This window comes from Mus caroli, unplaced genomic scaffold (assembly GCF_978045245.1).
Source record: "Mus caroli unplaced genomic scaffold, Mus_caroli_1 scaffold_2, whole genome shotgun sequence".
NCBI classification, from domain to species: domain Eukaryota; kingdom Metazoa; phylum Chordata; class Mammalia; order Rodentia; family Muridae; genus Mus; species Mus caroli.
The window spans coordinates 153,197,100-153,324,381 of NW_028227257.1; the positions used below are offsets into that span (position 1 = coordinate 153,197,100).

Below are 127,282 nucleotides of genomic sequence, written 5' to 3' on the forward strand. Positions count from 1 at the left end.
TTTGGGATTCCTAAGCTGGTTTCACTTCCTGTTTGCTCTCTGACCTCATGTTCTCACCACCATGTCTTCCTACCATGATGGGCTATAGCATCTCAAGTCAGGAGCCAAAACAGATCATCTATTGGTCATCTATTTTGTTACAGTGACAAGGAAAGTAACTAAGACGTAGGGCCAATGGCAGTCCATGGAGTCAGTAACTGCAAAGGTGTCCTCTGGAGTCCCAAGAACAGGGAGGACCTCCAGTGGCATCTCAAAGCAGCAGGTCTTGCTTGGCCTCTGATTGTCCTCCCACAGGATCAATTGTCATCCTAGCCTGCTTGTTCATTGCTCCAAATAAATACAGAGAGAATGTCTGCATTCAAGGGAGTGGCTTAGGCACCCAGCATCCTCTGAGTGTGAACTCACACCTCCAGTATCCTGCCTGCCCCTCCCATCCATGTGCAAGCATGACTGACCCTCACACCTCCATTATGCCCTGTACTAAGAGTGAGCCTCATGGGTCCCTGTAGCTCTGAGAGGAAGACCACAGTGGACCTATCCTGGTGCTCCACTCCACAGCCACCAGCTCCATATCCCCCAGCTCCCACAGGACAGAATGTACAAGCAGAGTCCAGGTCACCAGTGCGGCCACTGTCCCGGTAGGCTTGTTGGAACAGGTGCACGAGCATCTCAGACTGAGAATGGAGAAAGGGTACAATAAGGAGGGACATCAAATGCCCTGTGTCTGTGCATGATGCCCAACCTACTTGGCCTCCCAACTGCCCTGCCAGCTTACATCCACCCAGTGTCTTCTCTGGCGAGGACAATGGAGAGGGCAGTCTAGAGACCCACAAACCCCACCAAGCAGCACCAAGATGAGACGATTGTGAAACCAGAGCCCTTGGGACTTGGGGCACATAACAGCAGGTAAACATATCATTCAATTCTAGATCAAACTGACATGAAGCCAGACCTCCTAGCCAGGGAGACTGAACAGCAGCAGCAGCCATGAGACCGCTTCAGCCAATAGGAGCTCACGTGACTGGGAAGACCAGGGCATGGGGGAGCCACAACCCCAAGGTCATGAGGGCCCCATCTATGTCCATTTAGAACCTCCATGACCTGTTTTCCGCCTGGCTGGGATGGTTTGCTTGCCCCCCACCCCCACCCACGATCTCTCAAGAGGAACATGAAAGCCAAAGTCTATACCCAAGTATATGACTCTAGGGGTAGGCCCTGACTTGAGAGAGGTGAGCAGATCTTAGTTAAGGGAAATAAAGAGCACAGGGTAAACATGAGATTCGGGGCCTATGTGTAGACGGTGGTCATAAGTCACTGTTGAAAAATCCCAGCCATGCTCCCAACACAGTACACACACTTAACTAGGGAAGTCCAGTCCTCAGGACACTCGTGTTATGGGAAAGGCCAAAAAAGAGAGAAGGACCAGGTTCCCACAACTAAGACTCGGGCTGCAGATGTGGGTGTGTTGAGTCCCTGAGCTATGGGTACATGACATCTGTAGGCTGTAGATGACTGTTTGGTAGCAGTGGTTAGTGAGTGGAGGGTCCATGGGAACACTGGAAGCCATGTAGAATAAGCTTGCCCCAGATACCTCACTCCAAACAAGTTCCATGCTGAACCCCACAGCACTTGAGGGACTCACCATGTCTCAGATGTAGTCTCGCCCACTCCCCAGGAACAGCCAGGCAGTAGAGAACTCAGGATAACACACACACGCACGCACGCACGCACACTGAGAGCTGGGCATGAGTACAGGCTTGGGGCTCACTGTCAGCCCCACGCATCTGAGGCCACGCACAGGAGAGTGGGCACAGAGCAGCACATAAGTACAGGGGGCAGATGAAATGTCACCCTGTGAGCTTCACTGCCCCCAGGTGCTGCTTAGAAGGTCTGTGGCAAGAGACCCAAGCATAGGAGGCCCTGTCCGGTCCCCATGCCCAGAACTGCCTTCTTGGTGTTCTTGGTGATGTTGCCTTGGATTCGGGTTCTGCATCTTAACATATTGCTGGGTTTCCCAAACTCCTCAGTGGGTCCAGACCCAGCCACTCCCTGCCTCTATCCTTAGCTGCCTATCAGGGAAGTAGAGTAGGGCCCTGTTCCCAGGATGCTGGTGGGGGAGGATCAGGAAGAGACAAAACTAGGGTTCCCAAGTCCTGGGAAGGTGGTAGGACCCCAGTAAAAAGGTTCACAATGGACCTGGGGTCTCTTCACTTTCCTCCCACTCCCCATTCTCCTAAACCCTCACCTCCCCCTCCTCCCCAACAAACCAGTACTGGGCCTGAATCCCATGGAAAATAGTCCCACACATATTTTTCTGAGATGTTTTAAACCTTGTTTTGGCAACGCTGCCTCTGTTCCATGGCCCAAGCTGTCCTGACATAAGACAAGCTTGACCCAGAGTCTTGGTCCCAGTCTGCGGGCTGGCCAGTAGCCAGGGCCACACCCCACCTACTAGCCAGCCAGTTCCCTCAACTGTCGCCTACCCATTACCTCCCAGATTCACTCTCGCCCAGATGCAGGACACGGGAGCAGACAGGACAGACCAGTTGATCCTGGCAGGGGCTTTAGGAGTTTCCAAGGCTGCTTGGCATAGCAGATCATCCTGAATGTGACAAGATGCCCAGGTTGATGACGTCATTCTCCGCTGCTGTCGTGAGTCAGGAGAGGGCCCAGTCCAGTTAGTAGAGAGTATTCATGGTGCTGGTGAGAATCAAGTCCAGAGGGAACACTCCAGAGTCAAGAATGGCCAGCTGGAGGTGGTCTGACTATGCTTCAGCAGGGAAGTCGGAATTGGTTGGGGCAGCACCAGCCTGACACCCAGTACTCACATCACCTTTGCTCCCATGTCTTTGCGTTAACCCCATGCTGAGAAGGCAATGTCGCCCCATTTCACAGATTAGAAGCTGAGGCTTGGGGAGTGGTCCTAGGTAGAGCTGAGATTCCATGGCCCTGTTGTCAGGGCCAATCAGGCTGGACCTTGCAGACAATCTAATAGATGAGCAGGCAGATTGCAGGTGGCCACAGCCTCAGCCTTCAGGGTTTGGAGTCCATGATAAGGATGGGCAGCCTGGCCTCAAATCCTGATGGAAACTTGTTTTATTCCCTGGAGCCTTACCTACCCCATCTGAGCAGAAAATGACAGCCTGATGGCAGGCTATGGCCACTCTTGTCTTCAAGAGCTCTAAGCAGTGGCCTATCCCTGCAGGCTGGCCTGGGGAGGGGAGTATCATGGTCAGAAGGGAAACAGGGGCACTCCCACCACCAGTACTATTCACAGCTTCCTAGGGACTTCCGGGGAGATGATCAGACAGACAGGAATAAGAGGTATCAGGCAGTCCTGCGCATGCCACCTCCTCGCTGATAGAGGAAGCTCCTGTCAGAGACCACAGAGTTTCTGTCTTGAAATGCAAACTGGGCCTTCTTGTCTGTCTTTAGGGGTTTTTTTTGTTTTGTTTTGTTTTGCTCTTTACCTTAATGAAGAGAAGCCTTGAGTGGCAGGGCATGTGAGTCCCCGCTATGGAGAGGTCAGGAGCAGGGGCTTGTAGCCTGCACCGACACAGACCCTTCTGGAGGGTGTGGTCTGCTACCAGGTGTCCCTGGGTGACCAGAGCCTGCCTTATCTCACTGTGCCATCTCTATGGCCTCCTGCCAGTGCTCATCCTGTTGGCTTGCATACTCGTGGTTAAGTTACTATAGAGGTTTATTTTTATCTTGCTCCAACAAAACTGATGCCCGAGCTCTATCAAGCCATCATCTCCCTTCAGGCCTAGAGTCGTCGCGACTGTATGAGGGGACAGGAGTAATGAGACAGAAGGATCAGTGCGGCCCACCAGCTCCTCACAGCCCATAGGCTCTGTTGGTGGACCACCAGGGAGGAGCCCTGCTCTGCTCCCACCCCCATGGCGCTCTCCAGTACAAAGATACAGTTCCCCTAAGGCGAAGGCCAGAGCACAGGTGTGCCACAGCCTAGCTACCGGAATTGTAAGGCTCACACGGTGTGTGTACTTGGCCAGGTGTCCATCTTTCTGGCATCCATGGCAACTTCTGTCACTGCTCAACTTACACATGAGGAGTCTGAGGACACTCGAGCCACACATCCCTCTTGGTGAGTATCCCCCCCAAACTTGTCATGCAAAGGCCCTTCAGGCCCCGCCTAGCTACTGCCCTGGATGGAGGGCACGTGAGGAAGCCTGGGCTTCAAGCCAATTCAAATACACCTGGCTCTTCCTACCAAAGAGGAGATCTAGGCACTCACAGCATGGGCCGTGGGCACAAAGGCCACCTTGAAGAATGTCACTACTGGGGCCTGGCTAAGCTTAAGACAATCCAAGGGGTCAGGTGACCAGAAGAACCCTTTGGGGTGACAGTGTATGACATGTGAGGCTGAGTCATCAATGTCAGGCAGATCTGCTTATGCCAGATGGGGGTCTTGAGCCAGGAAGGATAGTACCATATTGTGGGCACACACAAACTGATCTATGCAGCTGTGTGGGGAGGCCCAGTCACATGGCGATCACTTGGAAGTATCCTGATCTACCTTCAGCTGATGCAGGCCTGGTGGCATCCGGCTGCAGCCAACCACACTGCTCCTGGGCGTGGAGGAGGCTACTGTATAAAGGACACAGTGAAGCAGCAGGAAGCTTTGGGACACTGAATGAGTAGCTATCATGTATCCAATGAATGCTGGAAGATTCTGGAAGGATTGGACACAAAGTTACAGAAAGGCTGCCTTTTAAGGACTCAGCTCCAGAAGGCCTCTATACACACACACACACACACACATACACATTTACACACACACAAACACAAATGTGCACACAGTCAACATGCACACTTAAACACACATACACTCACACATGCACACTCACATATGTACACTCATACACTCACACACACACACTCAAATACACACTCACACATATGCACACTCACACACTAACATTCAAACACACACACACACTCCAACATGGTTTGTGCTAATTCCACCAGGCTAAGAAGCCAGATGAAAGTTTGTCTGAGTTTGTGTCAAGACACTGCCACTGCCATTAGCCAGCTATGGGACCCTCCGTGGGTACCTTTCCTCCGTGGGCCTCTCAGCATTTCATCTGTCATTCAGCAGATCTCTCAGATGGGGACCTGGGAAGTTCAGAACTTATGACCTTCATGAAGGGTCAATAGGATCACCGAAGTCTATGAGCAAATTTCTGACGTCCTTGCTCCTAAGGGCCAAAGTTAGGACTTAGCTCTGGGTTCAGACTTGATTCTGATCCATGCCCTACTTTCTGAAGGATATTCTCAAAAGTGGGGTGAGCGGTGAGCCCCAAACCACTGCCAGAGACCCAAAGTCACTGTCACAACTGTACACAGAGTGTAGAGCTAACTACACCCAGTGTGTGGTGCCTGTGTTAGCAGGACACCCGTCAGTCCCTGTGGTCCACGGGGACTGCTGAATTGGGCAGAATCCTGCAAAGGAGGAAGTTGGGCCTGACAGGGTCAGCCTTGGTGGATTTCTTGGAGAATGGTTCGCCTTGGTGGTGGCTGCAGAGACCAACTCCCCTTTAAGTTTTCCTCTCCTGTGGTCACGGCTTCCATGGGTACCTGAAGCCTGGAATAGCCTCTTAGCCCACAAGTGGGATGGGAGTGAGTCTCAGCCCTCCTGCAGATTTCTGACCTTCGCAAGCCCCTATTACAACCTCAGCATCACCCTAAGTATATCTGCAGTTAACCCTGGGAGACACAAAGGTCTTCCAGCACACCATAGAAATCTTACTGACCACTCAGGAACCCCAGCAGAGACCTAATGGGGACACAAAGCAGATAGGTGCCTCCCACAAAAAAGGGCAACCAGGGTAAGGACTCCACTGGGAAATATTTCAGAGCAGTTGCTCCCCGTGTCCAGCAGTCGCATCAGGCAGCAGACATCACTTCCCAGCCTCAGGAGAACAAACACAACTGCCTAAGGCCTACCAGCCCTTCCCTTTCCTTGAGCAGGTCACAAGAGACAACTTCAGTCAGGTTAATCTTCTTGTATGCCTGTCTAAGATGGCCACCATGTTGCCTGCCCAGGAGGCTCTATCAGACAGGGACCAGAACAGAGGCTCCAAGGAGAAGCCCTCGCTGAGACACGACTAGGCCCAAGTCCAGCTGTCTGCCACCGAGTGGTGCTCTGGCTTCAACTCAGGCTGACTGAAAGTCCCACAAAGGTGGTCAGCCCCACTAGTGGTGAACAACAGTATTGCTCAACCCCAGGGCCCCCAAAGACAGCGGGAGGGGTCAGTTCAGGAGCCCACAGCTATTTCCACAGGGAAAAAAAAATGTCTTCAGGCCTCCCAGGGGCTCACATCCCAGCTGTGACTCAGGGATCCCTGCTGCCAGATGGCTTCTTGTCAGATTGCTTGGGCCCTGGCTCCTGTCACAGCTAGGGCTTCTCTAAGCAGGGCCCTAAGGTCAGCTACATAGCCTTTAGGACCTAGGCCTCTCTTCCTGGCAGAGGCCCAGCCAACCTAAGTCCAGTGACAAATGATATGACCTGAGCTCCCCACCTAAAAAGTGTACCTTCAAGCTGTGGGATGGCTCACAGGGCCCTAAAAAGGTTTGTTCAACCCAGTGGAGCTGTAGGGCCTGAGCCCTGCAGGGCTGGGTCCCCAAGCACAGCCTTCCACAGACACTCACACTGTTTCCCTGTGCAGCAGGCTGCGGGCAGCTCCATCAGTTTTAATTTTATGCCACATTTTCAAAACCAATATGAGGCTGTTTGTCAGACCTATGTCTGTACCATGTACAAAGATGACAACGCCTATGTCCTGCACGTCCTCACGAGCGGCAAGCCTTTCCAACCCAGAGGAGCCTGACTGCAATGGCAGAAAGTGGACAGACCTAGCAGGGAGGCTGTGAACCCCTCCTGGAGGGCTGGACCTATTGCATGTACCAGTGTCCCTGGAGAGCCTGAAATCTTTGCAACACCTCCTCGTACAACAAAGACCACACGGGCAAGGCACCTGCCTAGCTCAGGATTGTTCTGGGTCAGGAGGGAAGAAGGATGGTCTGAGCTGCATTCCTCTCCCATAGTACACAGCGAGCGGCCAAGATCGAGGACACCATGAGAGGCACTGACAGCCAGCCCTATAAAACCACAGGAAGCACCGAAAAGTTGCTGGAACCGGAGGACACCGAAAGAAGGACACCCTGATGGCCATGTCCCTTGTCGGGCCCTGGGGGTGATGGAGGGATGACAGAGCTTGCTGGAGAAAAGGCCAGGGTGCCTCTCTCCATGGAGCTAGCAATGTAAGCATGGGATGAAGCTCTGTGCTCAGCCTCCTGTCACATGGAAGGCCTGGATGGGAGAGCCCGGTTATTCCCTAGAGAGACCCTGGACTATGCACTTCCGGGGAAACCCATCAGCCATCCCACTCCAAGCAGGGCTAGGAGGGAGCTTGGGATGTATCTCATGTTCTGTGTCACCAAACCATGGCGAGCTTCATAGTTTCCCACTGACGTCAGCGGCGTGGTCTGAAGCGGCTGCAAAAGCCTCGGCAGCATAATTGCAGCTGTCTCCGCAAAGCGAAGTCAGATGGTTTTTCCGACCTCCAGCCCCCGCTCCTCCCCAGGCCTCTCTCCTTTTTATTATGTTCCTTGGGCCCCATCCAGATGTTCCCTGCAACAACAACCCTCCAAAAATTTACAAAGAGGGAGCGAGAGTGAGCAGCTTCCTGCCGGCTGGGGTGGAAGTAGCGACGTGGCAGTGTGGGGGCAGCCACGTCTGCAGGCCTGGCGGGCGGGGGAGTGGCCACACTCAAAGAATCAGGCACATCAGACACCCTTCAAAGTCCATGTCTTCAGGATCCCATGCCTAGGATCCTGAGGACGTGGCTGAGGGGCTGAGGGGTTCACACAGCCTCTGGCTCAGATGGGGAGGCCTCAGCCAGACTGTGGCTCAGCAGAGACCAAGGCACTGTGGTCGAGATCAGGCCCACGTTCAGACTGACCTGGCATCGGGCCAACTACACGTGTAGCTAGGGTCTCCATGCTATGAAGGCGGTGGCTAGAGCTTTCATTAAGATCAGTCTTCGTCTGAGCTGGCAGCCGGGGTCACCTCACCTGGATGAGACCTCCTGGAGACAGACACAGTCCCTGTCAGGTAGACACTGGAGCAGAGGAGAGAGGGGGTGAACTCTACAGCTTTGCGGGACAATCATCAGAGGCTCCAAAGCAAGCAAGGGCCACACAGGGCCACACAGGAGCACACAGGGGCAGGCATCCCTTACAGAAGAGCTATGCCCAAGGCTCAGGGCTGGATCTGGAACTACTAGGCCACAGGCACTTTGGGAGAGCTGTCCACAGGGTCACATGCTATGTTCCACCATTCCTGGATGTCAGGGAAGTCTTTCTGGGAGCAGTGGCCGGCTTCTACTGCCCCACAAAACACTACGCCTCAGTGCTATCTTAAGAGATGCTGGCCCTACCCAGTATATTCCTGCCCTGGAGTGCTGACCCAAGTAGTCAGAGAGAGGGAGTTGAGGCCATCAAGGGGTCAGCAAGCTAGGAAAGGAATCAATAAACTGTAAGGCAAGACCTATGAACCCCAGGCTATTACAGAATGACCCATGACACCTCCCTGTCTCCTGCCCTCCCAACCAGTCACTGAAATGCTAGTCCTGAAGCAGATCCAGGGATGTGCTGAGAGCCTTGGAGCACCCGGCAGCTCTCCTAACGCTTGGGGCATGCTTAGGGACAGGATGCATGCAGACACCAGCAGAGAAGACAGAGCCCAGGAGAGGCCAGGCCTACACTGTCGCAGGTTCCCATCCAGAGAAGGCGTGTTGTCTGCACAGTCTCCTGAATGTGTGAGAGTGAGCCAGGTGAGCCTATGGGACCTCCATACTGGGGAGGGGGTTGTTACTGGAAGTGGGCTGCCTGAGCACCATGTAAGAAAATTGCGGTCTCAGCTCTGCTGAGATCAAGTGACCTAGCATGGCTCAAGGCCCCACCATAAATCACACTGTCAGCAAGGACCACTGAGGTGACCCGAGACGGTCAGGCAAACACAGACACTGTCAGGCCAGACTCTCCAAGTGGGCTGAGGTCAGAGGTCACCTACCAGGAGTTGGGTCAGAGCCACGCCTTTGGGAACTGTGCAGGGTGTGGCCAAACCAAGCCTGCCAGGTTAACCCTTGACTAGATAGTGTCCCCAGGGCAAGGTGGGCAGGGAGGCCATCACCTCATCTCCTGTGAGCCCTGTGGGGGCAGCAGGAGAGACAAATGGTAAAACCTGGAGAAAATTCAACGTTCTGTAGGAGGAAGGTAGGGTTGTCATGACAGAGACCATAACATGCCCAGGGTCCAAGACCACCTAGGACAAAACCTAGATCCAACCGGTCTCCCACTGCACACTCCTCCCACCCCCAGGAAGCTTCCAGGATCCAAAGCTGGCATGGCTGCAATAGGTGTGGCCCCTCCTGAGAAGGACCACAGTTTCTTTCCTTCACTTAAGAAGGACTTAGACTTGTGTTACCATATCTGTGGGGTCTCACTTGTTCCCTCCTGGGACCCCCAGGCAGGAGGGGATGGGCAACCTCAGCCCCGGAAGGAGGCAAGCAGTGCTCCTCCCAACTGAGGGAGCGCTATTATGGAGGAGGGCTCCATTAGGTACCAACACTTGCCTGGTTCCTGCTGGGGAGCCAGCCCCACAAGAAGAGGGCATTGAACCAACAGCAAGAGGGATTTCAGTTAGACTTGAGGAAGATTGTCAGAGCAGAAACCTCCTTACAGATGGGTTCCAGGAATTCCCTCTGTGTCTGAACCACATGGGAAAAGTTTCTGGAAGCTTCCCAAGCATAACACAGTGGTTGAGAACAGCCTTGGTGATCTCAGAAACTCTTAGGAAACAGTAGTTGGACCCAGTTAGAAGAGCCACAGCCCCCTCCAAAGTGCAGAAAGGAAGGACTGGACCTGCTCCAACCACAGTGGACAACTGGCTCTGCAGGGTCTCTAGGGCGCCACCTGCAGGAGGAAGAGTGAGTTTCTGCTCTGCCCAGATGGCCGGGGCAGGGCAGAGGCAGCCAAAGGCAGGCCATCGGGTCTCCCAGATGCAGCCAGGAGAGGTGCAGAACAGGGTCTCCTGGCTCCATGTGCACAGTAGGGGCGCGGAGCTTGGCTGTGACAGAAGACTTCACTTCGTGGTTTCTTCGCAACGCCTGGTGTGAGGGCCACTGAACACACCTGATTCCTTCTGGCTGTTGGTGATCTTCTGGAGATATAGCCAGAGATGACATTGAAGGTGTTCTTTGCCCTGTTTTGTCTTTGAAGAACTCCTATTCACCCTTCAGTGCCAAGCTCAATTGCCACGTCAGCTGGGAAGACTTACCAGTCCCCTTGCCCACTGGTATGGTCACTTCACTATAGTGGGCCACTCAGCCTGTACCTGCTGCCAGGATGCGGCCTGGGAGAACACTCCAGACCCTAATCGGACGATAGAGTGGGTCTAAGCACATGACCTGTGGCAGGGCCCAAGGGAGATGAGCTGGCATGGGAAGGTATACACCAGGTCTTGAGGACCAGGACCAACATTCAAGTAAAAATCCTTTATTTATGGCTCATATTAAATTCATGTGGAAATGGAAACTTTCACATACTGGGTTAAATAAAATATGAAATTCATTTCACCTGGTTTTAATGTGGCTAGCAGGAAGTTTTCAATTTTCAAATGCATATTTGGTTCATGTGAGTTTTCTGTTGAACAAAAACTCTGCGTTTGCCTGGAATCACGCACATGACCTGACCACACATCTCCAAAGGTATGTTCTGAGTGATAAATGGATGGGTGGGTGAGCAGATGGAGGATGGACCATTGGATGGCGGACAGATGGGTGGACGGGTGGAGCATAGGTGGATAGATGGACAGATGGGGAACTGGGATAAATGGAGGGACAGATATATGGGTGGTAGATGGGTAGATGCAGCTAGATGATGGATGGATGGATGGATAGATGGATGGATGGATGGATGGACAGATGGGTGGACAGATGGGTGGTTGAGCAGATGAGTGGATGGGCAGATGGATGGATGGATGGATGGATGGATGGATGGATGGACAGACGGGTGGTTGAGTAGATGAGTGGATGGGCAGATGGATGGATGGATGGATGGATGGATGGATGGATGGATGGACAGATGGATGGTTGAGTAGATGAGTGGATGGGCAGATGGATGGATGGATGGATGGATGGATGGATGGATGGATGGACAGACGGATAGACAGATGGATGGTTGAGTAGATGAGATGGGCAGATGAGTAGTGGATGCATGAGTGGGTGGGTGGGGTAGGTAGATGGAGGTAAGCATGGCTACATGGCTGGGTAAACAGATGAATATATGGAGAAGCAGTGCCTGGAGACAAATGTCTCCCATTGCCCGAGGCCCTGGCTAACTAACTGCCACACAGTTCTGCCCTGGCCCAGCACAGACAGCTAGTTAAGCCCACAAAACCATAAGCTCCTTTCTCTGGATGTGCACTTAACCTAGTCATCTGATTGTCCCCACTGAGGCCCTGGGAGCCAGAGACAGCAAGGGGCTGTCAATGTTTTCAAGCACACTTCCAACCATGCTGAAGGACTGGTACTCTAGGACACAGAGATAGAAGATCTGCTGAAGTTATTCTGCTCAGCGCCCGCCTCTCCCACTCTTCAGCCCTGCACACCATCAAGGAGCAAGCAGGGGCTCTGCTGTCCTCTAAGGTCATTCCCAGGCAGGACCTTGGCCTCCTGAGTCTGGAGCAGCATAGGTGAACTCAGCTGGGCCTTGAGGGTCTAGGAAATGGTTGCTAGGAGACCTGGTAGGGGTGTGTGTGTGTGTGTGTGTGTGTGTGTGTGTGTGTGTGTGTGTGTGTGTGTGATTGATCTGCACTTAGTGAGGTGATGCTGCCCTCTCGTGGTGGATATGGGTACATGGGAGCCTCGTGTACCCTGCCTGGTTCACAGGTGTATGACAAATACCCAATTCACAAGAGACTCTCTGGGACAGAAACGGAATAAAAAAATCAGGGTTGTGGCGAGTCTACGGAGCATTCTGCCCCTACTGACATCAAAGGGGAAAATCTGGTTGCAGGATATAGTTTGTGAATTCCCTCTTCCACTTAAAACTATTTTGATGTAATAATCCACGGAAGTCTCCCCTTTAAAGCAGTCTTCAGTCGAGCTTGAAGTGAAAGACAGCATAGCCTGCTGACAGCTCCAAGATTTGCACCCCAGCTATTAAACTTCTGCAGACAGAAGAGCCTGTCTCTGTCAGGGAAAGGGCAGACAGGGAGTAGGGGAGTTTCCAAAGCTCTCCAGCAGGGCTGATACCTGATCCCACCAACAGGAAGTGGCCACCAGAGCCAGGGTGGTGGCAGAGTCAGACCTGAAGCCTGGAATGCCTAGGCACTACTGAAGGCTGCACTCAGCCCTTCCCAGGCAGCTGGTGGTTGTTCTATTGGCTTCTACAGTTGCCCTTCACAGTCCTGATGCTGCCACAGAACGAGTCATCAGGTGTTCATCTCTTGTGCCCAGGCAGGGTCTCTGATCTTCCTTCTCAACATGGTAGCCATGGCTGAAGCAGCCCCTGCCTCACAGTGCATTTTCCCTTTGCTTGCTTATTGTGCGACATCTTCCTTTGCTGTTTAGAATGTCATATGAGAGGAATTCAAAGCTCACCTGATTTGCATTTACTGTCAGATTCCTGGACTTTCCCACTGACTTGTCCCCATCCAGGGCCCTGGCAAGTCACAGTCCTCCGTGACAGCTTGACCCTCAAGCCTCCACCAGCTCACCCCAGGACCCTTTAGCTCCAGAGAGCCAGCTTACCCTCTACCCCCATCCTGTGCTGTTCTGCTCTGAAGCCCAGTGTGTCTCACACTGTAGACACCTCTAGCCCCTTGCCACAGTGCTTTGATTCTCAACACCCTTAGGTTTGTAATAGCTTCTGTGTGTGCTAATCACGCACACAGAAAGCGCTGAGTTGTCTGGTGATGGGATAGTCCCCATGGTCACCTGCAAGCCAGCACTCACTTTATAAAGCAGCGTTTGTCCCAGCACAACTGAGCAAAGGAGTCGTTTAGAAGTGGGGAGCAGGAGTAGGGGGGAGGGTATGGGGGACTTTTGGGATAGCATTGGAAATGTAATTGAGGAAAATACGTAATAAAAAATATATTAAAAAAAAGAAGTGGGGAGCAGAGAAGTGCATGGGGAGGAGGTATGAGCTAGCCCATGAAATGCTTTCTGCCCTCATCTCACCACGGGTTGCTTGCTCTATTCTCTTCCTCCCTGTCGTCTTCTTCTTCTTCTTCTTCTTCTTCTTCTTCTTCTTCTTCTTCTTCTTCTTCTTCTTCTTCTTCTTCTTCTTCTTCTCCTTCTCCTCCTCCTCCTCCTCCTCCTCGTTCTTCTCCTCCTCCTTCTCCTTCTCCTTCTTCTCCTCCTCCTTCTCCTCCTCCTCCTCCTCCTCCTCCTTCTTCTTCTTCTTGGATAGGGACAAAGCCACGGGTGTTTTTAGAAATGCCATGTCCTTATTTATTATCGCTAGGGTATCTCACTGGTCTTCTGTTGACAGACTGTTCCTAAGGAAACACATTGGCAGTAATTTCTCTAAAATTACCATGTAGACAGGCTGGCTTCAGACCCACAGAGATCTGCCTGCTTCTGCCTCCCGACTACTAGGATTAAAAGTGTGTGCCACCACACTTGGCTGTAACCTAGTATTTATTATATAAAATTAATATATGCTAATAAACACTAAACAAAAACCGCCTGACCTAGTTCCTGGTGGCTCCAACAGGACCTGCAGTAGGTATAATGACCACACCCCATAATACATTTTTAAACCTAAGAATGGTTTTCGGTTTGCTGAAGACTTGCTGTCAACAGAGATTCTGCACATTCCTAGTGTCTCCCTCCCTCCAGGCCCCTTCCTTCCTCCCTCTCTCCTCCCTTCATCCTTCCATCCCTCCTCCTCCTGCCTCAGGCTCTCCCCTCTGTCTCATCTTTAAATTTAACACATCCCTTAACTGAGGTAGTCCTGACAGTTTGTGATCATGTCACATTTACTCACCTTATCTCCTTGGGTTTCTCAGGACATCTCTTTTAAAGACCTTAAGCTGCCTGGAGGGCCCCATGTGGGGTTCATCTGGTTCACTCCTCCTGGTCAGTTTCTGCTCTGCCTCTGTCTGCCGGAAGTATATTGCTGCCTATCTGGTTCTATTGGGGCCTAGGCAAAGAGAGCCTTGGGCTGATTTTTTTTGTTGTTGTTGTTGTTGTCGTTATTGTTGTTTTTTTAAAGAAAGGCTCTTGGTATGTATAGCTCAGCCAGGCCTCAAAACTGGGATGCGGTGTTCCTGCCTTGGCCTCCTGAGTGAAGGAATTACAGGAGTATTCCACCATGCCCAGCTTGTACTGGGACTGCTTCAGACTTCCGGGACTCTTAGTGATAGCCTCACATGAGCCTTTGAATGGACTGTTTGACTTTTCTATATCAAGCATACCCCACAAAGGCTCACGTGTTAAAGGTGTGGTCCTCAGCTAGTGACACTACCAAGGGGTGAGTGGAGACTGAAGCCACTAACTCTGTGATTGGATTAATCCACTAGAGGGGCAATCGGGAGCTGGGAGCTGACTGTAGTTCACAGGGGACCTGAACTAAAGGTCATGGCTTGTCCTGGACCCTTCCTCTCTCCTTCTCCGCTTCCTGGCTACCATGAGATACACAGCTCTGCTACACAGCATGCTCCCCACTCATCCTCCCCCTGTGATGATCCCAGAAACGGCATAACACATGGACCATGATCGAAAACTTCGAAGAGTGATTGATAGTTAATCTTTCCTACTTGTTTCTCCTGGTACTGGTCAAGTGGGAAGGGCTAATGTCCATCCAAGTGATGGTAGATGTGCTATGGGTGACAGTGTCACTTTTCTCTCCCTTGCACACCAGGCTCCTCTGGGGAAGTCACCTTGCAGGCCCCACACTCAGGCACAAACGAAAGCTTCCACTCAGTATTGGCTGAGGGCGGCAAAGTTTGTTTGGAATTTCCCTTCCTCTTTCCCGCTCTTTGTTTATTTATTCAATCATTAATTTACATGAGCACAGCCTTGTGGATTTAAAACTTCTAGCTAAAATCCAATTACTGCATTATTCTGGCATGGCCCCCTTGACCTCCGCTGGTTCACCCTCCCCTCTGCCAAGCCACCAGGCAGCTGTCTTGCCCTCCAGAGAGGCTCTACTCCTATGACACAGGCTAACCATGTCCTCCCTCCATCTCCACCCTGGGAGCCCCTCACCTCCTGTGTGCAGTGGGTTGCCTCATGATGCCAAAAGCCTCTGAGGTGCTGACAGGAGCCCACTGACCCTGGATAGCCCAGAATAACTTTACTGCTCTACAAAAGAACCCTGGCTTTCACCAACTCCACCTTCCTCTCAGTGGAGCCCCAAGAACACTCAAAGAAGGGCTCTCCTTGATCTTCCCATCATGTGAAGCATTTAGGATGTTTCCATGTATGTTCAGGGTGCCCCCTAACCCCGCCCATTTATTGCTGAGCAGCATGGCATGGTACAGGGGCGGGGGGACATCAAAGGACATCTTTGTCACTTCTAGCTTAGAGTTATTAGGGAAAGGTGTTATCAGTGTTCCCTGGCAAGGTTTGGGGTAGATATAAGTTTTCAAGCCTGCAGGATGCATGGCATGGATGGTGACTGCTGGACCATCTTCAGCCCTCAAAACCTGTTTGCCTCAGGCCTACATCATCCAGTGGGACTACTGGAAGCCTTTGGTGGCAACAGCCTCTCTTCTTTCTGAATCCTCGAGTGCATCTAGGGAATTTAGAGTGTGTAAAACACACACACACACCAGGCCTGCAGCATCAGGACAGTGGCTACTGCAGCTGTGTGTTTTGTCTATCCTGAAGCCTGCTGCCCTCCTTCTGTCCATCTCCATGTTTGACTCTGAGCAGACCCAGCCTTGGGCTGTGGGCCCTGAGTGTGTAGCTCCATCCCCAGAGCTGTGAGGTCCTCCAAGGCTGGCCTAGGCCTGCTTTCATCCAGAGCACTGGCCTGGGAGCAGAGGCCTACCAGCTGACCCATAGTGACCCTTTCTCTTGGACAATTTCTAGTCTGAGCTCTTGGATAACTATCCTTGTGACTGTGTCCTACAGGACACAGTAACTGTGCCAGGTCTGACAGCACCCACAGGTGAGTCTAAAGACAGGGAAACAATATTGTCTGCTTTCATGAGCTGGACTTGAGCCCTAGACCTGGCTTCCTGACTCTCACACCAGGGCATGGGGTACTACTACCCCCTACACAAGCTGGACCACACACTGACAGCTGCTGACAACAGGAAGACAGATAGGAGGTGATGCTCCAGCCATCTGCTCCAGAGGACAGGGTTCCCTCATCTTTCAGCACCTAGGACATTGGAGCTGGTTTCTTGTTGTGGATCTGACAGCATCAGTCACACCACTTGATGGTGACAGGGCCAGGAAGAAAGCAACCTAGAGTCTTAGGGATTCTGGTCAATGATGCCTTCCTGTCCAGGAGGGACAGATAAAGCCCCCTCAGGATGGGACCCGAGCCTAGGAAATGTCCAGACAGAGAGCCAATAGATGGAAAGATGAATGGACAGATGTATGGATGGTTGAGTGAACATATGGAAGAGTAGAAGAACAGCTGGGTAGACGGTGGGCGAGCGTTTGGATAAACAGAAAGATAGATGAGCAGAAGGTGGCAAGAACATTGCATAAATGGATGAAAGAAGAAAGAGAGGAAAGGAGAGGGGGAAGGACAGGGGTGAAAGATAAAAGGAGGGCCAGAAGGGAGGGAGAAAGAAGAAGAGGAGGGAGGGGGAAGAAAGGGAGAGAAAAGAGACAGAAGGGACAGAGGGAGGGAGATAGAGGGAAGGAAGGAAAGAGGGAGGAAGGCAAAGGGGAGTGATAGATAAAGGGAAAAATAGAAGGGAGGGACAGGGGAAGAGAGGGAAATGGAGGAAAAGAGATGGAGGAAAAGAGATGGAAGAAGGGATGGAGGGAGGGAGAGAGGGAAAGGAGGGGGAAAGGGGAGGGAAGGGAAGAGAGGGAGGAAAAGAGGGAAGAAGGGAGGGAGGGAGAGAGAGGGAGAAAAAGGGAGGGAGATAACAAGAAGGATATAGAGAGGGAGAGGGGAGGGGGAAAGGGGATGGAGGGGAAGAGAAAAGAGAGGGAAGAAGGGATGGATTGGGGGAGGGGGAGAGAAGGAGAGGAGCTATAGTTTCCTCACAGCCCCAAGCTTTCCCCTTACTTGACCTGCTCAGGCAGCTCTGAGACTCATTGTTCACCCTTGAAGGTGCCATGGTGCCAGTAGAGTTGCCTTCTTTCAGTAGGCAAGGGGTGGTGCCTTTTCCTGGGACCTGGGCCCTCAGCCCCAGTCTTCAAGGTGGGTCTCAAGGCTGGTATCTGAATATAAACTGCCCTGCCTCAGTGCCAGCATTAGAGCCTCTTTACAGCAGTGGTACCTGAAGACCTTCTTCCCACATGACCAGGACTCTTGATATCAGGGCCCTGGGCATGGGGATCCTGTCCTTATCAGAGATGGGGAAATAGACCCAAGGTTTGCCTCTGCTGCCAATCAAGCACTGGTGATAGGAGCCTAACCTTGCACATTCCCCAGGTCCTGGTGAATGTTCCAGATGCTACAACCCTGCCGAGCCCTGCTCTTTTCAGCATGGTGAATTGTCTACCTTGGGACTAGGAGTATTCTAATCATAGGGGGGATAGAGTACATTGCAGAGCACAAGGCCTTAGGAGGAACCAGACGGTCCTGGAAGGAATCAGCCTTGTGCAAATATCTCCAGCAGGGGGCAGTGCTACCTTACATTTGAGAACTGCTGCTGCTGCTGCGGTCAATCTTGGGCCACCCAGGACAGCCTCCACAGCCTTAGACTTTTCATCCATATTAGCACAGCACTCCAGGCAGCTTCTTTGCCCCCAGGGTTCTTCAAGTACTGGCAAGCTGGGCCTTCATCTTCAAGCCCTCAGAGCTTCTCCTGGCATTTCTACGGGCCTCTGCATCAGCTGACCGTCTGTTTCACTCTCTGACAGCCAGGATACACTCCCCTCTGTGAACTGCCACCTCCCTTGACTCCCTCAATGCTCTGACCCCCTACCTGCCTGACTTTCCTGACACACATTAGCACTTGCATGGCACTGCTGTCTTCAGGCCCAGAGACAAGGCTAGCCCCATTTGCTCCAAGATGTGCCCACTATACTACCACCACTACACACACTCACGTTACCACTATTGCTTGCTGACGGGTAGGTCTGTTCTTTCCTTCCCCTTGGCTCCTGGTACTGGGCATAAGACCAGAGAAAGAAAATGGGGGCTTGGTGATATTCCATGCAAACATCATGTGTCCCCAGACCTGAGGCCCTACCCCCACCCTGGCCTCTCAGGTTACACAGGCCTAGAGGCTGGCTCAGCCTGCCACTGCCTGATTCTACTGCTGATAAACTTATCAAGCCCAGCATCTCTGGTCCAGAGGGACTGCCCTGAGCAGGCATTGCCATGGCAACCAGAGGCAGCAAGGAGGCCTTAGACCAGGTTGCCAAGTGATGCCGGCAAGCAGCCTGGGTCTGCTCAGTTGGTGGAGCACTCTGCAGTCCTATGTCCCTGGAGGTGATCAGACCCATGTGCCACCCCAGGTAGACCCCACCCGGACTGGCCTCCCTCAGTCCCTTCTCATCCCATTAACTGTGGGTCACTAAAACCCAGCACCAAGGGCCCTGAGACCTGTCCTTTCTGCAGTTGTTGTCCAGCTGGTTACCTTGCTCTCTGCCCCAACCTGAAGCCTCTCACAGGGTCCCTTGTCCTTTCCGACTTCTGTAGAAGGGTTAGGACCAACAGAGGACCGATCTTGCTTCTAATGCACGGTGAGGTCATCAGATTACAGAAGCCAAGTCGCCACTCCTCAGAGATGACCCTCTTTCCAGACCAAGGAGCAGGCCAGCATGAGCCTTGGGCACAAAAATTAAATCACAAGAGGGCTAAAGTGGGCTGGCAGAAAGGCTGGACTCACCCAGAGGCATCAGGTAGGCAGCTCAGCAATTCAGAGACCCTCCAGGTCTCCTACCTTTAGACTGCCAAAAGTCCACATTGAACCTGGGGATGACACTGGCTCTAGCCAGGGGAAGGCCTGGCTCAGGACAAAGACCCTCTGAGTAATGAAGAGAAACTGCACCTTGCAAAGTCTCACTAACTGGGGACCTGTGGAAGGAAGGCTATTTCAGGGAACCGAAGTTTTTTGGGTTTTTTGTTTGTTTGTTTTTGGGTTTTTTTGTTTTCTTTTTCTTTTTCTGTGCCTGAGGAAGTGGGAACAGCAGTATGAAGTCTGGGCTCAGCTTCCCGTTGCCCTCTGCAGCCGAGGGGGAAATACACAGGGTATTTCAGTGAAGTGTATGAAGTGCACTGTGACAGAACCCTCCTAGGCTGGGAAGTCAGCAGCCTGGCTCTGCAGGCTGCTGGCCACAGCTAGAAACAGTTGTCCAACATCACAAGGCCCCTCAGGTCCCATTGCTCCCAGCCTCAGACTAGTACCCAGTTTCTCCCAGGAGTGAACCCATCAGCAGAGAGGGGCGTGAGATGACAGGGCAGTGTCACCAAACTTGGGGTCAGATGCAGCCTAACCTGCAGACAGCACGGAGACAAAGGGCATTTATCACGAGATGGCACAGATGGGGCATTGTTAACCTGTAATTAATCGGGCAGTTAGATGACATCACGTATCTGAGTCCCTCCGTGTGAACCTCCTGCCCACTCTAGCTAGCACAGAAGTAGAAGCTGGGTGCAGGAAAGCCAGGGCTGGGCAGGTAGCAACCCAGATTGGGGATGGCCCAATTTGTGCAGGCCTCAAAGGGGCCCCAGAGGAGAGCTTCATAGCAGAGCAGACATGGAAGAGAAGACCCTCCCGGAGGAAGCTGGGGACTGGAGCTGACCACAGGACCTCCCACTCCCACTGCCCCAGAAGTCTGCAACCCCCCCAGATCGGACTCCCCAACACAGGACAGATGAGAACCGAATGGAGATATATTTTGAAACGCTCATATTTGTCTCTCCTCTCACGTTGTTGTTTCTTTTCTACAATCCTGAGACTGCTGTTCATCAACCCCCGGCGTCTGCACCACAATGTCCCAGTGAGCAGTTCCGCAGGGAGTCAGTTCACAGTCAGAGGCCAGCAGGCAGGCAGGCACCGAGGACAGAGCAGGGCTGTTCAAATCACCAAGAAGGGGAAGGAAACCCTGCCCGTGTGGCCCCCCTCCCACCGAAGGAAATGTCTGTCTGTGCTGTTCTCACGGGCCTTCAGCCTCCTGGTAAGGGCCTCCTCTGCTGTCTCAGCGTCAGGGTGTCCCAACAGTTTTTGACACTCAAAGCAGAAACAAAACAGGTCCCCCGCCATGCCATCCAGTTTACATGAGGGATAAAATTACATTTGTACAAAAATAGATTCATTTACCCTTCCCGGTGCGTTAAACATTCCTCTATCTTTACTCCCTGCGGACGCGGCCTCCTCCCCACGGTGGCCGCACATCCCAGCTAAGGCATGGCTAGAGTTCAGGGCACTCCAGCCCTGAAGCATCTGAAAATAGATGCATCCCCTGCCTCCAGAGAGTCCCCAGAGCCCGACTTCCCCACAGAAGGGGACCTCAGGTCCTTGCTCACGAGAAGCAAATGTACAGGAAAATGGGAAAGTCTTGATTAAAAAGAACACAAAACATCAGTAACTGTGCCGCATCTCCCGTCGTCAGTGGGCAGTCTCTGTATAGCACATATGTTCACACCATACACATATGTGCATGGAGACCAGGTCACACGCCCCAGTTCTACAACGGGGACAGCAGATGACTAGCCATTGGTTGCCTGCTTTCGCCAGTTATCCTGGGATGCCAGGGGAGGGGGCCTGGGTGTCTCTTGGCACTGTCACCAAGTTGCCCAGGATCCTGGGGATGCTGTAATTTGGAAAACTGAGGGTGTGGGGCCAAATCCCCCCAGTGACTGTTTCAGGGTGACACAGGCCAGCAGCTGCCACAGGCCCTGTGGTCATCTTCACTTCTCAGCCACAGGAGCCCCAGATGAATCTCCAAGCAGGGTGGTGACACACATGAGGAATATGGCCCAGAAGCTGCAATGCGGAAGTCACGTGACCATTGGTGGCAACAATCCAATCAGGTTGAGGTGGGGATGGGCGCAGGGTGGCTAATGAGCTGATGTTAGTGCTATCTTTAGAAAATTAAAGATTGTTTCACCAAAATAATAACAATAATAGTTACAATCATAATTAAGCCAAATTGGTAACACGACTGAAGGTCTGGTTAAATGAAGCTCCAATTTTCTCCTTAGTGACACCACGCCACACCACCGCTGCAAACAAGCAACACTGCCCCCGATGACAATGAGGCTAAAGGAGCAGGAAGCTCACCAGGGAATCTATAGTGACAAGCAGTGGCAGGTAAGGCTATGTGGGCCAGTGGGGTTTGCGGCCAAGGCCCCAGTGCCTGATAGCCAGCCAAGCCCAGACATGGCTCAGCCCCAGGACTTCCTCTGCTGGAGCCACTGTGCATGCTCTGTGGCTCAGAGGGACAGAGCACAGTGTGGAATGGGGCTGGCATGAACAATGGAAGAGGGGGGTCTGCAGAAGGCACGGTGCTGGTTATGGACTAGGGAATCTGCTCCTCCACCTGATGCTACTAGCCCCAAAGGCTGTACAGATTTTCTAGCAAAGCCTAGGAAAGGGGCAGCCAGCGGGTCCTGGGAACTGTGCTGTCTCCACAGTCAGCTCCCATGCCACTACATGGAGAGAAGGGATACAGAGAAGATGTTTCTGGAATCTTTTATGGCTGCCTCTGCCGGTTATGGTTTAGGATTTTGAAAAGATGGAAAAGCAATGTGTCCTTCCCCACAGAGCCTAGGAAACTGGATTCTCCCACCCACCACTTCTAGGTCCAATCCCCTAGATGGTCTGTTTTGTGAGGGCCTTCCCCCTCCTACCTCATGAGAGACCAGTTATTGGGGAGGCAATATGGCCATACCCACTAAGGCACCTGCTCCTGACAAACCTGGGCCCTGGAGTCTGAGACTAGATCATGAAGACTGACACCCAAAGAGGCTCCACAGTGCAAACAAGGCTGGTCAACTGGAGAGGCACACTCAAGAGCCACATGGGACAGGGCTGAAGCCTGAGTCTGCAGCCAGCCACCTGAGCAGGCATGACAGAACCATTGGGTCAGATTCTGAGCAAACACTGTCCACAGATACCACCATACCAGAGGGAGTCCCAGAAAGTCCCTGTCTGTCAGGATTCTAACAGAAGTGGCCAGTCCAAGAAAGGGCCCATGCTAGAGTCCCACAGAGAGCCTGCTGACTCAGTCACACCAGGACAGTCACCTGCCATGCCTTCATGGTTCATCTCCAAGTCCCTCAGGCCACCTTCCCCAAAACCAGAAAACAGCCCTCCTCTCCTCCCTGAGCCTCAGGATGCCCAGTGTCCCACAGGACCACTGAAGTGGAAACCCCATTTTACGTGAGCCAGGGCAGTCCTCCAGGATGATCGGTAGTGCCATCTTGAAGACCAGAAAGGAAGATCTGTGATAGGGAAAAGCCAGGCTACTATAGTTGGCTAACCCTGGGTTGGTGAGACATGATGAGGGACGATGACATAAAAAGGAACTGGGGGACATGACAGAGGACCTCCAGCCCACGCAGCCTCAAGGTGGTCCCAGAATCCTGCTTGGAGTGATATCTCAGGGCATCTTTGGAAAGAGGCTTTATAGGTTAGCTATGACCCAGGAGGATACGACCTGCCCCACCTGCTCCTTCTTGATCCCAGGTGGATTCCCACCCTAGCTGGGTACCAGGACTCTGAACAGGCAAAGATGGGGCACTCCAAACAGAGGTGCCATGTGGGATGTCGAGAACCAGCGACAGCAACCAGCAACCATAACAAGCCCTTCTCCCAGCTCTTGCAGCTCCAGGTGCTGAAGGCCCCATGTCACCCCACGACCCTCGGGGTGACAGCAGCATAGCCTTAGAGCCTGATGTAGAGCAGGAGCTGGCCAGGTGTCACACCAGCTCTGCTATGGCCCTGGGCCAAAGGCAAGCATGAGTAAAGATGGCGAGGATGGTGATGCATCTTTTGGGCCCATAAGGACACTGCACCCCAAAGATCCACACAGGCCATCAGAAAGGGCAGGGGCAGGGCTGGAGCTGAGCAGCTGTGTCCAGGCAGGGCACGGGACCGGCACATGGCGGCGGGGGCCTAGGTGGCTTGATGTGGTGCCTCCAGCATCTCCATAAGGAAGGTGTCGATGGGCGTGTCCCCGATGAGCTTGAAGAAGAACAGGTGCTCCAGGCACTTGAGCCCGATGGAACGCAGTGCAGGCAGGCGGAGCAGCAGCTTGGCAAACCTGCAGGACAGGAGAGAGTAAGGACAGGCCAGGAGGTAAGGAATGCTCCCCTCGGAGTGCTCCCTGCTCTACTTGGTGACTTGTAACTTCCCCGGAGACCAGCCAAGCCCAGTGCCTGGGACCTGAACCTGGTCTGCAGAGGAAACTGCCTAAGCTGATGCTCTGGGAAGAAGTGGGGACTAGAGAAAGGAGGTTCCTTGGAGACAAAAGAGCACAAGGGGCAGAGGAGTGGCAGGGGTGGAGTGGGGGTGCGGCAGGGGTGCAGCAGGCTGAGTTGCATCAAGATCCACGAGGCCCTAAAATGAAAGGAAGAGCCAATGCTTGACTACTGTCGGCCAGGACAGGCTGGCAGGGTTTGGGAGAGCAGTTACAAGTGTGGGCTTGCTCCACGGGCAACGGGGAGCCTTGACAGAAATTTCGGCAGGTAAGAGCATGAACAAGTTTTGTGCATCGGAGAGGCCTCTGCAAGAGCGGCTGTCTCGCTAGAGGCAGTGGGGCATGTCCTAGGAAGAGGCACCAGGAAGCTCTGTGGGCAGCCTCACCGGTAGTCACACGCATGGTACTCGGGGTGACTGACAGTAGAGCCAGCAGTGAGCTGGGAGATCCCCTGCTTCAGCAGGAGCACCTCCCCGGGGAGGACCACAGAGGCCTTTGGGTTCCTTTACCCCTGGAATGTTTCCTGGGCAAAAAACTGATAGGCATGGGAAAGGAATCTAAGAGCTCACGGAAGGTGGACAGTGTGGTGTGGGGACAGGACCTGGAGTCTCACATGTGACCTCTGTGTCTGCTCAGGGCCTCCTTATATACTGGAGGGGGCTCTGGGCCTCATTAATTATTAACAATGTCTTTCATTTCCAGGGAGGAAGCCTTGTGGCTGGCTGCCCCGCAGTCCTCAGTTTAAAGGCACAAGCATAGCTTGGAGGCTGGAGAGGCGCCAGAGAACAGGCTGTTTTCTGCTGAGCTGGCGAGATGGGCTAAGGCAGGAAGCCAGGAAAAACAAGCCGCTGCCACCCTCCTGTCCTCCTCCGGGAAGTTTCACTTTAAACCAAACCAGATGAGGGCTAAACAGCAGTGTGGACAGTTAACCATGTGTGTGCCAGGCAACAAGATTGGTTAGTGTGCCCATCTGCCCAGTCTTCCACTATTCCACTCACACCTAGCTTGAACACTGGGAGACTGCAAGAAGAAGCAGAACTGAATCCTTGGAAAACACCATTTCTCATGGACACCTACTGTGTGCCTAACACTAGACTGTGCACCCAGCACTGAACATGACTAGATGCCAGTCTTCCTTAGGCCAGCAGAAAGAATGTGTTCTCCAGACTCAGCCACCTATTATGCACAACTGTACAGCTACAGCACCTACGCTATGCTGGCATTTCCAGGTCACTTAACAGGTGAAGAACATAAGGCTTCATACTCGTAAATAGCAAGGACCTACTGTGCACTAAGAAATGGATCAATTATCTCAACTGGGTATAGGGGAAAGTGGGTAGTTCTCAGAGCTCATGAGTCCAAGGCTGCCTAGCTCCTGCTCAAAGCCTAAAAGTACCCCAGACTGGTTTAAGGAAGACTCCATTGTTTTGTGGCATACAGAGGGCTTTGAAGATGTGTGGCTGAACCCAAGGGTAGAGGCAGGGGGCTGTCCAAGATGGAGACGGAGCTCACCTGCCCGGCTGCTCGGGGTACTTGTGTTTGCAGTACGCTTCTAGTGACGCATACACCTTCTCCCTCAGCGCCTCTACCTCAGCAGGGTTTGAGAGCCCCTTAGAGTCTGTAGAGAAAAATAGCCTCAAGTCAGAGCCCCCAGACTATCTCCTATCCACATGCAAGAATAGTAGAGAGTGTGCATGCTACACAACTAGATATGGCTGCCCTGCAGACCCATAGCTCCCAGACCAGGAGGATGGGTGTTCTAGAGTCATATTATGTCTCCATTCGGCCACTTGAAAGTCAAGTGACCTTAAACCAGTACCTTGTCATTCAAGGACTTAGTTTCCCCATCTTTCCCCAGGTGGTCATGAGAGATAACCAGTCCTCTCACTGCCCTTGGGCCTGGCCCCACTTACAGGAAAAAAGCTGTAAGCCCTTCCCTGAGGATCTCCCCATACCATGAGCCAGGAGACCCCTCCTCAGCGCCTAAACACTGGCCACAATACAGGCTACAGAAAAACCACAGCCATAGTCATCAACACCATCAGGGCACAGTGTACCAGTAAGAATGCTGAGGGTACTTTGGGGTCTGGGAGCTCTTTAGAACACACAAGACACCTTCAACTGATCTAGTCCCTGACAGTTCCTCCCTATCCCTAGGAGCCCCAGGCCCAGGCCTCCCTGGTTCACCATGCCTCCAGCCAGACTACTCAGACCTAACCTGAGAAACTATCAAGTTGGCTCAGGAATTACAGCCTGGTGAGCTATCTGGGGTGGAAGCCTATGTCCCTGTCCCCCCATATTTTCTACTCACCATGTGCAGGGCTGGTGAGCCCCATCAGCCAAGCTTCCAACCCACATTCAACCCCTCCCCTGGCAGACAAGGATTGACTTCCAAATACAGAAGCCCATGCATACCCTGCTGCAGCGAGGGCTCCAGCCTCTGCGGCTTCCTAGGGCCTAGTCAGAGCCACCCACAAGCCCACAGCCATCTCTTGAATCCCTGAATTTCTCCCCAGCAAGAATTCCACGCTCTCAGTTGTGTGTTCCCATCACCATGTGGACTGGCCACCAGTGGCATCTGCCACCAACCCAGTGCTGTGAGCACAGGCCTGGGCCACTCTTCACACCACAGCCTCCCACACAGAAGACAGTCTCAGCCTCTGTGACAGCAACAGCTTAGAGGCCCTGAACACTGCAGCTCCAGAGCTACCAAAAGGACTTACTGTCCTCAAGAGGCTGCTCTGCCCTGACCCCAAATATCCTTGAAGCCAAGGTCTGAGACATGTTAGTTACCCTCAGGACACCTAACAAGATGGACTGACCATCTGACCACCAACCCCATCCTGGGAGCTCACTCTAACATTAGACCACGGTGGACAGCAGAGCCCACGAGGCTCAGCTGGAGAGCACTAATGTCAAGTGCCTACTCTGGCCGCATAGAGTGCCACTTGAGCCTCTCCATTACATCTCCAGACAAGTGGAGGCAGGAGATTGATATCTGTTGTAATGTGGACACTGGGCCCTGAAGGTCAAAGCATGGGGCAGAGCAGCTGGGAAGACTCGCACGCTCTTGGCCAGGTGGGAGGCGGGAGGACCGTACCAGGATTGAACAGGACAATGGCTCGCAGGCAGCCCAGCTCTGTCTTGTCCATCTGCATGTCACGCATCTTAGACACCAGCTCTGTTAGCACCCTGCAGGAAAAAGCAGGTGTCAAAGTCCACGTCAGACACGTCCTCACCAGAGCCCCACCGAGAAGGATCCACTGGACGCGTGAAGCTCAGGACGGACCGAGAATGACTGCACTGAGCCTGGCCAGGTCCACAGACGGGAGCATCACTGTGACCTCACAGTCCTGTGGAAGATGGGGTCCTCCACTCCCCCAGTGCAGTCTGGGAATCTGAGACCAGAGGAGGAACCCCAAGATTGATGAGCCAAGGCGAGCTGAGATGAGACCTCCCACTGCATGGCTAGTCGAGCTCACCCTGCACTCAGAGCTGTTTCTTTTAGCTCCAGGTTAGACTTTTCCCTGGGACAAAGCCTCTTGGTGGGAGTCATTTTTCATCAGCAGGTATCACATAGCTTCCTCAGCAAGACAGGGACCCCTCCAAAGGACCTTCAAGTGTCCTTAGCCCACTCAACATGTATGGAGTCTGGAAGAATCCTAGGCTCCACTCCGCTGTCAGGCACCTGAACCAGAGTCTCTCTGACCTCAGAGGCAAGGAGGAGCCCTGCCACCAAGGGTCAGACTTCACAGTCCACTCGCTTTGACAGCAAGGATAAGCGAAGGCCTCTCCAACTAGCGCTTCACGTCCCCAGAAGATAAAAGCATCAAGCCCCCAGAGCTGTCACTTTACATTTCCCAAAATCAGACCCTATAGGCTAAGCTCCAATACCTTCCCCTGCGGAGTGGCCCTGTAAGTTAGCTTGTCAAGGGCTTGCCGCTCAGAGCCTGGTACTGAGCTGAGGTTAGCATTTACCTGCCTGTGTGCTCCAGCTGGCCTTTCCCTGGGAAGAACTCAGCCTGTGTACTGTCCTTGCTATCCCAGAGCACTGGTGGGTGGCTCTGCTCACCTCCAATTTCAGGAGCTCAGGGACTCGCCTGCTTCGCCCCTACCCCACTTCTTATGGGCCTGCTCATTCCCACTCACTGCCTTATGCACCAGCCCCAGCCCCCAACTTCAGCTGGCAGAGACTGGCATCCAGGGCCCCAGAACACTGAGGTCTGGCACAGGCCCTTAGCCTATATACAAAGGCTGGGCATCCAGACATAAGAGCAGGCAGTCACAGTCCCTCACCTGGTAGGCATAAGTAAGACAGGCATTGCAGGAGTGTAACTGGCTGGGGCCAGGTGGCCTCTGCATGTGGCTGCACTCCAGGCAGCCTGCTCCTTTGAGCATGTTTCTAAAAAGCAGCCAAGGCACATGCAGAGGTGCCTTAGACTCAGGTCTACTGGGGCTGTAAGGAGCAGCAGATCAGAAACACCAGTTATTCAGTGATAGGTCAGGGCACAGATCACTCCAGGATGACAACAGTGCTCATGGCTGAGACATGCCAGATGTTGACACGTATAAAACCGTACCAGTGGCATAATCTGTTTTTGTTATACTTGGGGATACTCAGCTCACAAAGGAAGAGGGCTGCCTGTGGCCTCAACTCCCCTGACACTCCACTCCACAGACAGTAGTCTCTGTATGTCTGGCCTGCATTTTTTTTACGTTAATGTCTTTCCTACGCAGAGGCTATGTCCAACAGAGCAGAAAGAGACTAAGGGGCCTGTCCCTACCTGTCAAAGGTAGTCCCCCCCCTCCACATACCTATTCAAGTTGGCCCACCTATGGAAAAGGACACCCACCCCACCTACCTGTTGAATACAATCCATACTTAGCCTAACAATCAAAGATAGTCCCCAACCCATATACCATCAAAGATGATGCTACACCACTCATGTGTTGAAGATGGCATCCATCCCACCTATCTGAGATGGTACCTACCCTGCCTACCTATCAAAGACAGTGCCACCCAGCCCACCTGTCAAAGATGGCGCCCACCCCAGCACTGTGAGCGCTGTTCCGGTGTACGTGCAGGCCGGTGGCCAGGAGAATCCCATCTTTCACAGCTATGGAGCGGTGGGAGAAGGAGGCGATCAGCAGCTCGTTCCAGCCTGGGGAAGGGGTGAGGCATATGGTCACTCTGCTGTTTCTATGACCCCATCACTGTCCCTTCCCTCACCCACAGCCAGATCACAGAAGCAGCATGCTCTAGATTCATCTGCCACACTCAAGTTAGGGTCCTCAAAATGGGACCCCAGTAAGTGTACCTGGAGGAAGGTTCCTGAGCACCTGAGCGTGAGCAGTGCCTCTTCCTTCTAGCAAGCACACATTCTACCAATGTACCAGCCTGGGAAGTTCTGCCCGAGGACTCCCTCTAACAAACACAGGGCATGGAACCTTCTTTCTTACATGAAGAGGGCATGCATGTGCCTCAGAGGAGCTGGGAGACCTCCCGAGGACTTTCCCCATGACGGCTATGAGGTGACTGATGCCAGTCTGGAGCATGCAGAATGCCAGGAGAGTTGAGTACCGAGAGGAAAACCACCTTAGAGCCACAGGCCTAGTGCCATGCATCCCAGGCCCCAGCACTGACCAACCAGAGCTACTATGAAAGCACTAAAAATGGGCCTTCAAGAAGGAGAGAAGACAGGACTCTGCACAAACAGCCAGGGGCTCCTTGACAAGGTGGCATGAGCCTTTCAGCAGGTCCAGAAACTCCCTGTATTTTGAAATTCCAAGCCTTGCAGTTCCCATATCCCTGCTCCAAGCCTACCGGCCCCTTTTACAATGGGAAATGGAAGCAGTCAGCATGTGAGAGGTGGGGCCTGATAAGCTTCTTGCCACAGGGGAGATCACTCCCAGAAATGTGACCTCAGGGTCCCCATAAGGATATGTGGGGCCAATTCTGCCTCATCTCATTTCTAGGCACCTGAGCCCCACACTGAGCAGGTCACCCGAGGCTCCACCCTAGGGCTGTCCCTTCTACATGGGTTGACATGCCTCAGTGGCAAGTGCTCACTGGGACACCTGTGTTAAGCAAGAAGGCCAGATGGCTCTGCAGTTCCTACAGTCGTGGCAGTAAAGACCAGACAGTGGTGTTCCTCCTGAACAGTGCTTCCCAGCCTCAGAGAAGTCCTGTGTTCACATGGCTCATCCCACAAGCCCACCTAGGCAGAGGCAAACATGGCAGGATCCATCTTGTTCATCTCAGCAACCCATACCTACCAAGAGGTCTTTTCAAAGGGAAGGTAGGAAGATCAGTGCCCATGCGAGCCTCACCCCAACTAAATAGGTTCCAAACCAACAGGGAACCATCTCTGCTCATGGTATCTACTGGGGTGGGCTGAGGCTGAGAGCCCTTGGTGCAAGCAGAAAACCAAAGCAAGTCAGGGCACTCAGGCCCCTCGAGACAGCATGGTCTCCAGGGCTCTTCACCGGAGTGGGGCAGTGTCAACTGTCACCAGAGTTCTGTGGCGAGCAAGAGTTGCAGATGCCATTCTCAATATATTCCCATCTCTCCACAGGTTGGCGATCTAAGTCTCTCGATCCTAACACCCCTACTGGTGACCTAGTGGACTCTGAGCAACAGTCAGCATGCCCCAGTGCCCAGTTAATCAATAAGGACCAGGGCAGCCTACAGACCTAGCCTCAGCCCAAGTTTCAAGGCTACACTCCTTCCCAACAGTCCCTTGGCTATGAGAGAAACACACTCTTACACTCCAGACACTTGCATCAAGGCCTCTGCTCAGAAAAAAGTCTGAAGCTTCCAAGGTGACACGGCTGCAGAGGTCACACAGACCTGGCGGGCAGCCGAGAAGACCCTTTACCGACTTTCTCAGCTGGAAGGGGAAGGTAGCTCTATACCTCACGCAGGAGTGGGCAGGAGCCCACTGATCCACTAGCAGCCACCTGCCCAGGCTACTCACCTGCCCGTAGCAGGATGACCTGGTCGTCCAGGGGCAGCTCAGAAAAGTGTGGGATCCTCTTGGCCCACTCCACAAGAGTGAAGAGCTGCTTGTCTGCCGCTTGACAGATGTTGGTAACAGGGTCATTTGGCTAGAACGGAGGAAGGACATTGATCAAGCCTCACACCTGATACCCGACAGAACCACCTCTCCCCACACAAAACACCCATGGAGTGGGGTGCCAGGATCTGCATCCCAAACCATCTGAGGCCTGGCACAGTGAAAGGACTCTGAGAAGAGATCCGCCATAGTAACAGAGGCTGGAGGAAGCCCTGGCTTATTGGAGCGGGACTAGTACCAAGGCAGCGGTCATCAGAAGAAGCAGGAGGCTGTAAGTTAGAAGGGATGTTATCAGGAAAAGCAGATTAGAGGACATGGCTGACCTGAAGCTGGCCGGAGTCCCAAGTCAGGGGGCCTGGGGAACCTCCAAATCAGGAAAGGCAGGAAGATAAGAGTCAACGCTGCCCAAAACCTGACTGGGGCCCACCAAGACAGACTAGGGTCACACAGCTCAATGGCTGAAGGAAACGTAATCTGTACCATGGAAGCCTATCAGGTCTTCCCCACCCCTGAGAGCAGGTGCTGGGGGAAGAGAAAAAGGAGCCATTTAACAAGCAGGTGAAGGAGCTGAGATAGGGCCAGACCCCATCTTTAAAGGTAGCAGTAGCCACCCAGGTGAGAAGTCCTATCAAACATGCAAGTACAAGCTTGGGGCTGGACTGGTCTTTGCTTGGTCCGGATTCCAAGTCGCAGGTAGAGGTGATATCACCAGAAGCCTTCTAGAAAGTTCTGCCAGAAGAGGAACACCCAGACCTTGTTATAGGTGAGGAGCTCAGGTGGGCCTTACAGTAGGCTGGGAAGCCTACCCTGTCGGGTGGGCCAGGGTCACGGCCTCTGACCTCAGGGTGTGGTGGGCAAGAGTACCCAAGAACAGGATACAAGACTCCTGATTTTGAAAAAAAGAAGTAGCCAAGCATCGGATAAGGAGAGAACTGTCGGCTTTAAAGGGCTTCCTTCAGCTGACAGAAACCATCTGCTCAGCAGTGACGTTCAGTCTAAACACCCAGCCCCGTGTGAAGGGCCCGTGAAGCGCTCGGTGAAAGGCACTGACAAATCAGCTTCCCATCACTGGCCTGGCAGGACTGGCCGCAGGGAAGCCCAGGGCTGCAAGGACAGGGGATGGCAGCCCATGGTCCCCAGGACAGAGTCCAAAGGAATGGGTGACATCTCCCAGCCACACAACCCTCAGCAAACCTGAGAGGCCAGTGGAGCCCCGGCACCACAGGTACTAGGGACTGTCTGTCTGCAGCCTGGCTCTGCCTCTCAGCCACAAGGGGCTGCTCCGTGGATGTCCTCCTTCCCTGCCATCTCCTGGGGAGCAGCCCCAAGACAGGAGACAATGAGGGCCCTAAGCCAGCTGGGAGAACACATAGACCAGACCGTAAGACAAGCCTCACACCCAAGCTCTGTGATCTCAGCTTTCTCCCTGGCCACCCTCTTGAATCCAGTGTCACAATACTACTATGATTGGGAAAAAGAGCTCAAAATTATTCTGGGGCTGACTGTGGCCTCTGCGGCCATGTGTACACATGCCGTCTGCCAGGACTGGACACAAGGCTTGAGCAGAGGAGCTGAGAAGGAAGAGGCAGGGGCCACGTAGGTGTGAGGGCCCACGCCCAGCAGGCACCCACAGGAGGGCCGTCTGGAAGAGGGGGCTGAGAGTACTCTGGTCCTGCCCTGTTCCATTCCACTGTAGCTTCACTCCTCTCAGCAGACTCCACAGCAGACATTTAATGAGCTACCACTTGCCAGCTAGGCGTGGTCACAAGACCACCCAGGCAGGACCCGGAGGAGCCAGCAGCCCATCTGTGAGGCTAGGTGCAGCCTATCCTCCTCAGCTTGCCTGAGAGAAAAGACCACCAGGTTCATGTATGCAGATCAAGGCCAGTCACATGACACTGAAGCACACTGGCTTTCCACAGTGTCGCTCTAAAGACCTGAACCCTCATGGAAGAACAGCTAAGGCCACGTCTGAGGCCATTCCCAACAATGGCCTTACTTGATAAAGGAAAACCCTAGTCACCCTTCAGACCCCAGCCAACCACCCTCAGGCCCTATTTCACAAAGCAGAGTCCTGCTGCTGCTCTCCTCTCCCTTCCAGGACTGGTCAGAGGGCTTAGGGAACAGACTCCAACCAGAGCACTGGGCAGGTTCCAGTGGGCAAGGGTTTTTGTGCTCTCCCTCCATTGGGAGCTATCTTCACACAGCCAGGATTGGGTCCCCCAAGGAAGATTACCTGCAAGGCCCTATGCATTGTCTCCAGTAAGGCAGCTCTGGGATTAGACAGATGAATGCTGGGTAACAGGGGTGGGGGTGGGGGAATAGGAACTGTGTCACGGGTCCTCACAAATATGCAAGGGGGGATCTCCGCTCACAGACTAGAGAGGAAGAGACATGCCCAAGCCCCTGGGACAGGGCAAGGCTCCTGACAACACAGAGCTCAGTCACCCCACTGACTCCTGGGATAGCTCACTATACCGCTGCCCTGTGCCTGGAGTTGAAGGAAAAGAATTGGTACTCTGTGTCCACCACAGTCACAGGCTGAGACGAGGGTACTAAGATGCAAGAGAAGACCAGCTAAGTCTGCTTCAGGGGGGGAAGCTGGAAGGGATTTCCTTAAGGTCTACCTGGACTGGGTGTCCAGTGGTTAATGGCAGGACTCTGGTCCCAGATCTGAAGCCTACATGAGGGTCCAGATGAGGTCAGGATATCAATAAAAAGCTCATATGAGGCCTCTGGGTTTGTGCAAGGCCCTGCTCCAATCTGGGACATGGCTGCAGCCTCGTCACTGGGGCCTTGGGCAAATGGAGTACCCCACCCAAACACATCCACACTGGCCAATGGCCCCTAAGTGACAGCAGGAGCAGAGCAGGGGACACTTAGGGAAGAGCTCAGGTGAAAGTCCAGGAACAGGCATGGAAGCCAGGAAGATCTGAAACTAAGATCCTGTGAGCAGCCAGGAGGCGAACCAGCAGTGGGAACTATGGCCCTCCAGTCTTGTCTGGAGGCTACGACAGCTATAGGTGGCAGGTGGCACCGGAAACTAGGGAAGATGATTGTCTAGGCCATTCCTACAGGTGGCCAGCTCGAGGGTGACCAGCTGAAGGCCAAGAGACACTTCTGCTTCAACAGTCGTCACAACAGCTGCCACCCACGAGCGATGAGCACCTCCCTGTTGGCCTCTGCACCTTTTTGTAGCAGTGGGTGGGAAAGGGAGCTTAGAGGGCTCTGCCCAGGCTCAGCTCCACATAGCTTCTCTAAAGGACTCCCCTGCACTGAGCTCAAGCCTCACCGTGATGTAAGCCGAGATCCCACAGTGACCCTGCTGCGTATTTGGATGGGGCAAACAAGGAAGGCCAGCAGGAAGGCTGGCGTATCCCCACACTCACAGGGCCACCCAGCTGGACAGAGGTCTCATTGCTGGGGACAAAGGCCAGGCAGCCAAAGGGCTGGGGTTTGTTGGTGGTTGAAGCAGGAGGGTAAGAGAGTGAGTACAGGGGAAACTGAGGCAGGTGAGCATCTGACACTCACTGAGCTGGGGTTCAGCCCCATGTTTGCCTCCACGTATGTCTCAGTCTTGGGCTCGACAGCGAGCTCAGCTTCCAGAATCTTCTCTACAGGCATGTCCTCGTTGGCACTGCTGGTGGACTCCACCTCGTTCTCATTCCGGTCCTTGCCCCGCTGCCGCTCCTCCTGCACAGCTGTGAACAGGAGACAGTCACTGGGCTGGCCGGTCCCACAGTTCCTAGGACATCCCCCACATGCTTAGGGCCAGCCTAATACCTGCTTGCCCTTGCCACTGGATGGCTGTATACCCTTAACACACTCAGCTAATTATATAAATACACCAGACCCCATCTGAGCTAAGGGCAGATGGCCTTTCCTGGAGCTGATGGGTCACAGGAATACTAACAGGGGTTTTCAAGACATTGGTGGTCTAAGGATGTGGGGAAACCCAAGAAGGCTTCCTGGAAGAAGAAGTAGGAATGGGACTGAAGGAGGAGTAAAATGAAGAAACCAATTCACTGGAACAACGTATAAAAGTACCCAGGAGAGTACAAGACGTTCTCTTGATCAGGGGCAGGATGGGTGACTGTGACAAACAGGTGACCACTGAGGTGATGACAGTGGTCATCCACAGCAATAGACAGTCACACTCAGAGACACACTGGGCAAAGATGAAGGCACCCAATGTCCCATGCTCTCCATCCTTGCTTCTGCCAAGAAGCACTCCGACCTCACATAGCCCATAGCTTGGTCCCCTTCCTCCATGATGCCACAGGCCTTGGGACTGCCCACCCTGCTTCACACCCCAGACAACAGCCCCCACATAGCTGTGAGCAGCCTGGCTCTCGTGGAAGGAAAAGAACTAGTGGGGTGGGCAGGCTGACCTCTGGGAAGCAGGTCCAGTGCAGAGCCTCGGGTGGGAGCAACATAGCGAGTGTGCCTTCTCCTCCCACCCACCTCTAAGAACTCCTGTGAGCCTGTTCTACTCTGCTCCTGCCCGGACAGCCAACACGCCCCTCCCTCCATTCTGGGTTCCTGCAGCAGGCTAGGTGGAGACCTGGATGACCTCCTCTCCAGACCAGTGCCCCAGGAGGGTGCCTTTCGGAGAGCCCAAGGGTGTGGCCCAAGGGATCTTCCTGGTGCTGCTATCTCAGGACCTTGGTCAGAGCTCTCCTAACCCTTGGGTTCCCAGATGGTAGAGCACACAGCTCAGCAGGGCAGCACCAGCCTCCTGCTCTACAGTCAGACCTACCTCCTGGCCCACAGCCTCCTTGAATGGCTTACAGAGTAAATCACAGGGCCAACAGGAGGGCTGAAGGGGGAGGGCTTCGCACACTGCAGTGGCCTTACCTAGCCCAGCTAGAGCTCCAGGCAGCCACCTCCCAGGGAGCAGCCTTCTCTCCCCGTCCATCTCCCCTCAGCCCTCCCAGGATCCCACTGCAAGGCTCAGACCAGTGGTTCCCTTTCTTGCCACAGCTCTGCGTAGATTCTGAGTGACATTTTTAATCCCCTGGCTACTGCTCCTTGCTGGGCCCACCAATACCATTCAGCTGGGGCCAAGCTCCCCAAACCCAATGACCTGGTTGTAGCAGAGACTTTCTACCTGTGAACAAGCCAAGGATGGGAGGCTGGTCTGACGCCTGCAGAACACCAGCTGGGCTGAGGAACTGGGCAGAGGCTGGTGTTTTGCAAGCTTGGCTCTTTTGGAAAAATCTGACAGCAGGTTGGGGCTGGTGTAGAGTTGAATGCCATGGGCAGATGGTGCCCAGTCTACGGGGGCTACAAAAGGCTACCAGACTCCATCCCTTCCCAGCTGGGCTTCTACGGGCCCTCCATGTGGCTGCCAGTGCATCTGTGTTAGGGTCACTCCACAAGTCACTGAGGGCTCTGGCCACTCAGCTCACCAATACTAAGCAGCCCCACTGAGAGACACCTGAACAGACCAATTGTAGCCAGGGTCAGGCAGCCCTCCACCCCCACCCCATCCCAAAGCCAGATGACAAAACTCTTCTTCCACCTCAGGCTAGGACAGTGTCAACCCCACAGCCTCACCTTCCCAGATGGGGAAAACAGACTCTGAGGGCCAAGTGCCACAGCAGACTGCAGGCTCTGGGATGAGCCGTATACCTTGAGCAGCCCTGGTACTTTGGGCAATTCCTCTAGCATCTCTGTGCCCCACTTCCTGTAAAATGTCAATGCAGAGCCTGCCCTCCAGGGGACCCTGAGAGAAGCACCTGAGCAGGCTGGGCCCCACCCTGCTGGCCCAGTTTCATTCCCCAGTAAGGGACTTCCTTGCTCACAGAGACAGCCTTGGGATATAGGAAGCCCAGAAGGAGGCAACCCAGAAGGCAGGCCCTCACAGCAGCCACTTATCCCTGAGAGCTTGGCCATGGGCGGGTGAGGGGCTCCTCACACCTGCCTCCCATGCGGGGGCAGCTGAGAATTAATTAGCAAATGTTTTGTGAAGCACTTTGAAGCCTCCAAAGGCCCCAGCAGCTCAGGGCGGCATCGTTATAAATATTATCGTTTTATTTATAGACAGCGGAGGGGGCAGAGGGAGTAGGGGATTTATGTTTTGCCAGCTCAATCACCTTTTAGACACACTCATGTTTGACTTATGCTCCACTGGCGCCCGGAAGCCTCGGGCGGGAGGCGTCTGTAAATACAGAGCCTCGTTATCCTTCCAAGCCCGCGCAGGCCTTGCGGGGGAGGTGGCTGCCGCAGACTGAGATTCCCTCAGCCTGCTGGTGGTGCCTGAAGCCTGTGGTTCAGCCCTCCCAAGATCCAGATGCAGGCTGAGCAGGAGATGACCCTCCTCCAGCACACCTGGCTCCCACTTAGGACACACAGTCAAAAGTGGAGTGTTTGGGGTACTGCTCAGCCACTGGGCACAAGCAGAACTGAGGGACCTGAACAGGATATAGAGGCAAATGGCTATCCCAGACCCTAATGCTTCCCACGTTTGGGGCTCTGCCAGAAACTGTGGCCTTCCTCTGCCCCTTAAAAGCCCAGGGCTGGGCCTTGAAATAGGCAGGACCGGGTTCTATCAACACTGGCCTTACTGCCCCTTCTGAATACCCAGGCAGTGTTGGACGGCTTCTCCCCAAGGTCCCAAGCTCAGGGTATGGTATTCCCTCCCTCAAGGACAAGTCTGGGACAAGTCCCAAGAAGAGTGAAGACACAGACAGGCATGCATCATGCACAAACAACACAAAAATACACAGTGGTCGCCATGCTCCAACCTCACTACCAGCTGAGCTTGAGCTGTCTTCTGCTCTGTTCCACAAACTGTTTACTGAAGCCCCATGTTCAGATGGAGACACCAGGCCCAGAGAGGTAAAGACCTAAGCCTAGAGAAACAACTAAGATAGGGCCATTTCCCTATAGCAGAAATGGTGGGTTCACCTCTGTCTGTCTGTCTGTCTGTCTGTCTGTCTGTCTCTCTCTCTCTCTCTCTCTCTCACACACACACACACACACACACACACACACACACACACACACACACACACACGAAACTGCCATTTCCGCACCCAAGTGCTCCAGAGCCAGAGAACAGGGTGCAGGAAGCTAAGAGAGTCAGGAAGGAAATGCAAAGAGGCCTCAGGGGAAGGGAGCTGAGGATGGGGTGTGTAGTGTGCAGCCTCTCCAGCCTGCATATCATCACACTTGCAGGGCCCCCAGCCCTACCACCACCTGCCCCAGCCAACAGGCCCAGGCCCAGCCTGAGAAGGGCACTGCCTACCCCCAGCTGGGGAATGCTGCCAAACAAGTCCCTGTGGCTGCTTGCACACGCAGGCCCCTGCTATTGCCCAACATAGATGCTATCAGCCTGCAGTATCCTTCATCAGCCTGAAGACAGGGTGCCTTTCCCAGGGCAGGGCCACCCCACAGGGAGACACAGCCTTCTTGTGGTCAGCTCCCTCCTCACAGCACCTCTACACCCGTCTCGGTTTCCTGGGTTATGTGTGACCAAGCCTGGAAGACAGAGATCATTAGATTCCAGTTCCAAGGCTTAATGACTGCTGCTTGCCGGGACTGGGTACCTTGGGGGCTGAGCTAGCACGGGAGCCGACGGTGCACGTCCTGCGTTCTCTGGGCCAAAGGCCCTGGGTTGGCAACCGGCCTCACAACTTCTCCAAAGGCTGTCAGACTATCCAACTCTTACAGCCAACAGCCCCACCCACTACTCATAGAACTCTCCTAGTGGTTAGCCCAGGAGAACAGAAGGAATCAAATATTAATTCAGTCTGGGACTGGTCCAGATCCCAGGGTGGGGTGAGGGGCAGTGTCCAATACCTAAAAGCAAGCAGAAGTAGGGACCAGCCCTTGGGAATCCTCTCAAAGACCCCTGCACAATGGGCTCCCAGGATACTCTAGGGCCAACCATCTCAAGAGCAGAGCTGTGGACTACAGCCACAGGCATTGGGAAATAGGATAGGTCTCAGGTAGGCAAGAAAAAGTCCCTTCCCCCAGCCAAGGACCAGACATGGAATGGCAGTGCCCACCATGCCTAAGGACCTCCAGACATCTTAGAGCTGCCACACAGACACGTGCATGGCTTCTTTGTCTAGGGCAAGACAGTGCTTCACAGGGCTTACACTAAATACTCATAAATCCAGCTGGAACAAAGAGGCACGGGGGTGCATCTCTCTAGTGGAATGGGCAAAGCATTTCTCAGGTGTCACAAACACAGTGTGGCCCAAGGAACAGAGCAGGCTGCAGTGGAGTCCTCTTCTCTGCACCCCACTTCCATTTCTGTGCAGGGCAGGTAGCATTAGGCACAGGCATGGGGGGACAAGGACTGGACAGGGAGTGCTCAGTGCCCCACCCAAAGGAAGTACATAGTAAGACCTAGACGACTCCAGACTCCCTACCTCAAGATTTACTGTTCCACTGAGGTTAGGGGACATCATGTACAATGCCCACACCTCTGGAAGCCCAGGCAGCTGTAATCTGAATGCCAGCACCCAAGGTTAATCACGGGAGCAATGGTAGAAGGGTCATGTGAGCTAGAGAGTCCCTCTCTGGGGTCAGAACTCTAGTGCCCACCACAAGCCAGGTGTGCTGGTAGCCTTGGCTTTCACAGACACACTACTCCCTTCTGCTGGCACACAGTACCTAATCTGTCCATGCTCAGGCATCAGTCTGGACATATCTCTACATGAAGCCATGCTCACCACCCAACACTGGGTCAGGTACCAGCTCCCAAGCTCATGCTGACCAAAGCCAGGGACTACCTGTTTATCTGGTGGTCAATTTCAGAGGATGGGAGCTCATACCCAGAGATCATTAACAGTGCCCATCACCAGGAATAGCACCGAGAAAGAGTGAACTCAGGGCTGAGCTCAGCTCCTGAGAGGCTCATACAGCCTCAGGTCCACCTTCTGGCCACGGCCCACCCCAGATCTACCACTCAAGGACCTGTCCTCCAGAGGGTGTGCTGTATTGGCTACTCTCAGCAAGTGCTCCCTTGAGGGCATGTCCCCAAGGACAGACAGTGTACCCCCTCCATTGGCAGAGCACTCCCTCCCTTTGCTTTCTCACTATAGAAAAAAAGGGGAGAGCCAGAAGCTGGGATCTAGCTCAGCTAGACAACTGTGTTACGACTTGGCCCCTAAAGGCCATGGAAACCTCTCATAGAGGTTTTATACCAAAAGAAGGGGTCACTGTGAAGAGAAAAGCAAACTCTAGCAGTGACCCTACTCAGGAGCCCCTGAACAAAGGCGACTGAAGAGCTGATGGGAAGGTGGAAGGACACACAGTAGGCATTGGGAAGGTGGAAGGACACACAGTAGGCTGATGGGAAGGTGGAAGGACACACAGTAGGCATTGTGTCCCAGACAGAGGAAGCTGGAGGGGCAGTGCTGGGGACAGCGAGGTATAGAGCCTGCCTCAGAGAGTGCCCAGCCCTGTGAGGCCCAGGCCTAAACTGATGAAGGAATCTCACCCAGGCACCCATATAGACAGATATACAAACAGACAGACAGATACATACACCCAGACAGACAGACAGACACACACACACACACAAACACCAAACCAGAGAACTACTGTCCCACATGGAGGACCAGGAGGACACAGAGTAGCTCAGGAGGTCTAGCTATACAGCTTGACATCTGGGACCTCTGGGGAGTCACCTGGACTTGTCACCTAGCCTCCCGACCTCATACACATACATCTTGCTGATAAAACAGGCTCAGAATCCTGCTCCTCAGAGGACCTGTAGGCTAACAGGTAACCCTGCCAGGGATGAAACTGCAAGTGACCTTGAGAAGAAGGGAAGCCCAAGATGACCCTCACCTGAATTCAGCGGGCTCTGGGAGATACTTAGTGGTCTCTAGGGGCCCCTTCCCCCACTCCAACCCAAATGTACCTTATCTCATGAGCCTCCCTTCCCATCTCCTCCCTAGGCAGACAGAGATCATGTAGGTACCAACCAAGCCTCTCTTCCCACCTTCCTTGCCCCCACTTCTGCTTCCAGCCTCTTCTGCTGTGCTTCTGGCCCGGTGCTTGGTCTCCAAGCCTCATCTGTCTCCAACACTGCTGGCTCACCCCGGCCATACCTCAAGAGTCTTGTCCTAGGAGCCATGCTGCCAGTGGGACAGACCTGGTCTGTCTTGTCTGTTCTAAAATCCTAAAACCTAGCCACACGGTAGAACAGTGAAAATCTGGTTGGGGAAGGGCTGGCATGAAGGCAAGCTATCCAGACAGCTGTCTTAACAGCACAGGCCAGGGGCTCTGCTGAGCAGGAGGCACACAGAGAAACCTGCCAGGCTATACCAGAGTCTGGCAAACTGCAAACTGCAGGCCTGGACTCTGTATGCAAATGCCCCCCACATGAAGAATGCTGAGGAAGGGACAATGGAGGCCCCCTGATGAGAAGAGCATGCCAGGCAGCGGGGTGCTCAAAGCCTACCTTCCCGCTTCATGCCCATGGCCAGGCACTTCTGGTAGCGGCAGTATTGACACCGGTTCCGCTGTCTCTTGTCAATCAGGCAGTCCTTGTTGTCTCGGCAGGTGTAGGTCAGGTCTTTGCGTACTGTCCTCTTGAAGAAGCCCTTGCAGCCCTCACAACTGTATACCCCATAGTGTTTGCCTGCAGGGTGGAAGTAGAGGACGGGTGAACGTAATGACAAGGCCCTCTCTCGCCCACGTGTCATGCTGCAGACCGGGGCTCTGTATCCAGGTTCAGGCTGGACTCTGATCCTCCCTGTTCATCAGAGAACAGGTCCACCGCTACTACAGATTGGCGCTATGGGTCAGCAGCCCTGAGCATAGCATCCCCAGCAATGGTGGCCTTGTGCTCTCTGTGCCTGAGCTATTGTGCCCTGGAAGAGGATGGGCACTGTTCTCGGCTCAGGCTTGGCTCAAAATGGAGGCCAGCAGACACTACACCTCAGCCATCCATGCCTACATCTTCTCTTGGCATACCTCTAGACCACCCTTCCCATCCTAATGTCCACCTCACTTGAGGACAAAGTGAGACCCCTGGAGCTCCCAACCCACCCCTTATTCTATCAGGCACAAGGGGCTACCCTGGGCTCTTGCTTCTCTGTACCCAACCCAATGGAAAAAGCTAGGGACACTCAGTGAACTGTGCCCAGGTATTGTGTCCCTGCCCACCAGGCAGTCCTACCTGAGGAGCGGTCCCCACAGATAGCACAGATGTGCTTGGTGAAGGAGGCCATATTTCCTGAGGGATGGGCAGGAACCTTGAGGACGCCATTGAGGCCTAGTGGTGGCTTGATATCCTCACTGCTGCTCACGGGGTTCATGGGTGAATTGAGCTGCAAGAGGAGGGGGAGTAGGGTAAGTTAGCCCTGGCAGGCTGGGGATGGGCACTAATGAGAGCGGGGTCTCCTACAAGGAAAAACTCCCCTGTACAGAGCCTCACTCAGGCCAGAACAGCTACAAGCTAACAGGACCATCATCCTCAGAGTAGCCCCTCATGAGAGCCAGGCCACTGCAGGGTACCAAAGACCTCACATCTCAGTGATCCCAGCACTCTCGGCACCATACAAGAGGCTCACTTACTCCCCACCACCCACCAAGGAGCTACAGCTGCCACTTAACAATGTGCCATGGGCCCTGGACACATGAGAGCCCAGGTACTTAGCACTCCCCCACCACCCGGGTGAGGACAAGAGGCCCAGGTTCAGGGCTGCTATCAGGCTGGGCTCCTCCAGAGTCACACATATCCCCACCACCCTGCATGACAGTGGTATCTGGGGGCAGAACAGGAGAGGAAAGCAAATGGACACCCCAGACATCAAGCCATAGAGCCCATGTGGCTATCTTGGCTTCAGCACACCCCTTGCCTCTCCCTGCCCGCTGGCCGCCAGGAGCAAGCGTGGGAAACTCACCCTGTCACCCAGGCAACAGCTGCAGCGTCGCAATGACACAGCAGTTTTGGTTCCGCAGCCTCCAGCCTAGCTCTGCAGTAAGCACAGGGCCCAGAGGCGCTTCCCCCTGCCTGCCTATCTGCCAGGGCGTCAGAGCCCGGCTGGGTAGTCCCCCCACTTCTGAAAACCCCTGACAAAGGCAGAAAGCCAGCTGTGCAGTCGGCACTGGCCTTGTATAGCCCCTGCTGCTCCCCTGCAAGGGGAACCTCGCAGCCTTCCTCAGGGCCTCCTGCCCCATCCCCCACCCCTTTCTCACGGGGCAGGAAAAGAGCAGATTCTGCAGCCCTGGCTGGCTGGCACCGTGACCCAGACTGTGAGGTTCAGCAAGGATACCTCATCCTGGTTAGCTTTTGGGGGGCTGCTGGGGAGCCTGAAGACCCACACAGAGAACCAACCCTGAGTGTGTCAGAGGGGGTTGGAAGGTCTTGGCGGCAGGCAGGACATCTCACTGCAGAAGAGAGCAGTGTTCACTGGCTGAAGGCCCTATGTGGGAATCCTGGGGCAGCAGGGAGACAGCCGGCTTTTGCTGGCAAGACTGTACATCCCTCCACTCCACTCACTGTATGGGAAGCCTAACCCTGCAGGTTTCTGGAGGTCTTGGCTCTGGGCAGAATAAACAGCCTGGGGCCCGTGAAACCTGATGTCAGGGCAGAGCAAAGGTTGGTCTGTAGCACCCCCGGCCCAGAGAGCTCCACGGTAGGCAACCTGGGAACCTGTGACTTGGAAGATGATTTCTTTGCTCTTCCCAGATTTGCACTGACGGACCAGGACAGTTTCTATTCTTCCCTTCCTCAGCATCCCCCACAAACCACAGCCCCATCGTCCTGGGTGCTTCTGACCCATCTTCCAGGAGACCCAGGACTGGGCAGCCCTCACTGGAGCCTGAAGCCTCCCTGGGTGGGGGCCGTCCCATTTCCCCTTTCATATCCTTAGCATTTATTTCAGTTCCACCCCATCACTACTGCACCTGGGTCCCCACCTATCTCCCAGGCATCCCCTCTTCCACTCCTACCTCACCCTGTCCTCCCAAGCCCACTCAGATGAGCTATCCAGAGCAGACCTGCTCTCATGCACTGCAAGCTCCCCACAGCCCCGTTCCCCATCTGCCTGGCTACAGCCATCATGAAACACACGCTTGCAAAGTCACTGCAGTTCCCACAGTGCGAGATCCTCCCCGTAAATCAGGACAATCAGAGGCCTTGATGCCTTGCTCTCTACATCTGGGCAGTCAGAAATGCTTCCCAGTTGTAAATTACCCAGGGAAGCCAGCATGGCCAGACAGTTGGGTTTGGGAAGTAGTGGGGAGCATCCCACTGGGCCCTGTCCTAGTAGAGCCCCCAAAACAAATGAGCCACACCGATGGCTTGGGCACCGGGTGGCTGTGGCCTGACATAGCAAGGAACCTCACGGAGCTGAGAGCCAAGAGGGGTCAACACTGAAGCCAGGGAACTATGAAGATCAGCTCTTCATTTACCCTCACTACTCATGGCTTCCAGAGCTAGCAAGGGTATAGAGAAGTTATGATAAAAAAGAACATGGCCATGCCAGGGGAGGTGGCTGCGTGGTCAGGCCTGCTTCAGGCCTGCACACAGGCAGTCATGCCGGCAGCACCTCAGGCCTTCTGTCTGCTTCTGAAAAGCAAGGTGGGGAGCAGGGGACAGTGTAACAGATTGCTCATAAATAGCACCCTAGCTCTTCTATGTGTTCAGATGCTTGGGCTAGAATGCATACACACACACACACACACACACACACACACACACACACACACACTAGGGCAAAGGGGCTTAGATGGAATCAACCTAGAAAAAGCAGCCAGATTGTCTGGAGGAGAAGCTTAAGAGGCTCAGACCAGTCTCAAGAGGCTACCTGGTGAGGTGTGAGTGGTCTCTCTACACACCCCCGGCACCAGGAAGAGGGGCACAGATGTCATGGCTCAGGGCACAAGGCTTTGGAAATCTAAGGGACACATAGGTGCTGTTGGCCCTTTGGTTCTAGTGAGGATGGTTCCAGGTACGCCACTGGGAGTTGGCACAGCAAAGCTATTGGGGGTGGAAAACAGAACCCAACCTGAGAAGCTCAGAGCAGAAAGGGGATCCCTGACCTGTTTCAGAAAAGGTAAAAGGAACCCCAAGGAGCTGGCTTTCCAGATGCAGTTTCGTGTACACCAAGGACAAAATCCTGTTAGAAACTCACCAAGACCCTCAAGAAAATAGAAGCAGGGTGAGGCTCTATAAGATATCCAACAAGCATTCAGGGCCTTGGGTGGAAGAGGCTGAGAAAGACCCCCTAGAGTGCCCACAGCAGGACGAGGGCCCTCCTAAGCCCACAGAAAAGGAAGTCACGTCTTGCAGATAGCCACCATCCACAGAGCCACAGAGAGCCAGAGCCCATGCAGAGGCTGTCTCCAGGGGCCTCTGTAGAACCTAAGGATGGGTTCCCAGGACCAGGATGTGCTTTCCCTGAAGGCCTAGGTATACTGAGGCCAGTGTCCCAGGAAGAGGAACCTATGAGCCCTCAGGGATCACTAGAAGATGGCCCCAAGCCTGGGGAAGCATATACCCCAGAGTTCCACAGTCATGGGGACAGGCTTCAGGCCGAGCTGAAGACCAGCTGCAAGAAATTTCAACTGATAGAGCTTTAGAAGCCAGTGTGGGTCAGTCCTACCACTACCAGCATGACTCTCGGAGACCAGCTTTTGCTCTGTAGCCCACTCTCATGAAGAAACAGTAGAAATCTCAGTTCTGAACCATTGGTTTACAGCCTACAGGGGAAGCTCCCATTTTCTGTCCCATGTCACTAAACCTCATCCTAGCACTTACCTGGGGGCTACCAGTCCCGAAGCCCAATGTGGGTGTGGTGGGTACCGACATGGAGTGCGGGCCCATGGGGGAGCTGATGACAGAGAAGGGCGGACCCATGCCATTGATGGGGGAGTTCAGGGTGCTGATAGGAGAGTGCAGCTGCCCAGGGGAGCCCAGCGGAGAGCCGATTCCTGGACCCAAGGAGGGGTGCAGCGATGGGGCAGCCATGGAGCCTCGACCCGTTGGAGAGTTGAGGGATGAAGAGTTCACCTGGGTAGAGAAGTCTGCAAGACAAGAATTGGCAGGAAGGAGGGTTAGAGCATCCTCTAGGACCTGGGAATCTCCTACCCCCTACTCACTCAAGGTGCAGGCAAACCTAGGGTGCCAGGACCCCTTGCCATACTCTAAAACCCAGACTATCTTTGAGGGCCCCAGGAGGTGCCACTGGCATCCATCTTAGACTCTCTGGGTTCAGGGCGAGCACAGCAAGCTAAAGGCTCTAATGTCTGTGACCCTTCCCTCTGGACCACATGACCTAGACTTCTGGGTACCACAGCAGGGCAGTCCTGACTACAGGACCTTGGCCCCTCTCGCTCCACGCCACATGCCAACCTTTCAAGCAGGGTTTCAAACACATGAAAAATCTCAGTCAGGCCTCCAGGTGTCAAATCTAGTGCCCACAGCCTGACAGGCCATGGAGAAGACAGTGAGGAGCCTGCACAGGGCAGAGATACACACCATGTTGGGAGCTACAGGCCCCTCTGAGGCTGGTGCTCTTAGAGTCCCCCTTTCCCTTCCCTCCCCCCTTTCTTCCCTCCCTCTCATCTCTCAGTCTTGGCCTTTCCTGCTGCCTGGCATGATGCTTGCTCCTGGTAAGTTGAAAACAACTTACAGGCACATGGCATGAGTGACTAACCCACACCAGGTGTGGGCACCCTGCGACTGACCTCGCCACTCTGAGCCTAACTCATCCTGGAATGTGAGCAGAACAGGAAGAAGCCCAGAGCAGATGATGGAGGACACCACACAGGCCTTAAGACAACACAGGCATTGTGACTGTGGCTCAGAGCAGACTCGATGCTGGACAAAGCTCGCAAGCCCATTCTGAACCTGGTGACAAGCACAGTACAGGGTGGTCTCAGTAGCACCTGTGCCAGTTCCAAGCCACTGATGGCACAGAGGCCCTGCCACCAGGACCAGCCCTTCAAGAGAAACGTAACCAAATTCCTAAGACTCCTAGAACTTCTCCCCTCTTCCCCTCAAGAGGAGGATGCAGTAAGGAGGTCCCACTGTGACCAGGTCTGCTATGGTGAGGCCAACCTGGCTACTATGACTGCCCTGACTGACAGAAGGGATCAATTCCATCAGCAAACAAATCTTACTTCACCTGCCAGAAACCCTTGCCATTCACAAAAGTGGGAACAAATCAGCTTGTTGAACTTAAAAAAATTAAAAAAAAAAAAAAAAAAAAAAAAAGCCAATTTAAGAAGTCCAGAACTAACAGAAGTGGATGCTCACAGTCAACTATTGGATGGATCACTGGGCCCCCAATGGAGGAGCTAGAGAAAATACCCAAGGAGCTAAAGGGATCTGCAACCCTATAGGTGGAACAACAATATGAACTAACCAGTACCCTGGAGCTACTCTAGCTGCATATGTATCAAAAGTCAGCCATCACTGGAAAGAGAGGCACATTGGACTTGCAAACTTTATATGCCCCAGTACAGGGGAACGCCAGGGCCAAAGAGTGGGAGTGGGTGGGTAGGGGAGTGGGGGGAAGGGTATGGGGGACTTTTGGGATAGCATTGGAAATGTAAATGAGGAAAATACCTAATAAAAAATATAAAAAAATAATAAAAGGAGAGAGAAATGAGGGAAAAAAAAAAAAAGAAGTCCAGAACTAGCTGGGTGAAGTGGTACATGTTTTTAATCCAGGACTAGAGAGGCAGAGGCGGAGACAGAACTCAACTGTCTGTGAGTTCAAAACCAGCCTTTACAAAGAGCAACCCTGTCTCAAAAAAAAAAAGGGCAGGAAAGATGGCTCCGTGGTTAAGAGCACTGCCTGCCCTTCCACAGGATCAAGGTTGGGTTACCAACACCCACACGCTGGCTCACAATTACCTGTAACTCCTGTTCCAGGGGGATCTGATACCTTCTTCTGGCCTCCATAGGGACTCTGTGCACAGAGTATACTTACATACATGAAGGGAAAACACCCAATACATAAGAAAATTTTAATATTGGAACCAAGGCAGGGATGAGCACCTACTGGCCACGACATCAACGACAAACCAGCTCTATAGGCTATTTAAACTCCACATGGATTTGAGAAGATCCGCAGGGAACAGAGAGTGTGTCTAAAAGTAACAAATACAAAATCTGATTGCTTATACAAGCCAGGAATGTCTTTGTGCCTTTGACATCAAATGAATTACTGTGACCACGTCAGAAAAGTCTCCACCTCCTACCTCTGACAGAGGAAGGATCTGGGAAGGTTCATGGATAAGAACTGCACACAGGCAGACTTACTACATCTGCAGCTGCCCCTAGACCAGGCAACCACAACCACTGGGACACCTGGAAGCCACTGGGCTGACCCATTATAGCCACACCTCCCCTGTGCCTTGCCCTTCCCATCCCATGCTGTGTTGCATTTGAGGTGTACCACTGCGATGCCCTACATAGCACCAGTCTAAGCCCTCACTGTATCCCATCAGCCTGGCTGAAAGACACATTTTGCTGACCTTGAGCACCTTCTGCAGGCGTTCCAGAAGAAGGCAGGGGAGTGCTGTGGTACCAGGAAGGAGCTGGGCTGGGCCCAGGCTGGGTCCACTCTTCCTGGTCTTTGAGAACAAGATGAGGCATGACCAGAAGAGAAATCCCTCTGAGTCCTCAGGCTCTTTGCATCCCCTGTTCATGGGGAGTGGCACAGGGTCTAGGGCAGCTTGTCACACTAAGGGTGGCTCTCATTTGCTACTGTCCCCAAACACCAGGGAAAACTGGCCATGTTCACTATATGAGAGTGTTTCCGCCCAAGGAGCCAAGGAGGAATCCTTGCAGCCACAGGGGATACCTAGGGTAGGATGTTCAGGCCACAACTGGGTCTGTGTAAAAAGCCACAAGCCAAAGCTGCTCCTCTGGCTCTGGGCTTTGCTATGGGAGTAGCAGGAGAAAGCTTCAGCAGGAGAGAATGAAGGACTTAGGGAGGGAGGGAAGCAGACTGTAAGGCTGCCAGCTACCTACGGGCTGTACCCCAAAGCTCCTCTGGCCCTTCAAGGCACCGCCCATACATGGCTCAAGATGGAAACTGCTAAGGAGGGGAAAACCAGTGGAGGAGAAAAGAGGCCAAGGTGGCACAGGCAGAGACTTCAGGAAGAAAGTGAGACAGCAGGAGCAAGAGCCAAGCCTCCAGTCTGGGAATGTGGCTGTCCCTGTGTGAAGGTTCCCCTAGGCACCCCTCCCCCAGCCCTCCCTCATGCCTGCAGCCTGGTGGTAGACAGCCAAGCCTCAGACAGTTGTTTCAAGCTGACTGTAAGTCCCCGGGGACTCCTGAGTGGAAGGGGCTGCCACCAGAGCAATGCCTACCTTGGCAGATCCCCACAGCCCCAGGCCTCCACCCCAGGCTTTCCTGTTTACAAAGAATGTCCACTGTAGACACCTTCCCAGAGCCTGGGTGACAATAGACTGGGTGTGTTTTCTGGAACCTTCTGGAGGGAGAAACTTTCTAATCAGGAAGTGAATGAGCAAGAAATGCCTTTACATCCTTGCAAGGAAAGCCTCCTTGTTCGTCTTGTATATATGCAAGCCATGTGCATGTATGCCACGTATGTATGTATATATACATGTGTGCTGTGTGCATGCTCTGCTCTGTCTGGTACTTAGCTGTCACCACCCTAATAAGCCATGGCCTCCATAAGGCACACTTTTGACAGCCTCACTTTGGACTTGCAGGGGTGTTAGCACCAGCCATCTCCACTGCTTAAGGAAAACCTGCACAACACTCTGGGATCAGGGCTTGTAGAATGGGGCTTAGGGCTGCAAAGTGCCAGCTTCAGACCTAGGAATCACAGGACACACATACTCCCTGCCCAAGAAGTGGCAGGAAGGCCTCGGGAACATGAGTAGGGGGGCAACTGAATTGCATAACTCTAAACCCTCAGATTATGAGTCGGAAGGACCCCACACACAACTCTACAATCCGAGATACCTCTGCAAGACCACCACCAACATAGCCAGGGACCCTGGGGAAGGAATTCAGCCAGGGGGCTTGCATGTGCCTCAAGGACAGACAAAGGATAGAAAGTCCATCTTCACAAGGAAGTTGCCCATCATCCCACACACATCATGGGCAGCTGGCACTGCAGTCCAGGAAGGGTGAGTGGAAGAGGGACAGAGAGTACTCCCTTGGTACAAAACTGACCACACTGTGAATGCTTGGAGGTTTAAGTAACAAGCCAGCACAGAGCAGAGATAGACTGTCCCCAGCCCAGCACCCAGGGCCATTCCCTAGACCTCAAAGGGTGGGTGACACTAATAAAACTGAAATACTGGTGACACCTCTGGTGACTTCAAGATGCCAGGCACTAGTGAGGAGCACCACCCCCACCAGTTCCTATGCCATACAGTGTCTGCAGAATGCCTGCCAGCAGCAAGACCCACAGAAGGAGGCCCAGGGAACCCCCACGAACCTCCTTCCAGCCTCTGCTTGACAGGAAGGGTACAGAAAACCCCAGCCCACTGCAGCTGGTGGGGTGAGGAAAGCCTCATAACTCCTCCAAGGTAGCCAGGGAACCCCAGCTCCTGGAAAGGGGAGCTCAGTCATGCAGAGCACTTCGGAACAGCAGACTCTAAGCAGGCTGTGTGTCTGTGTGTCTGGGTGAACAGTAGTGGACCATGTGGCTGTTCTATTTAGAGCCTGGCAGGAAGGACAGATGGGTCCAATGGAGAGCACACGGGAGGTGGGGATAACCTGGGGCCACCCAGGAGGGGCCTGAGGAGGGTATCCAGCATGCAGCCAAAGCCCACATAATGAGCTGACACCAGGATGCCTGTCATGTTCTAAGCAGTGCCCTGATCCTCGCCTGGGGATACCCCCCGGAACTGAAACTTTGCAGTGGGTCCTCAGAGCTTCCTGGGCTGCCCACCTCCAGCCTCCACCTTCCTTCAGGAAGTACTGCTTCCCCTGAAGCCCTGGGAGGGAGAAGTGGTGGTCCTGGAGAGCAGCAATGGGAATGTGGCAGGGACCATGGCACCAGGGCTTGAGGGAGGCCAAGGGTGGTCAGAGCAGGAGGGAGAAGGAAGGCAGGCCACAGGCACCTCTCAATATTGCTGGGTCTCAGTTTCCTTCTCTGTAAAATGGTCTGGGGCATCTGTGCCAGCCCAGAGAATAGTCTCCAGTAGCCCTGCGTGCCCAACCCTACTACGAGCCTGACTTCCACTCCCTGAGGAGGGACTCCCCAGTGGCCACCTCCAGCTGTGAGCTGTCTCCTCTCCCAGGGTCAGCTTACCACTCTAGGGGCCTGTTCTGGTATCACCATGCCCTTTGCTCAAAAGCCCCAGCCAATATCTCAGCCTCCTATCAGGAAGCCTCAGGCCAACGAGACCCTCCTGGGTAGTCAGAGAAAGTGAGACTGATTCCAACCCAGTTAGAACAGGCAGCCCACCACAGGGGCCCCTCAAGCAGAGAGAACTGAACTGGTCAGAAGTGAGCCAGTAAATAATCTCATAGACTCAGACCCAGAAAGTCTGTCGGCACATAGGGGCCAGAATGCAGCAGGCCCTCTTTCTGAGCCTGTGATGGCCCCATCCCACAGAACCCTAAGAGTGGAAAATACAAAGGCACAGTGGACAGAAGTGTGTTCCCTTCACACACACCCCCCATCACCATGGCAACCACAGACAGCAGCAATCCCAGGCACCCATCTGGGCTCTATCCCTGCATGCCCCACAGGAAAGGGTTGACCAGTCCAAAGCTAACTTCCTGGCCCTGCCCCATCCAACCAACCTTTAGCACGGCAGAGATGCCCCAGAGGCCCAGTGGGAGGGTCAGCCATGATCATCCCAGATCAACATTTGTCCCTGTAGCTAAACACCAGGCTACTAGGAAAGAGGTAAGAATGAAGTTGGGGGTGGGAGGGAACACACAGTAGGCTGAGCTCAGAGGGAGATGGATGATTCCCTGATAACACTGAAGTATGAAGGCCGTAAGGTCCAGAGAGCTGGACCAGTCTGTAGTGTTGGCTATACTGCTCCTACGAGCTCCACTCCAACCCCGGAGTTCATCTGACCCAGGGAGCCTCAGAGACTCTGAATGTCAAACCCACCTTTATGGTCACTAGCCATAAAGGTACCCTGCCTTAGGAGCTGTCACACACTGTGCTATCTCCCTGGCCTCACCTCCACCACCACCTACCCTCCTAGGCCAGGAGGCCTTGATGGTGGAGACTGCATTCTCCCCAGTGAACCAGCTCAGAGTGGGAGACTGGGAAACATATGGTAATGAGGAGGTCTAAGGTGAAGGTGAGGGGCTCAGGGGTATATTATTCAAGGTCTCTGATCCCTGAGGAAGGATTATAACAAGTGTAGACGGCTGGCCGTGTAGCCTATCATCAGGAACAGACACAAAGGCAAAGGTCTGCGAGCCAGATCTGCAAGAGCCTCTATAAGGACTTCAAGGAAGGGTTGTACCATCCCTTGACCTCAGGGGATAGCAACCCAAAGTTCCACTGTCCTGGCCAAATTCGTAGCTCCTAGTGTACAGTGTACCTCTGCAATGGTGTCACAGAAATGAGAAGGGTGTCGACATGGGAAACAATATCCACTATAAATCTCAAGTCAGGAGGATGGCTGTGAGGGCCTCAAGAAGCACCGTTATCAAAATGATCATCCCACCATCCCTACCATTAATACAATCAACGGTATCACCATCAACGTCAATATTGCGATCATCATAATCCATGTTGGCATCATTACCATCATCTTCAACATCATCAATATGGTCACCACCATCAACATCACAATCACCACCACCATCAACAGCATCACCAACATCATAACGATCAATACCACCATCATCACCATCACCATCACCATCACCACCATCACCTGAAGAACCCCCTGTTCTACTCCATTGTGCAGATGGAGGCTGGAGAAGTTCTGCAGGTGGCAAAGAGACTGTGCTTTGGGTTCTCTTGACCATACTCAGTGAGTTTGGGGCTGTCCATGGAGGGGCACCAGGAGGCACAGGAAACAGTCTAGCAGCTACCTCCCATACAGCCATGAATGGTACTATGGTTGGGCTTGCTGGTGACAGGTGTGGCTAGAATCAAACCACAGTCAGAGAGGCAGGAAGCAGAGCCAGAACAAAGGAGGTGAGGAGGAGATGCCATGCCCAGGCTGCATCCGTGCCAGGCAGCATTCACGTAAGAGTTGAGAAGTAAAGATACCAGTATATTCAGGGGTGAAGGCCATGGTGCTGACAGGCAGGTACCCACCATGCCAACTCTTCCTGAAGCACCCCGCCCCTGACACTTGCCAGTCAGTGTCATTACCGTCTGCACCTACCATGGTGGTCACTGTCTGGAATGTCTAATTGCTGAGGTGCTCACGACCCCAGGCAGTCCTCCCCAAACCACCAGGCCATCTCCACTCCCAAACTCCTCATGCGTAGAGATGTGCCTTCATGCCAGCCATGGATATATCCGTATCTATATAGAGGGCACACTCTGTTCAGGAGCCAGGTGATTCCAGCTGGACCCCTCCAGCTCCTGGCTGCATGGCACTTTTCCTCTGCCTGAATACAACTAGGGGGCAGCAGAGGGAAGTCTCACAGCTGTTCACAGCCTCGGGCTTATCAGGTACCAGCATGCCCGCTGCAGACACCCCCTGCCTGGCTCTAACCTGAGCATACTATACAGACATGCCTAATTTCTGACTCCTTCGCTGTTACTGCCTCTTGTGTGTTCAAGGTGTCTCTGTAGAGAGCAACGCATTTTCTTTGGCAAAGATAAGGTGGACTCTAGTCCTTTAGGCGGGCTCCTCCTTGGAGGCCTGCAATGAGCTGCTCTGGGGGGAGAGTATCATTCCAGACTGCTTTGTCTGGCACCAGGCTCCTGACCTGGGTACTGTCCTCTCACCTACCCAGGGGAGAAGGCTTAATGGATGATTGTGTCCAGTCTACAGGCACATAGCCATCCCTGCGGTAGAGAAAGATGGGTGCTTTTCAGAATCGTTAGATGCTTCAGAGCTACCTGAGAGAACCCAAGTTCCAGTCTGGAACCCCAGACTGTACTGAAAAGCACTTTCTTTCTCTACTGCAGGGATGGCTACAGGGCAACAGTCAATGGCCTTACTGCCCCAGCTAAAGTCAGGAGAACAGAGGAACAGGTAACACGCAGCTCCAGGACCCTAGAAAGTCCTGTGAATTGGCTTCCAATCCCAAGCAAGAGACCCATTCATGGCCAGCCATTCTCTGAGCACAACAGGCAGCCTGCTCCAGCCTGCTGCCCGACATTCACGCCAAGCTTCTTGCCCTGAAGCCAGACAGGTACTGCCGGGGGCAGGGGCAGGCAAAGGTGGGAGTCACACCCACTCATCCTCAGGCTGCCTGAATGGGAGAATAGCCACAGAGGGACGTGACCAAAGGGGCAGGGCCACTGAGGAGCAGCTGTGTGATGTCCTCCCTGCTCTGTACCAGACAAGACACTGATAACAGCAATCACTTTACATTCACACAGGGCAGGTGACTGTCAACACCTCAAAAACAGACTGCAGAGTGATAGAGACACACTTGGCGACAGTTGCTGCAGCTCAGGTTCCCATCCTGCACCCTCTCTAGGCTGGCATGTACCATGTGGGCTAGCAGACACACCACAGGAAGAACCTGTTGCTGGCCTGCAGTGAGGACTTCCTGAGCCAGCTAGCCCGTGCTCAGTTTCTTGACAACCCTGTCTCTACCACAGCACAGCCAGACAGAAACTACCCTAAGCCTGGGCCCTGAAAATTCCCGTCATGATGTCCTGGGCTTAGGGATAGGGGCGACAGCATTCCCTCCCGGGACCCTGAAAGGATGCTTACCTCCCTAAGGTCAGCCAGGGCTTCTTTCTGGACATTTGAAGCCTCCCTTCCAGGCTGTCCCCTTGAACTGTCTGCCTGTCCCCAACACTCTATGGTGCCTGCCCAGACTCTGGAGGAGAGTAAGTAGGCGGGAGAGGAAGAGGGGGGACTTCAAGAAAAACCCCAATGTTGGTGAGGAGAGGGGGCCCTGAGGCTACAAACTCTCGAAGGCAGTTTCTATTTAACAGGAAGAGAAATGATTGTTTCAATTTGAGCATTGTTGCTCCTTGGTGGCTCAGAGGTCCCACCGCCCACCTGCCCACAGCTCTGTCGCGGAACCCACGGAACCCCGGCTGGGCTTCCTGTCCTCCCTCACAGTCCTCACCTTCATTTGCATTCCTGACTGGCTTCAAATCACACTTGGAGGGGATCTGGGCCATACCCACCCAGGTCTCACCCATCTACCATAAAATGAAGTGGCTTCATGGGACATGAACGCTGGGGACTCTGGACAGTCAGGACAAAGGGATACTCCCAGGCAGAGAGTGCCCCTGTGGGGACATCCCCAAATCCTCCCACACCCGCTGATATTTTCCATACATAAGCACGATGTGGTGTAGCAGGTAGCGCCCAGACACACATGATAGACAGAAACAGGGCTTAGCCTGATCTGTTAGGCACCAGGGTCAGAAATCAAGCTCTCCCCGACCCACACAGCCTCTGCAGAAACCCCAGACCCAGCATATGCAACCCTCCCTCAGCAGGGGCTCACCCATGCCTTGTGACTTTTCATCATACCACGATGGCACATTTCTCTTCCCCTCCACAGGGGCTTGCCCATGCCTTGTGACTGGCCAGAGCATACAATGCATGTACCCAACAAATATAGGGGCCTGGCTGCCAAGCCTCTTTCCAGTGGGACAGGATTTCATCTGTGAGAGTGGGAATGGGACTTTCCAATCACCATCCACAGCCAGGTACCTCACTGTCCCTAACTCCACATGGACAAAGTCTGTACTGCTGATCATGGAAACCAACAGAGACTCCACTCACCATGTCCATCCATAGGATAACAGGGCTGTCTCCATGGGAGGTATGTGAATGGGTATATGCCACTCACAGTCTGGGGCCACAGGCTAAGCCCCAGAAATCTCCCTAGCCTCTGAGACCCCCATGTCTGGCTTAGCTGGGCCTATAATTCCCATAAGGCTGAACCCCCATCAAGAATGTCACCCCAGTGGATCTCTGTGCACAGGCTGTTTGGTCAGGCTCTTTATACTTCCCCCTCATCTACCAGCAAGTGGGAGTGAGTTCTGCCTAGGTGACAATAGCAAGTATGGGGACAGGATCTCCCACCTGGTCACCATCACTCACAGCCTCCCACTCCAACGCAGGGCTGCAGCAGCACAGGATGGGCAGGAGATAGGCAGCAATGTGCACTGGGGCCCACACCCCAGAACCTGAGGAGTGCCACCAGCATAGAGGCCCTCAGGGACAGGGGACAGAATAAACGACAAGCTGCAGGACAGCCCCTAAGCAGACTCTGGGGACCAAAACCTCCACCCAGATGGAACTTAGATTAGCTTTCTATCCTTCTATACAGATGAGAGGCAGCAAACACCGATACAGATTCCCCGTTTCCTCAAACCTGCATGGTCCGGAGCTCCACTCTTTCTGAGAAGATCACAGCCCACCCACCCTAGGAAGCCCTCAGTATCCCTGGTGAATGTGACAAAGGACAATAAGGTATACTCTTACTATGTCAGAGATGAGAGGCTGGAGCCTCTCTCCTACCCAGAAGCCTGGGAACACTGCAGATGAGTCAGAAATGCCAGACTGAGTGACTGCACACACTCGGCCTAATAAGACCCCTGGGCTCAGAGCCTACTGACTTCCCTGCACGCATGATGTTCATGTGCCACATTGGTCTCCTTCCTAGAAAACAAGCAACTGGGAAGAGGTAAGAACAAGCCAGAAAGACACAAGGGCTGAGACAGCTCAGCAGCTAACATGCTCACTTCACTGCTCTACAGAGGACCAGGGTTTGGTTCCCAGCACTCATATCAGGTGGCTCACACATGCCTATAACTTTAGCTTCAGGGGATCCCATGCCTTCTCCTGGCCTCTGTGGGTACCTGCATATACATAGTAACTAACTCAGGTTTGGTTCCCAGCACCCACATGGCAACATAACCATCTCCAAATGCAGCTCCAGAGGAACTGGCCTCTCTGCCCCTGCAGGTGCCAGGCACGCACATGGTAGGTACAACTACATGCTTTCGGGCAAAAACACACAGACACATAAAATGCAAAGAAGTCTTTAAAAAAGAAAAGCAGCCAGGCATGGTGGCGCACACCTTTAATCCCAGCACTCGGGAGGCAGAGGCAAGTGAATTTCTGAGTTCGAGGTCAGCCTGGTCTCGAGTGAGTTCCAGGATGGCCAGGGCTACACAGAGAAACCCTGTCTCGAAAATCAAAAAAAAAAAAAAAAAAAAAAAGGAAAAGCAGCAGGAAGTGGGAAAAGGACTAAAACTCAAATGTCCAGCAGGTCTGGACAGTCGACAGCCCTGGGCTCTGGGCTCATCTCTGCATGTAGCCCACAGCACGTTGCTGAGCTTTCTCAACTACAAACTACAAACCACAATGGAGACTCTGCAAAGGCCCAGAAAGAACACACGGTCCAGTGTGAAAGCTGGGGCCCCCATCTGAGCCTCCCAGTGGCTTTGGAAAGGTGACTTTCCCCTCTCTGAGCCTCAGTTTTCCCTCAAATATGGGCAGAAGAGTGAGTTCTCAGGCTATCTATAAAGATATGTGAACACAAAGTATGTGCCAAGGCACACTATACAAAGGATGTCACTGCTACTAGATAGAGGAAAGGGCCAAAGCCAATCAACCCACCACCAAGACAGCAGCTGTAGAGACTTAGGGAAAGGCTCCCATTTCTGCCACCTCAAGTGGCCGCAGGCAGCCAGGCTCACCATGTCTCACAGCATCAGGCAGGCCAAGCTCTAGTGCCCCCTCAAGGGTATATCAAAGCCAGGCCCAGGAAGAGAGGCCCAGTCCTCCACATCCCATCAGCTAGGCTCACCTGTTCTGTTTCCGTACCTGTAAGAATGAGAATAAGCCAGACCCAGGAGAGACAGGTCCTGCCTAGAGCCCCAAGATAAAAGCAATCCCCCTGACTTAGTGACGGCCTAAAGCCTGGACCTTTTTCCTAAAACCTTCTGCCCCTGATACCGAGGTGAAGCCCAGATATGTGGGCTCTTGGGACAGGCCTCAGTGTATTCATTGCAGGCTGAGCTGTGCAGCCTAGATTGGCCCAGCCACGACAGGCTGCAGGTATAGGCCATAAAGAGGTCTATACCCAGACTCCTGAACCCAGACTCTCCTCCCCTGTGGTCCTCAGGCCCTCTCCTTCCCCAAACTCCTACACCCTGCAGGTAGATCCCCTATACCACACCAAACTCTACCCTCACCTGCCAGCCACCTGTGGTCCCCTGCCCGCCAGGCCAGGCCCCCTCCTGAGAATGAGGCAAGAAGGCGCAGCCTCATGGTGAGGGCAGGTGAGAGGTCCCACCATGGTGGGGGCCCCATCAGTCCCCGGCCTGCCGGCTCAGGGTCCCACAGCCTCAGGCGATGCAGCTTGGTCAGGGAGCTGGAGCCTAGGAGGGAAAGGCAGCAAGCCCGGTGAGCCTCTGGAGGCAGCTAGGCTCTCAGGAACAAGTGTCGTTGGCACTGGCCCTATAGCCCAGTTCCCCTTTTCCAGGACCCGCCCGGCCCTCCACCCTTGGCCAGACACCTGTGACCACAGGCAGCTCCCGATGGCCGAAACCAAGGGCTTCTTGGAAGAAGACTGGGAACCAGCCTCATTTCCTCAAACTAAAACAGACAGTGCTTGGTACAAACAGATCCCCACCTGACCAGGGCTCAGATGCACTGACGGGAGTTCAAATCTCCCGCCACCTCCAGCCAGATACCTGACTAGAAGCAGATCAGGTTACCTGGCTGGGCCTGCTCCCCATCTGCACACTGGTGGGACAACAGAACCCAGTGCCAGCTGGCACTCAAGAGTGCTTCATGATCTGACAATGAGCCTATCCTCATGCTGGCCTGGGCCCTGGGGAAACCTGCTCCTTGCCTATACCCTCACACGGCAAGCAGCACACTCAACAGCAAGCCAGGCAGTCAACTCCTAGGAAAGTCCTACAGAGCAGATGCAAGGCTAGGCCTGGAGGCCTGGCAATGCCAGTGCTGGAACTGGTGTGAGGAGCAGTGTGGCCAAAAGCTGGGAAGACCAGGCCCGAAGAGCAGTGTCTATGCAAGTGTTGTGAGGGTGCTTCAAGAACATGGCAGGAAAGAGGCTTTTGTACCCTCAACTACCTTCTAGCTACATGAGGGCTCATTCTTCAGGGTACAGGGCTCCTTCTGTGCCCTTCCAGTCAAGGTCCAAACCCAGGCCCAGCGATGGGGGCTGAACATGGGGACACAGCACGCAGTCTTCCACTGACCCCTCAAACAAGTCTAAGACTCAATAGGCTCTGTCACGCTGGGCTTGTCCTACTCAAGAGGTGGGGACCCGCAGTGCAGTCCACTAACAGGGCAGCTCTAAGTAGCAAGCACCTGCTGCTATCACATACACTGTCCCTACCACAGCAGCACTGGGAACAGGGAGACTACCAAGAGGTCATCAAGGCTGGAGGGACACACTGAGGTACACATACCCATCTGAAATACTTCTGATGGGATCTGGGGCTAGAGGAGGGGCTGACCAGGGACAGAATGTGAGAACTGGACAGGCCTGAGCATGTGAGAACCCCACGGGCCATAGCTCCCTGGGATAGTGGGATGCAGGAGGGCTCTCTTCTTCCTGGTCTGATGGCCAGCAGCAGTCCTGTCTTCCCCCATTCCCCAACACCCCCAACTAAGCACTAAGATATCCCTTTCCTCCGCTCCCAGACTCAGTTACCTATGCACACCAACTCAGGGTGAGGTAGGAGACCATAGAGACATCCCCAGGGTTTTCACTTTGCAGTAGAGGGTTCCTGGGATCCTGGCTCTACGTCAAAGAAAACACAGCATATTTTTGTGCTTTTATTTGGCTTGGGTTTTGTGTTATTTTCATAATGACCCAACACCCAGACAGACAGATCCCAGGCTCCTGCCCTTCTGTATGCTAGCCAGGGCCACTTCTTCTATCTGCTTTGGAGGCTCCGGACCCTGTTCCATTTGGTTCAGACAGGATTATACCCAGATCAGCCTATAGCCAGGCGCCAGGCAGTCCTGACTGGAGGGACTACCATAGCCAGTCTGTTTGATTCTTACCCTGCCCTGACCAAGACTTCATCACGAGAGGTGAGCATGTCACCATGGCAGTGCCTGGTGGACAGTTATGACCCCTGAGTCACCTGCCTTAGGTCTGGTCTGTAAACAAGGCCTGTACCCCAGGCGAGGGTAGGGATGAGGTGGTAGGCCTTCACAGGATCATCTGGTGGCCATCTGTGCCCACCAAACCTCAGAAAGCTGACTCTTGCCATCTTAGCAGCCATGGATGGCAATGCTTAATGTTACCCTTTCTACCTGTCTAGGGCTCAACCTTGGCCCCATAGGAGGTGGAATCCAGAACTGCAGGGCCACCTCTCAAAGCTAGCAGTCTTGCTTCCAACCTCAGTATGGTTTCTTGCTAAGCTCTGAACACATCTCAAGCACATTCCACAAACCCCATCCATTGTCTTCTGTGCTGACAGAACTCGTAGAGAATGCAGAGACCATACAGAGCAAGTCCAGATGGGTAGTCACAGGCCGCTGTTCACTCACTGAGGGTCCTCCTGTGAGGCACAGGCCTTACCACAGCCCACCTAAATGTGTCAAGTGCTGGAGAACTCTCTAACAGGAATAGCTGCTAAGATATATGAGGAACACAGCCATATCTATGTAGATCATACATGGCCTAAGGCCTAACCAGTGCCTACACCCATGACATAGCCAGGGAAGCCCATCCCTAGCAGGCCGCTCAGTCGGGCTCTTCTCTGTCAGGCACAACCTGGGCCAAGCCCAGCCATAGGTCCTCTGACAATGAGCAGCATAGTACTGGAGCAGACCTGTGAGCACTATGGCCACTCTGAGGAGGCAGAACAGCAGGACCAGTTCTTCTGCGGTCAGTTCTTTAACAGGGTGACATGACATCACATAGGTGGCTTTGGGTCAGCCATGGTGGTATTCACACCATGAGAACTAAAAAGGCTGAAGTGAGCAGCCATGGCCACCATACACTGACTAGCATAACATATCCCTCACGGGTGGGGGAGTGGTAAACATGTGACCTAAAGACCCCACCCCTTACCCCCCTCAAGCAGACCCACAGTTCCAGGGAAGCATGGGGTCGACTTGATCTCACCCTTGCCTCTCATCCTCCTCCTTTTGGTCCAACGACTCCAACCCCTCCCTCCCCAGGCTCAGGGCACACCCCCCACCCAGACCTCAACTTCCGTCCTACCACAGGCAGCCAGGCTAAGCACAGTGGACAGAGTGGTAAGAGGGACAGGAGACAGACCAAGCTCCTGTAGGCTAGACTTAGCCACGATGTTGCGGTGACTGTCCCTCTTCCTCCACCTGACATACTGATGGAGCCTCAGCACAGGGATCAAAGGCCTAGTCTGGGCCTCAGGGCTGAGGAGAGCGAAGGACCCTGAGAGCACCCACTAAGCACCACACCTGACATCAGACACTTTGCCTGGCTCCCCGGTAGACTTACCTCTCCCTGAACAGTGCCTACCTAAAGTCAATGTCCTTGTGGGCCCCACATACAGAAGGCCACATGACCATCAGCCATCAGGGCCCATCTGGTCCTGCCTGGTTCATCCCACATGGTCATTCTCTCTGGGTTTTCCCATCAAGGGTCCCTCCTCCAAGAAGTCCTCCCTGCTCCTCTTGGAAGACACAGCTAGCCTCGAGATTGAAGACCATTTGGCAAACTGGGCCCATTTATCAGTAGCCACTAAGGTCTGGTCTCATGAACACTGCCCCAAAGGAGACTCCTTACTTCCTGTGACCACACAGCCCTGTCCAACCACATCTCAAGCAGGCTCCTACCTGGCTCCATCAAGTAGCTACAGGCAAGCCTTGGCCTGTCAGCCTGAGCCTCTCAGCTGCAGCCAACCCTGCCACCCCCACTTCGGGATCCAAGTGACTCACAGGGCCAGCACACCGCCTCTGGCCCACACCACAGGTATCCATGGAACACTCACCTGCCCAGGCTTGCTGCCGGTAGACAGCAGCAGTGCCAAAGTCAAGCTTGGTCCACTGAGAGGCAAGATAGGAGATGGGAGCCAGGATGCCCTGAACTCCACCAGGCCATCCAGTCACACAGACAGACAGAGGCTTCAGAAAAGGACTCCTGAAGGTCATTTTCAGGTAGGCTGGGGGCAAGGGGGGAAACACAACAGACAACTACGCACAACACGACACTACATGCCCATGGACAGACCAAGAGCGCTGTAGTCCTGACTCTGAAACTGAACAGCCTATGAGAACCACAGACCTTCCTGTGCCCAGAGGACATGGCCCTGAGGTCAGATGGAGTCTGCTCTGCATGCCTGTGGGCCTAGGGAACCTCCAACCTAGATCAAGGGAGATGCTGGCCCTCTCCCTGTGAGAGTCCAGCAAGTTTTGAGACTGAGGAAGCTCATATTGCTTCCCACAGTAGGGCAAGGCTGGCGTGCAGTCTAGCATAGGCCACAGGGAGGGAAGGCCCAGCAAGAGTTCCACTTTTGACCAGCCAGGGCCTGGTGTCCTTCCACGGAGACTGAGAAACCAAGATGTCCTGTATGTCTCCCAGGAATAAGGGCGGCTAGGGACACAGTGAATCCTGGACGTGCAGGAGTTGTACAAGTAGCATCTGTAACCTAGAACCAGACACTGGCTCAGACCGGTGGGGGCTGCTCCCATCCCAGGGCCCAGTCATAGACCCCACAGATGGCAGAGTGAAGCATACCCTCTCACAGTACCTCAAAGTACCTCAGCCCTGGCCTGAGTACCCACTGAGCAGCCTGCTTCCTCTCACACTGGTCACTGCTCACAGTCCCATTTATCTTCCAACATCATGCTAAGATGACTAGACTTTTGCCCAGAGTTATAGGTACAATTAAGATGGGCTCAGGATTCTGCAACTCTGGGAATATCCAGGACATGGAACAGACTCCTGAGGTGTGGGAGCTACTCTCATCCAATCCTATGAAGGAGCATAGGGTGCAATCTGAAGGAGAAATCAAAGGGAAGAAGTGAGATGGGACACAACCAAGCAAAGACCAGCAGGCCCAACAGGGGACAACATGACATCAGTCCTGCTGTGCAGAGGTGTGGCCAAGGTGGAAGGGCCCTCAGGCTGGGCTGAGGGATCTGGGTGGAAGTCTCAGAACTAAGCCAGCAGGCAGGTGACCTGGCTGAGCTGCATCTGCTAGCCAGTGGACAGATGCAGAAAAGACACATGAGGACAAATGAGAGACTCTGTCCTCACCTGGACATAAGGCAGGGCCTCTCTCTGGCCAGGACGTGGGCAGAGCAGGACAATCTGACTTGAGGAAACAAAACAAAAATCACAGCCAGGATCCCTCTAGGCCAAAGGCCACAGCCAGGCTGGGAGGACTCTGGAGGCAGGGTGTAAGATGACATCTGGGAGCCTGTGGCTTATGGACTCCTACTTATCAAATGTTGCATAGAGCCAACGCCCCCTCTCTGTGGCCAGGTCCACTGAGCTTGGTGACCTACCATCTGAAGACCAGCTTAATGGTAAGGGCTGTTGCCGTGGTTCTTGTGACCCACAGGAACTTGGAAATGGGGGCCAAGGCCTGTTTTCTGGGCACATTGGAGTTTAGCTCTTAATAAGGTGGCAAACATTCATGTCCCTAAAACCCACGGGGCCACAGGCCTGGGCCACTTTTCCCTGTTCCATTTCTGAACACAGGAAGTGTAAGTGGAGAATCCAGGAGTAGGGCCCTGCACATAACACACCACAGCTGTCTGGGCTTCCAGATGCTGGGTACATTGGAAAGGATGCGGCACTCTCCCTGAGATGGCAAGTCCTCAGTGCTCTGTGGGATGGCCAGCCGCTCCTGAAAGGGCCTCACCAGCTCTCATCCCCAGCCTGGCCCTGAACCAGGCTTCCTGCTGGGTTTGCTTCTAATCCCATCAAAGTCATTGAAAGCCTGCTCCCCGCCCTCAGCCCCGCCCTGGCCCGTGCAGCCACCTCTCCCGAGGGTAGCAGCTTACATAGGCCTAGCCTGCACCAATGCCAAGCTGCACGCCAGGGCTTCAGCCAGCCTGGGTGGCCAGTGCCACCTCCAGCTCAACTCAAATCAGCACCAGACCCTTCTCCCGTACAGGAAGGCTCTTTACTAGAGAATCTGACAAAGTTCAGCACATCTGTGAAATACCCTGACACTTTACTGATAGCCTCTGCCTTGCTCCATCTGGGAGGGCAGGACAGGCTCCTGGGAGGGCAGGACAGTCCAACCAATGGCAACATAGAGGGCAAAGGTGGAGAGTCAGACATGGATGGAGTTCTGAATTCCCCTCACTCTCTAAAATCCAACAGTGCGTTGACCAGGTCACAAAGACTTGCTGTTCAGTTTCAGCAGCTGAGATCCTGATCCTAGTTCTAGATCTGGTGGCACCCACTGTAGAGGAAGGACTTCATCAGTGGACACAGGAACATCCTGCCCAAGGGTGTGACCTGTCACCTCCAGGGAACTCCAGCAAACACATTGCAGCAACCATAACCCAGAATCATGTATTCAGAGAGCAGTCATCATGGCATTGGTTCTGGCGGCCCACTGCCAACCGCGCTGCAAGGACCTGTAACTGGACCCATTCATACAAGAAAGAAAACAAGAACGAAGTTACATCTTGAACTTCGGCAGCTTCCCTCCCAGTCACAACGGGACTAAAAACCCACTGCAAGGAAGAATCCTAACGCCAGTGTGGGGAAGGGGCTGCTGTGAGGGCTGATGGAGGACTTGGAGGAGCCTCTGGCAGCCTCACTGTGAGAACGTCAAGCTGTGTGGGAGAGGTGTGTGCATCTCACAGGCACCAGACAGTTCCTCCCATCAGGCTCCTTCTGAGCACCAATCAGCCCCAGGCTTGCTCAACACCTCGAAGCCCATCCACACTCACTTCACCCAGGACACCCCTCCGGTTCCACCTCTAGCTACAACCATGCACCAGACACATGCTACCCTAGTACTGCCCACTCTGATAAGTACCACTTATCAGGAGGGATGACAGGACTAGCATCACCCTCCACCTGGGGGACTGTGTGGTGAGATGTGGAGACGGCATCCAAGCTTAGCCGGTTCAACACAGTCGCCCTCGGAACTGGCCAAAGTTCCCTGAAGCAGAAGGTAAGGTCCAATGAAGTCAAGGCTCACCCCGGTTACCTATCTCTGAAGCAAGGAAGCTGGAGTTCTGTCCCCCTGAAAGTCCTAACATCTGAGCCTCCTCCAGAGGCTGAGCAACTATCTGGAGTCTCTGCAGCCCTGTGGCAGCCTTGAGGCCAGCCTAGGTAAGAGTCAGTCATAGCAGCAGAGAGCATGCCTGCACAGAGGGCATGGGGCCAGGACAAAGGAAGGCTGGATGACACGCTGCCCAGACCTCCTCCTGGCCTGCCCACTTGGCCAGCTGCCCAGCCAAGTAAATGATGCTTCCTTCCCAGACCCTGCCTGTGCTCACCTGGGCCACACCACACTAGTTTTTCAGAGCCCAGGCTCCTCACTAGACTCAGCTACAAGGAGTCGGGAAGAACCCCAACTCCTGGTATCCACAGGTGGGCGTGCCCAACCCCCACCTTCTACCGGTAGATAGTAACCAGAAAAGACTATTGCCCACACTCCCTGATTATCCAGCAAGCTCCATGCACAACAGCTGACAACTGGGACCTCTCCGGCTCTCTCAAACCTCCAGCAAGCCTGACTTCTTTTTGCAGGAAGGATGAAGAGACTCAGAAGTAAATTGCAACCTGCCCAGGGCCATTCTGCTGGCTAGTCAGGAGTCCGAGGCCACCAGAGCACAAAAGGCAAGGGGATCAGAGGGGGTGAGAAGGAGGGAGGGAGGGGGGACAGAGCTGTAGGACGGAGGGGGAGAGGGAGTAGAGGTATACAGGAAAAGGGAGAGGTAGTATTGGGTGTGGAAGAAAGACAAAGAAGGACAGGCAGCTGTGGAAGGGGCCCAAGCAGAGGACGTATAACCACCTCTGGACAGCAGAGACACAACAGAGCTAAGCCAGGGGCATTGGCAGGCCCTGCTCCCACGGGATGAATAAAGGGGATACAAAACACATTAGCCTCCTAGAAGTCCACACAAGGCAGGGTCACTGGATGGGTAGCTATGTAGGTACAGGAATCTCCCCCCCAGATCAGAGGGTACCCATTTGGGGCCTGGGACCCCTTCTTACTCTGCACTCGATTCTGGTAGGGGCTGCCTCCCACTGAAGCTCCCACCACAGATAGAAGCCATACTGAGTTCCTCTAGTGTTTTACCCTGAACATACCAGGCAAGCCATTGTCCACAGGCAGAGCCAAAGCCACCAAGTAGCTCTGCCCTGGGGCTGGGGGATGAGAGCACATGGCAGGTCTGTTTTCCTCTGGCTTCTATGCCAGTCTCAGGGTAGCTGGAGCTTGTTTTACTTTGCTGAACACAGACATCTGACACACACTCTTATACCCGGGGACCCTGACTGCCCTTAACCACTCTGAAGCTTGCTGGCCTCACAGACCCAGGATGGTGACCCACCCCCAGGGCCCACCCTGGGCATCCAAGCATCACCTGCCCCCAGTCTGGCTCAACCCTAGTTCTAAGCTGGGCCCATCACTGAGATGACCCTGGGATGTACTAACAGTCCTCTGGGCCAAGATCTGCCCAGACCCAGCCTTTTTAGTCCACTGTGTGTGTGAGTGTGTATATGTGGTGTGCACGTGCACGTGTTGGGGGTTGCCAACCAAGCTCCAAGAAAGAGCTCAGCACATAGTGCCCTCTCCAAGGTTCATGATTTCCCACTGCGGGTCTGGAACAAGGTTTCCCCAGGAGCCACTCAACAGTGACCACCACACAAGAGGACAAATTCACCTCTTTCTACACACACACACACACACACACACACACACCCATAGCTCTGGTCATGTCATCAGGTCTGGCCCAGAGAAGCTGTCAAATAGACATTTGCTAAAGGATGGGATAATGGAGCCAGGCACTGCAGACCCATCAGAGGCTTCCATGTTCTGAAGCTCCAACTGAGGCCCAGACTGTAAGGCTGTGTGTGACTGGACAAAGGCTGACCAAACAAACCCTCTGGGACTTATTTCCTCTTCTGCAAAAAGCTGCAGGCTAAGGAAGTGGCCAGACTGTAATGTCTCTCTCCTATGCCCCCATTTGCAGAGCTTCAGAGGCAGCTGCTCCTCCGGCGCCATCCCCTCTGGGCCTGCTCTCAGGCTAAATGTGTGAGGCCAAAGGAAGCGAGGCATACTCCCTCACCGGACCACAAGACCTTCCTCAGGCTCAGGCCTGGGAGGACAGAACCCCAGGGCCTGCCCACCCACAAGAGGGTAGCCTGCCAGTCACTTGTTCTTTGGCCAGTTGGGGGCCAGAGTCACTCTCTTGCAGACAGCCTGGAGCCGCACGGGGGAAGTAGACTTATGGCCACCGCAAAACCAGATCACACAAGCGCTGAGAACCAACTGGTAGGCTCCTACCATCAGCAAGTCTGGGCTCATGTTCTGACTGCGACACGTACAGCTAGCTAGATCTGTGTACATCTGAGTCAACTCATCCTCATGGACACTATCACCAGGACTGTGTGCCCCACACACAGACGGACACCAGAGAGGACTTGGGAATAGGACATCTTCATCCCCAACTGCTAATGCCAGGAAGAACTGAATGGGAGATTGGCCCTGTCAGTGACTCCCATCCAGCTAGAGACAACCTTGCCTAGCGCCCCAACCCATCTAGCAAGGTGGCGGCCGGAAGCAGACATCAGAGAGGGTTTCCTGAGAGAAGCATGGCTCATGTCCCTCCAGCTACAGTACAACAGGCTCCCTCCCACATCCCCAAGCACAGCTGGCAGGGTGGGCAGGACAAACCTGCATGAATGTCACTATGAAAAGCCACCCCAGCACAGTCCTAGGGCCAGCAGACAGATGTTAGGGGTCCCAGCAACAGGACACAGAAGGTGTCAGTCCAAGGCCAGAAAGTGATGTCACCTCTCTGGACTGTCATATTCTCACTGGAAGGGTGGCCAGAAGGGCCTGGTATTCACAGCTACAGGACATGAGGGGGTGTGCAGAGCTGACATACCATAGCACAAGGCTCAGATCCCAATCGGTATGTAATACATACAATAGATTGTAACTCTGTAGCTGAGGAGGCCTCTGTGGTCATGGCTCTGCCCTGTCATGTCTGCCAACTGAACCACATGTACCCTCCTTCCCAGTCTGGAGCATTAAAAATTTCACTTTCCAGAAAGCAAGCTTCAGACTTCCCTCCCTATAGTCCTGGTGATACAGCTGCCACGCCCAGACCCTCTGCCCTCTCAGAGCGTCTGCTTCCTCGTGGGCAGGGCCCCTCCCTACTGATGAGCACAGGGCAGGCACTACACCACAGCTTGGGAAGGTTCAACCATGAGATTCCTAGAACCAAAGTTACACACATACACAACCTGATGGCGTCACTGGGTCACTCTGCCAGCTAGGAGGATGGTCTCAAGCCTTCCTGTACCCTACTCCTTAGCTCACAGAGCCAGAGGACAGTCCTCAACCCTGGCCAGATCAACAAAAGCCATAAGCCTGGGGCCATTGAGACCACCAGGGCAGAGCCAGCATCTGCCCCAAGAGTGTGCAAGCAATTCCCAAATTAATGACTAGATCTTCATGCCCCAGCCCCTGGCCATTTGGTCATCTGGTCACAGGGCTCTATTGTACACCAGGATGGCCATAGGGCCTCCTTGAGCTATTTTCTCTCTAAACATAGCACAGGAACCTCCTGCGAGGTGGGAAGACTTTCCAGGTCAAGGGCCTGCAATGACTGGTGATCAATGAGTTTTTCAGCCTGCCTGGCTTTGGCCACAGGGACAGAGGGACAACACTGGGTACTGTCACAGTTTCCTACATCCCACAACCTCCAGCATCCATTAACGCAGGTGATCCCATGGCCAGTCCAGGCTTCCTTCCTTTGGGAGCGCACACACTGTGCTGAGTCTCCTGTCCACTTGACCTCTCCTCTCTAGCCAACACATACGAGCACCATGCTACCATGGCACCCTGCCTCATTCTCCCATCCACTCACACAGGCTACTCTGTTCGGGCACAGGCTCAAAGGCCTGACATCAAATCCCGTCACTCTGCTATTCCTTAACCCTCCCCCCCCAAAAAAAACTGAGCTGTTATTAGGATTTCTTGAGTCTGGAGTATTGTCACCCTCCCCTGATATCATGACCTTAACTGGTGTTCTCAGCAGCAGTGGAGAGAGTGTGTTCCCCCTCTCATGAGGAAAATGAGGCCTGGGCACCCCATGGGGGAGACACAGGCCAGGCCTGGCACCAGGCACCTGACAACCAGTCCTGTGACGGGCTGGCAGGATATTGGGAAACTCACAAGAACTTATTTCAACATCTTGGCCACGTCAGAGATGGGTTTCAACATGCACAGCACCCAGGAAGGACAGTGGCCATCTCGGCCTGTTTGCCTGCCCAACACACAGGGAAGACTGTGCTCCCCATGACTGCCCAACAAAGGAACAGGCAGAGACATGAGAGGGCCATGCACTAGGAGCAGAGCTGCCCTCCCCCCGCCCCATCCCCCCGGTCCCCCGACCCCAGCCCCCAGCCCCTCACCCCACCCCTGCCAGCACTCAGCCCCAGGCCCCAGGCTCTGTCCTACCCTATGCCTCAGATGCCCTGTCCAGAACTGGGAAGGAGATCCTGCAATCTGCCAAGGGTGAGGCTTCAGAAGATCACAATCTAGAAAGAACAAGCCTTGTGGTCCCCAGCTTGAGCACCCAGTACCAAAGCCAGAGAGGCCTTGCTCTACACATGCAGTGACTCTGGGCAGCCTGGAGGCCTTAGCTGAATTTTAAACAAAGTCACAGAACCCTGAAGACAGCAGGAGACACTCAAGGTCACCACCTGAGTCCACACTACTACCCCATCAGACAACAAGGGAAACTGAGGCCCAGTGAGTTGGACGAACTCTTCCCAGGACACAAACCTTAGAGGAGCTGAACCTGACACCCAGAAGGAAGGAAAACTTTTAATGGGGTGGGAGTTACATGACTGGCATTGGACCCAAGTCTTTTGCTAGAGAATTCTACAGTCTTGAGGCCCCAACAAGAGGGGCAGGGCCCCACCAACAACTGACACCATGTGGTAGCCAACCACACCCATGTTCCATTTTCAACTCCAGAACAGATATCCCACCCTGAAAATCTGACAGGTTTCCAGCCTAGCCATGTTCTGATAGCCTAAGTTAGAGGTGATGTCTCTCCCACTGTCAAACCCCCAACCCAGATGGCAACAGTACTCTGTAATGGGGCACCCACAGCCACCGTGTCCACACTGCCACCCGCCCAGTCTCTGAGGCCCAAATGTGGCTATGCCTATGGCCCAGTGACAGCATGCTACAGTCTCTGTTTGGCCCAGGCCCTGCATCACAACAGGTTCTACATGCAAGCACTTCTGTCCAGGTGTCCCCATCCCAGTATCCAACAAACACAAGGATAATTCTCCGGAGATAATGAGGTAATCAACTCCTCTCGGCTCCCTGAGGGCCTCTGCACAGCCGGGCTATAAATACCAAGAGATACAGACTCTCACACAAGGGCATGACCAGCCCCCTATCACATGTGGATCTGGAGGCATGGCAGAGATCTGGGAAAGCTCATATCTCGCCCTATGGAAGTGGAGTGCCACCAGGAGAGAAAGAGGGAGTGAGGGGCTAGCATGTAAGAAGAGAGCTGGGGACATGAGGATCAGAAAAGGAGGTTTGACCTGGGCCCTGAGGCCAGAAAAGACCTGGCTGGGATGGAGAGAGTAGAGAACTGCCGGTTTTCTCCTAGCTGCATCAAGTTCTCTGTAGGTGCAGAGTCTGTCCCACCCTCATGATGCTCCCCTCACCCGACATGGCCCCAGTCACACAACCAGCTGGAGGCGGAGAAGGACTCATCTCAGGAAAACATCAAAGCATAAGCTCCCCAGAAGATTGTGGCTGCCACCCTACGTACCCCTCTGGGTTCCTCCAGAACTTCTTTCTGTGGAGACCACATCCTGCTGTGTCCCAGGAAATCATGCAATCAGATGCTCTCTCCATGCCCTGGGCCTTGCTCAGGCACCCTAGGGATCCCCACCATGGGGAAAACACAGCCTCATGTTTGCCTGGTATAGAGTTCTGAAAGCTCACTGCTCAGCACTGAGATCTGGACAAGGTCTCACAGATGAATACACATCACCACATCATGACAGGTAAAGGGCATCCCTAAAGTTTTAGGCTAAATCAGGCCTTGAACCAGCAGAGCCATGTCCCCACCCAGCTGTTCCTCTGACACCTCCAAAACATGGCACAGAAGGTAGGGGAACCAGAAAGCTTTGGGGTAGATGTCCTGTCACCTGGTCACTTGGCTAGAGAAGAACCAGCTGGCACAGCACTGGCCTGGAACCTAGGGAGACCATAAAATCCAGGTCCTTGATAATAGAGGAGACAAAAGGCTCACAGTTCTGGGGAACTGAACAGGACACTAGGCACAAGAGGTTCTTACAAGCAGAGGGACAAACATGCACACACAGTTACATGCTCACTTTCAACATATGCACATTGCATGTATACATGCACACACACACACACACCTATACACCCACTAACATGCTTACACACAAGCACACATAATCTTACACACACACACACACACACACACACACACACAACCACATGCCTGGGTTTTCACAAAGAGCAGGGCAGTAAGCTTTCCAGGCTCATCACCTTCACCATGGTCCTGGAAGGGGACAGCAGGTCCAGATAGCTGGCACTCCTCAAGTGGACCTGGTGGTAGCCACCAAGGAACCATTCATAGAGGAGCAGGCAGATCTAACTTTCCTCACTGCAAGACCACTTCACAGGGAGCAGGAGGGGGGCACAACAAGAGAATGCATGGCTAATGGGTCCCCTCATCACCCACTGGGGAAACCTTATCCCATCAGAATTCATCCTGGGGGTAGCTAAGCAGAGCCCAGGGCCCCTTTGCAGGCAACCCAAGCCATCAGGCTCAGCTGGGCAGGCAGACTCCTCCAGACAGGAGCCTGTGCTTCTCAGCTCTGTCTCCAGCAAGGCAGTCACCACAGGCACGCCCCTAGAGCTTTGGGAGCTGGCTTGGTGAGCAGGATCTACAAGGTCAGCAAACAGTTAGCCAAGCCAGGTTTGACTACCAAAGGACCCCCTGAAGTACTGCCAACAGCTCCTCCCTCCAAGGGAAAGAAAAACCTAAAGGTCTTGGACTCCTCTTGCTTGGCTGGTGGCCTCTCAATTACTATTCCCACAGCCTCCTATCTCCCGGTGTCTGCCATGAGGGACTCTGGAGGTTCCTTTCAACCACCTCAGCAGATGAAAAAGGAGAGAATTCTGTGGGCAGTCTGTGAACCCCTTTCTACCCCATACTGCCTTTACAGGACGAGTTCTGGAAGCAGGAGACCATCCAAGGGATGTCCCAGAGCTTCCTCTACCCCACTGCTCTGCACCCTGCTAGCTGTTCACATGGGGTACAGCCCAGAGGGTGGCTTCTAGAGGTGCTGAGCAAGGATCGGGGGTTGGGGGAGTCTGCTCATGCCATGACAGGACCACTCTACAGCTAACACCCTATGTAACTCATTCCAGATGGGTTGGGGCAGAAGCAACAACAACAAGCACCTTCTGAGGAAGCTAGGAAGAGCCAATCACGCGCCATTCCTGAACCCATGCCAAAGCCTGACAGACCTAAAAGTGGGGGTGGGGCAGCAAGCAGCAGCAACGGAAAAGGTAGCCCTCCCTTTCTTCCCCTCAGCAATACTACGTCCAGATGCTACCTTTCGGCCCACGGCAAACAAGTCTGGAGGGGCCCTGAAGCCTGTCTTCAGGAACTGTGACTCCCTACGTCCATGCTGAGGCACTGGGCTAGCCTCAGAGATGCTGATGAGATGCTGACCCTGACCCCCAAGAAAAGAGGGATGAGAGTGGTTGGCAGATTCAGACCTACCCTCCCTGCACAGTTCTGAAAGACAAGCATCGAGGGTCATGCCCTCTGACCCATGACCCCTGATAAAACACCCAGTAGGTGCCTTGCCTCTTGGGTTCACCCTTCAGCCTCCTCCTGTAGGCCGGCTACCTTGGACAGTGTATGGTACTCACCTCCAGCTTCACTATCCTCATGGGGAATCCTCTTCCTGTACAGTGATGGCTGAGCCAAGGCCACGGCAGGGAGCAGCCAGCCCCAGCCTGGCCAGCAGGACTCTCCTCCACCACCAAGACTGGAGGCCTATCCAGCCTATAACTGTTACTGTATAGCGACCCTGCCCTAGGTGTGAGTGAGCGGGCTAGGGCTGTCCCAAACTTCCAATAGGAAGGGATCCAGAGACTGCAGGAAATAGGGCCAGGCAGCTAAAGCGGAGCCCAGTGAGCCTTAGCCTGGCCAGTCTGGGCCTCAGCTTCTGTGGCTGCACAGGCACTGATGCCAAACTTCAAGGAATTGCTCTTATATGCAATAAGGTCATCATCGACCAAGAAGGGGCTACTGACATGACCTCACCAAAGACACTAGCCAGGCCCTACCTGGAGTCTCCCAGGGTTACATGTGTCATCTAGCAACAGAGCTCCCTTAAGGCGCCAGCATCTACTTTCCACAAAGCCCACTGTGCATGTGCCTGCCATTCATCAGCATACACCAGCCATGTTGTTAGCCTTTTCCTGTATAGCCCATACTTAGAGTCAAAACTCGGAGGCCTTGACTACTTGGCTGAACAGTGAGCTAATTTAATTGTCCTAGATATGTACAAGAAAGATCAGCATCACTACCACTACAGAAAAATCTAGAAAAATGGACAGAACAGAAAACCCCAGATGCCAATCACAGAAGAACTCAAATGATATGTTCTCACTGATAAGTGGATATTAGCCCAGAAACTTAGAATACCCAAGATATAAGATACAATTTGCAAAACACATGAAACTCAAGAAGAACGAAGACCAAAGTGTGGACACTTTGCCCCTTCTTAGAATTGGGAACAAAACACCCATGGAAGGAGTTACAGAGACAAAGTTTGGAGCTGAGACGAAAGGATGGACCATCTAGAGACTGCCATATCCAGGGATCCATCCCATAATCAGCCTCTAAACGCTGACACCATTGCATACACTAGCAAGATTTTGCTGAAAGGACCCTGATATAGCTGTCTCTTGTAAGACTAAGCAAACACAGAAGTGGATGCTCACAGTCAGCTATTGGATGGATCACAGGGCCCCCAATGGAGGAGCTAGAGAAAGTACCCAAGGAGCTAAAGGGGTCTGCAACCCTATAGGTGGAACAACAATATGAACTAACCAGTACCCTGGAGCTCTTGTCTCTAGCTACATATGTATCAAATGATGGCCTAGTCGGCCATCACTGGAAAGAGAGGCCCATTGGTCATGCAAACTTTATATACCCCAGTACAGGGGAATGCCAGGGCCAAAAAGTGGGAGTGGGAGGGGGTAGGGGAGGGTATGGGGGTCTTTGGGGATAGCATTGGAAATGTAAATGAGGAAAATACCTAATAAAAAATATTTTAAAAAAAGAAAACCCTAGATGGACGTGCAAGGTACGCTCCTAGCCACCACAACTTCAACCCTTCCCTTATGCCAGTTTGATGGCCACAGGTGAGGATCTAAAAACCCTAAAAATAAGAGTGGGAGCCCCAGGTTTTTATGAGTAGGCCCATAGGGCATTCACCAACCTAAGTGGTCTTCAGGGCTCCAAGCCTCAGGGTTGTACAGGGAGGAGGGTCTTCCGATCAGTGCTACCTGAAGATGCTATCTATCCCTGGATGCTTAGGGCAAAGGCTGGGGGTGGGAGCAGCTGCTGAAATTGGACCTGTCACACCAAAATCTGCACTTGGTCCCTAGTACAGCCCAGGAATGAGGAGGGAACATGGTCATCTTTACCACCACTGTGACCCCAGACTTCCACCACAGATCCCAGGGAGGGACCCACTGAGGGACAGTACAGGATAGGCATCCCAGTCACTAACTGGCCCTCGGGAGGAGATCAGGGTCCTATGAGGCCAAGGAGGGCTGATACTCAAGAGAAGAACCATGCAGGGGTGAAAGATGATTACCGAAATGGACACCTCTCCTGCACAGGGGAGTCAATGGGTGGGTTGCTCCTTAAGTAGGGAATACACCTCAGAAGCCCCACACAGTCCTGTGGCCCGCCAAGCTGGGAGGGGACAGAGAGTGATTGACCTTTCCTGCCACCCACTGGCCTATGGCCATTACTCAGGTCACACCCATTTCTAGGGTCACAGTGGCTCCAGCAAGGTGAAAACAGTGAAGAACAGAGTGCTCACCTCCCTACCGCCAACCCGCTGTAGGTTGAGCCTACAGCTCTAGACTTGCCCCTAACCTGGCCTGGGAGAGTGAGAAAGATGACCCAGCTTTGCAGACCCATTAGTCCTCTAATGGACAAAGACAAGGCCATGCATATGACAGAGTGTAGAGCACGGATTGGGACCAGGATGACTCCTCTGTGAGCATGCTTTGTAAGGAAGGAGGCTGTCACAGGCTCAGATGAAGCCTCTGCCTAAATACCCGCCCTGCATTCACAGCAGCTAGAAGCCAGACAGGAGCCAGCCATGGCAAGTGGGAATGGCAGGTGGGTACACAGAAAGGTACTACACCGGCGGGCAGTCCAGACCAAGCCATGGGGCAGTGCCAGGAGCCAAGGCTCTCAAGGGGACAAAGCACCCCTGTCCTTGTTCTATAGACAGGACACTGGGGATAGGTGGGAGGGAACCCTTACCAAGTAAGAAGAGAAAACCAAAGCGCTCCTTCTAGGGTACTATTCTGGAAACTTCTACCTGTGTCTGGTCACTCGGGCAGGCAGTACGCAGCCTTAGAATCCACATCCTGCTCCCAAATAAGGAATCCCTCTGATTTTAATCAGAACCATTAGGCACTTGTTGGGTAATTAGGAGACACAAATTACAGTGTAAAAAAGCTCATTACCAACAAATGATGGGCGACAGCCACACAGAGGAGGATGTTACAGGCCCCGACAAATCCCAAGACTGGAAGCATCTGGTCTCCAGAACTAGACTTGGTCACCTGTAACTCCTGCCACTGCTCTTGCTGTCCTGTCCTTGCTCATCAGGACACTGGCCAGGCCAATGGAGAGAGAGGGTTTGAACTCAGTGGGAGATGGGCAAGTCCTCAGCAGACCTCACAGGGGAGGACCTTGGTGGATGGGGCATGCAGCAGGTTGGCAGACTACAGAGGAGATGGGGATGGGAGGCAGAAGGAGAATGACATCTCCAGGGTCCAGAGAGAGATGACTCAGCAGTTAAGAGCACTGGCTGCTCTTGCAGACAACCCAGGTTCAATTCCCACAGGTCAGCTCACAACCATCTGTAACTCCATTCCCAGGGAACCTGATGCCCCATTCAGGCCCCCATGTGCATAAAATTTTGACACATAAAAGTTAATTTTTGCCGGCGGTGGTGGCGCACGCCTTTAATCCCAGCACTCGGGAGGCAGAGGCAGGTGGATTTCTGAGTTCGAGGCCAGCCTGGTCTATAGCGTGAGTTCCAGGACAGCCAGGGCTACATAGAGAAACCCTGTCTTGAAACAAACAAACAAACAAACAAGTTAATTTTTTTATAAAATCATCCAATCCAAGCATGGGTGCACATACTTGTAACCCCAGTATTCCAGAGGCTAAGGCAGGAAGGTTACTTTTAAGTTCAAGGCCAATATGGGTTAAAGTGAGACCCTGCTTCAGAAAACCAAACAAGAATAATAAAATATCTCCAAAGGCTTGGGCCCTCTTGGGCCCAGAGGTAGACCATTTGATTTGAATATGGTTCGGTCCTGTGTGTGTTCCATCCCCATAACCAGGGTGGGGGTGGGGCCGTAAATTTCTCTCTGGGTCTTAGACCCAGAATGGGGCCCAGAGAAAGTTCTAAAACCAATTAGTAATTAGCAATATAGCCACCAGTTTAACTGTGAGTAAAATGGCAGTACAAAAAAAGGTCCAGTCTGAGCCAGCCAATCACAGGGTGCTGCCCCTTGTGGGCTTCCTGATTACCCAGGGACTCCCAGACCCAAGCTACAGGGACTGGGGCTCACCAGGACTCCCATCTTCATTAGGCTTCCCAACCCTACTGGCAAGCCTCAAAGGGCTCTACCTGCTCCACAGCCCCAAACATGCAGGCCCAACCTGACTACAGCCTTCAGCCACCCTCCAGTCCATTGGGAACTCTGGAGTCTTTGCTACTTGGGACAGCCCCACTAACAAGGAACCCAGACTTGGAGTGAGCGGGAGGAGTATCATCCTTGAGGTTCCATTCAGAATTCCTTCCTCTGTGGCCTCAGATCCTAGATTCACCTGTGAGCAATGTACCCCATGGCAGGCTCACATCATGGGCCTCAAAGTCTGCCTTCACAAAAACACACTGAACCGAGTACAGCCATGACCACAGCAGGAACAGCGATGGGACTGGCACCAGCATTGGCTGCCCACTATTCTCCCAACACCAGCTTCTCAGAAAAGGGATCTGGAAGGATGGGGCAGGCCTTAAAGAGACAGAATTTGAACCTAGGGCTCTACCGTCCTTGCGGCTCTGGCAACCTGAGCCAATGCTTGGGAAGGCTAGGGTACAGGAGTTATTAGGGCTGACAGCTGGACAGGGTAGCCACATCCTACCTCTATGGCCCAGTCTCCCATCCTGTCACCTGCTCATGCCAGTGCCCTAAGACCCGTACCCAGAGCACCGAGACAACAGACAGCTCTAATGCCCCTCCAAGGGACTCTGGGTCTCCCAAGGCAAGGCAATGTGAAAACAGAGGCTCAGATTAGGGCTCAGGGATTCCGGGGACAATATGCCATGCCAAAGCTACCACCCAGCTCTAGAACCTCCCAGTGACTCCTCTTGAAGTGGTAGTGGCCATGCCTTACCATGCCCACCATGGCTGCACAAGACAAGGGAGGTAAAGAGCAAAGGCCCAGCCCACAGGAAGGTGGATGGGGGCATAAGCTTTCAGCAGCAGCCCAACCCTTCTGAGATGGGTATCCCAAGACCTGACACACCCACACTTGTCCTGGCCAGAGTGCTCACATGCCATTTCATTCTGATCTCCAGGATCACACATCCTTGATCTATCTCAACTGCAAGGCCTCTGTGATGCCAGGGCTTGTTTTATTTATTGAGTAAAGTGAAAGTACTCCAGACCCACTAATGGAGGTAGACAGCCATCTTCGTGGGGTCTCTGTAGCCCAGCATCTGTAGCCAGCCTGGAGAGAAAATGTCACAGTCACTATCCCTTGAGAGGCCAGAAGCCTAGAGATCAGTTAAGTGGATAATTTGTGGGTTCTATTTTCCACTGGGGTTTAGTGACATAGGACTACGTGGACCTGCTGAGGGATAAAGACTGAAAAGCCAGGCCCAGTGGTGCTTCCCTCCAATCCTACACTTGGGAGGCAGAAGGATCAGGAATTTAAAACCATTCTGTACTGTATACCGTCCAACAGCAGTTGGAGCTACATGAGGCCCTGTCAAAGAAAGACAAAAGGAAAGAGAAGAGGAGAGGAGAGAAGAGGGGAGGGGAGGGGAGGAAGGAGGAGAGGAGCAAGGGAATGAGAGGGAAGGAGGAAAGGAAGGAAGGAAGGAAGGAAGGAGTGAGAGAGAGAGGGAAGGGAAAGGGAGAAAGGAGGGAGGGAGGGAAGGAAAGGAGGAAAAGGAAGAAGGGCAGGTCAATACAGGTGGGGGAGGAGACTCAGGCCCTCACACCTGCAACAATTAATTAGCTACTTACTTATTGTGTTTTATTAAAAATGAGCAAAAAATGTGTTTGTAGATGGAGGTATGGTGAGGTGGGAGGGCTGCCTCGGTGGGCCCATGCTGAGGTACCCCTTCCCCCTAAGATATCAGCCATATGACGGTATAGTATAGAATAGGGTTTATTTAGGGCATGGGGATGGGAGTTGAGAAGGGAGTGGAGGTAGAGAAAGAGGGAAGAAGGGAGGGAGGAGGAGGTGGGGGGAAAGAGGGAGGAAAGAGGAGAGGAGAGGCAAGGCCAGACCTGCCAGGAACACATGTAGAAGTGGGAGAGGGAGGGAGAAAGGGGTCAGGGAGAGAAGAGAGTCAGAGAGAGCAAAAGGGGGGGGAGGGGGAACAGCCCCTTTTATAGTAAGCCAGGCCTACCTGGCTATTGCCAGGTTAACTGTGGAGCACAGCCTAGAAGAAATGCTAACGTTTATTAACAATTAACAAAGAGGTGTCACATATGCATGCATACGTACACATGTACATATGCACAAATGTAACATACACATGCATATGCACACACACACACACACACACACACACACACACACACACTCACCAAGCTCATGCCTGAAATCCCAGCAGGGCCCAAGACTACAAAAATCCCTGCCTGTCTTGGGCAAAGTCCTGCCCAGGCTGCTGACATCTGAAGTGGAAGATTAAGAACTACCCTGTTTGAACAGCATCCAAATAGCAGCCTGGGAAGCAGGTCACCCAAATGTCCTGCTGCCCCTGCATATAGCATACCCACAGCTCTGCAACATCACAAAATCAGGGTCACACCCTACGTGAGACCCCTGGGAACCTCTCAGCCTCTGTGCTACACCTTTCCAATGCTTCTCTTAAATCCCTGGGCCTGGGCACAAACTGTTCCATCTGTTCCCTTGTCTGAACCTGCACGGTGCCATTTCCTCCAAGAAGCCTTCCTCCAGCTCATTCCACCTCAGGTTAAGGGAGGCCCTGTGCCCGGAAAGCAGCTACCACAGCTAGATCATCAGGTCCCCGCCCACCTACTGTTTCAAGGACTGGTGACAGCTCAACCAGCCCGGTGCCCAGCTCACACACATCAGCCAGGACAGCCACTCTACGGTGAGGATGCTGTGACCTGAGCAGGCAGTTGCTCCTGGCCATTCCCCAGCTGGTGACATACCCACTGGCAGCCCTCTCTCTCTCTCTGAAGGAATGAGTATCAAGTAGGAAAGCCATTAGGGCCTGACCCGGACTGCCACACCCCAGAAGAACTGTCTCCACCCTGAACTCAATCCCTGTCACTTCCCTGTGTTCTTGGGGACACTAAGGCATACAGCTGTGTGTCCTCAGCCCTGCGCCTCAGACCTCAGGCAGAACTCTGGACCTCCTTCCCTGTGACTTCGCCCTCTGCCAGGGTTGGCCACAAACTGCACCCTTGCTCTACTCCAAGGACGGGACAGGTTAGGTTGCTATGGGCAAAGGGATAAAGAGGCCCTTGAGGAAGCCATGATGCACACAATTTTCTAAGAACACAGACTCTGCCCTAAGGGGCCCACTTCTGCTATACACGATTGTTCTAGAAGATTCTGGCTAACAGGATCTGGCTTCTGGTTAGGAAGGATACGCATTCCCTAGCTCGGAGCTGACATTCCTGGTCCGGAACAGCACTGGCTGTCTACAGCCTAGGAGTCCACCCTGACACAGCCCCACAGGTCACTTCTTTAGGGACACCACATTAAGGAGAATTCTTGTGAACACAAAGTTCGAAGTGTCATTAACGCAATGGACACTTCTGATGTCCATGTGGAGCAGATGAGAAAACTGAGGTCCAGGAAGGGCCTGATGACCCAGCCTGAGAGTCCCAGCCCTGGACCCCAAAGCTCCCTTTCCCAGGATCCAGGGCCTGGGCAACAGACAAAGGCTGTGGTCGCTCGAGGCTGCAGCCGCCTGCACATTGCGCAGTGAACTCTGGCCAGGTTTCTCCCTGGCTCTGGAATGGCTCTCACCACAGGCAGGTACCAAACCTGTCCAACCGCCCTGACACCCAGAGGCTATCTGCTCATCGCATTTCTCAACCACACAGAGCAGGCGATTGCCACAGGCCTGCAGACAGCAGATAAGGAGCTGCAGGGGCTGGTGTGGGCTGGGGTTGGGGGTGTGCTCGGGCGTGGCTGCCTCAGCTTTGCTTTGTTTCTACTTTGGCTGTGCCTTCATACTTCTCTGCCCACTCGGGGCCTCAAGCTTCCTGGGGGTGCCATGCTCAGGGCAGATGGGTAGGGTGAGAAGGCCCGGAGGAGATAACCTATCAGAGCCATCAAGGGTGGTGGCTAAGTAGGACCCCAAGCAGGCTGAGACTGGGCAGGGCTGCCCCTACCTGGGAAAACTACCCTTTCCCAACATCAAGGCCCATGAGGGCCATCAATGAGGCCAGATTCCCACCCTCCCCTGTATGACACAGCAAGCACACCATCAGAGCTCACTAAGCAAGACCATCACTGGGGAAGGCACAGCTCTGTCAAGTCATGGGTTCTCCCATCCTCCAGTGTCAGGACGCAGTGATCGATGGCTCTAAATACGTTGTCCCAGAGGCCCACACAAATGTAGCCCCACTGCAGAACCTGGCTAGCAAGCTGAATGACTCCCACCAAAGCCAAAATCCAACTGGGTGGTAACTCCCCCCTTACTATCTCACTATTGAGAGATGGCTCAATATGGCAGTGAAGACATTTGTCCAAGACCCCTGAGTCCCTCTACCACCTGAGAGTCTCCTCCCACGCAGGTGTCGGGGCTAGGATACCAAGGAGGTGGAACCAGAGGAAGCAGGGCTCAGGCTTCCTGCTTTTCCAGGTCACCAGGGCAAGGAGGCTGGACTAACCCAGGTTCCCATAGGACAGCCCTACAGCACAGCCTTGGATTCTACAGAAAGGGTTGGGGCCCTGCCACCATCTGAGAGCAAGAGCTACCCCACCCCGGCCTGGGAGCAGCCCCCAGCCTCCTCTAAGCCTCTGCTCCACTGGAAGGTGGTGCCAGGATGGTTTCCAAAGAACGCAGACTCCAGGGCAGGGTGAGCCTAGGCTGGGAGGAGCTCCCCAGGCCAGCTGTGGGTTGCACAATGAGGAGGGCAGGCTACCTGACTCTCCAGCCCTGCTAGACTAGGGGAATACTTTGGGAGAGGACCTCCCCTCCCTTAGCAGGGTCCCACAGTTCCACAGTTCCACAGTTCTAGGCCTCATAAATCTTTGGGCAACCACAGTGTCATCCATTTGGTCCCGGCTGCCCCTGTATTCTGGACACAGGCAAGCCTTTCCCTTCCCACCTCAGTTCTACAAAGTGGAGCACAAAGGAGAAAAAACTGAACAAAAGAGCAGCAGCAAGGCCAGGCTGGGCAGTCTCCGAGTGAGCACCATATGGCTGTAAGTCATTCACCTCCCAGCTCTCAAGAGGGCACAGCAGGCCAGGAACCTGGGGCTGGGAGTGGCCAGGGATCTGCCCCATACCTCCCTGACCTGCTATGAGTGACTGACAGGGAGGCAGCTAGAACTCAGTTCTACTATGGGAGGCCAGCCAGTGGGTGATTTCTCACACAAAAAGGATGCTCCAACATATCCATGGCCCACAGGGCAATACTGGCAGATGCAGGGTCTATAACAGACTCTATACACTTGGGCCTGCATCTCCCTAGGTGGCTAGGGACCTGTGGGAGAAAAATAGAGACAGAGGGAAATCTCTCACAACACAGGCCCTGTCCTCCTGCCTTCCAGCATACCCTGCTCTGTGTACCCAGATGGTGCCCACGAGATGCACAGGGATGTTGGGCTCCTGCCTGCAGGGATACGGGGGCTCACCTCTGCTACAAATCTCAAAGTCTGACTATAATCTCAGCCCTGGGAACTAGAGCAGAGCTCTTTGAATTCCAGAATTCCAAGGCAGGACCCTCAATGCCAACAGAAGTTGCTGGCAGCCTCTCAGCTCCTCTGTCCCCCACATCCACCTTGGGATGGAAGCCAAGGGGTTCTCTATCCAGGAAAAAGCTATGCACACCCCTGATGATAGCTGTGGTCTGAGGATTGTGAGGGAAAGTCTGACCCAGACCTGGGCCTATGAGCAGCAACAGAGAAGGTGAGCTCCCCGCTGAGCTCAGCACAGGGATGCCCCTGACTGCATAGCAGGGGCATCAAAAAGAGAGAATGGCCTAGTGCCAGGCCCTGCCCCAATACTACTGTCCATATAGACTGGACAATGGCCTGGGTGCAAGAAACCCAAAGCACCTTAAATAATGCTGAAGACAGAGAAGGCAGGAAGAGCTACTTAGCCAGACAAGCCATGCCACGGCCCTTGGGGGCATGGTCACTCAACACCGCTGAACTGCTCAATAGCATAATGGCCTGTGACGAGGCATCAACAAGAACTACAAACATGATGGAGAAAGAGAGCTGCCATCCCTGAAGTGGAAGGCTCCAGGAGATCTGCCAAAAGAGACTGCAGCCTGCGTAGCTCTACTACAGCAAATATCATCAATGTAGCCTTCCACAATCAGTGTTGAGCCCACTGCACAGGCATCCTGGTCCATAGCTCTCCACAGCAGCACCCCTCACACGCCCCAGCCCCAATTCACAGCATCTCCAGGTCATTTTCCATAATTGTTCCCAGGGAGACTTGTATAGGTGTTCTGAGCTGTCTTGAGTCTCCTGGATCCCACATAGGTGTAGCCTCAGACCCAACAATGAACCACATCTCAAAGGCACCACTGGGTCCCCAAACCCAACCCCATCCCAGATTCCTGGTGGTCCTATGCTGAAACACTTTAGTCCTCCCGTCCTGGAGAAGAGTAAACGGTACAAACGGGTCTCAGTATCATCTTCCCTACCTCAAGAAAGGGGGCTATGCACAGACTACCACACTGAGAATTCTAAGTGGCTCACATGGACACAGGGGTACCAAGCACCTCTTAGAAGCAACTAAGGGTTGGAGTGAGGAACACTTGTGACTGGGCCACACGAGGCAGAGTTTGCCGTACATAGTGATGCAGCACACACATGCACACACAGCCCAAGCCACCAGAGTCTCCTCTGTCCACCTCACTTGCCCAGAGGGCTCACACAATCAAAAACCATCAGAAATTCAAATTCTACTTTGGGAAGATTGCTGAGCAGGACCCAGCAGCCCTTCACATCTATTTAAGAAGATCAACACATATCCTCCCCAGCTACGCTGTTCAATGCTGTGTCTGTTCTCATAAAACTTAAAGACTGTCTTTTTCTTCAGGTCAGAAACCCCAGCCACCCCTCCCAGTCACATGAGAACTCTGTGCCCCAACTCTCCAGACACATAGAAGAGCTAAGCTGCTTGTCCTCCACCTGTACTCCAGGAGCCATTGGCCTGCCATTCTGAGCAGGCCTCAGGAGAAGGGCTGAGTGTCCCCAAGGGGAAAGTACAACTGAGGGTTGGACCTCCTCCTGCCAAGCAAGGTGGAAGGAAGAGCCAAGGTCTGCAAAGCATTGCTGGCTGATCCAACCCAGAGAGGGGATGAGAGTCCTTCATGTCCCCGAAGGGAGGCAGGCTTCCGAGTTCCCAGCTGACCACACAGGAGTATGGGTACAAACAGGGCCAGCCGGCAGCCACAAAGCCAAAGCCACATTGTATGCTGTGGGGCCTAGCCCTCACACTCTCCCTCTCTGTCAGTCCTGGCAGCTGCTTACTGTATCACCAGGGAAGCTGACTCCAGAGTCAAGCCCACGTCCTGGGAGCTGCAGGATGCAGCCAGGGTGAGCCTGGCCCCACCAAAGCAAAACAAGCATTGGCCAGCTCCGAGCACAGAGCAGCAGGAGGCCGGGAGGCCCAGACACTTCCCCTCACACGGCCTGCTGCCTTGGCAAGTGGCCACTCTGCCTGCTGCTGGACAGGGGCTAGGCAAGGAAGACAAGGCAATCCAGCCAGGTCCTGTGCCGCCATCTGGGGGCCTGGAGAGGAGCCCCTGCTCACAAGAGTTAAAACCTATGACCCTCCCATCACAGTGCCTTACAGGCACCCAGGGCCCCAATGCAGCCCTTTCCCAATCTTATCCTTCAGATTCTAAAAAGCTACCTAGGGACCAATCCCTCCCTGGCCTCTTCTGCCACCCCCTACACACCTTCCCCCAGGGTTTTCCACGCACCTATCAAATTTAAGCTCCTAAGAGCCAGAGCCAGCTTGCCCTCCCCACTGGACTTATTAGTTATCAGTCTCAACAACACTCTTCCTTACAGACAGGCAGACAGGCAGACACACCACACACATACACACACACACACCTAGTGCAGCCTGCACCAGGCCACAGCCTCCATCCATCACCCAGGGCTCTGCACCCACTCTGTGACAAAGCCCATTCCACGTCACCACCTCTCATTCTGATGTTTAAAATTTCATTCACGGCAACAGATTGGTTATTCCATCTTGGCCTTAATTAAAGAGGGCCCCAGAACGACATTTTAAACAGCAATGTCATTTTCTAATTGACACGGCTCCATTACCAAGAAAAATACGCAATCCCGCCTGAGACAGAGTGCAAGCCCCTCCCCCACCCTCCCGGAGGAGAGAGGGACTGCATAGCTTCAATTTTTAATCTGCTGATGAAATATTCAGGGGCCACAAAAGGATTGCGTTTCCCTGAGGCATGGATCACTGCCCTCTCCAGACTCCCCATGTTGGTAAGACACCGAGTTAGGATGATGGGGTCAGGTGGTCGGGAAGATGGAGAACCCGCATGGGTAGCAGCTCAAAACTGGCCTGCTCAGCTACCACGACATATTTGTCCCACACCCCATGCTACCATCCCACTGTTAGCTCAGGTCTTTCTGTGCTCCTCACCAATATCTGCTCTGTGCAAGTAGAAGACTTCAGCCCAGAGGGACTACATGTCCCAGTGACACCCACCAGGTCTCCCGGCCCATCTTGATACCTGTCTGAGTTTCATATGTTAAGTCCTACCTATAGCAATCAGGTTTCTAGCATGCTAATTTCCCAAGCAAAGTACTGAGAGCTCAGGGTCCACTAGTGCTAACACCTCTCCATAGCTGGTCATTTACACATCAAGGCTACACATGTCTCCACAAAGCCCAGCAAGGAGGGCTTAGAGGCAATGACCCTGAGATAGTGAAGAGAAAACTGTTTACACTGATAGGCTCAGGGGCCTGGTCACATACATGCAGATAACATGCAGGCCCTGGCAATGCCAGCCAAGCCAAGTCCATCCAAAACCACTGTCAGCCCAGCTGGACGCTGGCTCCGATAGCCACCAGAACCAAAGTGCAGAGAGGACCTCGACACTCACCAGAACAGGGACAGGCCCCAGCTCAACCCCTCAGCCTCTCGTTGAATCTCTTCATGCCAGGCCAGAGCCTACCTCCCATCTGCTCCCATTTCTGCCTCTCAACCAAAAAAATGGCCTGATGGATGGATGGCTCTAGACCACACAGCCAGACTGCTCCCAGAAAGGTAACCTGGCCAGAGGGCCCCACTCAGCAGGTACCTTCACCCCCATGCTGATTCATCAGCGAGCTCAGGTGGAGTACACAGGCTGCAGCCTGTCCTCCATGTGGCACTGGCTGGACCACAAGTTCCACTCAGGGGAAAACACTACTAGAATCCACAGGAAGAACTCTGGCAGTCCCAACAGGACATAGACATCAAAACACCACCAGGGTTGATGTTGTCAGATGTATCAGACTCTAAGCTATCACCTCCAAATAAAGAGTAATTCTGCCCTTACAGAGGGGGAAACTGAGGCTCAAGGTGGTCAAGGGGTTGCCAATAGACACCACTGAGGAGTTGGGGACCGGGGAGCAAAGTCGATGTTGCATGACATGCATCATTGTGCGGCAGCAGCCCAAGGGCTCCCTGAGGCCGGATCTTCCATCCTCTGTGGTTTCCACACCCAGTATAGAGTGGGGGCTGATGTTGCCCAGCTGCCCAGCCTGATCCAGACAGGCCAGTTAATCAAACACTCTCTAAATGATGCAGCCTAATGCTGCTGGCCCAATGTGCCTGCCCAGCCATCTGGTAGACCAGCTTTCCCTGTCCCTGGAGCTGATAAAGCTCTGAGCAGAAGCAATGAGTAGGGGTCCAGGGAAGGGAGAACAGGACAGGAATGGGGACAGGAGTCAGCAGGCCAAAAGGAGAGGGAAGTACTAAAGGCACAATGAGTAGCCCTCACCACTTCTACTCAAGAGTGGCCTGAATCCACTCTGCCTACCTCCCCAGCCAGCCAGGCTCTGTTCCTCCTCTGTTAAGCCTCCCTGAGGGACATCACACTGCAGACTCAGCACCAGAGAATTGAGATGTAGAGTTACACTTCTAAGGGAAGGGATCACGCACATCTTGAGGCAAGTTGGCAGGTGCCCATAGGACCCAGCCCAAAGCTGGATGTCACCTGTACAGGGGACAACCCATGGGAAATCACAACACCATGGCAGCCCTGCTTCCAACCCCAAGATGATGGGCCCAAATCCACACGCAATTCTGTGCTAGCAATAGCAAGCATCTGGAGCCATCAACCTTCCCTGGCACCACTGCAGCCACTAAGGTTTGCAACCAAAGGTATAAGACACTCTTCCACAGAAACAGGCTATCAGCCTTGCCAAAACAGCTAACCAGGATCACCAGCTGGGCCCTCTTCCTCCAGCCAGGCTTCCTAATACCAGTATCTCCCTGTCTATTCCTCCAGGTCCCTTTAGATGTCAGTTTGTCTTCTACCAACCCCAGCCAAGCCTGCCACCCAGATCAAATTGTCCCTTCCCAAAGCTATCCAAGGCTAGACCACTGGCAACATACAAGTGCCATGGTAAGGCAAGGGCAGCTAAAGTAATGGGAGGCAGTGGTTCTAGGTCAGCTGGGAAAGTGGTGTCTGCATGGCCAGTCAGATCTTCCCCAGGGAGAAGCTCCAGTGGGCTGAGTGAAACAAGGTAGCCCACTTCCTTCCCTGGGAAGTAAGCATGCTCTACTGGCCAATACTCAGCAGGAACCAGCCTTTTCCACAGCTAAGTGGCATCTGCCCCCTCCAGAGCTTCACTACAGCTTCTATTCACATAACGTACAGTGAGGGTCCTGTGGGAGCCTACTGACTACAAACTAGGAAAGAGTTCAGGGCTGGGGAGGCTGGAGGTTTGAGCTACGACTGAAAATCAGCTCTCCTTGGGACTACGACCTGGCCCAACAGGCCCAGTCTCAGTATCCAGCACATTAGGCACAGGGCACCCAGTGGCATCAACAGAAAAGTAAGCAGACGTAGCCAGATAAACCAGGCAGGAGCTAGGGAGCCCCCTCAGTGGACAGTGAGGTGGTCACTTGGGTTCAGCTAAAACCTCATCTGTGTGTTGGCCACTCATCTTCTCAGAGATCAGACCAACCTAAGAATGATGGTTCTCAAATTGGCAGCTCACACAAGTGGCCAATGTCCATCTCCAGGGACCTTTCTAGGCAATTGCCCTGTGTTTACTGAGAGTCAGCACCTAGCCACTTATCCAAGACTTCTCATACTACAATGGCAGTGCCCACTTTAATCCCCAAGTTAGGTCATCAAAATGTCCCACCTGACCACAGACACCCAAGTTCCACCTCCTAGGAGGCCTCCAAGTCTCCCTAAAACCTGTCAACATGCATTGCTCTCCTGCCCAGCCCATACCCTTGACAAATTCACCACCAGCAAGCCCCAATTATGTGGCCACACCAAGTCTACACTCGAAGCCTATGGCCCTACACATCATTGAAATCCACCAGACCACAAACACATAGCTGCCCCAGCCTCTGGACTCACTCCTGACATCGGGCTGTTTCTCAGCAGGACCCACCAGACTCTACAAACAGAACCCATTTGGCATCGTGCAACACCGAACCTGGTCCTACTGCTTACAAGCCCCGCATTGTCTGTTCTTTCCCCCAGAACCAGTGAACCCCACCTCAGGGCCTTTGCACACACTACTTCTCAAGATGGAAGTCACTTTCTCTCTATCCCCACAAGTCTCCTTCTCATTCTACACCCTCTGCTCAAATGTCACCCTGAGCAAGGTCTTCCCTGGCTCCAGGGGCCAGTAAACCCTCGACATATCAGGACCTGACCATGCTCGGTGCAGGCTCCAAGCCATCCTAGCTTGCTCACCGAAACTCCAAAAGGTGAGGGATAGGTGACAAGAAGGGTGGTCTGTCCAGCCAGGCCACCCAGAGCTCCTCTGCAGCCCTCCTTGACAGATGCCCAGGTGTTCTGGCTGCCCATCCGGCCAGGGAGGTAGAAGGAGGAACGTGTCTATCCCTCAGTGTCCACCCTCCCGGAGAGCAGGAAGTACTGATCTGTCGGGAGCACGAAGACAAAGGCAGGCTGACCACCGAGCGCCCGCAATCCATCTCGGTCAACACTGTGGCGGTGAGGCCGTCCACCCAGCGATTTACATTTTTATTAAATCACACGGGGAAATTAGAGACATTATTACTTGCCTAGGCTCCTTAACCCTTCCTCTGCCCATTCCCCACACTGCTGCTGCGTGCTGGTGAGGATGCAGACTATGGATCCCTAAGCATCCATCGGGCAGCTCCACAGCGAGCGGCTGAGCATGCCCTCACGTGAGGCAATGCACAGCACAGGTCACACACCTCCTCCAGCTGCCTCTCTGCTGCCCTACACTGTCCTGACTCAACTTCCCCAGGCTCCTGAGGCCTCAGCAGAACCCTCCTCAGGCAGGTTCCACAAGCACCTAAGGATGGACACTGCCCACTACTGAGCCAATACCAGGGAGAGAGGCCAGGCAGCTGCTAGGTCAGTGGACCCAACCGACCAAACCCCATGGCCTTGTCCAGTTCCAGGCAGACTCTGAGCTAGACCCAAAGTGCAGGCAGCCAGTCAGACACACCACTGTCGGTCACCAGGACAACATAAGCCCTGTGTAGCTGAGGCTTTCAGTTACGGGCCTCATCCCAGCAATGCTCAGGACCACTGGGGAACTGCCCTCCTAAGCCACTGTGATATTTCCGGAGACCCATCTCCTGGAGATGTCAGTCTATGCCAGCACCTGCCAGCTGAGGACACTAAGGCCTCACTAAAGTCACAGCCACTGGGCACACCCATTCCACTGTCTTCTCAACCACTACTGTTCTAGAGGTCTCCAGGAAGCAGTTCCAGAACAAGCCATCCAGGCAGCTACCCAGGCAAGGCCTCAGAGCTCCAACCCCACTCTCTAGGCACCTCTGTCCTGCTGAAATGTAGCCACAAAGCTGACTCCCAGGTGGCAAAGACCACAGTGGGCATGTCATTTCCAACTCCATATCCACTGTCTCTTGCAGTCAGGGCCCATACTAGGCCTCGGTCTAGCACTGAGCCCCTAAAAACACAGGAGTCATGGGGAGGGTGGGAGGAACCTAACCCAGCAGGGCTGCTTGGTGGAGGCGGTGTACATAGGTAGTAATGCCTATGTCTTGTGTATTCCCACACAAGTAGACACCTGTCAGAAACAGAGAAGAGGGCACCAAAGAGAGCTGCAGAGTCTGGCAGGCATCCACCGGGACCCAGGAGGAGTCTAAAACCTAAGATTTAGCCCTACCCTGTTCTTCTAGGAACTGAGGGCTCCACACCCACCTTCATAAGAGGAATCTCAGCTGTGGGAGGGTGCCTGCGTTGGGGTTAGACAAGAAACCTCCGGTTTCCCCCACCCTGTGGCTGCTGAGTCAGGCACATGGGGCGGACCCCAATCACAGCCCCTTCCGGTGGGTGGCGAGTATTGAGGCAGGAAACTGAACCCCAAGAGAAAGCATGAGGCCTAGCTGGTACCAGTCCACACAGGCTATAGAAACTAGCCACCCTCCCATGATAAGCTCAGGATAAACACCCTCACACAGAAATCGATAGGAAAACTAAGGCCTGGACAGGGGTGTGGAAGTGGGCTTGTCCATATTTATGCAGACTCCAGACAGGCTAGGTCCCCACTAACCCACACCTGATGAACGCATGAGGCAGAGATGGGGCTTAGGCCACTCTATTCCCAAAGATATTGAGTCTAAATCCCCAGGGATGAGAACAAATAGCACAAGGGTGAGGGAGGCCACCAGCCAGGAGGAGGACATGAGCCCAGAGGTAGGAATGCACAGGACACAGGTATTAGGTACCTTTGGCTCAGCAGCTAGACCCAGCACAAAGTCAGCCCTATATCGTGCATGTCGTACATTGGCAGGGCACGGAGGCCAGAGAGCTTGAGGCAGGCACCAGATCCATCTCATCTGCTGAGCACGCTCCTGACTGCTGTCTGGGGGAGGAAGTACTCTTTCCCACAGTTACAGAAAACGTATGCAGAGGAGGAAGAAGCCCGGAATCAAACAGCTGGCTCAAGGCTATGCTCGGTGCAGTACTGGTGAGGATGGGTCCCAAGGCATGTGGGTCCTGCAGGATAAGTCTGTCTCCAATAAGGCTGGATCACTAGGAAGACCAGTGGGGCTTGGACATGACTTTACTCTCGAGACCCTGTTGGGGCTACAGCCAGTGTGAGTCTTCCCTCCTAGCCCTGGAAACCCCTGCACTTCAGGATGGTTTTAGAAGCAGCCATCCCAAATGCCCCCTTCAGAGAAACACTTCTCCCCCAGATGTACACAGCTCATTGTCCTCCCCAGTCCCATCGGGACTGCTCCTATCCCAGGCTACTGACCCATGGGCAACTCCTCTCCTGCCCCTGGGACTAGGACTCTGCAGTTCTGATAGGCCCTCAGCCATCACTTCCTATTTCAGGCCCAGAACCAAGAGATAAGCCCTACTTCAACAACTCTCAAAACCACTCTAGAAGTGAGAGCCCTGGCCCCACACACAGAGATGAGAAATCAGAGAGGGAGATATGCTAGTCAGGTGCATGTGCTGCCCAAGACACATATGCTGCCCAGGGTGTCCAGGCTGCTGATGGCTCCCACGATCCCCAGGGTTGACATACACACTGCCTAGGGGTACATGTCGCCTAGCCCCACGGCCCACTGATGGCTTACACAGCTCTGAGGCAGGAGCACCCTCATCTCCACAGGCCAAATGCCTGAGCCCAGGGCACCCATGGGCAGCCACATGGAAATCTGTAAGCTGATGGGCCTCTCCAAGAAAAACACACACACACATACACACACTGTGAGGTTCTATTTCCTGGCCTTTAATCAAAGGATTACCTGAAAACCCCAGGACCTACAGATGTAGGCTCTGCCAACACCACCACAGCCACATGCCCCATGTGGCTCACACTGAAGGGAAGCCACTATTACCACCTGTACCAGCACAGAGCCAACCAGAGCAGGAAGGACTAGGTAGGAGGGAAGCTAGAGAACTGTTCCTACTCGCCAAATGCCCCAAACCTGATGGGTGGTCTAGTACACAGACAGTAAGTCCAGCTATCACTACCCTGGCCACAAGCTAAGCAGCTCCAGGGCTCAGTGACACCTCAGTGAGCCTCCCCCTCCCTCCTTCCAAACCCGCTGATATAGGGAGCAACTCTCTCCCAGAACTCTTAAGAGGTGGAAAGGCTTAGCAGGCTAAATCGAGAGAACTTAGTGAACCCAGGTGTCCATGAACAGCCTTCCCTGGGCCTGGGAGTCAGTGGCCTGGCTGTCCCTAATGTGAGTGGAGTTCAGGATCCCTATCTACCAGTCACCAGCATAAGTCCTGGTTATGCTGAAATGGCAGCTGACAGGTAGAAACCCTTACCCCAGGTTGAGCTTTGCAGGTCCCTAAAACCGCATACACCACTGAGGGCTCTATCTGGGCCAGGGCCAGGGAAACAAAATAAATGTAAAGCCATAGTCCAGCGGAATACCACCCTCACTGTACCCTGCCTAGCCAGGTCTCAGCTGGACACACTGCCGACACAGTTCCCAAAGACCATGCCCCACCCTCCACAAGCATACACCTCCAGCAAGAGCCGGAGAGATGAGCAGAGAAACTGAGTCGGGCACTGAGGCTCATGCCTGCCACCACCCAGTGCCTGGAACATGAGAAGGGCAGGAGTCCCCCCCCCCTCCCATCCCAGCACCAGGTGTACTGTTCCCATGCCACACAAACATGCACATGAGCTCCTATCCAGAGTGTGAGGCTTGGGCCAGGAAGCCGGGTGGAGATTGGAGGGTGGAGCTCATCTAACCCAGAGTTTCTGAAAAGAGCCCACGAGGAAGTAAAAATAGGAAATAAAAATAAAATTGCTCTGGCCAGCCCCAGTTGTTTGTGAAGGAAACAGGGTATCTCCTTGCCTAGCAAGGCAAGCTGGCTCCAGTACCTCCCAGATACAAGGCGTCCCCACCCCTGCTGACACCATAAGGCGAACCAGGCACCTGGGACCCAGCAGGAAGTGTTGAAAGGGGGAGTCCTGGGGTCCTGGATTCAAATTCTAGCGAAGCAGCGTCATGACTTCTCCGACCTCGTGTGGCTTCACACAAGGAAGGGCAGAGTTAGTAAGCACTGTACCCCTTCAAGCTGGAGCCTCCGATAGCAGCCCTGCTCTCTTCCCCATCTGCAAACATGCCTGCTTTGCCTAAAGTGGACAGTTGAGAGAAGCACCAGAGAACAGTCTTCCACGGGCAGCCTAGCTAGCCCTGGTCTCCCCCACCCGCACAGCCTGCCTGCAGCTCTCAGACCTAATTTCCTCATCACACAATGAGAGGAAGCCTTCCTTCCTACCCTTCCCTGCTGAGCCTTGCCAGCATTCACGCCAGGCTCCTTTATACTAAAGTGTGCGCAACAGACCCTGGCTTTAGGCCCTACTAACTTCTTTCCCTCAGGGCACAGACCTCTTTTGGAGTCAGAAAGCAGGGAAGGACCACTGGACCTTCGCTGGCACATTTTCCTCTCCCCTAGAGCATCAGGCACCTTCCGGGTCAATACTCAGAGACTGGTAGGGACCGCAGAGGTGCCTCCGAAAGGACATGTAGGTGCTAAGGATGACTAGGCCAGGGGACAGTAGAATCTAAAACACGACATGTCCCCATGCCTGGACACAGGTGCGCATACAGACAGACAAGGACAAAACAGGAACCTCATGCATGAACACAGTTACACATAGATACACACACTCGTGGCCATATACACTCACATGTGGGCACTACACAGTCTCACACATGGACATGGGTATGCACACAGACACGCATACAGTCAAATACGCAGGCAATACATGAACCTTATGCATGAACACAGGTGTGCACAACACACACAGCCATGCATGCTCACACATGGACAACAGACTGAACTTCATGTGTGACACAGGTATGCACATAGACACAAGCTTACATATGGCCATGTACTCTCCATATATAGGCAATATTCAGAACCTCCCACATGAACACGAGTGTGAATACTCATAGATATATAATACACAGAAGCTCAAAAACAGGCACATGTATAGAGACATGTATTCACATGCCATGAACTCTCACAGGTAAATAATATACAGAACTTCATACATGGACACAGAGTGTACACAGTCAATACACAGACCCACATGCGTGGACACACATATAAAGACATACACACATGTCACTATGCACGCTTATATATGGCTAATATAGAACTTTATAGATGAACACAAGCGTACATATAGACACACATACATAGCCATGCACACTCATGTATGGCTAATATACAGAACTTCACATACAGACACATCATGTTCAGTCACATATGGATGGTGCACAGAACCCATTAATATACACAAGTGCATACAGACACACACATGCATGGCCACATATACTCAATGTAGCTAATACACAGAGCCTATACATGAACACAAGCATACACGCACATATAGCCATATACACTCATATGTGGATGGTACACAGAACCTCATATATGGACATGTGTATACACTCAGACACACTCATGGCCACGCACACTCACATGTGGGTAATAGAGAACCTCACACACAGACACACCCTCAGACCAGGACTCAGATGCACACACAGAGGGTTGGGCATGGACACAAGTGCCATCCACACACACGGAGTTCCGCATGCACACTCTGCCTAGCACCCAGTTGCACAAACAGCAGGAGGGCCCTGTGCTCATGGCAGTTTGGGCTCTAAAAGCCCAGGGGAAAGTCTGAGGTAGCCAGCATAGCCTAGATACAGGCAGGAAGGCTAGAAGAGAAGACCAAACACTACAGACCAGGTCCAGGATTTCTGCCCAGTGGCTGCTGTCTGTAGACCCTACAAGCTAGCCAGGAGACTGGCAAGGCTCAGGTCCCCAAGAAGGAGATAACAAGCAGGGGCTGAGGACAAGGGACAAATGGACCTTCACCCTTCTAGTTCCCCACGTCTCAAGGGCCAACCCCACGATACCTCACAGCTGACAACCCAGGACCCTCAGTCCCCAGGTTCCCACACCAAGTGAGGAGGCCATAGCAGGAGAATGGTGACAACAGTCACAGTGTTGTTCTCAGAAAGGCAGCCAGGGAAACCTGGGGTGAGGAGGGGACAGCCAGCAGGTCAGCAGCTAAAAGGAGCAGAGGGGTCTGGGGGAGGAGGTCATTTCAAGAACCTGAGCTCTGGAACAGAGAAGGGCCCCCAAAGACCAGCTCCCACACCACTTCACCCACAAGTCCCAGCAGGTGCAGAGTCCCCTAGGATCTCCACCATGCCAGGCTGGAATCACAGCTGCGGGTAAGGACTGCACAGCCCCCTCTGATGATGACCTCACAGCTTATCAGGCATGTCCAGGGCCACGTGGGCCCAACAGCCATCCTCTCCTCTGCCCCAGGAGTGACCATGTGTCCGGCTACCCAGCACAGGAGACACAGTAACTATCCACAAGCAGATAAGTTTCCAAGCTGTTGTGGGCAAGGAGGCCATGTCACCAGCAGGTCAAAACCAGCTTACCAGCCACAGCTGCAAGAGTCAGGTGCCAAAAGGGTACACACTACCCACCAGTGAGTTATCCAAGGGTGGCACAGTGACCTGTCCCATGACCTATGATCTGGGAGATGTCAGCCTGGGTCAGAGGAACCAAAGGTGTCCGCTGGACTGGAGTCCCATCCATGAGCCAGAAGTGGCGCTCATGTCCTGCAGCCAGGTGGACAGACATTAGACCTCACACAGGAAGGTCCTGAAACACTACAAAATCCTCCCTTATAAACCACAAGACATCAGCCACAGGGAATCAGAATGAGCTGTAGCTAGATCCCTAAACAACTGTCCAGAGAAGTCTTACAAATAACGGTGGCCAGGCCAGCCAGGGAAGCTGCCCGTGCCTACAGTTGGGCCTCCCAGACCAGAGTGACATCACGGATACTCATAAGGCATGGAGCAGGCCAGCCCTCCCCACATGGGCCATCAGAGGAAGGAAGAACACACAGTTAAAAGGACATCCTGAGTCACAAAGCTGTCTGTAGGCCATATCATCACGTGCATGCCCCATCCGGATCAGTCAAACTTCTCCTGCAGTCCAAAAACCACAGGCAGTGTTGTCAGGGAGAAGAAGCCAGAACCACAGGGGTCCAGGCACCCCTCAACACCAACACAAATCCAGAGCCACCACGTCTCCTCTTACTCACGTCAGACCTGGGGGCCCACCCTGCTGGAGATGGCTTAGCTTTGTGCTATACAGAGCCACGAAGACAAGAGTCCGTGATGCCTAAAAGGCAGTGTAAGTCTAGGATACAGATGGGATAGAGTCCACCCAAAATCTGACTCACAGGATCCTCTAGGATCCTCTAGACAGCTGGGAGGAACTTTAGCCCTCCTCAGCCCTACCCCAGGCCTCCCCTACCTCTTACCTAGTAACCATCTCTCATTTGCTACTATCTGCCTTGACAGTTGCCCTTGTACAGGAGAGGAGTCTTTATCACACGTCACCTCCATAGGCTCTACCTCCTAAGCGATTCAGTGCATTCAGATCTCAGTGTCCTCTGACCTAGCCTCCAGCCTTCTGTCCTCAGTCACTCAGACCAGAGCCCACACTCTCCCTGGCCAATGCTCCTAGACATGTCTGTAACCACACAGCTTGCCGCTGCTCTCCCTAAAGCTCCTTCTGAGCACATGCTCTCCTACTCTGCATCACTATATCCTGCTGGAATCCCAGGTTGCCATGTGCCTAGTCCTACATGTCTCCTTATACCCTGGCAGCTAGAGGGAGGCCCTGCCTGTGTACCCCAAAGAGGTCCTCTATGGCTGGATACTAACGGCCCTGCATCAGCTCCCTGGCCCCTTGCAAGACTGCCACTCAGCAGGCCTACAAGAAACCAGTCCATCTGACTTCTCTTTGGGATTGAAGTTCTGACACTGTACCCACTGGTGCTACGGTGAGGAACACAACTGCTGGAGGCCAGAGCCAAGGGACACCCAAAAGTCTTAAAGCTGATCACCACAGGAGAAAGCACACTGCTGTCAGATTCAGGAATGGCAACATCAAAACAGCCTGCCCCAGAAGCCAGAGAAGGCACTAATCCTGGGGTAGGGGCTCTGCAGAAGGCATTACCTCATCCCGTAAACATTCCATCAAGGCACAGAGCACTGCAGATCCTGCAGCAAACAGCCCAGGAGCCACCTGCCCTGAAGGACAGGACATGCAGAAACAGCCTACCCAAAAAGACTCAGGGCTGAGTCCCATTCTGCCATGAACTGCCAAGGACCCTGGAGGACATCACAAGCACATACTCCCCACCTCTGCCAAAACTGGGTGTCCATCCTTCCTGCCTACCACCAAAGAAACCAACTAAGGAAGAGAGTTACACACCCTGTTTCAGAAAATACATGCAGCAGAGAGCAAGGGATAGCAGCCTCTAAGAAGCCACAGGGCCTGGAGACCACCATCATCCAGCCTTTCTAGGCCATGTCCCTGGGGTCCCAACCTCAAGTGGTAGCACGCCCAGAAATCATGCCCAGGGAGCCCAAGATGGAAGGAAGCTCTGCTCCTGGTACAATGACTAAGTCCCCACTTCTCAACCCTCCTCAACCTTGATCCTGGGCAGAAAGTCCAGAGCAGGATGGGTGGGGGTGGCTCTGCCACCTCCCCTGGACTCTGGTCCCAATCAGAGCTTCCCAACCAGCAAGGAGAGACAGGGTAATACTTCTTGTAGTCTCCGGGCATATGACACCAAAACTGCCCATGGGAACAGAAATGGGGATGAACCAGAGATGTGGAGATTGGCTGGCTATAGTGGCAACCCTACCGTTCCTTCCAGAATGGGCCTGAACCCCAAAGTTAGCACCCTCCAGTGGGCAATGACCTCTAGTGGGCCAGCAGGGTCATATTCATACCCACGAAGTCTTCAGAGCCAGGAGGGGACGGTCATCAGGGTGGGAACAGCTCAGAGGGTCGTGTAGCCAACACATCTCACCAGGCTCCGCCTCAGCTCCACATAGAGTTAATCATTCTTACATGAGCCACCCAACCACACACACACACACACACACACTCCTGCACTCACTCACGTGGTTTCCACAGCACACACCTGTGACTCAAGTAGCAAGAGGCAGGCCAGAGAAGCCTGGGTAGGCAGATAGATCCTTCTGGAGCCCATGACGGGAAGACTTATTCTCATACCCACCTGGGCAACTCATCACTAGACCCTCAGCTGGAGGGGGGGGGGTGGCATAACTCCCTGGAAAAGGTCTGCTTTAATTCCAGCTTTTCTAGTAAACTTGTGAATTGTGATTCAAAACCTAACTGCAAGACCTCCATCAAGTGTCCTGATTTCCTAGGCACCTTATACAGGTGAAGCAACTGAAGAAGGTCAAAGAGATGATTTTGCCAGTGGTGGCCCACACTGCACTAGACTAAGAGATAGCACCCACTCACCACGCGGGGTGGTCTAGTCACCAGTAAGTATGAAACATGGAGAACCTGGGTGGGAGCGAAGAGGAAGGCAGGTACCTGGTGGGTCAGGAGAGGCTACAGAGCCACCTGACCCCAAGTGTAGGGCTTACTGGGGTGAACATGGAGCAATGGAGAACCATGAAAAGGGCTAGGTAGGGGAGGTCAGAGCTCAAGGACAGAAAGCTGGTCCCAACTTAGACAGACAAGGGGTTGACCCACTCATCTGTAGGCCTCATGCCCCGGCCTTTCACCACCCCTTTCTTAAGAGTCACGAATTCTGCAATGCATGCTCCTTGCCCTCAAAGTGCCTTCTCTAATGTCTCCAGTTCAAATCCAGAGCCATGTCCAGCCCGATCACCAATGCCTAAGTGCCCATGGCTTCCAGGGTCTTGGGGACATTTCAATCTGATTTCTGTCCCCTCAGCTAGGAGAGGAAGCACAGTAATTCCTGAGGTGCTGGTCTCCAGCCGTGATACGTGACTGAATGGCCACCAATCCAGAAGAGCAAAGCCAAGGAGCCAGGAGGGAAAAGCAGAGGCCTCTGGCTGCCAGGAGTCCTAGGGAGGCCCAGGCCCAGGGGGCGGGAGGCAGGAGGCTGCTTAGGAACACAGACAACTGGGCAGAGAGCACCTTCACAGGGCCCCCCCAAACCAAGAGCAGTTGCAACACCTCTAAAAGGCCATTCTGTATAGCTACATGACAAGAGGGTATGCAACAGACACAGGAGTCTGAAGGAAGGATGCTCTACCAAGGCCCCTGAAGGAGGCCTTCAGTTCGAGCTCCACCTCATTTCTCCCCTCATGGCCCACCCGCAGGGATGCTGAGCTGAAGGAACGGCTTGTGTTTTTGCTGACACATGCTGCATGGTGCCCAGTGCTGTCTGGGGAGCACCTGTCTGGTGGAGCATCTGGACACCAGGCCTGACTTTCCAAAGAAGTTACATGGCCCTGCCAGCCCCTCTCCAGAGCATGGGGCATCTTCCAGCCCCAGCAAAACCAGAGGTCGATTCCATCGGCTCAAGCTTGTCCCTGCCCTCCAGAAGTTTCAGAAAGAGATACAGGATCGAAGCTGGCCACTCAGAAGCCTCACAGGCTAAGCATGCCGTCCAGCCAAAGGCCTGGAATCCCATCCCACGGCCTCTGTAGGGAAGCAGGACAGGAGGCAGAGAAGCGACTGGTTTGAAGACAAAACTGAAACCCAGACAGCCTGATGCGACCCTTTGCATGACCTAAGGCAAAAACATAGAGGGCATTCAGTAGCCAGTGTGGGAAACCAGCTAGCCAGCAGACAATGTGAGGGGTGGCCACCAGCAGACAATGTGAGGCGTGGCCACCAAGCCCCTGAGGTCCAGGTAGGCGGCCTAGAGCTTCACTTCAGAGGGCCTGCAGAAATGAAGCACCTCCTGGGCCTGTAAGCAGCTACTCCAGCCACCTGGACTGTCACCGCCTGACCTCTGCCCGGGGCCAGCACGGACACTTAAGCTAAATTGGTCAATTATGGGATACTTAGATCCCTCACGGGGCTTCCCAACCTCCCTGCACTCTGGGCTGCAGCACCAGGAAGCCAGTTGAATCAGTAACCTCATTACAGCCAGCGCACACCCAGTGGCTTTGAACTCCACAGGGCTTATCCACAGGCACTGCAGGATTTACACAGACACAGACACAGACACACACACACACACACACACACACACAAAGCGAGAGACTCAGACAGACAGATAGACAGACAGAAACAGGGCCTAGCCTAGACCCAGCCTACCATGCTCCCCTCCCCTCCCATTCAGGATGCTATAGCCTTTGCTAACAGCCATTAGCACCAGCTCTGGGCTCCAGGATGCTGTCTGGGAAAGTTGAGTCTGGTCTCCGAGGAAGATAAGACATTGAGCCGGGCGTGGTGGCGCACGCCTTTAATCCCAGCACTCGGGAGGCAGAGGCAGGCGGATTTCTGAGTTCGAGGCCAGCCTGGTGTACAAAGTGAGTTCCAGGACAGCCAGGGCTACACAGAGAAACCCTGTCTCAAAAAAAAAAAAAGGAAAAAAAAAGACATTGAGCCTATAGCTCCTGAGTCCCTAGTCCATCTGAGAGAACCTGCTTCGGGAATAGGACATCATAAAGGACAGACTTGAACTTGAGCAAGGAAGACCCTTAGCTACACACATCTAGAGCCTCAGTGTCCCAATGCCAAGCCCAGAAACCTTTTCTTCACCCTCAGGGTCTCGATGATCCTACAGTGGAGGCTCCCCCAAGGCCAACCTGGTCACTAGCACCATCCAATACACTGGGCCTGTCTGTTCTCCCAGACCAGGGCGTAAATTTATGACCACTCAACTGTTCCCTCACCTATCTGGGAGACCCTGACATCACAAGCCCCAGGCTTGGGATGTATCAGCCAGGGCGTTAAGGGACTTCCCCAAGAATAGGCCAAAGACATAAATGGAAAAGAGAGTGAACTGCGAGAAATAGAAGAAAGCAATCCTCTCCTCCAAAGCAGTGCCACTAACCAGGGAAGGAATAGACTCTACAGTCCAGGCCAGGTCCGCCTAGGCCTCCAGTGTCTGTGGGAGCCCCCATCCCCAGCCTAAATACTGCGAGGATGGGCCCAATCTGGGGCTCCATAGCCAGCAGGAGACACCTCCCCCTTAGCCCTGTGCACTGCCTCTAACCCACCTCTGCATACTCAGGAGGCCTGAGACAGCTCCACCTAACACTCTCATCCAGACCTGCCTTATGGCCTCTCGTCTGGCTATGCTTATAATGCAGCCCCTCCTCTGCCAACCTCACCATGGGCTGAAGGACAAGGAGGCTGTGCCAAGCAGGTGCACCCTAATTACATGGGGATGGAGACCACTAGCAGGCCTGGAGTCCCCTTAGAAAGAACTCAGCACAATGCTGCTAGATTCCCAAAGGCCAGGCCACAGTACACTTGTGTGCATGCATACACACGTAACACGTTCTGGACAGGGACTGCAGATATAGCCATGTCTGTGCTGTGCCCTGGGGACTATGTGAGGCTGCCTTCCTCTGGTCCCCTGCCACAGGCCCCTATGGATCATACTGCCAGACAACGTGGTCCTGGCAGGGTGAGGCAGAGTAGCCAAGCCACTGGATCTTCGGGTAGAGAGTACCACTTGCTGCCCTCCCACCCCCCGCAACCTTCCACAGCCCAATGGAGCCTTGTAAATTCCCCGGCATCCCAAAAAGCTCTCAGCTTGACAATCAAGGAATCTCCACTCTCCAGTGACTCTTGAGGACGGAGGGCGAGCCTCCTAGGGGCAAGGGTCCAGAGCCTCACAGTGAGACCTCAGATCTGCCCGTCAAAAGGCAAAAGAGATACTCAGCCCAGGGGTGGAAGCAGCTCAGGGCTCCTGGGGAACTGGACTGGGCATGGACCCCACTGGTGTAGGCAGCTTCTTGAGGTGCTGACAGAACAGGACCTAAGCAAGTTCGAGAACAAGTTTTGGCCCAGCTGAAGATCAGGGCTGGGCCTGTCTGGGAAATCAATTTGCAGAGCAGAGAACCACACAGAGACATGATACTGAAGTGCCAAGGCAAACAGACCCTACCACAGGGTTTCCCATCACTAATCAAGGCTGCCCCTGGGTCAGCCATGAGGTCCTGAATTAAGTGCCAGTTACACAGCAGGCACCCAATGGATACATATCAGCACCCTCTCCAGGTGGGCAGGTCCTGAACCGGTCAGGACAGATTGAAAAGAACAGCAGCCAGACTCACAGAGCCACGTGAAGTTTAGGAGGCCCTGAGAGGCCCACAACACTGGCCTGCTGCCTCATGGTGGCGTGGAAAGCAGCACCAGGTAAGTGGTGGGGGTGGGGGGTGCGTGTCTGTGCACACCCAGGCCGCTCCCCACACATCCTGGGCCAATTTTATTTCCCTGCTTTCTGCTCCGTTTCACGCTCATTCAGCTGCTGAGCTAGACAATTGCTTTGTAACTCTAGGGTGCAATTTCCCTGTCTGTGAGGCGCTGGGGCACGACTGCTCAGAACATCTCGCACCAGGCTCTGGTGGGTGTGCTCACGCGAAGTCCTTCGCTCCACCAGACTCACTGAGCCTTGGGGAGACTCATGTAGCAGCTGGGGTCTGTCCAGGGAGCCTAGCAAGGGAGAGAAAACCTAGGCAGGGACACCCGGCCAATGGGTTGCAGCTGTGTTGTCTTAATGCCCAATTTTCACCTCTGCTCCCATACCCAGTGGCATCGGGGAATCTCAGGATGGTTTTGGCTCAACCCTGGTGACCCGCCCTTATCCTGAGGCAGAGGCCCAGAGAGGCCCTGTATACAGGCCTCACCTTGGGAAAGAGGGAGTCACACCCCACAAAAAGCTCTATGAACTCCCAACCATCCTAGGACAAAAAAGGCTCCATGCCCAACAGACTTTAAAAACAAGGAATGCGTCCATTTTACAGATGCAGATGGCTGATATCAACTGTCCAGCTGCATCTGTCCTTCAGGATCCTCTGTGGCTGTGAGGGAGAATATGGCCGTGGAAGAGAGTCTGAATAAAAAGGAGGCACAGGGAAGGAACAATTATACCTTATAACCAGGACACGCTGCAGGCCCACAGGCAGGCAGACAGCCCATCTCCTCCAACCCTTCCCCAGCACTGAAACAGCCTGTTTTAAAAGTACTGGGGGGCTGATGCGGTGGCTTAGTGGGTAAGGTACTTGCTATCAAGGACTGAGTTCATCCCTGAAATGTCCATGGTAGTAAAATGAAAAAGTAACTCCCAGAAGTTGTCCTCTAACCTCCATACAAATGCTGTGGCACATGTGCCTACATGTATAGACACACACACACACACACACACACACACACACAATTTGTTTTTAAATAGCATTGGGACAAAGGTTTGGAAGGTGATCCCCAAATGGACACACTCCCAGTCACAATCCAGATACCTATACTCTTGAGAACCAGCGCTCCAGCGCTCCTGTCTTCATCCCTGGCCCGGCTGATAGTAGTTCCCATGAAAATCCAGCAGCCAATCTGATACCTCAAGGCCCAGCCCAGCCCACAAGCTTTAGGCCTAAGGAGAAGGGAGAGAAGACAGGTCTTGGCTCGTCCTGGCCCTAAGCCATCTGTAAGGTTCCAGGCCTACATCTTAAGACAGCTGAGCAAGGTCTACCACTCTCTGCAGACCCTGGCCTGAACATGTGCATAGCAACACCCCATTCCCCTAGAAACAGGAAGCTCCAGGCTGCCTCGCTGACTGCTGGTCCCAAGGCTATCTCATACCACCTTCTATGCAATTTGATTCTGTCCACACATGTGGATCCCGGAGTTCCTTTGGTATGTGCAGCCAGTCCTTGGGTGGAGAGGAACAGGCCTGAGCACCCCTCCATTGTCCACAGAGTGACAACCTCTCTGGAACACTCCCTTTCCTAGAGGAAGGCATGAGGATGGGATAGGGGTCCCCACTCTTACACTCAACCTCAGAACAGTTACATGAGGAGGCACTAGCAAGGAAGTCAGAGGGGCCTCCCTGAGGAGCTACACCTAGCCCCAGCCCTGAAGGACATGCACAGCTGGAAAAGCCACCCAGGCCCTAGACCTGGGAGCCAGCCCACAGCAGCTGCCCCATGTGATCAAGCTGCAGGCTCAACTCTGCACCCCACACACTGAGCAGTGCAGACCTAGGCTGTGTGTAGAGCTCCCCGCCCTCAGTGATTCCTTCCGGTGGGCCTAGCTCTCTGAGCCCACATCTGAGACAAATGCTTGTGCCCAGCACAATAGTCACGGCCAGCCCAAAGAAGAATACAGCCAGACAAGTCCACCACCACAGTCAGACCACCATCAGGGGGTCACTTTTTCTCTCCCTAATACTTCCTCAGTCAACAACAAAGTCTCCTCCAGCGTTTCCCAAAAGAAATGCCCGAACCAGTAGACAGCCAGGGGCCTAAACATGAACTGCCTAGTCAGGCCCAAGCTGGACTCCAAGCCCAGCCTCCTGAGAGTCATGTGACTCTGTTATTTCGGGACTCCGGGAATGTGCTCTATTTTGGGTCACAAGGGCTCTGATGTTACTAAAAGCCCCCTCAAGCAGGCCCCAAGCTCACCAGGTCCCCAAGTACCACACAAGAGGGTGGCTGGAGGTCTAGAGCCGGGCTTCTGGAAACCTGTTACCCTCACAAGCAAATGGGCCACTAACAGCTGAGAGGGGCAGTGCAGGCTTGAGACCTTTGGACTCTGCAGGCTCAGCCTTCCAGTCCCACCATCTAGGCTGAGGCCAGCCCTTACCCCAACTCCCCAACTGGCATGGAGGAAGACCAGCCCTGGACAGCAGAGCCAGGAAACAGGGGCTGCCTGGGGCAAATTCCCCAACCTCCCTTTCTTCTAGATCTGTCCCGTGCAGATCAGCTCAGTTGGCAGAAGCTTGGAGGCTGCCTGGACCACCAAACACACACAGTGCACACTGGAAAGAGCCCTCGGTCCCGGACCCTAAAAGGGGCAAGGAAGTGAAAAAGGGATGGCCAAACTTTCCTAGACACTTCAAGTCAGACCCAAGCTGTCAGTGGGGACCCTGGACGAGCCAGATCCTCTGACACTCAGCCCCCAGGAGGGATTAGGCTGTGTTGACAAAAGGGCTTAGGCAAGTAGCCGCTTAAATGGATCTTCAACTGCACTGGACTTCAGAGCTGGTCACAAGCTTAGTAAAAAATAAAACGTAATCAGAGCCCAGGACTCAGCCCTCAGCCCTGGGGCACAGGCTGCCTGGGAGGCCAAAGCTGGTCCTGAGAGCCACCACTCTGTGAAGCCAACACAGCAGCTCTGAGACATAACTCCTCTTCATGGAGACTCCAGCCCAGCTGCCTGCAATGTCATTGCCAGTTCTGTATGTGTCAACTTTGAGAACGAGCTCTGTCTCTCCTGGGGTGGTGTTCACATCTCAAGACCTAGCCAAAGTAGTGCCAGGCCCTGGCCGTGTCCCAGGCCAGAGACTGAGCAAAGCATTCCTGTCTGAAGGACCTAACTCTGTGTGCACATCAAGGCTTGAGTGGAGGAGAAAGAGATGTCTCAGGAGCCTCCCACCCCCACCCCACCCCAGGCCCCACAGCAACAAGCCACAGTAACAAAGCTTTCTTGTCGGCTGACTTTGGCAGGGGGTTACAATGCCAAATCCACCATTTGTAGCCTCAAAGTGAGGCCTTCCCCAGTCAGTTTCTCAACTGCAACAGGGACAGGAGTTTATAGCCCGGGAGCTAGACCCCCCAAACTCAGGTGTGCTCCCACCGTCTCTATCACTACTCATAAGGATGGAGAGTCTGAAGCTGTGACACACTTGTAACACAACCCCAGTCACTTTGCAGCAGACCTGTTTGTGAGAAGGCTAGAGGTTAAGGAGGTACCACCTCCCCAAATCACCAAAAGTCCTGGCAACCATGCTGGGTTCTGATCACCCCTCAGGGTAGCCAAAATGCATCCCAAACCTCATAGGGGGTGGGAGGCAAAGAGGCAATGATCATCGTGAAGCTTCGTCCATAATCTGCTGTCCTGATTTCCAATCAGCACCAATTCTTCACCAGCCTGACAGCCTGGCTGCTGTCCTCACCACCAAATTAATATCTTTCCCGGAGCTCATTTATAAAGTCTCCCTACCCTGCTTCCCTCTGGCTCCCAAACCCCAAGGAGAGTAATGAGTGGAGGGCTCTGACCCTGCTTGGTTCTACTCCGGGAGTTGGCAGGCTGTTTGGGGCTGGGTGCTGCTGGCGGGAGGGTTGCAGAACAAGAAAACGACCCTTCTGCCGATGGGTTGTCTTCCCTAAATACTGAGAACTAGGGGTGCCAGAGCGTGGGGCCCCAGTTCTGGGTTTAATCAGAGACCCCGAGTGACCGTGCCCACCTAGGTTTGGTCTGCTGTCGGGGAACGGCAAGATCGCAGACTCTATCCTGGGCAAAGAGACAGCCAGGGGCAAGCGGCCTTCTCCAAGCCACAGCCCGACGAGCCGGGAAGAGCAGTGGCCTCCCGGAGCCCAGCGCGTTGTCCCCATCCCAATGCCAGGGAGGCCCGGAGCCCTCCAGCGAGCGCAGAAGTTGCTCCTCCGGCGTGGCTCGGTTCCCGGATAGCTAGAGCTGGGCGCCCCGGGGGTCCGCGGAAGCGCGAGGCGCAGCGTGAGGGTCCCTCTCCACGTCCCGAGCGAACCTGCGCTCGCGCCAGCCCCGCCGCCCACTCCCGCTCCTCGGCAAGTCAGAGGCCCGGCGTCCTCGCCCTCTCCCGCCGCGCGCCTGGGCCCGGGAAAAGTTGCCCTGTGCCCACTCGCCTCCCCGGGCCCGGCGCGCTAACTCTCGGTACCGCCACGGCTCGGGGCCAATGGGCCCGGCCGGACCCCCAGCGCGCGCTGCGCACGCGCCCCCGCCCCGCCAGCCCCGGCCCCCTCCCTCGCCCGCGCCGCCGCGGCCGGCACTCACCGAGCGGCAGGAAATGTTTGGTGTCCATGTCTGCGACTAACTCATGCCCAGCCGGCGGCGGAGCAGCAGGGCGGCAGCGCGGCGGCCCCCGGCGCGGCCCGCCCGGAGCCCGGGCGGCGGGGAGCCGGCGGCGGCAGCGGCGGCGGCGGCGCGCGGAGGCCGCGGCGCGGCGAGTTGTTGCAAAAGTCGCCCAACAATGTAAACTACTTGTGCCTGCGCGCGCCCCGCGCGCGCACCCGCCGCCCGCGCCTCCGCCGCGCGCCCGCGACCCGCTCCGGCCCGGCCTGCAGCGGGGGGGTTGGGGGGGGAGCGGCGGGGGGCCCGCGACGGGCGCGGACTCGGCGCAGCGCCGCCGCCGCCACTTGCCCCGCCCGCAACCGGTGCGCGCCCCGCCCGCCGCTGCCGCCGCCGCCGCCGCCGCCGCCGCCGCCGCCACCACCACGGCCACCCCGCGCTCGCAGCCCGGCCCCGAGTTGTGAGCGCCCTGCAAACTTGCAAGTTTGCATCTGCCAAGGGTTCCCGGGAGCCGTGGGGCGGCGGCGTGGGAGGAGGGCGGGGCGGTGGGGTAAAGCAGCCTTCCCTTCCCGGCTGCCCAAAAACCAGGCGGCCCGCGGTGGTGGTGGAGGAGGAGGAGGAGGAGAGCCCGGCCGGGAGGAGAGCCCCGCGGCCGGGCCATTGTCTGCGCGGACACACAAAGAGGCCGGCCGTGGCCGCGCGAGGACCCTGGTCCTGCAAGGCTCCCTACAGAAGAGCCGAGGCCCTGCGCATCCCGGTGGACACATGGGGAAACTGAGGCCGGTGAAGGGCCGTGAGCCAGAGGCAAGCAGCTGGGCAGGGAGATGCTGCCCTTTGGACGTCCCAGTCCCCTTCACCTAACACGCGAGAGGCCCAAAAAGGACCCTGGTGTCTGACCGCAGGCCAGACAGGCAGAAGGGGCTGGGGTGCTGCTCGGGGTACCCACGTTAACCCGACGGCTCTCACCCTCCTCGGAGGCGCAGGGCTTGAAGGGCGCTACTGCCAGCTTCGGACATCACCCGTGGCCCCAAGGCTATTTTTATACCTTGGGTAGCTCTCTGCCCTGACTTAAATTCATGATTTGTTTGTTTAAAAACGAAAGGAAGCACTCCTACCCAGGGAGAGCCTGGGCCTCCTCCGCAACCCGCCCGCCGACTTGGGCAGCTGGAATTCGGATTTGGGTGTGAGCTACCTGAGCGGAGCCAAGCCAGCCTCCCTAAGCGCAGAGTTCCCCCTGCGCCAAGCCAGGCAACCGGCAGTCCCGCCTCCCTCCACTCCCAGCTGGTGCCTGCCAGACCAAAATCCAGCGTGGAGGCCCTGGCAGAGGAGTTTACCAAAGTCCACAGGCTGCACAGAGTGGGTGCTGCCCAAAGAGATCACCTCCCCTCAAGACAAAAAAGAAAGCTCTGCGTGGGCCCACTACCACCGTCCTCCAGGCCTGCACTTTTTCTCTGTAAAAAGCAATAGTTGGCCAAACTTGGTGGCACACGCCTTTAATACCAGCACTCGGGAGGCAGAGGCAGGCAGATTTCTGAGTTTGAGGTCAGCCTGGTCTACAAAGTGAGTTCCAGGACAGCCAGGGCTATACAGAGAAACCCTGTCTCAGAAAAAAACAACAACAAAAACAAAAAAAGCAATAGTTGTGGGACTCTATCTTAAAGACGCCTTTTAGTAGCCTACCAGAAAAGCTATAGTCCTGTCTTAGAGAAAGGCCATGTCTGGGAAACAAAATGGGGTTGCTAATGCCCTGGGTTGCGCTACAAACCAGGCCTCCTTTCCCAGGCCTGCCCCATCACCTGGGAGTGACCCTTAGTGTGGCCACACAACTTGGGGTGCTTCTGGTAGTGCCTGCATCAGGCAGCACAGCTTCATTGGACCCACTGGCCAAGGAGAAAACCCCCAGATTCCTTCCTTGACAGGGCCATTTTGAGACTCTTCTGGCAGGCTGTAAGGGGGTAGAACTAACTCCCTATGTCAACAGCAAGGCCAGAGAGCAGAAAGAGAGTATAAGCTTTACCTTAGGGACGTGTTATCACAGTAGAGCTAAGACCTGTTGGTCAAACTCCTGGGCCATCCTCGCCAGGGCAACACGTGGTGACCAACAATAAAGTACCAACTTTCCACCCTGGCCAGTGAAATCTGGGCTGCAGACAGCCTGCTCATGCTACGTTTCAGAACAGAAAGGATGAGGAAAGGTCTGTGGGGGTGGATAGAGAAACTTCAATGATCTCTGTCCCCCAGTATTATGCGCCATTCGTTCTATCAACAAATATCAGCAGGCTCTACTGAAGACTTGACCCTGGGTTCTCAAAGAAGGTGTGGTTAAGATGGGCAGGGCAAGGGCACACCCCAGCTCTGCCTTGCAACTCTTTGGTGGCCGAGACAGGCCACTCCACTCTTGCCCTCAGTTCCCTGACCTGGAAAGTGCAGACAATCCCATCCTTCATACTGGGTCATTGAAGTGACTAACCAAGCAATATAGAGACTGTTCTTCGGCCAGGATGAGGCTTGCCAGAAAGTAGATATTTTGTCACAAGATAGGGAAGACTCGTAGGCAAGAGTGGCTAATTACGACTGCAGAAGCCTTGGATCAGGATAAAGCAGTGCAGGCCGAGCCATCAACAGGGACAGGGAGGCAAGGCCCAGGCAGCTAGGGACTCTGGTGACTTCCTCATGGCTGTGCCATGAAGAAAGGACATGTTTGTCCCTTTGAGTCAGGATGACACACCCAGGTAGAAGGACTGGCATGTGGTGACCTGGAGGTGAGAAGAAGCCTGGCCATCCCCAAAGCTGGCAATGGCATTTGAGGTCACCTCAGATGGTGGATAGCCTGATTTGCTGGTTCGAACACCCTCCCCATCCGAGCCCCACCCCCACCCTCACCTCACCCCTTGCTGTGGGAAGCTGTAAGTGCTGGGAGACAGAGAGGGCTAGGCAGGCAGGTTTCCATGTGGGGACTTTAGCTGGGGACAAAGACAGTGGCAGTTTCCAGAGGTAGTACCTGCTTCTAAGAAGCCCGGCTTCTGCAGGATATAAGTGGACAGTGGCAAATACAGCGGTCCAGACCCTGATGATCCAGACCAGTCTCATATCTAGCCTCAGCATCCACAGTCCTGAGCACCTCTGAGCCTTGTCCCTAATACAGGACAGGGACACAGGTGCCCAGGAAAGGGCAGGTAGGGTGCTGGAGGGAGGGCCCTACTTCAAACCCCCCAGTTCTGGAGTGGAAACATGACCAGGCTGCTTGTTATTTCTGCGCCCACTATATTCCATCTTCCCCTCATCTTGGACTCTTTGGTGCAACTGAACCCACACAAAACTGCCCAAGGCAGGGGCTGTCCCAGCGAGGTCAGGCCCAAGCTGACGTGGCCTTTGCGCCATGTGCTCAAGCAGCCTAAACCTCTGTGCTGACACCTCTCTGCTCCTGCCTGCCATCTGAGAGCTATTTGTTTAGTTTGGGTTTACTTTTTGTTTGTTTTTAACTCCCTGAAGGATGCTTTTTAAGGTACCTTGGCTCTTTTCTCATACTGCCTCTGCTCAGCATTGTAAACAGCCTAAGGATCACCTAGTGAATGGTTTTTTTATTTTTTATTTATTTATTTATTTTTGGTTTTTCGAGACAGGGTTTCTCTGTATAGCTCTGGCTGTCCTGGAACTCACTTTGTAGACCAGGCTGGCCTTGAACTCAGAAATCCGCCTGCCTCTGCCTCCCGAGTGCTGGGATTAAAGGCGTGCACCACCACGCCCGGCGTGAATGGGGTTTTTAAAGGCCAGTGTTGCTAGACACCCTGAGGCTTCATCAGATGGATAGCTGGGACCCAGCTCATCCTGGGACTCAAGGGGGAGTGGGCTGTCTCCATTCCATTCTCAGTGGAATATTCTTTTTTTTTTTTTTTTGGTTTTTCGAGACAGGGTTTCTCTGTGTAGCCCTGGCTGTCCTGGCACTCACTTTGTAGACCAGGGTGGCCTCAAACTCAGAAATCCGCCTGCCTCTGCCTCCCGAGTGCTGGGATTAAAGGCGTGCGCCACCACGCCCGGCCCTCAGTGGAATATTCTTGATCAGGAAGTTGAGATCCTGAAGTTAGTGGTAGGTACCAGGGAGTGCCGAGTCCTCCACAAGGTAAACTGGAGTTAAGCATTCTGCCAGGCCTAGTTCTGAACTCTAGTACCCTAACCCTTGTTCACCTCCCCTGTGGCTCAGCTTGGAATGACAGTGAGCCAAGCTAGATGATGGTAGACAAAGGTCAGAAAGGTGAGGTTACATGGAGCTGGGGCTAGCCCAAGGGTCCAGACTCATCCCCTTGTCCATGCCTGAATCTAGAGGATAAGGGAGAAAGAATACTATTTGGCCCCTGTTGGACTCCTATCTATCCTGATTGGTGGCCACAAAGGAAAGAGGTACCTCTGGGTCAGGACCCTGGGAAGGAGGGGTGTTTTTAGTCCTAGAGGAATCTTTATGTCTATCATCAGTGGTAGAGAAGCACAGGGAGAGACAGATAAGGAATGCTTACAATCAGGACCTCTGTGGAGAGGGACCGGGATTATCGAGGAAGGGACAACTTTGAGCAAAGCCCTGTGAACTGCAGGAGCCTCCAGAGAATCCAAACCCAAGGCCAAATTAAGTAGTTCCAGGAGTGCTGAGGAAGAGTGGAGGGACAAGGGCAAATCAGAGCCCTGAGAAGAGGATGCGTGTATGTCCAGATGCCAGGTCTCCTCTAGTGCCTTCTCCTAGAGGGCAGAGTAGGACTCTTCTCCCTAGTCTATTGGTAGAACGTTGATTAAGGCAGAGGCAGCCGGGGCCCAGCATCACGGGTACCAGCCCGAAGTCAGATTTCCCACAAAGCCCCCCAGAAGACTGCCAGCCTCACACACCTACACCCAAGCATCCACAGGGTATGGGTCAGACAGACAGGGCAGGAGATGGCTGGTAAAACTGAAGACCAGAGAGAAAGGACAGCTGACAGAGTTAGAAAACAGAGTGCTGTGGGAAGTACCAGGAGCAGGAGGAGGCCCAAGCCACTACCTCTACCGTAGCCCTTTGACAAAGGGCCTCTGTGAACTTCGTCTCTTCCTCTGGAAGACAGGAGGACAGGATCAGTGGATCACAGAGGACATTTTGGCAGAAAATGAGATGATGACCATAGGCAGGAGGTGAATACATCCCAGGAGCTGAGGACGCCAAGGGAGACTCTCAGCCTGGGATAGGATCCCAACCTCACCTGCATGCAGGCTGCACACTCTCCGCACTGCCTGCACCCTGCCCCTCTCCACGCGTAGCCCATCAAGCGAGGAGATAATGTGTTTTATCGGGGCATTTATTATCGACAATTGCTCCATAAATTTCCTGTTCACATACATATACATACGAACTGGATAAATATTCAGAGGAAGCCTCCCTACCCAATCCCCTGATGTCGCCAACTTGCCCCCATAAAGATAACGGGAAATGATTCATAATATTTATTTGACAGACATGATATGAACTGTAATAGTCTGTTGGGATTAAAAATATCCGTCCGTCTCTGTCATCCACCAATGTGGTTTAAATATTACGTATGTGGCCACTGCGGCAGCAGGAGAGGCAAGCGGTTATTGATAGCGCCATAAAGAGGCGTCACTTTTGCATTGAAGAATGGGTAAAGTAACCCTGGAGTTTGCTGGGTGCTTCTCCTCCGGGCTTGCAGCAGGAGAAACTGTACTTAAAGTGCTGCTCTCCCTTGCCCGGCCCTCCAGCCAACAAATGAGGCAAAGACACACCCCAGCACACATCATCCAGCCAGCGCTGGCTCACAGGGCTCAGGAGAGGAGTCCTGGCCAGGCTCCAGGCTGCAGCTCAGCCTGAGGAGGCTGCCATTCCCTCTGCAGGTCTGGGACCAGCTGCAGGCCTTGGGAATAAAGACCCCCAAAGGCCCACACTCTACCTCCTACTGGTCAGGATGTCAAACCTCAGCCCAGCACAGAGTAAGCAGTACTCCTACCCCCACCCAGCTTCCCCAGCTTTATCCCCCTTCCCAGTTCCCTTTGCCCTGGGGATGAAGTCCAGTCTCCTAGCAAAACTCACCAGGCTTGCCCTCTCCCTCCCTTCCTGAGTCAGCTTCCTCCTGCACACCAGCCCTACCCACAGCCACCCCTCCTCCGGCTCTCTGAGGAAGGATGGCTGCCACACACCTCAGCTACACTGGCCACTCCACATTTTACCTGAAGGCCCAACTTCCATGTGACACGGCAACAGTCTGCGGGCCCCACCCATTTGCCAATATACCCACACCTGTGTACACACCACACACACACACACACACACACACATGTCCATCTTTTTTAACTCGCTGGGGGCAGGCTTCTATCCATAGCCCGCCATGTCTGTACCAGACAACATCCCAGCAACTCAGAAGGTTCATGGAGGGACACAGGGGCATTGTTTTGAAGGGGTCTGAGGCAGGCATTCCCAATTCCTATTTATATCACAGTCCTCCTCCACTTAGACCCCACCCCCAAAAGACTTTCCACCCTAGAACCTCAGTTTATCAGTACAGTAGTGTGCCCCTACCCCACCCCTACCCCTTACCCCTATACACACACACACAACCCCTGCCTCAAGATCTAGGTCCCTCTGAGACAAAGGCTCATTTATTTAAGAAAACTTTAGGGGCTTGCTTTGGAGAGCAGCCAATGGTCTGCAACTGAGACAGTTTCTGAGAGGAGGTGCCGTTACCCCCCATCCTACCTCACCCTGGGCCCCCAGTCCAGCCCTGCATCTTGAGTCCCAGAGACAAGACAGCCACAATCCGTGGAGGAGCCCAGTTCCTAAGCTGATGAATTACTAGCTCATAGTGACAATTGGCCTTTGTTTGTTCCTCTAATAAGGGTCCACTTCCCCCAAAAGAGCCTCTTCTGAACTGAGACACAAGGAGGGGCTGTCCTGGAAATGAGGTCACCCGGAGGAGCCTAGACAGATGCCTGCAGCCAATAGGCCTGAGGGCTTAGCCTCAGGCCTCAGAACCACCCGGAAATAAAGGAAACCATCACACCTCCCCATACCCTAAGACAGACCTGTACCACCCACAGCATCACCAGGAAGCTGAGGGTCAGCATTGGTCTTAAGCCAAACATGCTGCCCTTCCTTACACCCTACCTGGTTGGGTAGGGCACTCATACTTTGAAGCGCTCACATGAAGAGAGGCCTCCCATGAGGTCCCTGATACTCAATAAATATTCAAGACTGGAAGGTTCCTACTGTCCTAAACTGGGGCTTCCCTTAGACAGGACATGTGTAGGCTTCAGGAGCTCTTCTGCTTCCTCCACAGTCTCTTAGAACCCTGTCCCCCAGGGTGATGGAGGCCCAGAAAAGGAAAAGAGAGATATAAGAGGGAAACCGCCTTGGGTCTGTGGGCTGTTCAGGGGCTCAGCAATCAACCCTTTTTATGAATGTCCTTACCATGGAAAGCAGGAATTAGGTAGAAAGGTCGCACTCTGGTTGAAGCTGCCTAGGGAGCTCAGACCTTGGCTAGTATGCACTTGTCTCTGAGCCACCTGATGGACACCCTGGTAGTGACAGATCTAGACAGAATCCTAACATCCCAGCTTCTTATCCTATGGCTTTAATGACCAGAAGGTTATTAAAACATTCAAGAAGGGAAGCCGCAACTCCACTTGCGTCTTCCGCAACAGCAGAAGGGAAAGAACCCAGCTCTGCCTGTTCTGCACATCCTGACAGTCAGCTCTCCTCACCCAGCCGTGCGCTATTGTTTGGAAGCTTGTAATTATTTGAGGGCTTTTGAGCTGTTGAGACAGTATGGATGCTGAGGTTTGTTGTTGTTGTTGTTGTTGTCGTCCAAGTGTCTATGTCACTGTTCTATTGCTATGAAGAGACACCATGACCAAAGAAAGCATTCAACTGGGGAATTGCATACAGTTACAGACAGTTAATTATAATCATGTAGGAGGCATGGCAGGAGCGTGGTGGCCCTCATGTCACTGGATCAGTAGCTGAGAGTTCCATCCTGATCTGAAGGCAGAGAGGGAGAGGGAGAGGGAGAGGGAGAGGGAGAGGGAGAGGGAGAGGGAGAGGGAGAGGGAGAGGGAGAGGGAGAGGGAGAGGGAGAGGGAGAGGGAGAGGGAGAGGGAGAGGGAGAGGGAGAGGGAGAGGGAGAGGGAGAGGGAGAGGGAGAGGGAGAGGGAGAGGGAGAGGGAGAGGGAGAGGGAGAGGGAGAGGGAGAGGGAGAGGGAGAGGGAGAGGGAGAGGGAGAGGGAGAGGGAGAGGGAGAGGGAGAGGGAGAGGGAGAGGGAGAGGGAGAGAAACTGAGACTGGCCTGGCATTAACTTTTGCAACCTTAAAGCCCATCCCCAGTAACATACTTCCTCCAATAAGGCCACACCTACTCCAACAAAGCCACACCTCCTAATCCTTCTCAAACTGTGCACTCCCTAGTGACTAAGCATTTAAATATATGAGCCTATAAGGACCACTCTTATTCAAACCACCACGCCAAGTAAATCACATGCTAAATCCAGACACAGTGGGAAAATGTTGGGCACCCAGCTCTGTGGGGCTCAGGGTGAGACCTACCTGAGCATGTCTAACTTCTGACCAGTCAGGTTTCAGGCATCAATGCCCACCTCGATAGGACTGACCATGCAGTGCTCTTTCCATCAAATGATATATCTCTGGACCTGGCCTGAGTAATATGTTCTACACACGGTATGGGCAGCAAGATCCTGATCAGGATGCTGGAAGTTTTCTGTGTAAGGGCTGGCAGTTTCATGAAAGAAAAACTTCACTGGAGCTGGGCCACATCTAAATCATGTGTCTGGAAGCTTCAAGATCACTCTAGTGATGATACTCTTGCTCCAAACTTCAAGGTACCATGGCAGGTGGACAATGCAGGTCCATGTGAGCTGAGTCTATCCAAGGATGTGCCTTTCAGGGTTGTGCAAGGGGACCTCCTCATAGCTTGTTTGGCCTCTGGTCTCAACATTTAAGAAGTTCTGTACTTGGAAAGCCAAGAGGGACCCAAGTGCCTTCTTGCAGGTCGGGAAAACCACTGAGAGATATTGAGTGGCTAGGAAAAGCACAGGCTCCTCCTGTCAGGTAGCCACGAGGAGAACCATGGAAAGGAAAACTCTCCTTTGCCACACAGATCACAGCTCAGCTGAGAAAGGGATGGGAGTGCCCAAGACAACTGCCCCTGTGATGAGGGCACAGAGGATCTGGCCAGCCACAGGGTGCTTGGTTTCCTCATACAAGCCTCTGCTAGAATTGCTGTTCTGTAGTGCAAGGGAGAGTGATAGGCATATTAGATGCATGAATGGTGGAATCCCCAATCCCCAGTGCACATGGCGAGGTCTGGAAAGAAATGCACCCACCACTCATGGACGATGGTGAGGCTCCTCAGAGAGCCTGAGCTTGCATGGCCTCCTCTGCACTTTTTCGCATCCTCCTTCCCCAACAGATTTTATTACTTTCGTAATCAGATATAGTCTTGACCACCACCACCCCCAAGTCCAGTATGAGATCCAGCAGGACAGCCCCTTATCCCACTTCAGCTGTGTTGTCCTTACCCCATGTCACCCATGTAACATCCAGAAGCAATGTTCAACACACACACACACAACATGTTCCTCTCTTGAAAAGCACCCCCAGCACCTCAGGCCTTCCTCAGTCCTGGCCAGTCCTCCCCACGGTCAGCTCCCCTCCATCAGGAACCTGTGGAAACCAGTGTCTTCCTCATACGATAAGAACGTGTTCCTCCTTCCCTCTCTGCACTGCGAGGAGATTTATCTGATCTGCCTACCCTGTCACTGGGCCAGGCAAGATTAATAATGCACTTAATTTCACAAGCACAGAAGGTTGCATCTAAATGGCCAAAATATTTGGACCACAGCATGACAAGTGAGCTCATTCCAGTGGTTTTAAAAGCTGATGCAGACATGGCTTGGCTTGGTTCATAGTTGTCTCATGCCAGCACAAGTGAATAGCTGGCACCTCCAAGAAGAGGGGACCCTGGCTCCAGCACTCCAGGCTCCAGCAGTGCAAACCAACACCCTCAGACAGTACCAGCATGCCAGACCCAAGGATGCCATACTCTAACACTTCAAATCTGAGTAACCTAGACTTTAGTACCCCCCCCCAAACTAGCACTTTAACCACAACATGTTGGACCCAAGAACTCCAAATACCAGCACCTCTTCCCACAGAACCCCAGACCTTAAAACTCCCAACCCCCCAATCCTAGACTCAGGCAGTATAAACCCCAGCACTTCAGATGTCAGCACCCTAAACTCGGTAACCCCAAGGCCATCACTCACAAACACTTCCCAGGAGAGTGTGGAGGGTAAGGATGCATGCATCGAGGAATGACCACTCTATATCATTCCCCGGCTGACACACTGGCATTGGACAATGTTCTGTGGGCCAGGTTCTGTCCAGAAGAAACCCAATGCACAAGGAGATGAGGGGAAAGTAACACCCAAAGGGGACTCTGGGACCTCCTAACCAAGACTTAGGACACCCCACAAGCTCGCAGGCCCTTGGAGGTCTGTTCTTTCTTGCCCTCCAATTTTAAACATAGAGACTGAGGCTCAGAAATAAGACTCCCCCGAGGCTGTCCAGGGAGTAGGGCCCCCAGCCCTGCCCAGCCCCAGCAACCCCAGCTGTCACGCCTCCCCTGGGCTTCCCTGTCTTGTTGCTGCTCCCAGGAAGGGGAGTCTTGGAGCTGCTTTGTCTGGAGCCACTGGATGTGTGCCCTCTAGAGACAAAGCACTAACAGGATTTGTGGCTTTGCCATTTCTGTGATTATCCTTCTGAGTCTGAAGAGGAATTAGCACTGACCCCAACCCCCCACTCCACTCAGAGGCATTTTTCTGTCTTGGTGAGCCTTCCTCCAGACTGAACTGTATACCCAGCATAAGCAAAGGCTCTAGCTGTTTGTCAGCTCTCCTGTGAGTGCCCCAGCTCTCTGTCCCATTACCACAGAATCCATTTCTGGCAAGGGCAGAGAGAGCTGGGCTTTACTGATGCTCTACGGTTAAATCCCAACTCCTGTGGCTGCAAGGCCAAGGCCAGCATCTTGGGGCTCAGACCCTTTGGTCCATCAAAAGGCAGATTACAGAGCCTTTTGTGAATGCTGTCATCCCTTTGGAGAGTCAGTTTCAGACAGGGTCATAGGTTCTGGAGAGTATGGAGAGCCCTTTTGGCACACTTCCAGATAGGGGGTACTTCAAGAGAGTAACAGTCTAACATCTTATAAATCGACTTCTCATGGACAACACTGGCTTTTCTTGGTCTCCTTATAAAAGGTACACACAGTGCTGTAACTGTCCCCAGGGCTCATTTGGGGATACTGAAAAGTCCTAGGCAGGTGTCTAGGTTGTCACTATTTCAGGGGCTTTCTGATTGTCCCCAATTTGTGCCTATGTCTGTATCCCCACCCTAGAATAGATCAGCACTCATACACATGAGGGGTTTGTGGCTGAGCCTCTTAGGACTGATGGGTCAGGATTCTACCACCTCTTGCCTGAATGTCCTAGAGCATGGGCTCAGTTTCCTCTCTGGTGCAGTGGACTTAATAATAGACAAGATACACAGCACAGTGTCTGTTATGAGCAAATCATACACAGTTTAGGTCATAGTTCATTTTGTTTCTGCAGTGCCTGGCAATGAACCTAGTGCTTCATGCTTGCTAGGCAAGCCTCTACTGTTGAGCCGCATCCCCAAACACAAACATTTTTACAATATAGAGTCTGACTGAGAGAAGGAAAGGAAAACTCCAAAACTCAGGCAACTCCTTTTGCATGATCAAGGAAGGCAGCAACGCACCTCATCCTAATGAGGGGCTTCTCTGCCCCCCACCTTTAGGGTCTCAAGAGTGGGTGATGCCCCTTTGACAGGAGAGAGAACAGATGTGTCTCCTCCCCAGCTGGTACCTCCAACTGGAGCAAGAGAAAGTCAGGCTATCTCTACATCCATATCAGTCAGAAGTTGATGATGCAGATAACCAGCAAGAGCCACCCAGCGTATTGAGAAAGGCCCCAACTTTCACAGCAGTAAGGCCCATGTTGTGTTGGCCTCTGAGCTCCAAGCCTGGGCAAGATTCATAGTGCTTCTCCATTGCTTTCTGTCCTCTATCCAGTTGGGGCAATAAAGCCTATATAGAGGTTGGAGTGGGAAGAGAACAGCAGCATGAGTGGTTCCTGTTGTATTACGGTTATCAGGCCTCAGCCCAGAGCAGAGGCAAGATAAAGGTTCCGCTATGCACAGAAGAACAAGATAGTGGCACCCAAGCAGCAGTTTACATCTGAGGAAGCCAACATCTCTAAAGAACACAGGCTGGCATGTGATGGGTTGGATCAGAGGCCTAGGGCGATGACATAGGAGTTCAGCAGGACAGGGTTAGTGATACAGAGAGTGGCTAGACATGGTTTCTAGCTATAGTTCAGGGACATGGCTTCCTAAAAGAAGAAAGATGTGGGGTCTGAGATGGAAGGGGTATGTTGCACCACTGTGGGGATCCACATAATTCCTGTCCCTCCTACAGCCACCAGCACTGCAAGAATCCATCCAACCAGGAGCCCACTTGTGACCTAGTGCTTTGAAATAAAAATCTCACACATGATGTGGAAATCCAGACTGCCCTCTCCAGCTATAGGGATAAAAGCTGTGATACCAAGTTACAATGTGGAAGATTCGGCCAAAGCTGTGCTTAGAGGAAAACATAAAAATGTCAAAGCGCCATAACAGTGAAGTCCTAAAATCAACAATCTAAGGTTTATTTATTTTAGTAAAAGTTTATTTTTAATTCTTGTGTGTGCATGTGTGGGTGTGGGAGTAGGGGGGGGGGAGCGCACGTGTATGCACACAATGCACAAGTGTGTGAGTGGTGCCCTTGGAGATCTGGAGAGGGCATCAGATGCCTCTAAGGTGGAGTGACAGGCACTTGTGAGCCACGAAGCAGTTACAGGATCTGAACTCTAGCCCGCCAGCAGAGCAGCGAATGCTCTTAGCATCTCTCTCCGGCCCCACTAAGGCTTATCTTGAGATTTTTTTTTTAAAGGAAAAAATATAAAATAAATCCAAAGTAAAAAGAAGGAAGCTTTGAAATAGTCAATATCTGAGCAAAAGTCAATGCAACAGGGGCAGGTCAAGGGAAGAGGGAAAGGCAGAACGTTCTTTGAGAACATCGCCAGAACTGACAACCCTCAAACTACCCAACAGAAAAGGACTGAGCCCAGAAGCATACAGAACCAAGGATGAGAACACCACTGCAGACTGGAAACTTGGTGTGAAGATCCCAGGGAGGATTAAGCTCTCAGCCCCAGTACTGGAGAGATGGCACAGTGGTTAAGAGCACGTGTTGGGCTTGCAGAGGATCTGAGTTCTGATCCCAGTACTGGTGTCAGGTGGCTCACGGTCACTGAAACCCCAGCATTTGGAGATTCAGTGCTCTCTTCTGGATTCTGGGCACCTACACTCACATGCACACAGACACACATAATTTTTTTTTTTTAAATCTAAGGAAAAGAAAAAAGCTTTTAACCTTGATATATGGCAATCAGGCCGTCAAGATTTCTCAGTGAGAGAGGATGCTTACTGCTCAGGTCTAGTGATTAACTTAGATCCCTGGAGCTCACACACACACACACACACAAACACACACACACACACATGCACACAACGTAAAGACAGAAGGAGAAAACTAACACCATGACCTTCCCACATTCGGTGACACTTGCCTCCATGAACATACATTATACATACACATGGAAACACTAAAACAATTTTTCATATGTAACAATGCAGGGAAAGGGACATGCTTCTTGGACAGTACAACATGCTAAAATGAACATGTTAAGGAGCCAAAATCCAATCAGCTCTATAACTATTGGAGACCAAATTCATCAAGAAACTTCCCAAAGGACAACCCCAAACCTCGGTGGCTTCCCCGGTAAAAATGATCAGTCATTCAATTTTCTTCCCAAAGCTTTAAGAAAAATATTTTCAAAAAGTTTCACAAAATCTTTACTGGAACATCAAATCAAACTGTGTGGAACAAGAGGAATGCCACACAACCAAGGGAGATCGTCACAGGGAGGCAATAACATTTGGTAAACAATCAGTAGACCTCAACGTATCAACAAACGAAGGCAGAGAAGCCACATGGACGTATGATTGTTTCTTGGGGCAGGAGTTTGCTGCTCTTCCTGAGCCTGGAAATTCCATTTCCAACACCCATCTCAACCAGCTCACAGACACCTGTAACTCCAGCCCTGGAGGATCCCACATCTACTTCAGATTCCTTGGGTACCTGCACACACGTGGCATACACACATGAAAACACATCATTAAAAATAATAAAATAAGCCAGATGGGGGTGATGCATACCATTAATCGCAGCACTTGGGAGACAGATGCAGGCATATCTCTGAGTTCAGGGCCAGTCTGGTCTACAGAACAAATTCTAGGACAGCCAAGACTACATAGAGAAACTCTGTCTTGAAATTAATAATAATAATAACAACAACTAACAACAACAACAACAACAATTTATTAGATGTGGTGGCACCAGCCTATAATCCCAACACCCAGGGGACAGAAGCAGGTGGATTTCTATGAGTTCAAGGCCAGCCTGGTCTACATGATAAGACCTTGTTTCAAAAAAAGATAAGTTAGCCAGGCGTGGTAGCACACGCCTTTAATTCCAGCACTCCGGAGGCAAAGGCAAGTGGATTTCTGAGTTCGAGGCCAGCCTGGTCTATAGAGTGAGTTCCAGGACAGCCAGGGCTACACAAAGAAACCCTGTCTCGGAAAAAAAAAAAAAAAAGTTACTAAGGAAGAGCGTTGTGGTGTTTTGAGTATGCCTAGCCCAGGGAGTAGCACTATTTGGAGATGTAGGTATGTCACTATAGTTGTGGGCTTTTAAGACCCTCATCCTAGCTGCCTAGAAGTGAGTCTCCTCATAGCAGCCTTCAGATGAAGATGTAGAACTCTCAACTGCACCTATGCCTGTCTAGATGCTGCCATGTTTCCACCTTACTGATTATGAACTGAACCTCTGAATCTGTAAGCCAGCCCCAATTACATGTTGTCCTTTATAAGACTTGACTTGGTCATGGTGTCTGTTCATAGCAGTAAATCCCTACCTAAGACAGAAGTTGGCACCAGCGACTGGGGTATTGCTGTGACCATATTTTTGCTTGGAAGAATATGGATTTTGGGACTTTGGATTTGCAAAGCCGTGGAATGCTTTAAATGGGGAATGGGCCATCCTAGTAGGAATATGGAAGACTTTGTTACTGAGAGTGATTTGAATTGCGCGGACCTGGCCCAAGATGTTCCAGTGGAGAATTTCAGTGTGTGGCCTAGAGACTGTTCTTGTGGTAGTTTGGTGAAGAATGTGGCTGCTTTTTGTCATTGTCCAAAGAATCTGCCTGAGGCTAAGGTGAAGAGACTCAGATTAATTGCATTGACAAAGGAAGTCTCAGAGATGCCATCATAGACTTTGTTCTCTGGTTAAGCCTCATGAAGAACATTTTAAACAAGCATAGCAAGCTGAGAAAGGGGAAATATAAAGTATATGGTATTAAAGGGGCAGCAGGAAGTGAAATGGAGCTGAATCCTGTGTTCAAGGATATTACATTGAATTAAGGGAGTAGTGACCTTGGGGCAAGATCCCACCCAGCTAAATTTAGGGCAAGGAAGGTAGCATAAGCTTTTAATCCCAGGAGGCAAAGACAAGCAGATCTCTGAGTTCAAGGCCAGCCTAGAACAGAGCAAGTTCTAGCTGAAGAAAAATTTAAATCCAGGCTTGGTTGACCACACCTTTAATTTAGTGTTTAGGAGGCAGGCCTGCAGTTCTCTGAGTTCAAAGTCAATCTACAGAGCAAATTCCAGGACAGACAAGCTTAGGCAGTGAAGAAGTTAGAAAACAGAACACTGGTGATAATGTAATAGAACGGGGGTGGGGTGGGGGTGGGGCATGTTCCAGCCCCAGCAAGCAACAAAACTTAGCAGCTTTAGCCATGGGGCTCTGGCTTTAGATTCCAGAATAGAAGGGACTACTGGGACAATTGATGCTGGTTAGCTGGAGCTAAAAATTAATGGTGATTAAGAAGATACCAGCTTATTACTGAGGTGAAATCTTCTGAGAAGTGTTTTCTGAGAGCACAAAGAAGTTATGTTCCAGAGACAGTCAAGGTTGTACCTCATGCTGCTGTACTTGATAATGTAAGAATCACCCAGGTGGTACTGGTTTTGAAGGCATGAAGGGGTCATGAAGAGCAGCTGAGGCTTGGCACTGTGAGAGGCCATGGAAGCCCATTAGTGAAGGTGCAGCCCCAGTTGCAGTTGATGACCCAGAACTGATGGAGTCATGCAAAGGAGTTGAGGCTTGGCACCATGAAGAGAGCCTATGAGAGGATATTGGTGAAGCCTCCTTGCAGCAGAAGACTCCAATATGTCAGAGATGCCAGTACCATGGGATGAATCACCAAGAACAGCAGCAGCAGTGGAGTAGATCAACCTGTGCTTAGAGTGCTGCAGAGGGCAGAGCTGGAGAAGATGCCAGCCCTTTGAAGGAGCCCAGAAGATCATGTGTAGTTCCCAGACATTGAAACAAGAAATTATAATATTGAAGTTGCCTTGGAGACCCCAAGATGTTCAAGATGCCAGAGCCATTTCTCTACTGAGGAAAGCTGCTAACAGGGAGTGGAAATAGTGGAAAGAAGTTTGTTGCAGTCAACAAAGATGAAAAAGGAGTTGGAGATCTGAAGACTGCTTTGACATCAAACATGGAGATGCAGAGTTTGGAGTTTGCCCAGCTGGTTTCCTGTGTTTTTTTAGGGATTACAGTTAAGTGATTGGATGAATCTCAGAAGAGACTTTAAACTTTGGACTTTTAACACTGTTGAGACTGCTATAGACTATGGGGGCTTTGGAAGTTGGGCTAAATATATTTATTATTCTATGGGTAGGTATGGTCCCCATAGACTTATGTGTTTGAACAAGTCTATGGGGACCAGGGAGTAGAAAGTGGTGGTTTGAGTATGACTAGCCTAGGGAGTGGCACTATTTGGAGGTGTGGCCTGGTTTGAGTAGGTGTCTCACTGTGGGCATGGGCTTTATCCTAACTACCTGAAAGTGAGTCTCCTCATAGCAGCCTTCAGATAAAGATGTAGAACCCTCAGCTATGTCTGTACCATACCTGCCTAGATGCTGCCATGTTCCCACCCTGATGAAACTGGACTGAACCTCTGAACCTGTAAGCCAGCCCCAATTAAATGTTGTCCTTTATAAGACTTGCTTTGACCATGGTATCTGTTCACAGCAATAAAACCCTAAGACAGGCTGTAAATACCACACACATGCAGGAGCTCATACACACATTTTTAAATGGAATCTTAAGCAAATGAAAGATATTATGTATATTTTAGAATCCTGAAATAAGGCCTCAGGAAAATTGACATAGGAGCAAGACAATCTGGTAAAGAATTTGTTACAGGAAGGCTTTCAAGGGCAGTATCCACTATATACTATATAAACAATTAAGTATCGATCCCAACATCAGACACAGAGCTTAATTTGACCCAGACCACAGAGAACTAAATGGGAAATTAACATTAAGAGGACTCTAAAAAGAAATAGGCCGGCGTGGCGGCACACACCTTTAATCCCAGCACTCAGGAGGCAGAGGCAGGCAGATTTTTTGAGTTCGAGGCCAGCCTGGTCTACAGAGTGAGTTCCAGGACAGCCAGGGCTACACAGAGAAATCCTATCTCGAAAAACCAAAAAAAGAAAAAAAAAAAAAAGAAAGAAAGAAAGAAGGAAATAGATGAGGTCTTTGCAAACTTATGGTAGGAATAGAACACAAAATCCTCAACTCTTTTTAAAAAGTAAATTGGACTTCATCAAAAGTAAAAGCCTTTGATCCCAGCACTCAGGGGACAGAGGCAGGCAGATCTCAGTGAGTTACGGGCCAGCATGGTCTACAGAGAGAGCTCCAGGACAGCATGGCTACACACAGAAATCCTGCCTCAAACAAAAAACAAACAAACAAAAAGTAGAAATCTGTTTGTCCTGGCTTCATTCTTTTCTTCCGCCCTATCTAGTTACCTCTCTTTCAGCCTGAACTGCCCTTCTTCAGTCGAACCGTTCGTGTTGTAGACCGCGGGCGGGCCGCAACACACAGCCACCTGTATTCCAGCTTCAGGGGATCTAACACTCTCCTGGCCTCCTCATGCACCTGTTCTCACAGGCACAGGAACCCACAATCATGCACACATGCATGTACATGCACACACACGCATGTTTTAAACGTATAATAATCTTTTAAAAAGTGGGTAAGAGGAGACTGGAGAAACAGGCTGCTCTTCCTGAGAGGACCTGGTTTAACTCCCAGCATCCACATGGAACCTCACAGTGTTTGTGATTCCAGTTCAGAGGCTCCTGCACTCTCCTTTTGCCTCCCTGGGCACTTCATGCACACGATGGACACACGGACATGCAGGCAAAGACTCATACACATAAAATAAAAAATAAATAAATCTAAAAATCCTTTCTAAAGAAATGAGCAACATACTTAAATATACATCTCACAAAAGAATGTGCACAAATAGTCCAAACTACAACAAAATTACACCACAAGGCCGGGCAGCTAAAATTTCCAAGACTTTTCCTACTGGTGGCAAAGATGTAGAGTAACAGAACTCTTTGGCCTTCACAATGGGAATATAAAACAGGACAAGTACATTGGGAGAGAAGATGCTATTCTCTTTAGAAGTTAAATGTAAATAAAATATAGAAACATGGCCCAACCACTTACCCCGAGAGCATGTGCCCACCAAAAGACACATACAGGAATGCTTGGGCAGCCCCCTGCAGCACACATGGGCTCTCCTACCTGTATCATTCAAACAAGCAAGCAGAGAAACTCCAAGGGAGTCAGTGAGGTAGGAAGTGAGGCCCTGAAGATCCAACCCTGCTCCTGACACATATTAGCTGCATGACTTCACTCCAACAGCTTCATCTCCATGAGTGGCAGGCTCCCTATGGGAGTGAGGGGATCTCAGCAACTGCCAACAGTTCAAACTACAACAAAATTACAACAGTGCAGGTCCTTATGTACATCCATGGCAAGTGCCCTGTGTGTGTCAATGGAGAGCATAACCTAGTGTGGGTATGCACTCATGTACCTGCCCTTAGTGTGATGTTCATTTTGGGGGTACCATTGGAATACATAGGGAATGTAAACAGGGCCAGTGATGAGCAGACAGACAGAGGGACCAGATAACTCCAAGTCATACCTACAAGGATAAAGATGTGTATCAGACCTCAAACCTCAGAGGATATAGTGACTGCAGAAAAAGATGTCAGGTGGAACATCTGAGGCAGACATAGCAGATACCCAGAGCTTAGGAGGTTGTAGTAGGAGTCCCTTGGCAGTGAGGAGTATTGTGTCAAGGCCACTTAGGGACTGGGATTATCGATGAGTAGATAAAGTGACTGCCTAGCCAGCATTTAACCTGAGTTCAGTTTCCAACACCACATAAACCTGGTGTGTTGTGGTGACCTACACCTGGAATCCTAGCAGCCTGGAGGTGGATGTGGGAGGAACTGGAGGATGATGCCAGGATCATCTCTGCTATGCACCGAGTTCAAGGCTGACCTCTATAAAGCCCTGTCCTGAAAACAAAGAAGAAAAGGAGAAGTACTTGGGATCCCAGGCCTGGTGTCTGCATGACCCTTGATGCCCCCGAGCCCTGGCTCCATACTGTTCCCTATGGTATCTGAAGCCCTCAACACAAGTGGCCCCCATGGGCATACAAACGACGGCCCTAACCTTGCTGAATACAGTAAGCAAAGAGCTTTCTCCTCGTCTTCACATCCACAGCTTAGTATTTTACTGCATTCTTCCTCTAAGCCCCCAAATAAAATATAAGGATCTATTGCACTGGGTGTGTCCAATCAGAGAAGACTTTGAGCTTTGCCCTGTCGGAAGGTGGTGTTCTCTGCAGGGGAGAAGCCTGTTCCAAGGAAACCATGTTCCTCTAAGGAAGGAGAGCTTTTCAGGAAGGTGTCCTTCATCCCTAACTAAAGCTTACTAGAATTTTACACTGCAGCCCATGACATGGCAAGGGTACAGCCTTGGGAGTCCTGCAGACCTCAGGTTAAACCTCAGCCCTAGCATTGTGACTTCGGTCCCTGAAGCTTAAAGACCCCCCAAGTTCTCACTTGTGTCAAGATAGCAAGCCGCTTCCCCCAGGTGAGTTCTGAGGCCCTAAGAAAGAGCACAGGGTGCCAAGGCAGTGCTGGCACCTTCCCCCTTGGCTGGTACCAAAGGGAGCAGTGCTGCTACTCCTACCCACTTAGGGCGGTTTTAGAAGCAAGCCAGAACCTCCAAGGGTTCCTCCTCCCCAAGGATCAGCAGAGCAGAACTTGAAACAGCATCAGGACCCGAGAACTGTATGGGTGGTCCCTCTCATGCCAGTTTCATCCTTGTGATGTTCTGCCACTGTGGTGTCCCTGATGGTAGCTCTTGGCTCACGCTGGCTTTTTCTGTGGGAATGTTTTATGGT

The 127,282-nt window shown here is 53.2% G+C and overlaps 1 protein-coding gene across 5 annotated transcripts; it reads right to left on the reverse strand.

The window, feature by feature from the left end:
* Positions 1-20,055: 20,055 nt before the first annotated feature.
* Rxra (retinoid X receptor alpha) lies at positions 20,056-107,938 on the reverse strand. 5 transcript variants are annotated; one of them, XM_021180527.3, is made up of 10 exons: positions 107,833-107,938; positions 45,414-45,679; positions 41,826-41,976; positions 41,106-41,285; positions 34,211-34,380; positions 30,581-30,710; positions 28,633-28,765; positions 26,704-26,795; positions 25,116-25,221; positions 20,056-23,447 (listed from the first exon to the last, which is right to left on the reverse strand). In XM_021180527.3, exons 2-10 carry the CDS (start codon positions 45,621-45,623, stop codon positions 23,300-23,302), a joined length of 1,320 nt encoding a protein of 439 aa, XP_021036186.1. In that variant the 5' UTR covers positions 45,624-45,679; positions 107,833-107,938; the 3' UTR covers positions 20,056-23,299. The 5 variants fall into 5 exon arrangements, with proteins under 5 accessions (XP_021036186.1, XP_021036153.1, XP_021036162.1 ...); XM_021180494.3 differs by lacking the exon at positions 107,833-107,938 and adding an exon at positions 107,684-107,807; XM_021180503.3 differs by lacking the exon at positions 107,833-107,938 and adding an exon at positions 107,664-107,774.
* Positions 107,939-127,282: the final 19,344 nt, after the last annotated feature.

Bases quoted from the DNA above. Each gene is read 5' to 3' on its own strand.
- Rxra (XM_029472840.2), bottom strand. From the start codon at position 48,260: ATGCCTCATCTTGTTCTCAAAGACCAGGAAGAGTGGACCCAGCCTGGG. The intron at 45,680-48,139 runs GTCAGCAAAATG...CTTGTCTTGCAG, and splicing joins GCCTGCAGAAGGTGCTCAAG to ACTTCTCTACCCAGGTGAAC. The intron at 41,977-45,413 runs GTAAGTGCTAGG...CTCCTCTTGCAG, and splicing joins TCGGGACTGGTAGCCCCCAG to CTCAATTCACCCATGAACCC.